A 136398-nucleotide genomic window follows, 5' to 3' on the forward strand; every position below is an offset into this window, starting at 1 on the left:
GAACCTGGGGCCAGTGCTTGTTCCCCTCTTTAGCAATTGTGGGGTATGGCTCTTCCCTGTGGCGGTGCATTGCATTAATAAGTCTCTCCCTGCTGATTAACACAGTACATGCATTGTCAGTAAGAACTGAGCTTCCAATGTTAGCAACACAAATGATTCTAATGATTGGTTATATAGTGTTATTAGTTCACTCACAGGTCATGTAGTTAGTTCAAATAAAGGTCATACAGTTTGTGGTAACGTTAATCAATACATTAATAGTGTTAATTCAAATCCAGTGTTCTGTAATTGGTTATATATGATGTTGTTAGTACTTACTCTGTTACATATATATTTAGCGCAGTTAGTACAAATTTGAGGCTCAGTATTGTATAATTGGCCTTTTAAAAGTAGTGATCAAAAGTAATAATAAAATTCCCCACAGCCTTATACTAGCAAGCAGTAGCTCTAAAATAGCAGCCTACGTGTGAGCTGTGCTGTATTATTGAACAAACATGATAAGAGAAGTTGATATCATGTTGTAGTTGGTCAGAAACTCTAATATATAATGATTCAGATTGAAATCAGAAGCAAACTAATTGTGACCAGGTCATCCCGTCTTCTGCCTCAGCCCCTTGACTTTTATTAAAAAATGTAGCAAAGAATCTTTAGACCCCCCCAAACCCAGGAGGCCCAGGGACCAGTGCCTTTTTGCTTGCTCGTGGTGGTGTACTGATGTTAGGGCCTCAAGTAATGATTATTTTGATTAACAAATTAATCTGCTTGCTACTTGTCTGTCTTGTCTGACTTGTCTGATGGGAGGCGTTTCTCACAGTTTAAGATGTGCATGCAATTCTGTGATATCCTCACTAGTCTGACAACGAGCTGTGGACCAATAAGCATCTTACAAAAGTGAATCCTGCAGTGCACACACAGTGAGCAGTGACTGAGGAGACATCCTGTCTGTTTTCAGTGAGTCAAAAGGAGAAAAAAATCATTGAAGAATTAATTTTTTTCCTGGCTAGAGATTGAACTTTTTGTTCATACACAAATTATGTCTTGTATTAGTGTCTTCAAACACTAACACTTTTTAAATCAAAATAGTTCTGTCATTAGTCTCCTAATTGATTAATCGCCTTTTAATAATTGATATAATTTAGGTTTAACCTTCTGGTTGATTGATTTCCTGTTGATCGACTGACCGATGAATGAACGTTAATGGAGTTTGACTTGTTGATTAAATGAGAATAAACTTTTCTTCGCTCTGAAATTGTGCCTATATTGCTTCCAGGTTTGCGTTGCCATAGAAACGCGCAAGGAGGAAGCACAACCTGCGCCACGAGGAAGAAGAGTGAGAGCCGAGGAAGAGGAGTGAGAGCCGAGGAAGAGGAGTGAGAGAAAGAAAACACAGTCATGGACAGCAGCAGCGTCCGCGAGCATCCACAGTGAGTTCACGTGCAGCGCGTGAGGCCCCGCAGCCTCCATCTGATCGATCACTGTTAATGACTTTAATCAATTTAATACCTTTAGCTCGTGACTTTCTGTGCTCGTGTGAACAGGAGGTCGCCTCCGGGGCCGCGCGCTGTGAAAACGGGAGACTTGTCACGTGACAAGTCGGATGACCTCTTTGAAGTGCAGGAGAAGCGCCGCGAGAAGGACGAGCTCCAGGCGAAGATGGAGGAGCGCAGACTGGTGCGGGAAAAGTCCCACCTTCACTTATGGCGGTGTGACGTTCACTGACCTGCCTGTCCCGCCAAGCACGGATGTTACAGCGTGACTTTTGGCCTGCTGTGTGTGTGTTTCAGGTGGTGGAGCGGCTGAAGCGGAGCATCAATGAGCTGCAGGAGCAGTTTAAGGAAGCGAAGCAGTTAAACTCGAACTTAAATAAGTTTCTGAAGGTGCAGTTGGGACCATTTCACTGTAGGTAGGACGTGTGTTATTGTAGAGGACAGAGTCCAGACAGCAGCAGCCTCACTCCGACCCTCCATGTCCCTCTGAGCAGGGTGCAGACGCCGATCAGGCTGTCAGGAGAGCAGAGAGGGAGTCAGAGGAGAGCCGTCAGAGGGAGGAGGAGCGGGAGAGGCTGGAGAAGGAGTGTGCTGACCTGGTGGAGAGGAAGCGGGAGGCCCAGCAGGAGGTGCAGAGACACACTGTGTGTCTGGACTTCATGGAGCGGGTGGCCAAACTGACTAAGGTGCTGCAAACATTTGACATGGAAAAGAAACAGCTCATTTGTGTATCGTACAGGAGCAGTGTGTCACTAAAAGGTAGACCCTGTTTATGCAGTCACTAATCCACCTGTCCCTGCACCACCGAACATGGAAACCAGGGGTGTCCAAACTTTTTTCACTGAGGACCACATACAGAAAAACATACAAAGGGCTGGGCCACTCACTAGAAGTGAGCTATATTGCTAACTTTAATCCACTAGAGGTGATCGCCTCACCTCTAGTGGATTAAAGTTGGCAAAATCAATCAAATGGAGATAAATTCTGCTTGATAACTGAATATGATTCAAGAAAAAAACAGCCTTTCCATTAGTGGGCTTTCATTTATTAGTTGTGGTACAAGCTGGTCTTTGCCTTGTAGGTGATCAGTGAGATCCATTAAACATGCCAACCAGAGAGGGTCACTGAGCTCATGAAGAGGTCCTTCTCTCTTCAAAACTGGTCCATTTCTGATCTCAGGGAATAAAACCGCAGTAACACAGAGCCACGACTTAGCAAGCACACATGACAATGGTAGAGCAGCCCCCCCAACACCAGCACCAGCACCATCACCAGCATCAGAGAGGGAAGCTTGAAATAGTCTGTGCTAGAGCTCTGGTGCTCGAATTAACAGCCTTACCTCCACTTTCTTGCCCCTCGGCGGACACCGTAGATTCCTTAGTGCTCACCTGTCCCAGCTGGAGCCCCATCCGTCGTATCTCCACACAGCTCATCTCATTTAACTCCCATCATGCCAACTGCACCTGGCACAGCTTCAAAAACATCCTCACCCGTCGTGGTGCTCTTCAGACTGCTAACATCAAGCAGCTCCTCCATAATGCAAAAGTGATCTTCATTAGTTATCAGCTGTGCTCTCATCGCACGCCACGTCTGAAACTTTCTACACTCACTTGCTCTCTTATGTTTCCTCAATTCTGCAATTTTGGGTCACCTGTAGCAAACTTCTTCTTCTATTACTGATTTTAAGGAGAAGCTGCCTCGCTCACGACAGTTACTCCACCTAGTGGTGAGACTAAGAAGTACAATACAGTCCAGTGCAGGTTCCACGTGTGGGCCGTGTTACAATACATTTTTAGAATTTCCTGCGGGCCAATGAAAATTGGACCACGGGCCGCAGGTGGCCCGCGGGCCGTAGTTTGGACACCCTTGATGTAAACTCATCTTTTTGTTGCTCTAGAAACATAAAATCAACAGGTTTCTTCACACGCCTTCAGCATCATGCATAATGAATTGTGGCATTTTGTAACTGGAGGGATGCTAATAATCAAATATAGACAGTGATTAACCATAAGAGGTTGCGACCAATTAATACATCAGTTTAGCTGTTAACATTAAATAAAACCGTCTTAAAACAATGTATCATTTATTCATCAATCAGCATTCACAACAAGCCAAATCAGCAGGGGGAGGAGGAGAGGAGAAACAGCTGTTTGCATCTCTCTCTCCCTAAAAATATTTAAGTAAACTGCAAATGGTAATTTATCAAACGTTGTGGGACGGGATTCAGGAGAGTGCAAGTGGATGTGATCTCCTCAGAGAGACAGTAATGTGTTTCTGGTTGTCCATGAGCGCACAGAGTGCAGGCCTTCACTGTCAGACCGTGGTCCAGACGTCTCCTCTGTGATTCCTCCGGTTCCTCTGATCCACATTTTAGCTGCATCCAGGAGGACGGTTTAGCAGTTATTCTGGTGGCCCCAGAGCCCACGACGGCATCATTGTTCAGCTGCTGTCAGGGAAACCATGGCAACTCCCAGCCGGACAGCTCGATCCCAAACTTCCCAGTGACAGGCCAGAGTTTGTGGGTTTGTCCCCTGAGCATTTGGAAAGGTTAAGCTCCATCTACTATGGCCTCTGACACAAACAGTTGGGACGCTTCTGAGCACTTTTTGTGCAGAGGTGCACAAATCCACATCGTGTCCTCTGAGAGTTAACTTAACACATGTTAAATAACTTTTGTTACTACTTTGATACTTTTGCTGCCTTATATTGTAACTGTAACCAAAAATAGGGTCCAAAGCTCATTTTGACCACTGATAATAACCCTAAACCTTCACTAATGATGACCTGAACAGTATCATTGCATTGTAACATGTCTGGCTCTTTACAGGTGAATGTTTCATTTCAGAAAGTGCAATAACTTGTCAGATGTTCGCAGGGCTGGCCTTTGTTTCACACTGTAAGAGACTCTCTGATATGATTTGAGTAGATGGTGAAGTTTAATCTTGGGGAAACACCTTTTGTGTGTGTGTGTGTGTTACAGTTCGAGGATGCGGAGCAGCTCTCGGGTCATTTAGAGAGTCTTCTCCACTTTAGAGGCCAGCTCTGTCAGAGGGAGAGTGAGGCGCAGGAGAAGGCCGACCAGCAGAGAAAAGCTCTGCTGACTCTCGAGGACCAGCATCACCTTCTGCGGCTGCACAAGATCAATCAGCTGTCTCAGCTCCAGACCAAGCTGGAGAAGATGCGCTCTGAAACTCTGACATGGGTACCAGACTAGATCCTGGAGCTAAGACCAGATCCAATGCTGCTTAAAGATTTAACCACCACCTTCAGTGTGAAGTTCAGGTGTCCTTGTCTGCTTACAGGAAAGGAAGTGGAACCACATCCAGGAAACGGCAGCAAAGAAAACACTCCTATTGGGACAGATTAAGATGGCGACCCTCAACCTCTATGAAATGACGGATGACAGTGTAGAAGGAGAGGAAGGTGTGGACATGAACGACACAGAGAGACAGCTGGAGAAGGTATGTGCCCAGACAGAGCAGAGACGGTGACAAACAGCCAGAGCAGCAGAAACGATAAACTTAACTTACAGTCTCCTGCTGTCTCTGTCTCAGGCCAAGATGTTCATCCTGGACCACGAGGACATAGTGAAACAGCATCAGTCTCCCTCACAAAGACAAAACGACGGACAGAAAAGAATGAAGGCCAAAAAGCACATCCCAGCTTACTGTTAAAAACTGTTAAATTTACCCTCAAGACACACGTTTCCTTGCTGCTTTAAGAGAAGATAAGCGAGAAGCGAAGAGAAGTGAACGAGCATCGAACAGTTCATTTAAGCTCGTTCATCAGTTGTTTTAACGTAAAACTCTGAGTTAACTGAACTCGAAGACAATGAACTTCAATAAACTTAAGACACTGAGCGCATCAACGACTGATTAATCATGTTGACAGGGATTCAGTTTCTGTGTATTTCTGTCAGTGATGACGAAGCGTCAGTGAAGGGTGTAAAATTGGCTCCTATTTTTGTTCCAGAAGTGGACACCTGCCTTAATTATGGTTTAAAAGAGGCCGATGTGACAAAAGATACATGGAAACTTCCTAAATGTATTATAGCGGTAAATGTACTGTTCTGAATGTCGTTCATGCTGGGAAGTATTCTGATAATGTTTATTTTAAATGAATGACTTTAGTGAGTCAGACATTCATTTAGTTTACTATAAATTCTGAAATGTTCTGATAGAAGCAACATTTTAAGTTGACATGTTTTAACTTCATAAATACTGTATGTATCAGACCAGTTATACTGTTGCTGCCAAATGTCACTTAGATAGTTGATCATTAGGAACACCAGGTCCTGTACTGCCACCCTGTGGCCAATGGAGGGAAACAGCTACTGATGCTCCCAGTGAATCTGTCCCTGTTGTCACTTCTTTTGGCCGATCAGACTGAGCAGAGCTTTGCTGGAAACTCCCTGTTCTAACAAGAATTACAAGTTGCTGTTTCATCCTTTATTTTTTTAGTTTGATATTGTGTTCAGTAATGCAGTATCCAAATATTAAATGTTGCCCACAAAACATTGGAAGCACTGCAGTCCTTAGTATTGTTTCATTCACAAAAATTGTAAGTAATATTAGTTTACAGCACTGAACACTTTATTAAAGAACAAGTCATAAATGACACCCATATTTTGTTTACTTTCTCTATAAAACATCTAAAACATTTATGCTCCACAGGTGGCGTAAGTTGGTGTAGCACCAGAGTAATGAAACTGGTCTCTGATTTATTTGGGTTTCTTGCCTTTTCCTTTTTTGGCCTTGTTTTTGCTCTTATTCTTTAAGGCCTTGCGAGTACGGTAGCCTCTCCACCAAGCCTGGGCAAAAATAGCAGCTTTGGTCTTCAACTCCAGCTCCATCATCTCCTCCTTCCTCTTCTCTTCTGCCAGCCGGCGCCTCTCCTGGATCTGGTTGCACTCTGCGTCCAGGACAGAAAAGGGTTTCTCCAGCTTCCTCAGCTCCTCCTCCTCCCTTTCATAACCCATGGTGTTCAGCTCCAGGTTGGCCTGAGACAGGAGATGGAGGCAGCGATGGTGTCAAGGCGTGAATGGATGGAGAAGAGAGAGAGATGGCAGTGGAGAGTGAAGAGCAGTGAAAATAAAAGTGAAAAGTTATGTTTAGTTAAGTTTTTTTGCCCCATGCAGCGTTTATACTTGATCATTCAGAATCCATAGAGGAACATAACTATATACGATATCCTGAATATAGTTTAACAAATTCATCTCAACAGATGTTCGTCATCAGCGGATAGAAACACCAAACTCCAGCAACTGATGATGACTGTGAGATGTGTTTGAGGACTCTGGAAAAAGCTAGTAAAAGGGCTGTGTGTTAGGATGATTTTTTAAAACTACCATATCTGAGGTCATGTTTAACATCCTGAATATGGCTTCAACAAGTATATGAAATAGCATCCAGAATATGCTCACTTAAATCATCTATTCCAGTAAGTTTTGGCCCTTTGTTTAGGTTAGTTTGTCTGAGTTTGTACCTGGCTTTCTCTTATTTCATCATCGAAATTTTGGAGCAAGTATTCAATTTGAATCTCCACCTTTTCATTTTTCTGCCAAGGAAAAAAACCAACAGTTGACATGGGTTTTAAAGAATTTGTTACCAGCAGTAAAATCTTAAATATTTACAGTGAAATGTTGGATATACTGAACTAAACTTACCTCTTGGAGGACTCTCTCCGCCTGTCTGTTTTCAAGGATGAAATTGTTGAGCTGAATGTTCAGTTGATCAATTTCCAGTTGTATACCACTCTGCTTCACGTTTGATGTCTTTATACGTGACTGACACTGCTTGTGTGAAAGGAGTGACGTATGTGCTTCTTGTATGTGCTTCTCTTCCAGCAAAGACAGCAAATATTTGATCTCATCATTTGTCAGAGAAATCTGCGGAACAAACACAAAGGCAGAAGAGGCGAGATGGGAAATAAGAGTAGATGAGCAGGGACTGGCTTAAGTGAGTAAATGGTAGACCAGACTCTTGCAGGTGGAGGTTTCTTTTTTAACATTCAACTTAGTGCCTCACCATTGCGTCTAGATCCTTTATATGTGCAGTGAGTCTTTCATCCTTTGAAACAATGTGTTTCGAAACACGGGATAAAGGCAGCGAAGTGAAGAAAGACAGCTCTAGCTCCTCATCCGCACTGGTCAGCATCTTGTCTACCATATGGCCGTGAAACTTCCTGAGCTCTGTGATTAGTTTGTACTCACTCTCCTCTACTTCCACAACTTGCTCTGCCATCAAACCAAAAATTGTCACTGGATCGGCTCGCGCAAACCTGAGCAGATCTCTGATAGACTTCTTGATGTCCCTCTTAAGCTCATCCCTTTCTCTCTTCCTTGCTTCCCCAACTTCTCTGTCTTGTTCCCCATGTGACTCTCGCTTGAGACCTTCCAGCGTCTCCAGTATTTCTAACATCTGATAATCCTGAAGCGCCCCGCACGACCCCTTGTCCATGACACTAGACACAGGAGGCAGAGCCACCACAATCTCAGCTTGAGTGATGCATGTTTCCAATATGTTTGAGATGCATTGAGCCTCGCGAGAGAGGAGCTTCTTCTGTTCTTCCAACTTTGTGTTCGTCTCTGGTGCACACTTTGCAGACATGCTGTCACTGGATGGATTGGTAGCAAAAGAGTAAACCATTAACAAAACATAAATTGGTGACTGAAGAATTGTCTCACATCTTGAAGCTAACGCTAAACACTTTTACTTTTCACACAGAAATAAAGTACATGTTTTCGTATTCTTTTACACAAAAACTATTGCTCATGTGGAAATTATTTTATACTTTCACAAATCTGAGACGGAGGGTAAGTTTCACAGCTCTCCGCACATATTTGCAAATAATATTGCAACAATAACACAACCATACAACTCTGTACTGTAACCTCAAGTCCTTGACCTATACATTATACATTTTACATAACATATAACTCATAAATCTGTAATATATTCACACATTACAATTGCTACAGTATCAGCTAGCCGTTAGCCAGGTTAAGCTAACTAAGTGAACATTAACGTGTTAAATCAGTTTGCACACTTGCTGGTTTTTTAAACATTAAGCATTAAACGTTTTCTAAGGAATATAGCAGTTGTAACTTTAGTTTATATGAGTTTAGATGTAGCGATATATCAAGCTAACTCTACATAGTTACCTGCTGCAGGAGGATGTTGTTGACATTGTTGCTAGGATACCACAAATGTATCAGTGTCAAATAACTTCCGGATAGCGTATGACGCAGAAATAAATGTATCCCTACATGAGTATTTTTATTTTATGAACAAATTCAGAAATAAATTAAGCTCTTTGTCAATAATTGGGGGGGTTTGGAGCATTGTCTTAAGTCTATTTGCTTTTATTTTGAAATTTTGTCAGAGTTCACACAGGCTGCCGTTAATTGTTCCAGTGTCGCAAATGTTTGTTGATCTAGTTGTGCCCACAGTCACTACTGTCCAGCTTTTGTTGTGTCGTTAGTCAGTCTCAGGCTTTGTTGTTTGCGGAAGGATCGGTCTAGATAAACAGTTGTCGCACTTACTTACCGGTTAAATAGTATCAGAACACGCACAGCATTTGTTATCCAGCAGAGAGCGTAGTGTGCGGTGATGAAGCCGTGATGGACACAGACGGACTGTCTCAGCTTGTTAGCCTGACTGACAGTGAACCAGTTAATTCCGTGACAGATGACATCTGTGACAGGACAAAGACCAAGTCTGTGACCAACAGACCGTGGCCGCTTCACACAACTTGAATGCAGCAAGTTCCTGTGCTGCACATCTCACCAGAGACGTCACATCTCGTAGCTAGCTATCGTCTGAGCTAGCACAGCTTTAAAAGTACTCTGTTTGTTAGCTCCGGGCACCCAAGACGTGCAGCCGTCTTGCGGTTTGCAAAAGAAACCATGCACTTATTTAGCCAGTGGGTAGCTTAGATTAAATCTAATTAAACGTTTGCAAATCAAGACTGGTTGCAGCCTGTTCGTCCGCTGGTATGGAGTCAGACGACGATGTGCCTCTCATTTTAACATGGGACGAAGCAAACAGCGGTCTGCTCAACGAGGAGACCGAGAGAGGAGACGAGAGTAAGTTTTTACTGTCATGTCCTCATCCTCACCCTCAGCCACGGCTAGGCCCGTGACCCCGGACAGGGCTCTGGTGGTGCTTCTGTCGTGCCTTTAGACAAATGCAGCAAAAGTCCTTGAGAGGAAACACACTTGTTGCCCGTTTATTTGGTAAATACAGCTACATCTAATAAGGCAATGTGGGTGGTTAAGATTATAATTTTGAGCTTTATGGTGATTTTGGAGGCTGTAATTTGTAATGTTGATGCATAATCTAGGTGTTTCTAATTTTTAATTTTTTTTAGTTTATCCTCATTAATATAAACGGGGTGGACTGAATATATATATATATAGATATATTCAACATCACAGCAAACCACTGCCTTCAAATTGCCACAAAGTCGAATCAACACCTCTCCAAAACAATTTAAGATAAACTGCCAACTGACTATTTGCTCGCTGGCTGGTTTCCTCTGTGTGAGAGATACATACTGACAGATGTCAGTCAGTCACACTGCAGCTGGCATAATGGAAGGGTTTTCTTGCCTAATTGAAGATCATTCTACATGTTTAGCTCCATGATACATTGTTTTTCTGAAAGTATTGTATGATGGTGTTGTCAGCCAAGTATTGAGTATTTCGTGCATATTGTATATATTTTGTGATCTGAAGTTAGTGCTCGTCTACTTACCACATGTGCACTTCCTCAGTTTAATGTTGGTGGCTTCATACGTGCTTGCATGTCCAGGCCACATTGCTTTAACGCAGACTGTCCACCAGGCTCTGAGATCACGTGTGTGTTTGAGTGTGTGCAGTATGTATGGGTATCCATGCATCCACTCACCATAGTAATCCTGCTGCCTTTGTGCTCCTCACATATAAGCTACAAAATGACCCATCTGAGAAACTGCTGCCTCAGCAGACCGTGCACCCCTCAGCCCCTCCCCGGTGGTCATGGGCAGCATGTGTGTGTTGTGTGTGTGAATGTCTGCAGCCTGTGTGTAAGTGTCTCTGTGTGTGAGCTTACTGGATCATTTTCTCTGGCTCTGGAGGTGAACAGGAAGAGGACAGAAGGTTTTTTTTTTCTCAGGATATCAGGGAGTGGTGGACAAGGAGGAAGTGTCATATTATTCTTTCTGATTGCTGTTGGAGCTTTCTGGAAAGCGAGGGAGTTTGAACCTGGATTCTGAGAAAGAGGGCTGCATTGTGTCACCTCAGTGACAAATCACATGCTTGGATAGACGTGTGCAGTTCAGTTTTTTCGCTGGTGGTTGGAACCCCTTCAGATCACCAAAAAACTGGATTTTTTTTTTGTCCTGGGAGAAACAGCCATGACAACTGAGACTGTTTGTGTTTCTGTGAGCCTGACCCCACCGTGTTTTTGACTGGGAGCTCCAAACATGTTATTGTTCTCAAACAAATGATGGGCTGGAATGGCGCACAGCGGACACAGCGTGTACTCCTGTCAGGATAACAGTCAGGCTGCTGCAGGACTGGAATTTGATCTTCACACTTCTGCTCAATCTGCTGCTGTCATGGTGGACAGGAAACGTCTGTGACTGCATTTCAGAGACTCGTATGGTCTGCACTTGGTTTTATCCCAAGGACTTGTGCCTGAAGCAGAAACATGTGATGTACAGTGTGTGGGAAGAGCACCCAGATAGACTCACATGGGACTAAAACATGCAGCTGCAGAAAGACATGTGGAGGGATTGCTTTTTCAACAAAGAAACTCTGATTTATATTTATGAGAGATCTTTCTTGAATCTGTAAATTAAGGTTTTTAGATTATTAGAGCTAATGTGGATTCATTTTTTTTTTTCAGTTGTACTTTTGAGTTCATTTTGAAGACAGCGTAGGTTTTAGAGAAAAAGTACTTTCTATGTAATTCAGAAGATCATTACCTAAATCTGCACTATGCCCCACAATCAATTCTCAGTGTTGTTATATATCTAGATGTCTTCCTTGTCTTTTGAAGATAGTTGCTCTTCTTCTTGCAGCATAGTTCCTGCATAAAAAGTTCCAGCATAATTCCTCCTGTGGTTTATCTGTCTCGTGTCTGCGTTCAGTCTGTGGCAGGAAGGAGGCGTAACAAACGATGTGACATCAGTGCAAACACGGCATTTTCTCTCTGACTGGCAGCACTGGGTTCAAAGTTCAAACTCCACAGCTAAGGCAGGACAGTTTCAGTGTCACTGCTGACCGTAGCTTTCATCAAGGCCACTGCCGTCAAAGAAGTACCGAACTTCTTAACCATTGTCCGTCATTTTGAATGGTGTTCTGTCTCCGGTGGCAGTTCGATCCCCCAGCTCGGCCTGGATATTTCAGGATCTTTTCAGGACTTGTATCCGGACTCTACTTGTGACTGCGTTTTTTTTTGGAGTTTGCATCAGGCCTGAGTGGAATGTTTGGCCATCTGTATCTCCAGATGTGTGTGGGTGCTGGAGCACGACCAGCGTACTGTGAATGACACACAGACACACACGCACACACACACTTGTGCTGTGGACTTCAGGGACCTTAATAAATTCACACAGCTGAAGCACACAGACAAATCCAAACTGATCAATGGAGTGCTTATGCGGGCGGCAGACAGCTGGTTTCCATGAAGATCAAACCAATACCGAGAGTCCAGTAACGATCTCCTCCTATGCTATACAGTTAGAACTAGGCTGCATTGGTAGGCCCATACCCTCTATTTACTGTATTTACTGTGTGAACCATATATGGTGCTAAAGGAAGGATGAATATGGAAACTAAAAGACGACTTCAACAATGTTATAGTTTGTTTTTTTTCCCCACATAAATATGAGCTGCATCAATACACTGACACTGAAGTGCTTTCTTCCAGATGGAGGAGGAGGCAATTATGACATAGTGAACAACGCTGTGATCTCAACACCTGGGCCACAAAACCACAGAGCCCAAAATGTGTCCTTACGGCAAAGCTGGGAGATGAACTACCAGGAGGCAGCCATCTACCTGCAGGTATTCACTAGAAGTGGATTTGTTTGTCGCTGAGTGTAAAGGGAAAGTGCAACTGTGTTCACATGGTCGTATAACTGATGTTATTACACCCTCCACACTGTTATACTTGTTAGACTTATAGTTATATAGCTATAGTCTGTGCCCTTTAAATGGGCTGTATTTACATCACGAACAGTTTCCGGGAGTAATAAAGTTAAGATACAAGAACTTGTTTTTCCTGCCACTGTTGCCTTTGCTCTTTATGGAAAGCGTCTTGAGATAACACTTGGTATGAATTTGGCGCTATATAAATAAAGATGAATTGATTGATTGATTGAAATATTAAATTTCTTGGCTGATAAACAATAATTATCCGATTATTGTTAATACAAATCCAATCCATTGTGTGTATCCTTAAAGCCTGCCAAGGTGTTGAATACATTTACTTCCTCATAACATTATTGCAAATCCAGTTTTTTTTTTTAAAAATGTAATTTTGGAAATGTTTATATCCATAATTAAAAGCTGGCAGTCTTGTTCTTCACTGCCAATTTCGGTAGGTTTATTCCTTTGAATGGTTCTTCAGTAGCTGGTTTTCGAGGCTGTGTTATGGCAACTTCTCCCCTCACAGCTCATCTTTTACATCAAGTGCTGGAAAATCGGTAACACAGTGCTTACCACACGTTTTCTTTAATGCCCTCCTTTGAAAGCCTAAAACTTGAAAGCAGGAATCAGCTGAAATCCAATAAGTAAAATGAAAAGGTTTGCATTTTTTTGACTCATATGTTCTTTAAATTCCACATATAGGAGGGAGAGAACAACGATAAGTTCTTCACCCATCCGCGAAACCCAAAGGCACTGGCAGCGTACCTGTTTGCCCACAACCACCTGTTCTACATGATGGAGCTGCTCACAGGCCTGCTGCTGATGATGCTGTCCCTGTGTGAAGCTCCCGCCGTGCCCTCACTTCGCCTGGATGTCTACGTGAGTGATCGCACACGAACGCAATCTGATACGCACAGTCTGCTGTAAAAGCTCCTGTATATTTCATGCCCCTGCAGGTCCACGCCACTCTGGAGCTTCTGGCTTTGGTTATGGTGGCATTTGAGCTATGCATGAAACTCCGCTGGTTAGGCTTCCACACCTTCATACGACACAAGAGGACCATGGTGAAGGTGACTGATAAATGTTGGACACTTTCTGATGGCTTTAAAGTGGAGTAATTTTACAGTAACCACAGAGAAATCCTGTGTTTTTTCTTGCCTCGCTCTACAGGGAGGTCAGAGGCCAGGGTCAGTCACTTTAGTATGATGGATGCTTGCTCTAGTAGGTTTAGGCCCCCTGCTGTTTGTCAGCGTGGGGATCAGCCTCTGCCGTTGTGTTTTGTTCATTTGTCTCTTCTCCTTGCGCAGACGTGTGTGTTGAAGCTACAGTTCGTGGAGGCCATAGTGGTTCTGATCAGACAGACGTCTCACGTGAGAGTGACCAGAGCTCTCAGGCCAATTTTCCTAGTGGACTGTAGATACTGTGGTGCTGTGCGCAGGTACATAATGACTTGAACAAACATGTACAGGTTCACACTTTCTGCTTCCTCAATTGAGAGGTTTTTATAATGACTAAAGTCAAATCCTCCTCTCTAGTGTCTACTGGAAGACACTAGAGAGAATAAAGGAAACGCCATATGGAGGAACACGCCATCTATCTATCCATTTGACTCAAAAACTTCCCTTGAGATTTCATTCAGATGTTTTTTTGGTGCTACAGTTAGGAGTCACTTTTCAGTGAAAAATGACATTTACTGCATTTACTACTGTTTTTAATGCAGCTAATTTGCATTCGGGTACCTTAGATTTAATGTCCCTCTTTCCATCATTCTAACCCACTCGCTGAGCACACAGACACCACTGATTTAACTGTCGTCACTGACAAGCTTTCTTTCATCCAATCAGAAACCTGCGTCAGATCTTCCAGTCCCTCCCACCGTTTATTGACATACTCCTATTGCTGCTCTTTTTCATGGTTATATTTGCTATCTTGGGTAAGGATACATGTTATTCTAATACATATGTAATGCTGTTGCTTCTTTTTGTTGCTGTGATTTATAGAATAGTTTGAGTGAACCATCTACTGTCTTAAGAGGGAATGGGGTTTTCTGTTTCCTGTGTGTTTAACTGTCCTGTTATCTCTTTTCAGGTTTCTGCCTCTTCTCTCCAAACACCACTGACCTGGTACGTTCAGTCTTTAGTCTGACAGATATTAGGTTTGTAAAATGATGTAAGTTTGGGGACTTTGGTTGTTCTCTGTGCTCCAAACTTTGGTGGTCACATTTCCTGACTTCGACCCTCTCCTCTCACCGCAGTACTTCAGCACTCTGGAGAACAGCCTCGTCAGTCTGTTTGTGCTGCTGACCACAGCAAAGTAAGCACGGCAGTACTTGTGGTACTGTTCAGTTTTTTTAATTCTTTTTTTTACTTCACCGCGCCCGTCTTTTGGCTGATTCCGCGGCTTTTATTTTATACGTTCTGACTAATGTATCTCCTGCGTCCCTCTTTCTTATAGTTTCCCCGACGTGATGATGCCTGCGTACTCCAAGAACCGCTGGTCCTGTGTTTTCTTCATTGTTTACCTTTCCATAGAGCTCTACTTCATCATGAATCTGGTATAAATAGAAATTTGTGCAACAGCATCAAATGTCTGTGCCAACTTGCATATGAGAAATATTATATTTATGGACGAGTGGCCCTTTTACACGATTACTTAACAGCTTCACCTCACTCTCATTTCATCTCTCCCCTTCCAGCTCTTGGCAGTGGTTTTTGATACGTTCAACGATGTCGAGAAGATGAAGTTTAAATCTCTTCTGCTTCACAAACGCTCCGCCATCGACCACGCCTTTCAGCTCTTAGTCAGCCGGCAGGTACAGCCTCACTGTTTTACGTAGTGTCGTGTGTATTTGGTACAAATGATTTCTTTTACAAAGTGCTCACAGCCAATGCTTTTGCCTGTGTTGATGTCTCTCCAGAGGCCGATGGGCGTGTCGCTGAAACAGTTTGACGGTCTGATGCGATTTTATAGACCACGGATGTCTGCAAGAGACCGCTTCCTCACGTATAAAGCTCTTAACACCTCAGGGGCTCCTATGCTCAGGTAAGTGCCAGACACTTTCTGCATTGTATTTCATTGTAACATTTCCATATAGCTCAACTGAATGAGTCTGTTCTACTTACAGCTTACAGGACTTTTATAAGTTCTATGAAGTCACTGGCCTTAAATGGAAGGTAAGCAGCCGCGCATTTGTACCGTGTTGTTATTGCTTTTGTGTCCTTTTGGTTGTTTCTAATATATATGTGTGTGTTGCTTAGGCAAGACGCAGTGGAGAATATTGGTTCGATGACCTTCCACAGACGACTTTCCTCATTTTCAAGGGCAAGTTCTCTGTTTTACTTCTTCTTTTTTCGTTTTAATTGAACAGATCACGTCTCAGTTCAGCTCAGTTCCTCATTCTCAGTGCTTTCTTTTTCTGTTTTAATAGGCATCAACCTGCTTGTGAAGTCAAAGGCCTTCCAGTATGTCATGTGTAAGTGTAATCATTTACACTCTCCCAGCTGTCCCCAGAAACAAACTTTCTCATCATAAACCTTTTTTTAACAACTTTTCTCGTGACTGTAGATGTGGTGGTGGCCATCAATGGTGTGTGGATCCTCGTGGAGACGTACACTCTGAATAGTAAGATCTTTCCCCGTAACACAAACGCATATGAATAAAGGAAAGTGTTTTGCACTGCAGTGTTTTGCACCTTGCTCTCCCTCTGCAGGTGGATTTTCCTGGTCCAGATTTGTCCCCTGGAGTTACATTGTTTTCCTGACCAGTGAGTAGGCTGCTAGCTGTCTCCTATTCACACAGAAAATCATTACATTATTCATATAATGTAAACTGGTCATAGAACTAATTAAAGTCATTTACATGCACTTATACTAATATTAACTCTTCCTCTGTCCTTCCACTTTTAGTTTATGGTGTAGAGGTGTTATTGAAAATTACAGGTTTGGGACCGATGGCTTATTTCAGCTCTGGGTGGAATCTGTGAGTAATAACGTGGATTATGGGTCCGTTGATTGACATTTTTGATCAATACTGAATCCAAAAATTGGGACTCATAGGTTATGCTGAGCAAATAAATAAATCCATGGTTGAGTCTCTACCTTTGGATTCGGTATTCTTACTAAACATCAGTAATTTGAATGTGGCTATTATGTGAAAATACAACAAAAATGTATTTGATGTACCAAACTCTGGCTCTGTGTTTTTGGTCTTTGCTCCTCTGTACAGGTTTGATTTCTCAGTGACAGTGTTTGCCTTCCTTGGCCTGGTTGCTCTTGCCTTTGATATGGAGCCATTTTACTTTATTGTAGTTCTCAGACCATTTCAGCTGCTCCGGTACCTTTTTTTTTTTTTTCTTACTCCATAGAATATTGTGTACATGCATTTCTGGCCCTGTGCCATATTTTCTTTTATGTTTACATAAAACATGTCATCTCTCACAGGTTATTTAAGATAAAGCAGAGGTATCGTAATGTGTTGGACACCATGTTTGAGCTCTTCCCAAGGATGGCAAGTCTGGGGCTGACCTTAATCATCTTCTACTACTCCTTTGCCATTGTGGGAATGGAGTTCTTCGCAGATGTGGTTTACCCCAACTGCTGCAAGTGAGTTTTTATTCATTTCATTTATTTCTTATCTTCTGTGTTTTATCTATACCTTGTGGCACAAGAGTCACATGTTTATGTCTACTAACCACTCGTCATTCCAGCACCAGCACAGTGGCAGACTCCTACAGGCTGATCAACGTCACGTATGGCAACAAAACAGTACTGGAAGAAGGCTACTATTATCTCAATAACTTCAACAACATTCTCAGCAGCTTTGGTAATTCCTTAAATACTTTTTAAGTATAAGTCTGGCAATATTCTATAGTTTTTGTTATTGTCAACAAATACCAGAAGTGTCTGTCAGGACTTCACGCCTGAATAATTTCCTGTAATAGCTGGATACTGTAGTTTTTAGAAAGTGTTTCTCAAACAAGATTGAATATAGCCACTCATTTGGTGTGGTAGTGAGTATTTGCGGCAGCAGGATGACGTTTGTGGGGCTGAATAAACTACAGTTGCCAGTGCAACAACTATCACGTTTTTGCTACACAGACAAGACAGACTTGTTACTTAGGTCAAGTGGGATTGACCGATTGATGTTTATTCTCTTTAGGTGTGAAATTTTCAATTATAGTTTTAATTTGTGTATTCGTTTCTTTCTGTTGTTTTTCTCCAGTGACTCTGTTTGAGCTGACTGTGGTCAATAACTGGTACATTACCATGGTAAGATCGAGTCAATCATCTGCCGTCTTTTCATCAGTCACCACTCTGCATTCTTGTCATTGATCAGTGGGTGACGCCGTTTGCTACCGTGTTCATTCTCTCACAGGAAGGAGTAACTTCCATGACCAGCCACTGGAGTCGCCTCTACTTCATGACCTTTTACATAGTTACAATGGTGAGGAGCTTGTGGGGGGGGGGGGGTATACACTGCTACTTATCTGTGTTAATGCTTGCATGACATTTTGCCTGTCCCCTCTCCAGGTGGTGATGACCATCATTGTGGCGTTCATTCTCGATGCGTTCGTGTTCCGCATGAACTACAGCCGCAAGAACCGAGAACCAGTGGAGAACCCAGAGGGTGGGACTGTGTGGATATTGTGCATACATTTACTTAATGTGTATCACACATTTGCAGTACTGCAGTATATATTGTATAAAATGCTTATTTGATTAATATTTGCCTACCAGTACTGTATGAAAGGACAGTGTGGAGAGTGAACTAGTGTTCAGCAAGTCATTTAAATGTCTGTGTGCGTACACTCTCTAGATGAGAACGGGATAGTGTTTGAAGTAGAGGTGAGTCGTGATGAAGCTCTGGCCACTCTGGAGCTGTACAAACAGACCTGCCCAGGACTGACATCCCTCAGCTCTCTTCAGGGAGTCCTACAAGCTATGGACAGGAGTGGGGTAAGAACACGTGCCATCTGCTCTTTGTCCTCTGCTCCTTGAATGACTCCCACTAACTAGCTTTCCCCTCCTGCACTGGTGTGCACAGCACTTGTCTCTGGTGTACCTAGGTCGCAGGTCTAGGACGAAGAGTGATCTCAGCATGAAAATGTACGAGGAGGAGATACAGGTACGAAAGTGACAATTAAATCGTGAACATCATGAAAGAAGTTGGTCTGTCATAAGCTCCTTCTCTACGCCTCGTTCCTCCAGGAGTGGTATGCAGAGTACTCGAGAGAAAACCTGCCTCAGCCAGACCAAAGCCCGGAGCGGGATCTGGACAGTCCCGTCTCTGAACCGTCTTCCTTCCCAGAGCCTCAGCTCAACTCACAGACTGGACCTCACAGCATCAACTAACACACAGTTTGCAAGCAGTACATACACACCATAACCTCAGCGTTTTTAAATGCTAAGAGAACCCATCACTCCAGGTCTTTTCCAGTCCCCCCCACACTCCCCGTTTGCCACAGTGGGGCCTTTTAGACGGATGTGAGAGTGAGACGAGTTAATGATTCCTCCTCCCTGGAGCCATCACCACAGACAGAAAGACAACAGTACAGGTCTGTTGCTTGACCAGTGAAGCGGGAATGTTGCCCTCTTTTGGCCTTTTCAAAGACTGCAGCATGGAGCCTGTACTACTACAATATGTTGAGTACATGTGCTGCTGTAGGCCTTTTGTGACCTCTTGTAAATCATGTAGTACTTCAACCAGATGCCTTAGTTCAATGGCTCATCTGATCAGTATTAACACAGACAGTACGTCTACTAAGTTCTAAGACCAAAAGTATAAACTACCACACTCCTTTGAGCTCAACCCAACAAAACAATTATGGTGTATTTCCTAACTAATGTCTCAACAGACTCAGTATTTTACTTTTATATAACTTCTTATTCTGTAATGTATTTGAGTTAGTTAATAAGGGATTTTATTAAACTGTTCAAATTGTCAAGTGCATTTTATGTATTTTTGCTGTACTATCATCACTGCTTATTTAGCTATGATGTAACATTTAACACAGAATGTGAGGAGCGATTAAAAATAAGAACAGAATAAGTACTGTACAACCTGTAAAAACAAATAGCAACTCACATCACATCTCCACTCAGCACAAACAAGAATATGAATAATAAAGGCACAGTGTGATGCTTAGTTTCGGCTGAACCTGAGTAGAAAAGTCTTTTCAGTTCATTTGCCTGCTTGGTTTCACAAACCAACCGGCTGGGATGCAGGCATGTGCACAAAATGTACAGTTGATTCTTGTATAAATAGTGCATTAACATAACATGTAGAAGGCGATGTCATTCATACGCTCTCAGTGTAGAGTCTGTTCCAGTGTGTCATCTTGTCTTACTGGAGCACATTAACAGCCTCAAAGTCAAATCTAGACAGTGTGGATCTTGCCAAACTCTGTGAGCAGTGCAATGAGAAGGAAGGTGGCGTAGAAGACGAGGAGAAAGATCCCGTAGGTCCGACCCAAGTGGAACCGGCACAGTGGAACAATGACGAAGGACAGGACCAAAGACAAACCCAGAGATCCTGCAAGGACCCACGTCAACAAACCCTCTGATTCAAACTGAGGAGAAAGACAGGAAGATGCATCATGTTCATGGGCTCTGGAAAAAGTCTCACATGCCTGTGACATCTATGTTTCTCTGTATGTTTGACCAGAAATATAAACTCTTGATTTGTGTCCTTGAGGAGATTACCTGCATATCAGAGTGTGTTTTAAGCATCTGCAACAGACATCCTAAACCCACTCCAAACAGCATGTCTGGAGGCGATACAGTCAAGGATGCAGTCATTAACGGCCACCGTTATATACACTACTCACAAAAAGTTAGGGATATTCGGCTTTCAGGTGAAATTTCAGGATGAACCTAAAATGCATCCTAAACTTTCCAGGTGAACTTAATGTGACCTTCTCTAAACTTTTGAATGCACATGTCCAACTGTTCAGTGTTTCAGTACTTTTTGCACAAGTTGCTGTTCTCTAACAAGAAGCTTAACAGCAACATTCACAACAGGTTTGATCCCTGAATCGACCAATACATTTCCTGCTTCAGTTAGAATTGGTATTTAAACAGTCCTCCTCATCATGGTGTTCACATTCTGACATCATGAGACCAAGACGACACCTAACAGTTGATCAGCAGCACCTCAACACTGGAGGCTTCAAACAGGAAGTCCTCAGACGGAGGTTTTCACTGAGCTTAGAGGGTCACAGAGTGTCATCAGGAGGTTGTAACAGTGATACAGAGTGACTGGAAAAGTCACAGAAAGGAGAGGAGTGGACGTCCTTTGGCCACATCCCAATTTATTGAGGCACCGAAATTTTTTTGTTGTGGTATACCTACCACTGTTGTTAGATTTTCTTCAAATAAATTGTTTAAAATGAAGAAATTACCATTGCATGCTTCTACTTAAATGCCCTACTTTCATGATATAATATCACTGTAGCATTCACTTTTTACATTTTCCATGTATTTCACCTGAAAGTCGAATACCCCTAACTTTTTGTGAGTAGTGTATGCCTATGAGTTATGTGACAAACACGCTCTGATATCAACATAAGGATACTGAAAATGATGCCTCCAAAGCAGGCAGATATGGCCATCCGTGGGTAACCCTGCCGGGCAATGGTGATGTCAGAAAAGCAGTCTGAAAAATAAATATGCATACAGATCATGTGTTTAAGAATTTAAGTAAAAGCGTATATTAATGCCATAGAATCACAAGTGTCACCTCCTATGCTGTTGCCCCAGGCCAACAGAGTAAGCCCCAGCACAGTGTTGCTGAGACTCAGCACCACGCCGAGCATGTGCAGAAGACTGACCACTTCAGACGCTGCTGCACTGATCAACATCGCACTCACCAGGAAGCCCAAAAGAGCAAACAGCTGGTGAGGGAAACAGACCAACTTAGAATCACATGCGCCACAAGCGACGCAGCATGTTTCATCGTCACAGCATGAATAAAACATGACATGAATCCAATATGGTAATTAAGACGCATTTTAAGAGCAGTGATTTTGTTAAGACATTCATGTGACATTCAGGTGATGAATCCTATGGACTCTGGTAAATCTCCACAAACACTTACTGGATGATATTTGGGAGGACAGTCATTAGTGGTGGTGCAGAAGACAATAGCTGACAGGAAAAGTCCCAGCAGAAGAGTCAGCAGCCAGAGGGGAAACTGGCCTTGGATCATATAATCTCCATCTAGACATTAGTGAAGGAAAAAATAGGAGAGATTAAAAAACAGCAGCTTGATGATTTCACCAAACTTTTAGTGTGATTATGGCTGCTACAGTTTGCCATGCTGCCTTTATTATTAAAGGTGATGCACTTACATGTTCCAGACTGGAAGGCGAACACGCACACCAGAGGGGCGGTGACGAGTTGAAGGCAGTTTAGTGGGCGTCTCCAGTTCTTGTCTTCTTTATCGGGGTCGACAACAGGGACACAGAGCAGCAGCAGCACCTCCAGAGGTGTCTGGTGGGAGCAGGACATAAGTGCAGGATAATTTATATTACAAGAGCAGTTTGACTCGGAGTATCAACCACATTTATTAAGAAATTGAGCTTTTTGCACTGGCCCTCGTATCTGTGCACTCACACACACACCTTTAGTACTTTGAGGAGTCTCCAGCGCCATGATTTCCTCCTCCACTTCCTGTTGTCTACCGGGTTCAGGGAGCTCAGCAGGATCTGACTCGTGGACTCAGAGTAAGGCAGAAGTGGCCTGTACTCTGACTCTAAAACACACACACACTTGCATGTTGTAGTCCTGACCATGCAGAAAAGTTTGGTTGTATATTAACTTATATTGTTGTTAATAAAAGAGAGCTGCTTTCCTACCATACTCCTGTTGGATGGTCCCACCAATCAGACAGGGCACGTCATCATCAGAGGAGTCTGACGAGTGATACTCTGCTGCAAAATCAAAAAAAACAGCATCACTGGAAGATGTGGAAATATATTCTTTTTATTTGTGCGAGCGTATGTATGCGTGTGTGTTTCTGACCTGGAGTATGTGCAACGTTCTGGACGCTCGAGTTCATCGAATGTTTCTGTCGGTTGTAGATGTACGCACTGATGATAACAGTCAATACATACACCACATAGAGGCCCAGGTACCCTAAAAAAGGAAATGAGGTAAAATATACGTCACAATGTGTGAAAAAAGTGTTTGGGAACTAAAACTGCTCTTGAAACTTGATGAAATGGCTTCATGCACTGAAATATCTAAAAAGAGGTGCCCTCCACGTGCCCCTGGAGAGTACGTGACTCTGTGAACTAATCTTGGGATTGTTTTTGGTCAAATGGCTGAGATTATAGCCTGAAGCTGGAGCTGTTGGCACCAGGACAAGAAGAGAAACACCACGCTGCAAATATGTTTTTGAGTAAATCAAAGAGACAGTTCCAATCTTTAAAGTGATACAAAATCACGGGATGCGTGGCAGGTTTATAAAAATATATTTAGATTTATAGCATTAAAAGAAAACGTTAAGAGCATGAATTAATTGAGAAAGTAGGAAATATGTGCAAAAACTCCTGTCTGATAACCTTACAGAATAAAACATAATTTTTAGCGAGTGCAGGTGACTAATAAATGGCTGAGGCTAGAACGGTTGAGGACAGAACAAAGTGTTTTTACATGTGATATGTTTAGAAAAATGTATCCTAAATTGCACTGTACAAACTGACTATTAATTCATCGGCATACAAGACAAACATCTCCAAAAAAGATCACTGTGCAACTAACAGTCTGATCAAGAAGGCAAAAAATGCACTACTGTGTGTGTGTGTGTGTGTGTGTGTGTGAGTGTGTACCAAATGTTTCTGTCAGTGTCGTGGTTCCTCTGTACAAGATGAGAAAAGTCCAAAACACTGCCACCATGTAGAAGATGACATCCCGCAGAAATGGACGTGAGGCCACAGTGAAGGGTTTGACCAGCGCCACGCTGCCGGCAACTACAGTAGTAACAAATATACCGGCTCCTGTGGAGGGAAGGAGGGGAAACAACCAGGCTTTAACAATAAAAGAGCTTCAACAGTTTCTTTAATCTTGGCCTGTGTGTGTGTGAGACGGTGCCTACCAAACAAGGCTCCGACAGCCAGTCCAGCAGTGTGTGGGTTGGAGAAAGCTGCGATGGCACTGAAGATGTCAGGAGCTCCATTACCAAGAGCCAGAAAGGTCACACCCTCAGCACAAACACCAGTCAGGGAATATATTCCTCAGAAAAAGAGTAATTCAGCAACACTGACAGAAGTCTAACTTCTAAGGAAGAAGCGAAAATCACTGTGTTGGTGCCGTGTTGGTGCTCACTGTACATGAGAATCAGAACAAAGTGAGACCTTCTGAGTGGCACACAGCAGATGCAGATAAAGGATACGGCCACGTTGTGAGTGAGGTGCAGATTGGCAGAAATGGCTGACAGGTTGGGACAGAAACTGAGGAGGAACAGTGGAAAAAAAAAAAAAAGAAGTGAGAAAGGGAGGTGAAAACATTTCAGAATTTCCACAAAACACTCAGATTTTAGATTAAACATGCAGCAGCTTCTTTGCCGTCGAGCTGCTGTAGCGCACTGCTCCTCGGGGCACGGAGTCAGGCTGTTATAGGGGGGTGAGAGAAGCAGAAACAAACTGTGCTTCCTTTGAGGAAATATCACAATCTCACAACTCAACTGAAACCGTCATGAGAAACTCTCTACCGTCACGTGACTCTTACGCTGGCCACACTGAGGGCACGAATGTCACGGGCCGCTAAACATGGCGTTAATACTTTCCACTGCTTAGACTACTCAATGGCAATGACACACATGTTGACACTGACAACTTACAACTTAGATGCAGCGAGTCCGAGAATGACGAACAAAAAGAGCAGCCATACAACCTGTGGAGAAGCAGAGGAGGGTAAAGGAGTGGGAGACTGTTGTTTTCTTAGCACACACTAAGAGAAGCTCTATAAACAAGGATTGAGTTGAATAAGTTGACCCTGATAAACATGGCCTCATCCAACTGATCCTGTTGTTACTAAACTGTAACAAACACCATTTGTTCTCCACACAGACAGATTAATGCCGTTTGGTCAGTTATGTTGCAAAAAGGGAAATTCAAGAAGTTCACACAATCTTAGGAAATCCGCTGTTGAGAGCGAAATCACTGGTTAATCAAATTCATCATTCCTGGTTCTCTCAGCAAAGTCAACTTCCTCCAAAGACCACAGAGCCGCAGAATTTCATACTGCTTCATGACAACTGCCCACACTCACACACTCAAACACACACACACACACGTCTTACACAGAGTGTGATGGTGAGAGGTGTGAGGTTGGGAGGAAGCAGACAGAAGGCCACATGAAGGTAGTTGATGAAGCCGTCCTCCATGGAGCAGTCTGGTGTGTTCTTCACAAAGGCACAGCGGTCTGCAGCACTGAGGTTCATCACGACGTCACACTAACGCACAAATACAGAAAAAAACACAAATTAGTAGAGTTAAGTTTGAGTCCTGAGACATGTGCAGCATGCCGGAGTGATATTTTAGTTAGTATTCAATTTTTGATTTAATAATGACACCGTTATAATATTTAATTAGTGAATTAAACTATTAGTAGAATAGTAAACTAGCATAGTTTCTGACTGGAATGGTTGTTCTGAGCTCGCAACACTGCCTAATGTGCTCAGAGATACTGCTATCTGCTACCATAATGACAAATCATTATTGTCTCACACTACATATCAACACCACCACGCCGAATATCAACTGAAATGATAAAGATTTTAATTCAGACACAAGGCACATCTATAACAGGGACAACTCGACATTAGGAGACCTGACTTTACCATTCCAGCTTCTATTTGTGCTTTTCTCAAACCAAATTAGCCATTAATGTGTCTGGGTTGAATACTGTGAACTTGTGCACATTTCTTGGTCATTATTGCGCAATCTTCTAACTCTGTGAACCTGTAAAAACAGATATATTACGCTGTAGTCCGATTTTTATTGTATTTTTTTCTGTTTCAGATTCTTGACTTGTGCACTTGTTGTTTTTCTTTTCTGTCTTTTCCTTAAGTTTATTGTTAGGCACCAAGATACCAAGACAATTTCCTGTTTATTATACAACCGTTTTAAACCTGATTCTGAAATGTCAGCTGTGCCTGGCTGCTAAAACAGCACAGATGATGTCTGGGAAAATTGTGATGGGAATTTCTCATAACTCTTTTAAAAAAATGAATACTGGTTTATTATTATTATTATTATTATTAATGTATGATAATTATATATATTTTTTAAATCTATGTCAAGTAGGGAATAGGTACATTATCTTCAGTCACTGAGAAATGACACCGTAAAACTTTGGTGAGTCCTGATGTGAACATGCAGATGTCACATTAAACACATCAGTCACTCCTCTGGTCACCTACCATCACGTGACCTGCGGAGAACCCTGCTGACTACCTGCCAGCTTCAGACCAAGTACCAACACACACACACACACACACTCTAAATTAAACAACATGTTACAAGTTACAACATGTTAATGTGGCAGCTATCAAATCTCACAGACCTCATCGTTGCTGTTTGGAGACATCGTGGCTCGTGTTGTGTTCAAAGACCAACGTCAGCTGCAGGTGACTCGATTAAAGCAGCAAAAGTGACAGACAAACAGCAGGAGACATGATCAGTTTATCCCAGGAGACATGATCAGTTTATCCCGGAGCAGCAGCGTCAATTCTGGTGCTGCGTTCACAGGACGGTGGCGGGTTGTTTCAGTCCCGCGATCCGGACCCCTCAAGTGAAACAGGAAACAAGCCGAGAGAGAGGAAAAAATATAAACGTCGCTGTTGTTTCACAGCTGTTTGTTTGAGCCTGTTTTAGTGGCGCTCTGCTCAGCCAGAGGACACCGTGTACATCGTGAACGCCTCCTCATGAAACCTCACCCACTGTTTTCCAAACGAGACCTGAGCCGCATTCAGGGACTCCCAGTGAAATCAGAATTTCGAGAAGTGAACAAAAGGCATTTTAGAAAAAACATATCTAGAGAAGTGATAAAATATTAATCCAGTGAATATTTTATATATTCTTTCTTGCTGCACATCACTAGCATTGTTAGCATGCATTTCATTTCAGATTTACATTTTGGCCAAAATAAAACAATGACACAGTAAAAAATACAAGAGAATAAATCCCAGTATAATTTAAAAGAATTTGGTGTTATATAAATTGTTAAAGGTTCGCACATTTTTTTTTGTAGTTTTTGAGCTCACACCTCAGCTTGCAATTTTTCCAACAGCACTAGAAGGCAGCGTGTATATCTGTGGTGCCTCCTTACTCTGAACCAGTCGGGGCTCTTCTTACTTCTGACCTGTGCTCCAGTTCAGTTGTTGATCTCTGCTTACTTTGCCTCTACAGTCCAACACATACATGTGGTGCTGGTAGCCTGGAGGACGCATTTTATTTCACATTTCTCAAGCATCCAGGCCTCTGAAATCATTTGTATGAGGCAAAAACGGTGAATCTGTACAAACTTTTTGCAAAGGTAATCTAACAGATCGTCTATATACACATGTAATTATCAAAATTATGAAATCACAGACAGAGTTGCATTGCATAAGAATCTTAATTTTCTGTCCCATTGCTGTGTTTATACAGTTTTTTTTTTTTTTTACAAAACATTATTTCAGTCACAAAAAACAAACTGGAACACAGGAAAAATATCTGCTACAGAATTACAGTGAGACACAGCAATGGCAGGTCAAGAGACAGATTCATCTGTAATCAGTGAACGTTCAGCTCTGGATCATCGGCTGGTCGAACACCAGCGCGGCATCGAGTGATGGCGTGCTGGGATCATAGCAGCCTCTCGCCTGTTTAGTCGCCACAGGACACAAGTCCTGTTCACACCACCTGGTAAAGGAAACACAAACACACAAATAATGAATTAATGGGAAATCTGTGTTCTATTTCTTTTTAAACCTGAAAGAAGCATAAATGTGCGTTTCTGTCTTGTTTTTTTTTTTGTTTTTTTTTACCTGAGAGCTGCATAGGTGTCAGACGGAGAGGCTCCTTCCCAACATGCATGGTCAATGAGAAGGGCACCTGTTAACATGCAGATAGTTAAAGGGGAGCTCACATATCAATGTCAGTTTACAGGTCTTGGAGCATATGTGGAAAACAGATCTATAAAGCCCTTTTCACGGCAAAGATTTAATTTTTTGTGGTTTTTATTTACTGTCCATCAAGGGTCCAACAACACTATAGTATAACTATATATAATAGGAGTATAAATCCTTGGAATGCCCTTCAAAGGGAGAGGAGTGTATGTGTGGTTGCGCTGCCTACCCATGTAGATGCGAGCCAGGCTGTACGCCAGGTCTCTGGCTGCTAGCTCCAGGTAGCCAGGTGCTCTGGTAGCCGCAACTCGAACAAAGTGCTCCAGTTCGGAGAGAGCGCCGTCTACTGCCTTCACAGCTGGGGCCAATGAGGAGACACTTGATGCAGATGTAAGCAGCTTCTACGTGGAGAAGAAAACAGGTGCACATAAGTCACATTCCTGTTCAACTCCCTCATGGTTTAGTTATTGAACCTGTCTGACAGGATCACTCCCTGACCGCGAACCTTAGTATGGCTGAAGTAAGCGTGAAGAACCATTCCTGAGCTCCGAGCCACGCAGCGCAGCACATCCAGAGACAGAACATTTGTGGTACCTTCCCATATACTCAGCACCTGGGACAGAACAGGACAGGTCAGCTTTAAAATCGCAAAAAGTGTGGAATGCTGTTGATTTTTATGCAATGATCTCACCTGTGCATCGCGAAGTAGTCCAGGCAACCCGGTATCCTCAATGTAGCCCTGCCCACCGAAGCTTTCCAAACCCTCCGACACCACGGCAACCGCCTGAGATGAGACAAAAGAGTGACAGCAAGGATGGGTATGAAAAAAAACAAGCATTTCATCACATCTGTTCAAACGACGCACCTGCTTCCCAGTGTACAGTTTGACCACAGGAGTGAGCAGGCGTAGCAGGTGTGTATCGAGCTGCGTCGCCGTGCCGCTTTCCTCTCGGCCCAACAGGCGGCACGCGTCCATCACCAGCAGGAACGCTCCACGAGTCTCCACCTGTCCATTTCAGAGGCAAGCGTTGGATGAGGCATGATGGGAAACACTCTGTATGGAGTTGTTGAGGTTTGTTCACCCCCTTCCAGCTTACTTCCATCCTAGCGAGGGTCTGTACGTGCAGCGGGTGGTCCTTAAGAAGCTTTCCAAAGGCAGTGCGGCGACTGGCGTAGTCACGAGCTAACTGGACCACCCTGTGAACACACACATTATTAATCAGCTTATTTGGAGCATGCTTGTGGAAATCAGAGCCGGATGCAGTGCAGTAGTACGAATAGTATCCTGCCTTCTCATTGCGGCGGCTGCCGAGACGCTGTTGTGGATTCGGGTTATAGTCAGCATGTTAGCTATGGAGGCCACACCTCTCCCTTCCTCTGAGAGCTGGAGACATAGAGGAGGAATTAAGAATCCAAGTTTGATATATCAATTAAAAATAAATCAGCTGGCACTGTCTCAACACAAAGATTAAATCACCAGGAAAAGGCATTTCAACGTGTAATGTGTAGGATTGTATTTTGAAATCAAAATGGTGGTTATAATGGAGCATGAGGTAACAGCGCCTTCTTTAAAGTGTTCAATAGTTTTTAAAAGGTTTTGGATGCTGTTCAGCCTGTCACAGTGATTATCTGCTGTCTCTGATGTCTGATGGGTTTTTCATGACTCCAAATCCATATTACACACCACTTCTATGCAGTTAGGTAGTGTGTATCACATACACACAGAAAAAGTGACACAATCAATCAAACTCAAACCAGACTGTGTGCATACTAGATCAGGCTGATTTTTGAGTGTGCCGTCGATGGATAGCATTCTCCCACAATGCAATGCATAGAAATGCTTGAAAGAAACGGAGGAGCCGCTCACAGCTAGAACAAAATGAAAGCTATTGTGGCCAGCGGTGCTTCTAGCATCCTAGTGGTTAAAAGCTCTTTGCTATGGAGGATCAACAAATAAGATCGCTGTGAACAGTTTGCTTATTCCCCCTGCACAAAGTGAGCTGTCCCTGACACAGAGTGGCTTTACTGTAACTCGCATCGACACAGACCTGAGGAGGAATCTGAAGTTTATTATTACTGTAACAAATGATAATGCAGAACCGACCCTGTGTGCCTGCAGGCCATCCAGCAGTAACTCAGCGGTCGGCATCTGTCTTGTGCCCAGCTTGTCCTTCAGTCTCTGAACCTCGATACCCTTCAGTCGACCATCCTCATCTCTACTCACCTCGGCATAGAACAAAGACAAACCCCGGCTGCCCTGTGGGACAGACACAAGCACACGTATGTTGTAATAAAAATCACTTTCTGCGTCATTCCAAAGAGCGAAGACTGATGTTAGAGGAGTGTAAGAAGTCAGCATTACCGGTGTGGTTGCTCCTGTTCGGTCCTGCACTCTGGCCAGTGTGAGAGTCATGTCTGCGTCTGTAGCAGAGGTGAACCACTTGAAGCCGTGTAGTTTGAATGTACCATCTGTCTGGGGAACAGCCACCGTCTCTGTGCCACTGGCTGAGGAAAGGCAAGACAGACACACGCAACTCATGATGCATTACAGCAATCAGTCCCATTCTGCACAACAATATGAGTATTTAAACACATTTCCATGACAGATAACTAAGTATGGGACATAAGTGGATTTCTTTATTATACTGATTCACGTGAGACAACTGTGAGTGTCACTACTGACCAACGTCAGATCCTCCCTGTCTTTCCGTCATCCACTGTCCGGACGTCCAGAAACGTTCAGGCTGACGGGCGGTCAAACGACTGAAGGCTTCATCAACTGGCCAAGAAACACCTAAAGACTTCATATACACAGCCAGAAAATCACTCACTATGTTTACAAGCTAAAAAAAACACCAATTTGTTACATGCATAGCAATAATCTGCTTCAGTAATCATAGTCCTCTCCGTAGCTGCTGAAAAGTTTAGTTATTTCAGCCGTAGTCTAGATTGGATCGTTTGGATACGACTACAGAGATGGAGCTCTCCCTTAGTACAGCTGCATTGTTGCCATGTTACCGTCTCTTGCAAAAAGGTGAAAAACAGACTCATTGTTTATATTACCTCTAAGAAAATCTAGATTAGTGGGGGTCACATGGTGTTGGTTTAAGACGATAAGATTATTTGTTTGTCTGACACACCTGGATGACTTTAGCAGCTCCGTCAGTCATGGCCAGAGGACAAGTGTAGAGACCAGCGGAGGGAGAGTAGATGTACAACTTGCTCATTTGGTACACACGACTGGAACAAACACACATTACACCTATTAGAAACTGCCAAAAACTGAAATATGACACGTGAGCGACGTGAAAAAGGAAGAGCATCAGTCTCCTGACCTCCACTCCCCAAATGGCCTCTCGTAGCCAATGGCAACCAGTCCCTCCTGTGCCGACAGGTCTTTCATGCGTTTCCAGGCCGGCGAGGTCACGATGTGGTCCACTCTCTGACCCCAGGGGTCAAAGTGCACCAACCGTGGAGGAGTGACCTCGCACTCTCTGCCCCACCCGTCCACCTCATTAGCCACACGCTCTCCGAATGCACACAAGTCGGTCAGAGCTGCCTGTGAACAAGAACATGCATTCAAATAGATTACGAACATGACCTCAGCTCATTTGCCTGACAAGATAGATCCTGTCCAACTGTTTGATTAAGTCGTAACAAGTGTTTTTTTTAGTTGGAAATAACAGTAAGATGGACATTGGAACAGACCTGGTTTTTTCACTGGTTGTTGTTTTGAGTTAAACTTAAGGGAAAATGAGCATCAGATATGTAACTGAGATACTAACTATTCATTTTGACAGTTTTTTTACAGCTCATTGATACAAAGGCAACAGCTTGTTGGTACAATGTCAACTGGCTGTATTATAATATGCATCGAATTTGTACAGTATTAAAATGACTTTAATACAACTAGTCTGACACCTTTTCTCAGGTTTTATCCACATACAAGACCCTGTTGGGTCATTTCTGTATAGTGTAGTGTCAAATGCAGCTGAAGGCTCAGCTGAGACACCTCCTCACCTCCTGGGGCAGGTGTCTTCTCAGGTATCCTCTGAGCAAAGCGTCCTCTAGAAATGGGTTCCTCAGCACCGGCCTTTCCTGAAAGAAAGATCCTATCTTGGCTCTGGAGAACAGCAGGTTTCCTGCTGCTTCCCAGAGTTGTTCTTCATCAGATCCTCTCGTGCCCGGCTCAGCTACGCTGGCCGATCTGGTGTGGACGAGCGGTCGAGGAACACCACACCACACCCTGCAGCAGCCTCCGGCTACACGGCGGTTCAGTAGGGCTGAACACACTGACATGGTTCAAGACCTGAAGTCCAGGTGAGAAAAGTGAGGTGAGAACAGAGAAACAGCACAGGGCGGCCAGATGAAGCATTTAACTGTGTGAGGGCAGTAGGGAGGAAAATCCTATTTGGTTCAGTCATTAAGCAATTGACATGGTTATCTTGAACCCAAGATATAATATCATTTAATACAAAATACTAATATAAACATAAATATACTGTATGGCTTTGTCCACCTGCAGGGGATGTTACTTAGAAAAGGGGATCATTTGAGTAATCCTTTTGTGGAATAATTTTCAGTGTTGTTCAGGGTTCGTTTTTGTATTTGTGGCACTTCTTTCTCTTCCCCATACATAGTTTATGTTTAGCTTTAGGGAGACACAAACACACAAAGAAGTCAATCTTAGGATTTGATGAAGGGGGATGTGGACAGTGGGGAGCCTATCTCAGGTCTCAGGTTCTCCTAAATTAGAAGTCGCATACAGTCCCAAATGAGAGTGAATTAAGATAGAGGACAACCAACCAAACCAAGTTATTGACTCCATGATCAACATATGGTTTTAGATTTCATCACATGTATAAAGGTAATGAATGACAAGACTTCAAAACTGTCACATGCCTTGAATAGTAGTCATAAAACAGAAGTGCTAAGATTTCACAGATGATACAACAAATCATAGATACCTCACCTGTTTGTCTGTTTTCTGGAGTATTTAGTTGAATCTAGCCGTTTCTCTGTAACTTCAGATACACAAAAGACAGCAAAAAACCGAGTAACTACCAAGTTCAAGTGAAATCTACCCGTAGCAATTAAACGCAAACTATTCTTAGCTAATAAAGGATTATTTAAACAGACGAACATGAACCTGACAGCTCCTCTGTTAGAGAACTTAACACCAATGTGGGTCAAAGGTCACCCCACTCTGCTGGGCTTTTTGCGCAGTTGTTAGCTGTACTTCTAGTCTAATGGTTACAGAAAGTTACCAACCTAACTGTTAGTCTACCCTTCATCAAACTCCGTACTGCTTAAACTCTGCAGCCTAAAGAAGAAAGCCCCGCTCTCCTGCAACCAGTTAGCGAGCTAGCTAACATTTAGGAGGCTTTTCTGCATCGCTGTTGTCACTTTCAGCCAAGATTCAGTCATAACTGCTTTGATAACATTGACTTCTGCGTGTCAAACTTATAAACAACATAGATGTAACAGGAGGAGTGGTCTTCCTACCGTCTTAGCCGTCGTTAGCCCGACAGTGTTTACATTCACCACAGCTGCAAACTTTCGCCTTCAAAATAAAAGTCCAAAATAACAGACACACTGGAGGTGTTGCTGAACCTGTTTTATTGTTATAAGTAAAGATTTGTGAAAAATACAGAATCCTTCGTTCTAATCAGAACAAAAAGACCGAAAGCATGCACTGTTTAATAAAACATTTCCATGACATGTTAAAAATCTGTTCAAAAGGAAGGACACAGGCACTGAATAATTATGAACACACGACTTTTACATTTAAATGAGATTTTTTTTCTTCCAAAAATAAACACAGAAGAGTCATATCTTAAATGCAGGAGGGATTTAAGGGAATAGTCATACTGATAAAACCCAGTAAGTATTTCTTGTTTGTGGGTGTGGCACACAACCCAACTGTAAAATATTAACCTGGTTTGCTCAGACCAGGAGGGAGGAAGGTAATGGGCAACACTAATGTGTTTTTAGTGTACAAAAATAAACGTTACTGTTTAAGTACAGGCTGCAGTGCAGAGCACCGCCCAGTCAAGCCCATGTCTTGAGTAGTTTTGTGTCCAATTCTCAGCAGACGATGGTCTAAAATGGGGAACAAATGTAGTCTGCAGTTTGTCACAGTATTAGTTCACTATATAAAGGGAGCATTAACTGTATTTAACCTACACAAATTATTTTAAAGGTCAAATCAGTATAGGATGGCTTAAACACAGATTAACATACAATATATAAGCAGGTATATAAAAAGGACTAAAGAGAAAAAAAACACGACAGGCCAGAGGGCTACCCAACAACATAAAACCCCGAACTCATTGAGTGCACTGGTGCGCTGGAGTGCGCTGACTAAACGCTGGAAATAACAAAATCAAAGATCAAACTTACGACAATCTGATTCAACAAGAGATCAACAATGAAAAACATCCCCAAATATTCACAGCCAATTCTGCACATAAGCGTGAGTCCACGGGGAGCCATCAACAAGTAATGACTGGATTAACTGCCAGTCACTCTATGTGCATGTCTTCTTTTCTCTTTTATATTTTTGTATACGTCTTCTTAGTCACCCTTAGTGAGGAGGTCTTCTATGTAGGCATCAAGCTCGTCATCAGTGTTTATGTCAATGTCCTAAAAGTTTAGAAAAAAAAGCAATTTCTACTTACTACTTATTTTTACAAACCAATAACATACAACAGATTTAATTTAATAGGCAGTTTTGTAAGTAAGAGGTATTTTTTGTATATTTTGTCAGTGTGGAGACGTTTCTTAGACTATGAAAAAGCACAGATGAAGCAGCAACACTCACCTCTTGTACTTTTTGCAGAAGCGCCACAATGTTTGTTCGTAGTTTCTGTAGTTTCTCGTCGGCCTCCCTCAGTTTGACTTCGGTGCTGTTGCTCTTCTCTTCCACAGCTTTGGCCCTGGCGTCAGCTCTGCTCTGGTACGAGTTACACAACGACTGGAGACCTGATTCATATTGCTGGAAATACTCTTTCTAAAGGGGAAACACACAATACAGGAACTCTCAAAACTCTGACAAGAAAACACATTAGTAAAAACAAGGACACACATTCCCAGCTCTGATAAGGATCAATCAAGTCATCTATCATCCATCTCACCAAAGGAAAGGCCACCAACTCCTCAGCTGTCATGCTGTTAACGTCGTCCTTTGGAATCCGAAAAGCGGGAGGGAAGAAGTAACGCAGCATTGTCCTGGAAACATGAACGGCTCAGTTTAATCAAGGAGTCTGACTTCATGTGCCCTGACTGTGTGGTAACAACACCAGTTCTTTGTCCTCAGCTCACCTCAACATGGTGACCAGACTATCGGTCACCTCTCGACTGGTTCCTGGTTGAGTAGTGTCTGGCTCCATGGGCGCCGGCCCCTTCTCTGTCTCCTGTTGGGTGTCGGGTGTCTGAGAGTTTGGAGACGGTGGCCGCATCAACCGTACATCATCGCTACCTTTGAACACCCTTCACAAACACACACATAGAAGTATTAAGGGTATTAATTATCTGGCATGCCGGCACAATGTGATCTGAACGCAGCTGCACTGGTGCAGGATCTCACCATCGGTCTTTGGGGGTGGATCTAGGTACATAGTCAAACTTGACCTTCCAGCGAACACTCTGTTTATTCGCCTCCACAGCAATGACTTTGCCTGTGTACCACTCCTTGTTGACACGTACTTCAACCAGCAGACCCTTGTCTGTGGAAAAAAAACAAGTGAAATGTCACAGAAATCCCCCCTCGCTGTTAGTGCTTTATTTTTCCAGTTCTGTGTGATACATGTTGGTGTAGAGCAGACCATCATCTCACCTTTCTGCGCATTTTTAGTGTCATTCTCTGGTTCCTGGTGTGAGGACTTCTCAGACGCCTGCAAAGACAAAACAATTATTACAACCACTGCACTCACAGACACATTGTTTTTGTTTGGTTTAGAAGATTAAGATAATTTTTGGCATTTTCCCCTTTACACTGGACAGTTGACAGAGAAGGGAAGAGGACAGGAAATGTGGGAGAGAGACAGGGGTAAGGTCGCTGGCTGGATTCGAACCAGCAACGTTGTCGCCATGAGGCATATGCTGTAAACATTCGGCCATGGAGGCGCTGCAGAAAAGACAGAGTAGGCTTAAAGAAATTATTTGCATCCCAGTTAATGAAAGCAGTGACGGTCCCAGTGTGACCCCTGACCTTGGCTGAGGATGGCATGCTTGACTACAGAGAGCAGTCAGAGAAGAAAATGATGATTTTGGTTTTGAGGATTTTTGTTAGAGGAGAGAAAGAAAAATCTGACACAACACCCAGATTAGCTGAAAGATTGAGTTCTCATGATTGTTAGACGCTGTGAGAGCAGATGCAGCCCAGCTGTATTTGAGGGTTGTAGAGAGAAGGACCGACTGAAGCTACCTTTGCTTTGGTGGATTTAGGAACAGAGCTTGGTGTGGTTGGGTTCTGTCGTGTAGGAGTAGAAACCCCTTTCTTCTCAGGCTGTGAGTGTGTGTTAACCTGAAAAGTCAACAGCAGAGGGGATCTGATTGGAGGTTCAGTAACCTATTTAGCCACCATGGAATGTTTGTATTTCCTTCTTTTCTTCACTATATGAGCTTAAAATTTGATTTCAGTGTCACCATTTAGCGAACCATCCAAATACTGTGAGAAGCTAATTAAGCAGTGGTCACTGCAGTTTAGTTCAAAGTTTCCTGATACAAAGATTCCACAGAAACACAAAGGGTGTCTAACCAGAAAATATATTTGAATGCAGTTAACCTTTTTTTTTTTTTTACAAATTAGCTATTGGGTTTAAGTCTGTGTAATGCAGTTGACCAATTCTGTGTATTTCTGTCTCTCCTCATTCACTTTGTTCCCTTTTACTTTCTTAATTCCCTTTCTCCTCAGGAGGAGAGTGGAGTTAATTGTGGGAGAAAAATGGTAATGAAGGAGGGCAGTAGAGAAGAGACATCAGAATGCGTCATCGCAGCACAGTCGTCACCAAGACTGACACACACAAGCTGATTCACAAGATTCACACTCAGTGGTTTGCACAGCTTGCTAATGCTGCCATTTTGTTCTATACATATATATCCGTTTTGTAATATTGTTGTAAGTTTTACACTTGAAATTTGGAGCTATTATGTTTCTGACCTCATGCAAAGGAAAGTCTACCTTGTGCTTCATAATGTGTGTTTACCTCGTCCAGCTTGCCACGTTTGGGAGGTAGGGTCTTCTCAACCACTTTCCCACGGTTACCAGCTGCGGCCGCCATCTTGGATTTTTTGGTCTGTGGTTCTTCCTCACTCTCCTCGCTGTCGTTGTCTTCCTCCTCTTCTTCTTCTTCCTCCTCTTCCTCCTCCTCCTGCTCACTGTCCTCCTGCTCTACGATTCTCTTGCGTTGTCCAGCAGCTGCTGGTTTGGCTGATGATGCTTTGGCAGGTGTCTACAGGGAAGACATATCACCATTTCACACAGTTTATCTGGGGTTAACTTGAAAACACCCTCACCAGCAGAACCTTCCATTGGTACTTTGTGGTATTAGCAGAATATTTTCTAAAACCTGTAACCTACCCGTGAGCTGCGGCTTGGTGGGGGTGTTTTGGCAGTAGCTCTGGGAACAGGCTTTGCTGCTGATGGAGAGGGTTTTGCTGCAGCTCTGGACCTGGATGGTTCGACTTTGGATGGCGGTGGGGCGGGTGTTCGGGTGGGGCGCTGAGGAGCAGCACGAGATGGAGGGGTGCTCTGGGCATTTTTGAGGTGAGCTGGGAGAGGTGGCGAACGGGGGCGTGTGGTGGCCCTTTCAGAAGACCTTGTAGCCTGAAACAATAACGTGTGAAAAGGAGACAACACACAAACATTTCAGTGAGATAACGAACAAAACTACAACATAAACACCAACGGCAGTGTTAGAAAGCCACCTGTGCTTAATTCTCAGGGACAACACTTTAGTTTAATTATTCTCTTTTTTACTTTGAGAGAGCACAAGATTTCTTCCCAGCTTAGGACCTTAATAGATTAAAAAATGAGACAAGAGAGACAGTCTGAGGGTGTTTCTACCTGAGCGGGGCTCTCCGTTGGTTTCATGCTGACCTCCAGTGGTAGCTTTTTTACATCTGCTGCAGATTTGATGGTGCTGGTTTTCTGATGGGAGGAAATGCAATTGATTACATTCTGATGTACCAAAAACAGAAAAAGAGAGAGAGAGAAAGATAGGGATGAGGTACCTGCAAGGAGTCTAGTTTCTCCTGCTGCTGTTTGATTTTCTCTGCCAGTTCTTTCTGTTTGTCTTCAGCTGTCTGCTTGTCTTTCTTCAGAACACCACACGGCAAATTCTGTTTCTGCTCAGGAGCGTCACACCTAAAAGCACAAAACACATGCTATATATAGCAAGTGGGAACACTGCATTTATTGCAAAACAGCAATGTAGTGACGGTGAATATGTTACACGAGTAAGGTAAGTAATATTATACATGAATTGCAGCTTTCAAAAGGTCTATCCTATGAAACTGTTTGCTGTGTGTACCTGTCTTGTTTACTGTCGGGGTTCATGAGACACACCCAACTGTCTGGGTAGCGTCTGTCCACAGCATCCATCTGGAAAGGCAGCGTTCGCCACTTTAAACATTTATCTGGAAATAAAGAGCAAAATCAGAGTGAGCATACTTTTGTGTTAATTTGCAGAGATACAGTGCGTGTGTGTATGGATATGTGACTTACCACACTGAATAGTTAGCGGTATCTCCATGGCGCGACGTCTCTTGTATCTCTGCTCTGATGACGGAGGTGCAGACCAGCTGGCAGACAGATATCCAAACTCATCCCAGAACTTCACTATGCCTTTCTGAGCTGCGTGACACACACGGACATTCAGCATTTCATGCATGAATGAGTTATTTATTGAATCAAAACATTAAGTTTGGTGGTTACAAGCTTAGCTAAAGCCAATGATGCACGGCCATAAATGCTGAGATACCTACTGTGTGTCCCACCAAGAGAAACTGAGATGTGAGCATGGCACAGGGGTTTATGCCCATTCAAAAGGATGATAGAACTTATGACCATACACCCCAGAACTTATGACCATACACCCAGAACTTGTCTTATGCTGAAACATTATTTTATTTTATCTGTATAATATCTGTGTAGAGTTTTTCTAGCAATTGGAGCAGAGTGACATGAATCCCCTGACAAACCTGGCCTAATGTTTTATTTTTTATCTGAACAGAAATGCAGCAATTAAGAGAAACTCACCAATGTTAGTGTCCTTCCAGTATTGAGCTAAATGTTCCCCCATGGATTTCAGCAAATGTCGATATTCTTTAGCATCTGCGAAGTCCTGTTTGTTGTGAGTAGGCTCTAGAACTAAATATGGGACATCCACTACTCCAACCACACCCCCACAGGCCCTGAAACACACAAATCACACTTCTGTAAAACTTATTTCTTATTTCTTCTTAAATCAGTCAAATGTGGCCACTTTTCAAACTTTATGTGCATGTTACTCACATGCCTCCCTCCAGCTGGGGCCCCGTCTTCTCGTACATCTTGATGAGACGAGAGCAGTTGTATACAAACATCCCATCCAGATCCCTCTGTTCAATGTTCACGCCAAATATAAAATTCAACTCCTTGGGCTCCTTTAATGCTCTGAGGAACAAGGAAGTGTTGGAGGGTGATGAGAAATAGACAAAGGCCATCAAAAACAAGGAGATTTTGGGTGTTGCGTTGAGCAATCTTATTGAGTTACTATTGTTGTTCTATGAAAAAACAAGAAAACAAAACAAACAAAAAAAACACAAACTTCACAAATACAAATAAAAATTACCCATCAATCATTTCAGCCAGTAAAAAATCTAATGATAAAAGGTAAAATTCTTAAACTGCCAACAAAAACATAATTGTAACTGTTTGTAAATAGGAGAAACAAGGCTTTTCAATTGTGTTTAATCATACTTCTGTTTGGCTTCGAGAATCCTTTTCTTCATGTCAGCATCCTGTCGAAGCATCATGGCTGAATCTTGAACCTTTCTGAGAATTGCCTTGAGGAGGAGGGGTGGAGGCAGGCATCAGTAAGATATAACCTTACATAAAGGTCACAGCTTTGCAAGACTTTGCACCTGTTTCAGTTTAAAATTCTTGTTTACATTGTCGCAACCAAATTTGCATTTGACAAATAAACCAAAATACCCTCTTGGGCTTACCCGTGAATCCTTTGACAGGTCCTCTCCTAATCTGGCCTCCAAAGCCACACGCTTACTCTCCGCCTCTCTGGCTTTCTCTTCCGCTAAAATAAACAAAACAAATTGTTGACCGATGAGTCAAAACACACAGCAAAATGTAAATGAAAATACTGATTTCACCATTGCCTCACCAATTTTAGCAAGGTGGTCTGCTTTCTTCACCTCTTGCTCGGCACGAGTTTTGAAACGGGTTGATGAATATTTATAAACCCTATTAACAAAGCAAGAATGCTAATGAAAGTCTTGTCACCGGAGAACAGTAGTTACAGAGACGGTGTAAATGTGTTATCAGATTACCTTGGTTTATATAGACAGCAGGACAGCCTCTTGGTCCGGACTTTATGTCCCTGGATGAAAATCCTCATGCGCGGGTCGATGTACAAAACAGCAGCGTACGCCCTGAACGACCTCCTCTCTGGCTTCCTGTGAGAGAGAGAGAGAGAGAGAGAGAGAGATACAATCAACATTAAATAAATTCAATGTATAAACTAAATTTCTTTTCACTGTAGGTTAGTAATCCTATGGTTAACTGATTTGATGAAAGTGGCCGCTATACTCACACTCCTTCAACTAGAGTCCCAGCCATCAGTATGTCCTGGTGATCTGTCTCTACATCCAGCTCTGGTTCTCGGTTGTCCATCAGCTTCAGATTATAGATGATCACAAGAGTCCCTTTAAACAAAACACAAGATGAAAGTAAGCATCGTTATCAATATTGACCATGTCATTCCAAAACTATTAAGATTTCTAAATGATATGCAATGACACAACAGAGTCTCTCTAAGCCTTACAGAGATACTTTTTAGAGTGATACATTTCACATAAAGTTTTAAATTAATCTCTTTACATGGAGACACATTCATATGCTTACCACTACTGCTTTCTATTTTGTTGAACTGCTCCATCAGCTGCTCCTCATTTTTAAAAGGTGAGTATTTGAAGATCAGTTCAGTCTCTATGGCATACTTCTCTGGGTCAGATGTCAGCGGCTCTTTGGTCTTTAGATCCCAGGAGGGGAGGGGCACTATCACCTGAAGAGAGGATCAAAATGGTTATAATAATAATAATAAAAAAACTTGTTTACAGACATTGAAGGCACTATGTGTCGAACTAGAGCATCATCCTCTCAGACCAATATCAGTTACTTATGAAAACATTTGATGATGAACGGATGAATGTGAATTTTAAGGAGCCACAGACCACAAAAATGAAGGATGGGTTTATTCTAATTACTATAATCGCTTCTTGCACCTGATTTACTAAGGGAAAAACAGCTTAGTGAAAGCATGTTTTAATTTAGGCGCAAACAAATAAAACAATTTTAATCAATAGTAGTAATAATAATTATTATCCAACATACATATAAAAAGTATAAAAGAAAGTATATAAGAGTATAGAAATTTAGGGGAGATAACAGATAAAACAGAAATATATTAAATATTTGCTCAGGCTGTATGCAGTCCATGCTTATAAATCAAATCAGGCATACTTTTAACCAAAACATGCCATAAGACCTAGTATATAGTTTTTCAATGCTATTTCCCTAAAATTGAAAATAAAAATTTCCACAATTCCTGAAAGGACATTCACAGACACTTTGCAACCCTACATATATGCCACTTTTGCATGTTCATTCGCGATACCTGGCAAATTAGCTCGTCAAAAACTTTGATCTGAATCTTTCACTTGTATCCATCAAGTATAATTTGTAATCCGGTTACTTGTACCCATCCTTGATATCAATGACATCCTCTACTCAACAGAGGACTCTGACCTCATCTAGTCCCTCCTCTTCGTGGAAAGTCCTTGACAGGAAAAGGCAAGTCAGCGTGTCGCCCTTTTTTGTGAACAAGATGAAGTCCTTCCCCATACGCATAGAGCCGCTGTGAAAATACACACATTTTAATGATGTGTAAATTTTAACACTAGTGTACCAAGTGCGCAGTATCATGATCACACAAGAATTGATCTTACGATTTCAGCCCGTTTCCATACTGGCCGATCTGAGTGGACTCAGGGGACCGTTTGTTTGACTTTCCAAACTGGATTACGTGGGTTGCCTCATCTAATACAAGAAAGGTGTTCAGCATCATGTTTCAGACACAACATACACATTTCACCAGAAAATGTCATAATGAAACCACACAAAGCACCTTTAATCATGAAACAAAAACTAGCTTGGAGTGGATTCCCTAGTAATTAAGCAGCACTTACTAGGGTCCATTCCGATACCGTCATCCAGAAAACAGAGCATGTAGCCGCCCCGCAGCTCTGGCCTTTTTTCTGTCAAACCAGAAAGGTGAGTGAGACACGTTAGGAGCAGTGTGAAAGTGCATGATTCAGTGTTAAAGAGTTATTCTGAGGTGTACCTGTGTAAATGTCTATTCGTGTAGCATTGGCATCTCTGTGAAAGAAATAAACCACTTGTGAGACTTTGCACTTACAGTAATCAAGATATCAGGCTAACAGAAGTTTTCCAGGGTACATAATTTGTCAAAAATTACAGGCTCTGCAAATCATTGTGGTACCTGGAATTGTCCACAAGCTCTGCCAAGGCTCCAAATAAGAACTCGTGGGTTGTCCTGAAAACAGACCACTCATTACATTAATTCAACATACTTGATTAAGAAGGGATTTACACAGGGCACCCTTGTCAGACAAAGGGGATGTACAGTATAAGAGGTGACAAGATTTGATCTCCACATTAATGTTGTCTGCGGAGTTGTCATTCATACAACCTATATTTCATTATGTCTATAGAGAGATGTGTGTCAGAGCAGAGGATTGCCACTCAATGCACTAACTGGTTCACCACTCATTCTCACTAGGTCTCAACAAACCATCCCCACCATCGAGCCCCTTCCCTACTCCTACTTACTGACAACGACAACAAAGACTCACTTGAGTGTAAATTACACTTGTACTAAATATTCAAAAATCAAGTCATTACACAATTATTTGCCTGTTTTTTAATACATGGTCAATAATTTACTCTGTTAAGTGTCAAATGTTATGAAAAATGCCAACCACAACTCACCAGCTGTTTATACTTGGTACATGACTAAAACACACTCCGATTGTTTTCATAGTACCCCTAAGCCATAAGCACTAGACTTGGAAATGAGCCAAGGATGTGATATCATCCGTGTTTCTAAATTGGTTCACTAGTGAACCACTACATATTCCAACATAGCCCGAGTTCAGTCAGACTACATCACAAGATAATGTTAAGGTCCAATTGTTCTGTAGCAATCAATCTTCACTTCTGCAGTGCACAGAGAAAAATACAACTGTCTTTTAAATTCATGGATATTGTGAATCACTACTGAATCACTCAAAGTGGGTGACAGGTTTTCTGTCTTTTCAGAACAAACTCAACTGCTATTCAATATATTTAGTGTTGTCAGACCAGTTTCACACCAATTCCCACTGACAGGATCCAGCCGTCTTTTTCAGTCCAAACACATCACCGACACATGTACTTGGGAATTGAAAGCAACACTGCAAAATTTAATCCATTCCATGATAAATCTTAATGGCCAGTAGAATACGTACATGGACGGTTTTTGATGAACTATTAAATGCACACCCTGAGTCTTCAGCTACCCAGGAACATATTACACTCTGTTTAATTCAGTCGCTTCATTCAATGAAGGACTGTCAAACTTGATAAAAACATTGTCTTGCAAACATTTTTCTCTAAAGTAGCTCTGGAAATGAAGCTGCATCTAAAGCTACTGATAATGAGGAATATTTGTGTGCCATTTATGAATCTGATCATTTAAAGGCAGAAGCATGAGCATGGACCATGGAGCATGATGGAGAATGATGAAGCAAGCCCTGATGATGATGTCTGATGTCTTGACCATACTGTTGAATGGTCAAGATATCATCTAAGTAGACAGGTTAGGACTGATGAGGGAACCTCATATGGTCACTTCAACTACCTTGACTTTGCTCCCATAAACAGGCAAGTAGTTTTCCTGGCCAAATTTATGACTTGGGAAGCCAGAAGATTTCACAAGCAAAACAGTTTACTGGAAAACCATGGCCTTTAGCAAGCAAAAGATTCCACGACATCCAAAGCTGACTAGAGCTGACTGAAGCTCTAAAAGTAAAGTAAATAAAATATGATGGCAGACATTCAAAGCTCCATTTGAAAACCTCAATAGACACTTCAAATGAAAGTAGAATAATAAAAGACATTTAATACAGGCCTATTTACAAACAATATGATTTTAACATATAGCCTGACCTAGCTAGGTAGCTAAGGACATATGTAGGAATATTTGAGAATACAAACAAGATTAAGGTTTAAATCTGAAGGTGCAAATCAATTGTTTAGAAACTATTTTTGATTGAAAGCAATGTTGTTTGAATACCAGCTGACACATAATGAAATGAGAGCACAGGATTAAGCCATATCATATGTTCATGCTCAGTTGTATCGGTAAAAGCATTAATGTTGTATAGTCTGCAAAAGTAGTTAGAATTATGTGCATCAAGTTCATGATCACACATTAACCAAACCAGTACTTACGAATTTGTGTGCAGGTACTCAAAGGTGAGCTGAGCCCTGCTCAGGTTGCTGTAGTTGGAGTAGGCCATGGCCACTCACAGTTATTTCCTATTTCCTCTCTGGTCACCTGTTTGTCTTCTTTCTGTCGAGCCGAGCTCTAGCCCAGAGCTGTCATCCTAAAGAGGGGGAAACTATCGGAGTTGTGTATTAGCCTACAAAGTGCCTTACTGCCCTGAATGACACACCGGACCTGATCTAATATCAGCTAATGTAGACTATCGACCGAGGTAACACACACGCCTTATTGACACCCCCCTCCACGCAAGAGATACCACGTGGGAGGCCTGTTTAGGAACAACAAAATGTAATGGTTTAGAGCGAAATGCGCCTTTAGTCCAAGTGTTAGCAGTGAAGACATAGGCGTTTGTGCGTTTTCGCTTAAGTCAGTTATTGGTCTAAATTAGCTAGCTTTCTGTGAAGTAAGGCCTTGTCACGTTGAGTGAAACGCATATGATACACAGGTTTCAGACATTATGCAGCAACTGTTACTAATGTTTAATGTTAGCTAGGCTAACACGGGTAGCTAGCGTACGTTAGCGTCTTCTACTGAATGTTTATGATGTAACGGTAGCTAGCTAGCTAGCTAACTTCACACTGGAAACATGTAGGTTAGCTGACATCAGCCATAACAAGTATTCTTCACCGACTTTGCAGACCGTCTCATACGACGGAGACTTTGTAGTGGCTTCGCGCTAGTGTATCCGTGCGAGGAGGAAAAATACTTTGTTACGTTACGTTTTCTTAGTCCCTGACATAAAACAGGCCGCGACGAATCCAGCACCACTTCAACGCTGGTTACTTGGTTTCCCTCTGATCTGCGCGAGCCCCGCCTCTACTTCCTACCGTCAGCCAATAGGAGAGCAGCATGTCAAGATTCTTAACGATGATTGGAGGAAAAGTCTTCAACGTTCAATCAGGGAGGATGGAATGTTTGGAGTGTTTTGCTTGTGAATAGTTGCAGATTTTTTGGGGTTGTGTCCCGACATGAGGGATTAAAGGGCAATGGATTTGCAGACAGGATGGCTTAAAGATCACTAAATAGGAGTTTGGAAAAGGACAGGGTAAAACATTAATTATCGAAAAAAATTATAAGGAAAATATCGGAATTTAGGCTGAAAAAGTGGGATGGGGATAATAAGGGCAGTACATACTATAGTACAAAAGACAAAATATAGTGTTAGAGGAAGATGTAGAAGAAAGGAAGTAGTTCTATCTGGATTAATATTTGATCGCACTGGTTTAAAATAAATATGCAAATAAAAATGCACTGTGTCGAATCTAATGAACACAGTGTAAGTCTGACACAAAGGGTGACAGAGACCAACAACGAAACCAAGAAGACATTGACTTACAGGAGAAACATTTGTTTATTGTGTGTTAACCAAAGGAATCATAATGACAATACTGGTCTGTTTTTATTACTTTAATGTCAACAATATATCAGTACCATAACCTATCATCCTCTTCCATTGCTAGCCCAGGTCTCCACTAACTACGGATGTAGCCAAGTTTATAATTTTCTCCAGCTTGCAGAACAGCAGTTCATAGTCATTTAGATTAGTAACTGCAAGAGCGTTATCACCTTACGCTTAAACTGGTAAATTTCGGCACACCCTGCACACCCTTTACTGTGTTTAGTGTCTTGTTAACTCATTATTAAAGAACTATTTATAAATGACCTGCATCACAGCAACTTTATCTGTTCCTACACCCCTTTTCTTCCTCTCACTTAAACACATCAATGTTTCTTCAGCACTCAGTTTGAGTTTCTAACGCTGTTCAAGCCATGTAACATGTTGTCGATGGATGCGGCAATACAAACTGTGAATCTGTAGATCAGGCACCTGGATTCAATCAGCTTTCACTGTCAGAAATGTAAATTGAAGTGTTAAAAACAGGCAGGTGTGCCCAAAGACCTTTGGTCCGGTAGAATTTAGAAAGAAAAAACATCGGCTGATGAGAATACAGAATATTATACTTTCACACGTCAAAAAATATTAGACTAAGATTTTTGACAGGAAAAATACTGTTCTCAACATATTCAGCTTTCGCTTAAGCTCTCACCGCTGAATGCAACAAGTTAATGTTACTCTCATTAACTCGTTATGGGAAATGTGGGAAGTAAAGAAGTTGGTTCAGCAGACAACCAAAAACTCCTGGAATGCATTGCACTTAACAGACTGGACGATGACAATATGACCAGTCAGCAGTGGAAGTATTACTAGCTGAAGAGTTGTTCCCATGGACTGATTACAAAACACACTCCTTCTCAATCAAAAACATATTTCTTGCTTGGATTTTATATAATATTTAAGTCTCCTATTCCAGGGATGCTCCACTGATTTAGTATTGTACAGAAAACCTATGACGGATGCATTGAAAATGGTAAAAATTGATGCAGCAGAAGGTGAGAGGTTATATATTAATATCCACTCTCCAAACCCAAGCAGAGAAAAATGTTCAGGTGTCAATCAAGGGCTCCTGCAAATAAAATAATGCAATAACATTAGGATACGACAACATCTGCACAAAATATTCAAAATGATTAAAGTTATATGTTTCACGCATGCTACTGCAATGTTTCTAAAAAAGAAGTGAAATGTATATAAAACTGCTTCACATGTACAATCCTCCACAAATTTACCAGTCAGGCATAAAAAAACTAAATAGAGAGGTAATAGAAAAAATGGCTGTTACATTTTGTAGATCCAGTCCGTTCCAATGGTGGCGACGGGTGAGTGAATGTGTCAGACTAGCAGCCAAACACAGTATCAAACAAACTCCTAGCAGACACACACTGACTTCCAACAGATGTCTCACTGCCACAGTCTGCTCCTCCTAAAAGGGTAAAAGCAGAGTTATGTTGTTCATGTGCGACACACTGTACCTGCCTACTTTATAGTATACTTGTAGTTTTTGCACCAATGAGAGCAGCACTTTACTGTACAGCACTGCGATATCTACTGTATTTGACTTTCACTGATTATTCTACATTACATACATTACATTTTTGGTGTTTTATGTATGTGTGTTTTGTGTCAAGTTGCTGCTGTAACACTGCAATTTCCCTTTGAGGGTTAATAAAGAACTCTTTCTCTCCCTCCCTTCCTCCCTCCCTCCCACACTGCTTACCTGTGTTAACATGACTGTGAGTGTAGGGTCATTCTTGGAGTGTAGACTGTAGCAGGTCTGCGATTCTGTAGGCAGCTGTTTGTTTGCTTCCGCATGGATGGGTGAGATTTTATTCTCAGATGCAGGGCACTGAGGCGGAAGTCTGCATTAAAATATACACAACAGTGAGTTGACAGATATTGTTTTTATGTTCCTATGCAGTTGGTGTTAGAAACACACACTTTAGAGTGTGAATGGACTTACAGGCTCATTGGCAGGAGGTGTGTTGGGGCACTTATGGTGAGGCAGGTGTAGGTATCATTTCCAGACAAAACCTCCAGAGTGATATTAACAGTTTCATTGCCTGGGGAGTAAAACAGTTGTGGGAAAGAATTAATGGTTATGCACATTTATTTTATTTCATATCAAGAGCGGTCCACTGCTTTACCAACCTCCAAGATGTAGCTGACTGGCTCTCAGGACAGTGTGTACACTAAGGTCTTTCAGAGAGCCGCCGTCTGAGTTGGTAGTCACAGCTAGAGGTACCTTGAGACGCAAGTTTGTGACAGAAGGGGTCTTTGTAGAGTTAATGGAGGTGTCTCTGTCTATCAGAGGAGAGGGGAATGGCGAGACAAGCTCAGACGAACTTGCATTGGCCCCCACACACAGTTGCAGCTGCGATAAGGAGGAGAGGAAATGGTTCCAGTCCTAGAAGAAGAATAAAACACATGATTCAGTCATATGATCAGTATTGGTTTGGGACACACAGGAACACAAGCATACATGTTTTCTTTACACACCAGAATTCATCCTCTTAGGTGTGAAAGGATTGCAGGGTAGGACGTCTGCTCACCTGAGGCCCGAGCATAAGGGAGTCCTTACCTTTGCTGTGTCGGGGTTGGGCAGAGTGTGAGTGTAGCTGTAAGAGCTGAGGTAGATGAACGAGAGAGCCAGAGTCAACAGGCACAGGAAAAATGTCACCCCCGGAGGATTCTGGGATACATAATCTCTAACGTTGGACACTGGCTGCCAGAAACCCATCATCAGTCCAGCCAGCTGTAAACACAACCGAGTCACAGTTTTCACAGCTTTTCTCCCCCCACAGTATCATAGTAGTGTCAGTGGGACAGTTTCATTAATCCACAGATCATTTGTAATATGACTTAGACTCAACACAAAGACTTTCATAAGAGATTAAACAAACAGTTGAGTTTGGATTTAAGGTGGCATCTGTCTTTGTAGACATCCCTAAACAACAAGGCGCTGTAAGTAAACTGCTGAAATGATTGACAATCACGGATAAACGCCTTTCCACCGATGCCCTCATTCGTGAAAAGCACCAGTGTATACAGTATGATAAAAGTTAATTTAGTCCAGATTACAGAGCAACAGGAGACGTGTAACTTGTCCACCCTGTCAGCCAACCAGCTCCGTTAACACAGTAACGTCAGGCTTCCTGTCCATGTTTCTAACTAGTTAGCTGAAAGATAACTTCATACCTTTAATGTGAGCAGCCTCGTCTGATCACGTCGCCAGTTGTGGTAAAATGCAGTGAGACCTGGGTTTCCTGATGGAAAATAAACCCGAGTCCGACATTTAAGATGTTTAAAGTCCAGTTAGCTAAAGCAGGACAGTGATAACAACACGACAGCGCCGTCAGTTTACGACAGTGCGCTACTATGACGACGAGTGGGACGTGATCACGTGACCGGTAGTTACCATACCGCTGTACACACGATAGAGCACTGGTAGATCTATGTGGCAGACAGACACCTTTACTGTGTACTTAGTGGCTATGAATATGAATTTAAATAAATATGTATGATAATTACTGACTCATATTGCAGCTAAGAAGGTGGTATTAGCTTATTTAGCTAAAGGGCTACAAGATTTTCTGTTTGATTCTATCAGAGGGCCAAAATATGATTAATAATAAGACGTTCACTGTGGCTATCCGTGTTTGTATTATTAATTACACTTTATAGTAATTATATATATTCTTATACAGTACAATCAAAGACCATCTTGGTTAGGTATCTAATGAATAACTAAAACCCTCTAAATGCTCTTGGCCCACCCAAACAGGTGTTATATTAGTAAGTGCTGGATCGGCCCTTTGGGAGTGCACGGCCTGTACTTGTTAGAGTTGGACATCCATTATTCATCTTGGTTCATGGAGATTTGTGATTTCAGACTTCAGACAGAATTATTAAAAACACCTGCGCAGGTGATTTTTGTTATTCTATTGTATCACTTTAATGACGGATACTGACCAAACATGAAATCATGGTGGTAAAAGAAAACTCTATTTTAAAAAGTAAATGATCAAGGCACACTTTATTTAGAAAGCATTTTTTTTAAAAATCATTCAGTGCATCATTTCAAAATTACTCCAAAAAATATTTAACTCACATCAACACATTTGCATCTGTATCAGTAACTATACTTGGTGATTTCCCCAAAGAAAGGTGCAGTCCAGCGGAAACAGTCAATCAGAATGAAAACAGAAGGGATTCACATTTTCACAGAAGCAAGCACAAAGCTCATTTAACCATCTCTTCTTTAATTATGCAAATAATGCAGGATTGTTTAACTGGAGATATATTATTGCCACTCTCGTAAGGATCAATAACATGACTGTACTATTGTGCTCATAAAAGTCATGTTACAGTGAAAGTACAAAATCCCTTTGTCAAAACTTCCGGTAGCACAGCTGGCAGTATTTACAGTTATCATGCCACTTGTAAACACAGTATGATAACAATTAAGGAGTCCAGGTGACTTTTATAGGCTTGAATGTCCAAGTGTCTGGGTGGCCCATGTGCAGCAGGTCTTTGTATGGAGAAGTGCTCCATTGGAAGGGTGGCAACTGGTCCCATGTTGGCCCGCTCGCTGCCATCATACCATAGTCACGATACATCCCATAGGAGGTCATCTGCACAGGAGCGCACACAATGCATCAGATTTAGCAAACATCTCTTCCATTTGAGGCAAACACACAGAGAAGATTCAAGGAACATGATGGGTCGAGCAGCGAGTTGGGTGACGGCAAGAAACGAGATGAGAAAAATAAGTACCTTCATGTCTGTCCCTCCGTGTTGTCTCGGCCTTAAGGCGCCAAACGGATACGTCCCGTTAGCTGGGTTCAGGTCTGAACGGGCTGAGATAGCATTCTCTCCATTCTCAGGTGGATTACAGCCCTTACACTTCGACAATGGATCTTCCTTAAAGTTATTATACCTGAAGAGAGACATTGCACTTCGTAAATAAATTTACATTTCAGTTATCAGCCTATAAAAATATAACATCTAATGTTACATTTTGTTTGCTTAGTGTCGATTGTAATGACGATTTATCATTGATTTTGGACACATCTTCCTGCAGCACCAGCTGATCTGGGAACTCTGTCCTCTCAGCTGAGACTACTGTTATATTTTCCTATTGATTCTTTAATTAAATTCACAAAGGCAACTTCGTCGTTGAACCATCCTTATTTCACTCATCTCTCACCGCGGAGATTCAACTGTAGAATTTCACATGGCGGAAATGTCCACCTCCATCTTACCTCATGAGGCGGACCATCGAGTCCACATCCGTGACAGCTGTCTGGTTTCTCCTGAATATCTGAGCCCGAGGATTCTGGTCCAGAGAGAACCATGGGCCGTACTTCTCCACCAGCTCATTGCAGCCACTGGCATTGAATATGTCCACATAGTACCTACATGTCAGCACATAAGAACGAAAGAGAATTTTACATAAAACACAAATAAAACAGTAAATGCTAACATAAGACCTTCTGATTCCAAACTGGATACTTACGGTATGTTGTAACTCGCCCAATACCCTTTCTCAAGCAGTTCCTGGGTTTTATCAGTGGAAATAATTAGTCCCCTGTAGCATTAAAAGACAAGAATAGCTTTATTTTCAGAGACGGTTTCATAAGTCTTACATAGAAATACTAAATAATCTTGTGTTTTCATTGAAGATTTGGTGCAAAGACTTACGGAATCTGTTCCAGCACAACAAAGAGGTCTTCTTTAATGTCAGTCTTTCCTGGAGTGAAGTGCTTATAATCCACAATCATCCACTGGTTATTATATCTACAAAGCACACACACACACACACAGCCCAAACTGAGTATACCTTTACTTACTAGTGTTTACTTATTTATCTACTGTATGTTCATGCCATTGATGTTGCCTGATGATCCTGATAAAGTTGAATGACTCAACTGACCTATCAACGTGACTCCTGATTATAAACGGCCCTTTTCTGTGTCCTGTACTCCCGACAATCCACATAGCTGCCTAAGGTCACACGACATCTTTTCTAATCGTGCCATCAATGGGAATTTTGAACACAGGACAAAAGGCAGCTGCTCAGGAGACTAAATCCAGAAACGGTGATAGTGTTGCTAACTCCCTTTTAAACTACGTGCCTTCAAGAACACTGAGTCCATCCGCTGCTGGTTTATTGGAGGTTCCCAGCAACAGCAAAAAGAAAATCGGGGATGCAGAATTTGGCAACAACGCTCCCAAATTATGGAAAACACTACCTGCAGATACCAGAAGAGCCAGCTCACTAAATATTTTTGAAACGCACTTATTTTTTTCACCTCAGCTTATAACCAGCTCTGCCTCGTACAGGCCTGAAATTCCATTTTGTACTTTGCTTCGCACTATGTACTATTGCCCTTCTTTGAACGTTATACTTCATAAGATCAAATTTTACTTGATTTTATGCTGCTTCTATACTAGTTCTGTTTTTTTTTTTTTTTTTTTTTTAAATCATCATTATCATCAAAGAGTCACAGGAGCCAGTTTCTTTCTGGCGGGCAAAACTCACGTCCCACTGTTGTAGTTTCTGAATATCTTGGCCCACTCTTTGCCAGTAGAAGCCAGTCGATTAGCTACAATGTTCCTCAGCCACTCCATGACCGTCCCTACGGGCTGAACGAACTGCCAGAGCGCAGGGTTACTGTTGCCAATGGTTGTTTCCAAGGTAACCTACAGACAAAAGACATTACTGAATTTGTAACCAAAAGAAAAATAAGTTGAAATCCAGTTCAATCGTGCTAATGGAAAAGGGTTCTCACCAAGCCACTGCTTAGGATATAAAAGTCATCTCCAGAGAAGATCGATGCAGGATAAGATGAAAATGCCTGAGTTCTTCCAGGAAGAAGATCGTCATCTGATCGATCAATCAATTAAACACATCATAATCTGTATTCATGTCAAAGCCCGCAACAACACTGTCAGCCCATTACTGGAACGTCAAACTTGGAAACAAATAACAAATTTGGTTTTGGCAATGTGGTTTAAAGGAATAGGTTAACACTCTAAGCAATATGCTTATTCACTTTTTTGAAGTCTCTATGGTAAATATCAAGCTAGAGCCATTTAGCTTTGTGTAGCATAAGGACTGGAAACACACAGAAACAGCTAGTCCGGCTATTTCTTACAGTGACAACCATAATATATCAACAATAATATATCGCTTGTTTAATCATTATTAAAACAAAACAACAACAAGTTGTAGTTCTATGTGCCAAACTATTTCCTGGAATACTATTGTCACCTGGCATTTGCCAGACAACCAGCTGAGGCCCTTGGAAGATTTTGTTAGTTTTGCACTGAGCCAGGCTGGCAGTTCCTCTGTGATTCCAGCCTTTATGCTAAGCTACGTTTAGCTAGCTGGCTACAGTTTCATATTTACTGTACAGACACGGGAATGGTATTGATCTTCTTCTTCCCAATCGGTAGAGCTGTTCTTTTAATGTTAATGATGAACAGGAGCAAACTACCTGAAGGAGAAACTTTGAAGGCAAAGATGTACTTCTTCATGATGCGCAGCATGGACTGGTAGGTGTTCCAGGTGTCATGTGACACCAGCAGCTCCTTATTGTTTGGGAGCAGTTTAATGAGAGCAGAACAGGAGCCAGATCCAACAGGTCGAGTTAGGCTGGATTTGTTCAGAGCCAATTCCAAGTCCTCCAGATCCCCAGCCAATTGGAAAAGTCTGATTGGACGTGGTAGCAGTGGACAAACAAAGTTTATGAACTCAGGAACAGTGCGGAACAGTGCAGATTACTATGTAATGCAACTTACAGGAAGCCAAATGGGTTGAGGGAGAATGACCCTACTGGAAATGACAGCTCGTCATTGTAGCTGTCCTCCAGACCTTTCACCTGCAGCAGTGCCAGACGCATCTAACAAGCAGACAGAGATACAGAAACATTTCATTTTTGGCCTTTTTGCCATCTCCATTTCAATGCTAGGGATTTTATTCATCCCATAAATGCTCATTGAGTACCTGGTACCAGTAGGGTGAACTTGGCTGCTTCTCTATTTGCTCCTGAACCCACTGCATATTGGTTGAAATGAAATCCTTAAGGCGCTCGCAGTAACCAGAGTGAGTGGGGAAGGGCTCACAGTAACCCATTAGAGTGTTCATCCAGTGCTTATAGATGAGCTAAAAACACACACACACAATACAGATTAAATGAAATGTGAAGTAAGCGGAGGGAAGCAGCTTGGTAAGTCGAGCACAAACAGGTCTGCAGAATTAAACTGACCTGAGATGTGAGTGCAGCCTCCACCGCTCCGGCAGCATAAGCTTGGAAACTGTCATTGTACTGACTGCTGGTAGTGACCTCCAGGAAAGACCAGCTGAAAAAAGAGCACATGTGAAGATAGAGGAGACAATTTAATAAATGCTGTTTTTACATACTGTACTGTTTAAATTCCCTCAACTCAAGTTGAAAATCATTTAAAATCATTGTCAGCAAACCAGTGTTGCACATTGTGCTGCTTGTTTTTCTCACTTTCCTTGCATCTACATATATTTTTATTCGAGCAATTCTTACATTCATTGGAGTTTATTACTTTTCTTCATGAAATCCACTGTACGCTTATGGCTATATCTGTTTTTTTTTTGTTTTTTTTTAGCAGAAGTGAAAAGAGGCAGAGTAGAGGTTAAGAGGTGAATGACCAACAGACAGGAAATTAATCAGTTCTTTCACAATCATCCCAGTTTAAATGAGCAAATAGTTCCTTCTGTCGACTGGCTAGTTTAGCTGACAGCGCAACAAAAGGTTTTAATTAGTTTGACCTTATAGCAAAACTACCAGCCAAAGTCTCTATTCAGTTCAATGAGGTAAAGCTAAGACCTGAGGTTAACTCACCCTGATGTTTTAATGTCATCAGTGAAGTTCGCCCAAGCCACGAAATCTTCTCGATATCCCTCAACAACAGACAGCTGCCCGTTTTGTTTGTCAACGACAGCCGAGCGCAGGTCAGCTCCAACAGCCGCAAAAGCAAAACACAAACACGAGAAAACTGCTAAAACTCTTCCAGCCATAGTAGAACTTCCAGCAGCAGACGCGTTGTTTGACCAGGACGCCATGTTGACAAGAGCAAATCACGTGATCGCGTGGGTGAGAAGTCACCTGACAGGGGCGGCGCTTTCAAAATAAAAGGACAAATCCGCTTGCTGCGTTTTTCAGTCGCTCCTTCCAGTGTTTCAGCCACTTACACAGACACATATGAGACATGAAACGTATGGCTTTTAAAGCATGAAATACAATTTTATATTAAAAAAATGGACATAAGACATTATCTTTCTTAAAAGCAACATCCTATACAAAACATGTAATGTCAGAAACCCAGAGATTTCCAGTTCCACAAAATTCCAACCAGCTGATAAATCGATTATACTTTGCTTTACAATCCACTCAGGTCCATATTTTGTTCACAGTCCTGCTTATACAGAAAAACACCAGAGCACTGGTCAGAGTTGTGTCGCAGACACAGCTCAGTCTTCTTCGACTCCTCCAGTCTCCATCTTCTCCAGAATTCCCTCCATAACCTCTGCTTTTCGCTTCTTTTTGGTAGCCACTAAAAAAAAAGGAGAATGAATAACATGGATTAAAGAAATCACTAAACAGCACAGTTGTTTTCATTTCTGTGTGGTTAAAAAACCTTGTGGATTTACCATGAAAATGTTCGGCTGTTTTCCGTCTCAGCGTCTCTACTGTTTCCTCAGCATCAGCCCACTCCAGCACGAGGCGTCTCCCGTACAGATGGGTGCTGTGGCACAGTGCAGCAAACGCTTTCTAAAGGGCATAAGATTTATGATCACGATATAGCACACTGTAATATAGCACTAGAGGACAGTACATTTCCTACACACATGGCTGAGAACTTGCACAAACCTTTGCATCCTGTTTGGTGAGGAAGTCAATAAAGCCAAAGCCTCTATGATTTCCTGAACCAGCTGCTTTCTTTGGAAGGCGGGCTGTCTTCAGCTCTCCAAATGTACTGAAAGGACAGATGGAAGAAATCATAGGATTATTAAATTATCTCCAGATTTTCTCCACAGGTAGTGTAAATGACAAAAAGTTGTGTGTATATGACGGCTACCAGAAGAGTTCCCGAATTTCCCTGACAGTGGCTTGGAAGGGGATGTTGCGCACAAGGATCTTGGATCCGGTCTGTTTCTTCGCAGCTTGCTTCTTCTTGTGTGACACCTCAGTAGTCCTGTACACAGAGGAAAAGGACTGAATAAGCAGTGACAACAGAAGCAAAGCTAAATTCTGCACAACAAACCCTTCACCATCTCAACATTTTGAAACAATCAAAAACCTCTCCTAAACTCCCCAAAACCTACATGTCATACCTCGTGGCTCTCTCAGAAATCTTCAGCTCTAACTGGTGATCATCGACAGTACAGTGCTGGTGGAGGGATGAGACAAAGGACACACATTAGCCGAGACCCAGACGGTAGAGAGAGGCTCAATACAGCAGTTTTGACAAGGAAACGGGGGTTTGGTACCTGTAGCTGCCTCAGAGCTTTCTGCGCTGCCTCTGCTGTCTGATACTGGACAAAACCGTAGCCCATGGACAACAACTTGCCTGGAGATCAAACAAACATTGTAAGGTGGTTGTTAACTCTGGTAAATATTCGATTTGTCCGCCAAAGTATACACTGCAGTGTAACATTTACACATGAGGGAGATTCTGTCTTATTTGTATTTTTTTTCCTAATGCCAGACGAGGCTGATGCGGCCTCTGTCTGCAAGCTCTGTTTTAGAAAAACAGAACAGCCTTTGACATCTTTGTGTTACCAGGAGCTGGTGTTAGACAGAGAGAAAAAAAAAAAAAGGCAAACAGCGAGGTGGATTCAGGAGGTTTTCAGTGGGCGGGGACAGTCAATCTGCTGACTGACTGGAGGAAGTCACATGATCAGCAGATCCCCTTATGACATCATAAAGGGAGCCAAATCTAAATAGCACGTTTTAACACACATTTACTGAAAGATGTAGCAGGAGGAAAATCAAGAGGATGGTCTTTTCTCATAGTTTGGCAGTCCGTCAGCGGACACATAACTCACAAATGTTGAGAAGAAATTAAAAAAGTGCATTTTGCATAAAATGGGACCTTTAATGTTTAGTACCTGTTTTATCTTTCTTCTTGGAAATGGAGCAGGACATGACCTTGCCACATTTGGAGAATGTCTGCAACAAATAAACAACAACAATAAACAAATTAATATAAAACATCATGCTACGATTGAACACTGATTCAGTATTAGAAAACGTAACTGAGGACTGTATTTATGAGTTGACATACCTCCTGTAGTTTCTCCTCTGTTGTGCTGAAATTAAGATTCTTAATGAAAAGTGTGGAACCGGGAGCAGATTCCTCCTCCTCTTCCTCCTCCTCCTCCTCTTCCGCTTCTTCCTTTCTTCCCTCTTTCACTGCCTCCTCTTTTTCTAAATCTTGGTTAGACAGATTATTCAAATTATCCCCTTCATGTCTAAAAAAAACAATTAACTTGAACAAGGTTATCATGGTTATGAGTTAGTGGGATTTTACCTGGTTCTGGTTTAGCAGCCACAAACACCCCAACAGGTGCCCACTCCAAATACAGCGGGACGTGATGAAACTAGAGCATTAAGAGATAAGTGGCAGACTTTAAAGTGCTTCTCAAACATATGCTGCGAGCACAGGTTTTGCAGCTAAAAAGCTATCCGCACCTTGCTGTAGGCCAGCCGAGTGAAGGCTCGTTTTGCCTCAGTTGGCTCGAGGAACTCAATGATGGCGGTTAGTCCTGAGGGCGGCAGGAGTACTCGGCCCAAAGAGCCATGAGGCGAGAAGAGCTCCTCCAGCTCTGACGCCGTCACTCCAGCTGGAAGGTTTTTTACCAGGATCACAGTTGTACTCCTCGGTGCTGCAGCCTGTACGCCACAAGGAAACAACCTTAGCCAGGGTAACTGGATTATAGACAGAGTAAACTGCTGATAGACTACTTGGCAATAAATAAGTAGGAGTTCATATTAAGCATACCTGACTAAAGGAATCCAGACTGACAGCGTTGTCTAGTAGAAACTGTCGAGTCTCCTGAACAATCTGCGTCTCTCCCAGAGCCATCCTCACTGCAACGCTTCCCTTTGACTCCTGCAGAGGAGGGCAAAGACGGCATGCGAATAAAGAAGCTTAAAAAAAAAAAAAACTACAAAGAAACATGTCCAGACCAGGAAAAACCATCTCATAATTTCATAAATCACTATGCAACGTTTTTGTGTCTCGTAAGCCTTTAAACTCACTGACGTGCTACTCAGACTGGACTTGGATCTTATTTGCGTGTCCCTTGCATTGTTTTACCGCAGGGCTGTGTTTTGTTCTGAACATCTACTGATGCCGGAGATGAGAAGCTTGTTATGATGCACATTAATGTAGAAGACTCACATGGTCCAAGACTTGGCTTTTTGTGGTGTTGTATTTTTCAGCAATGGCATCTGCCACTGCACTTGTGCCCAGAAACAGGGTGTTCCAGTTGTGGGAGCTAGAGGGAAACACACAATCATTGAGAGGGATGAAGGACTGTTTATGTGAGTCACAAAACCATAAAATGATTCATAAAAAAAATTCAAGCAAATGAGTAAATTCGAAGGAACAACAAACATAGAGGCGAAGGTTTAATGTGATTATATACAATATACCTGGAACTTGAAGCTTTGTTTTTAGCATCCTTTTGCCGTTTGTAGGATGAAGATCCAGGACCGCCGGCATCTGAGTCTATCTTTTCCTTCTTCACTGTGGAGGGGAGCAGGTGAAGCATCCTGCCCTAAAAGCCCAAGAGAATGAATGATTTTAATCAGCCACAACTTCATTTGAAAATCAAGTTGTACCATTAAAGCCAGAAGCCACCACAGGTTCTGTTCCTGTGGTGTAGAGAGACGTGTCAAACATCAGTTGGAGATCAAATACCTGAAATATATGTCCGTCCAGCTGAGCCAGAGCTGTCACAGCATTCTCGGGTATCATGTATGTAATGAAGGCGAATCCTTTGGGTTTCTTGGTCAAACTATCAATAGGGAACAGCACCTCAGATAAAGGACCTGTAAAGATTGTAAAATTAATATAAACCCTGGAAAACATGAAGTTATTTCTCCTGTGTGAGCCTGTATGTGTTTTTTTTTTTAATTTACCATGTTTAGCAAACAGCTCTTTGATGTCTTCCTCTGTGCAGGTGTAAGGAAGGTTTCTGATGAAGAGTCGGCCTGACTCTGCAACATCTTCCTCTTCCTCGTCCTCCTTGAGCTTCCTGGTGAAGTTTCTGTCAATTTCTTTTTCCTTTCTGTCTCTCTTGCCCTTACCCCCAGAGGCATCCACACGGAAGACCTCGATGTAGCGTCCACCTGAGGACACAGGCAGGAAGTGTGTCAGAGTTATTCAGGATCAGCCACCATCTCCTTCTTAACGCACGCAAGATTAAGGCTGCATCTAACAGTTGTTTTTGTTTCCAATTGCAGATTATTTAGACTGATTAATCATTTAGTCTATAAAACATTAGAAAACAGTAAAAACTGTCAATCAAAATATTCTAGAGCCCAAAGTGACTTCATTAAATGTCTTCTTTTGTCTGACCAATAGCCCAAAACACAAAAATATTCAATTCCAAGATATTTATTCAACTTTTCAAGACCAAGAAAAAGCAGCAAATTTTCCCTTAAGAGAACTTTTGTGGAACTGAAACATGACTTAGTATTATACTAAGTATAAAACTTACTTTTGTGTCAATCGGAAAATCAACTAATGGCTGCAGCTCTATAAGAGGTTGCAATGCAATATATTTTTACCATCCTGCCATAACCCAAACATAACACTCAAAAATGATGATGCAAATAAGAATACGGTGCGATATGCTCACCTATGTAGTCTTTATTCTTCTTCAGGGCCTTTTCCACTTGTTCCTCAGAGTGCAAGTCCACATATACATAACCTGAGAGACACACACATAAGTCATGTGCCTGTGGACAGTCAGCACTGACGTATACAGTACAGGATAATATGCTGAGAGTTTACATTATGCTGATAACACACACAGAATGCTTTCAGTAACACACCTGTTCTGTTTCCGCTTTCGTTCTTCCCGATCCTGATTGCTGCAGGCTTCAGCGGGGTCATGAACTCCCTGATTTGTTGCTATTGTTGGTGTCACAGATGAAATATGTGAAATATACAGAATGTTTTTAAGGTGGCATATCTTCTCTGCAACTCTGAAACCAGGAGGCTCTTGTTCACTCACCTCTTTCACATTGAAAGGAGCTCCTCTCAGCTTCACAGTAAACTCTGTCACCGGCTCCATCTACAACAGACACGTGCGGCTGTAAACCAGTGCAAACTGAAAGCACGAACTGTTTAACAAGTAGATTTTTTTTTGATCGGCCACCTCTTGCTTGGCAGTTTTCTTCGCTTTGCTCTGCTTCTTATCCTCAGAGGTGGTTCTGGTCTTTGAGGCGTGTTCTCTGTCACCACTCTCATAGGCGCTGTCTGCGTGCGGTACACGACCACGATCTTCATCTTCATCATCATCCCCCTCTTCACCCTCTTCCATGGTGTCATCTGTCTGTGCCACCTTTGAGCGCAGGTACTCCATATCTGATAAGCCAGACTTCAGTGCTTCTTTAGTGGCACCTGAAAGCCACAACATGCCACCGATTCTTAAACCAATCAATCACGTCCCTTTTTTATTATTTAATAATAATAATAATATTATAATTATTCTTTTCAAATTTTTTTTCTTCTATTTTTATGAATGTTTTATTAAGAAGATATTCCCTTATTAGTCCCACAAATTCACATTTATATGTACACTAATTCTTTAATACGTATATATTAGCATACACACTGTGTATACATCTATTTGCCCATGTATGTATTGAGGATCTTTGTCACAAACATTTACTGAATAAAGTTAGTATGTTATGTTATATGGATCAACTGTGTCCCATTTCGGGGACCGCACGCTGCCCACAGCAGACCCTTAAAAAGACCAATGGCCAGATGTATAAACAATGAACACCCACAAATATCACGCATTCGCCTTTTCCCACATACGAACTGATATTTATCAAAGAAGAATGTGTGTGAATGTGTTGGAACCTGTGCTCCTCACAGAGATAGCTGCTGGTGCATTGATGCCGTGGGCATGAAATATAAAGGTGAGACCAGTGGCCTTGGAATAGAACATTTTGTTTGCTTAGGTTGTTTGCCAATTTCAAAGATGGAGTTATTATTTTGTAGTCCACAGCCATTATCTCCCTGTTAACGATCATTCATTCGTTTTACCCTGAATTCTGAAGCACTTTGTCAGGTGTGTTTCAACATGAGCGCTATGAATTAATCACTGATCACAGAAGCAGGCAAATGTGCAGCTTTATAACACTGATAAAAAAGAATTTGCATAATTCTGTCTTTATGCGTACACACAGTTCAAGTTGTGAATATACACAGAGTTTTATGCATATGGAGACTATAACATCAAATATGCCCAATTATAGTTATTGAAAGTTGACCAAAGATTAAGAACTGAAAAACTGTAATTACTTGCAGTGCACATGATGGATAACTGACTTTTTTCTGTAACTCAGTGTAAATCCACACACGACGCTCCGGCCCTTACAGGGCACAGTTTTCATCTACCTACACTAAGAATGGACCGCCATTACCTACCTTCACCTTCATCTTCATCATCATCTTCTTCCCTCTCCTCCTCCTCATCTCCATCCTCTGACTGGTCTGAATCGAAGTTGAGGTAATCATCATCTGAAGCAAGCTTCTTCTTGCCCTGAGTCTTTGTCCGACTCTCAGCCGGATCACTTTTTTGCTGCACGGTGTCATTCGCCCAGGTTGGTGCTTGGCTCCGATTCTGATGTACTGACAGAAACTCCTTGAAGCCCTCGTCCTCCTCCAGCTGAAGCACACAACAAGTGGATGCACATTTAAAACAATAATATAAGTGATAACGTCTGCCATAGAACATTTAATAATAGTAAATTGTCAAATACCATGGGCTGACATTTATTAGGCTGTGGATGGCTGATACAGTGTATTCACTGATAAACTTTGGAGTAGGAAAAGATTAACGCTCTTATCCTCAAACATATTATCACAAGTATATCAATGCAGACACAAAATTGAATAAAATAACCTGATAAATGTGTGACATGAAAATGATGTACACTCCACACATGATTTAGAGCTGGGTGTCATTTAATCTCTTTGCTGTTGTTGCCGTTATTGTTGTTGTTACAAGTGTCTGTTTCTGATGCCTTACTTAGTGAAATATGAAATACACGTTTTTACATTTACATTGACAACATGTTATTTTTTTTATCCCTGGTTTCATAGCTGCTGACTGACACATTTACTCACATTTCCAAGTGCGCTCTTGGTTTCCTTTTTCTGTTTCTTTTTCTGAGGACAGACACAAAATAGACATATAAAGTATTTTCTAAGAAGTGACAGAATGTCTTCGCTTAGATAAATGAATATACTGCGACTATCCAGATAGTAACATTAGAAAGATTAAGTGCTGCGATTAATTTCTCAGAATGACTTCATATTTAGGATAAAGTTGGACATTGAAGATCAGGGTGTGAGGCTTAGCTGTTGTTTCTCTCAGGAGATAACGCCCAGACTGTAACCCCTTGTTGCCTGTTGTCGCCAGTTCGCCTCAAACCTCTTGCGGTCTTGATGCAGCTGAGGTGGCCTCTGTATTCCACTAATGCCGGTTGATGCATATTCTATGCATACATTATATATACATAGATGCATGGATACATAAATAAATATATATATATTCTATGCCTATGTACAGATATTTTTATTATACTATTATTATATTGTACTATTCTATGCTATGCTATATTCAAATTAACAATCTCCACTTAATTTAGCATCTGCTTGAATGCAAAAACACAAATCATTTATTTTTCTATATAATTATAAATAAATTCAGGCAGTAAGGGGTTAAAGCAGTTTCCCTTGTGCTGTGTTTGCAGGTACCTTTTTGCTGTCAGTGTCAGCTGGAGTGGAGGGTTTGTCCGAGCCGGAGCTCTGGGTGTGTTTGCTCCAGGCTTTTGCTTTAGTGGGATCTCCAAAGGCCTTACACATCTCCACCTAGGGGGGGGGGGGGGGGGGGGGGGGGGGGAAAGAAATCAAAACGATGGGCTGACACGTGAAAAAAAAACCAAGATTGTGAACGACACGCGTGTTCAGCCATGACTTACCGACACTCTGGATGTGTCCACGAAGCTCTTGTTGAAATGTTTTAGGGCTCTGTTTGCATCTTCCTCGGATTTAAAACCCACAAAACCGAACTTGCGGAACTTGCCGTCCTTGGTGAACTTCAGAGAGCAGTCTGTCACGGTGCCAAAGGCTGCAAACATGGACCCGAACCTCTCCTCCTTCATCTACACACAACATTTTCACACATTTAGCAGGACTGAAACAAAACGCTGCCGTTAGTGTCCGCTGGCACCCGGGGAGGGTACTTACCCCATTAGGGAGGTTTTTAACGATGAGTCTCGACATAGTTACAGCAGCTGTGAATCCACAGATACAGCTAAACTTGGTTTTTAAATATATGTCAACAAACAAGCGTGGACTCTCCTCTAAGTCGCCATTTTGACTGGGAGGAGCTATTTTCTTCTTCTTCTGTTTCTTCGTCTTCTTCGTGTTCTTCTGTTTCTTTCCGGTAGAGAGTGCACTGCTGCCCCCCACTGGTGTAGTCATGTCATGTCATTTCTTCTTCTTCTTCTTCTAATATGATGCATTGATATTGATTAAACTACCCAACAATATATAAAACAGTTAAACCAGCACAAAGTAAAAACAATCAAAAGAAAAAAATAGTAAAAACAATTCAGTAATAAAACATATTGTCCAACATTTGATTCTATAAGTACATTTTGCTAATGATACTGAAGTACTTTTGATTAGGTGATCTTTTTTTTCTATTTGCGATGGAATAATTTCATGTTGCACTATTGCTTATTCTTTCTTAAGTAAAGGATCAAAATATTGTCCCAAGAAGAGAAAGGACTTGATGCATGTGGACAGTGTTAGAGCACGAGTGCACTGTAGCCAGGAAAACTATTATCAAGCTGTCAGGAGAAGTTCGCCATGTGAACTTGAAGACAACAGGATAAACAGCACATGCACAAAGCACCAGTGGCGGACTCAGGCTGTCTTAGGCTCAGGGGCAAAAAAAAGAAATATAACAGGCACCAGCTTCACGCAGTGGGCAACCAGTCAAAGTCATGATGCATTTATGATGAAACTGTTTCACACACTTTCTAGCATGTTGGACGGCCCTTTGGCACGTTTTCTTGCACACTGTGCCACCACAGAGGACACTGAATAATCTTTATCCATAATAGGAACATCACAGAGGGCATTTTTGCCTTTGATCGTCTCAGTTAATTTCGCTCCTCACAGAGCATTAATTCCCTAAAAATAAGGACATTCTTCTTACTGACAAAGGAAGGAATTTCAGCAAAAGAAAGAAATCTTTTCTGATCCTTCTTTCCTTATGGCTGCTGCTTAATTCTGAAGTTAAGCCTATTATGTGAGTTGGGAATTTGAGCCCACATACTCAAGACCTGTACACAGCAGGATCTGGCCCTTACTGTTGGCTTGCTTGTATGTCTGAGGACATTTTAAGGCAATTTCATGGTCACGCAAACAGACATTTGATTTTGTCCTTGTTTTGGAGCAAGCAACAACAGCCTATTTTTATGCTGTTGTGGTAAAATTATTATGTATTTATACAGAAATACTTACTGTTTTTATATTTACTTTTTTGGCTGTTTGGGTAACATTTTGGTTAAGTACGAGCTCTTCTAATACTCTTTCTCTTACTGATACTCTTAAGACATCCATGGCAATGCACTTTTTGTTCTCCAAAACTGAAACATCAGGCAGCCAAAGAGGTGTAAGAAGTTCACTCTGAGGATGTTCACACTGGTTAGGAAACACTTTTCATAAACTGATCTTTATTGGAAAAAAGCACCCTTCAAAAAAGTTATATAAACCAACATTTTACACACTAAAATATTAATTTCCATTCAGTTCATGTCTGTGGATTAACCAGCGAGATGTAATTATGGCTACCCATGTCTACAAGTTCAAGTGAGGTACCATACCATTTTTGGTATCTATAATCGTTATATTACATTTTCTCTAGTTCTGGTGAACACTGTGTGTTTGTGGAGCACAACTCCTCATGGCAATTCAGTGACATAAATATTGTAAGACATATAAAAACTGCACTCGCTCAACCCCTGAGTCAAGGGTTACATTTCATATAGAAGTTGATAGTAACGTTGCTCCTACTCCATCAGCACTGCAGGCCTGTCTGTTCTTGGGGGAATTGAACTCGTTCTGGATTTCGAGGAAGGTTTTGTTCTTGGTTTCAGGAATGACAAGGATAATGTACGTCGCCACCAAGGAGCAGATGATCAGGAACACCAGGAAACAGTACTGCTGCAGCCCGATCTGCGCAAATAAAACATAATGTGATACAAGTGAGTCCAACCCTCTCAAAGATCCGAGCTGTGAAGCTTTGCTTCCTAATTTGAAATAAATCAGGTAATGATAAAACATTTCAAAATGAAGATCTATTGTCGTTTTTCAGTCTTCTTGGACACCTACCACAATAAAAGGGAAGGTCAGACTGATGAACAGAAAGCTGAGCCAGTTCACCGAGCCTGCGATAATGTATGCTGAAGGGCGTGTGGTTTGTGTGAATAGTTCGGCGGTCAAGATGTTAGTCACACCACCTTCACAGGAGAAGAAACAACAAAAGGAATCACTGTTAGCTGTTGTGCAATGGCAGCTGCTGAGGATGGATATCAAAGTCATTCATGTTGTCAGTTACCTGGTCCTAAGCCAAAACTCAGGATAAAAGCAAATACACACGCCAGACTCAAGTATGGAATGACTGGGCTGGCGTTCTGAGGAAAAGATGATAAGCACGCAAAAGTTGTTATCTACGGTCATATGTCTGAAAGTGCATCAAACAATGGTTCAAATATCTATTTTTACACTGTTTCGTCTTGGGGTTAATTACCTGAAAAGTGAGCGTCAGAGTGAACAAAATGCAGCAGATACTCATCAGTGTGTATCCTCCGGAGATGAGCACTTTCCTTCCCAGACGGTCAATGAGCATACCCTGTGAGACACACAGCAGGTCACAAGACCAAACACACTCTCCACACAAACACTTTCTATGAATTTTGTTAAGCAGAATCCTGCTCCATGATATCTTACTTTAAGTTTTACCATCGTGTGCTCTGTTTCAGTCACTTTATTCATTTTACAGTTCAAGTTCTTGGGTTGTTCTTATTTCTATAAAAGAGGATTTTCCACTTTGGTGGACAACGATGATTTTTTAACTCTATTTCAGGAATGAGCTGTTTTACCTTCAGTATTTGACAGTTGTGCACCCATTTAAGGAACATCAGAATTGCAGGGCTTACTTAAGTAATGCACATACTAATAAAATGGCAGTATCAGTCATACTTACACATGTCAAAGCTGTGATGCATTCACAGGCACCAGTGCCAATCGTCACGTATGGTATTTTATCAGCAGGAATTCCAGCTTGCTTGAATAAGTATTCTGTGTAGAAGTAAATCTACAGGGAATACAGACAAGAAAACCAGTTTATTAGTCTTAGAAGTTGTGGGGAAAGTTCTGAGGAAAAGATTCAACCTTGTGAGAGAATATAGGAAGCGGTATATCATCATGTAGCCTACGCACAGCATTGATGCCGTTCAGCTGTTGTGCAGTGTTAAGCAACATGATGGTGAGGAGCTGCCAGCGGATGCTACGATCACTGAAGAGCTCCCAGGGTTTCTTGGCCTGGAAACCCACTAAATTATTCTTCTCCTTCTCGATATCATCCCATTCACGATCACAGCCGGCACCATGCAGTTGCTTCAGAGCTGCAGACAGGAAAGCACATGACGCATGTGAGGATGGTAGTTTTCTTCACAATGCACCATTCTTCTGATCTGATCTGGTGACAGGGTCTGGTTTTGAGGATCCTATTGAAAAAATTCCTGCGTCACTTTCTTTTCACATCATTGCAAGAATGTGATCATATGCTAAACACACAGCTGTAAGGACAAAGGTGCTTGCCTCTGGTGATTCCAGACAAAGGGAGTCCTCAGCCATTCATGCTGCGTTGTCATGTGCACTACTTAAATCTTTCATCTTTGCTCTAGTTTCTAGTTATGCATCTAGTTATGTGTGTGCGTGAGCCTTTTAAGTCACCTTTCTTACATCCCTCGTCATCTCCTCTGTCGATGAGCAGGTACCGAGGGCTCTCTGGGAACCAGGGCAGGATCAGGAGCTGCAGGAACGCTGGGATACATGTGGTAGAGAGCAGTATGGGCCAGTACTCCTCTTTGCCCAGGAGCTCTCTGTGAAATCACACAAATTCCAAATCGAGCCATTCAGTCTTGTGAGCACAGATTTTGTGTAAAGGATGACATTTTGTGTGACATTAAACATCAAATATGTCCAGCATTTACTTGAGGCCGATCACTTGTCCGGTCAAGATCCCGCCAGTGATGAAGATAGAAGTTCCCATTCCCATGGTACCACGAAGTGAGGTCGGAGCTATTTCCCCCAAATACAGAGGTTGAACACTAATGCCGATGCCTATGGCAATAATTAAAGGGACATTTTTTAAGTTCGACAGGCAATATTCAAATTCATCAAGATGAGTTCACGTATAATACGAACATGTGTTTCACTGGGATGTTGGAGTTTAGTTTTAAAATGTATTTTGGACTTTCTTACCTGCATTTATTCCAGTGAAAAAACGGCCAACGATGAGCAACTCAAATATTCCTGTAGGATAACTCAGACCCATCATCGCAGCAGCCGTTAATGCAAATATATTATTGGCCAACAGCGTTCCTTTCCTGGAAAAGCAGCATGACATTACAATTTCTTAGGTGAAATAGGATATGAAGAATAGGATCGCTTCCTGTCCATACCTTCCCAGCATCACAGACAGCGTCCCACCGATTGTTACTCCTATAAGTCCTCCTAAAGTGAACATGGACACAATAGTGGACCAAAGCAGGGTGAGAATATCTGCTGAAATGTCCGTTAGATAGCGCTCCCTCCAGGTTTGGTTGATGAAACTCTGCACATGCTGGAGATAAAAGAAGAAAGACGCGAGCACATTTAACAGGCAATGATGGGAAATATTAGTAATAGATATTTGTGAATGCACAATTGCCAGACATTACAATATCATGGATATATTATGATCAATGTCCAATAACTACTGAGGTTACCGTTGCGGGCGCGTTGATGACAGATATGTTATATCCATACTGAAAGGTTCCTCCTATAGAAGCAGCACACACAGCCAGCACAAGTGATCTGTTTGGAAACTGCAATAAAACAGAGACACACAAACAATATTTAGACAGAGAAAGCTGCATCCCGTTGTTATAAACTCTTGTTCCATCACAGTCCACATACCTTTATCCGCTCTGTAGCTCTAATATCTTTAATAAGCAGAGGTTGGTATTCATCCTCAAATTCTTTTGTCATTTTATCTGCCTGATGTTTTGCTCAAAGTCCAGCAGTGTTTGTAGTGGGAGTGTGAATGGCAGAGTATCCTTCACATACAGCAAACTTGTACATCTGATGGGGGGGATGAGTTTATCATGTGGCCGACGGTTTACGGTTATCTGTTGTTAGAAAGTCACCGCGAAGTGAAGAGAATCAACCATATGTTTACTCATGTTTATCAGGATTTCACAGCATTACTGCTGATTCTCTTCGGTTGTATTTCAAGACATGAGGGAAGAACATCAAATGAAGGGGGGGTACTGTTCATTGGCTGTCTGATACTGAGTGCAAGGCCTCGTCGTGTGAAAACTACCGTGTGCTTTACCTGTAGTATTGTTCTTAATGTCATCTTTTACCCCCACAATTTCATAAATTAGGTCATTGAATGCACCATAATACTCTGCATGTCTGTTCATTTTTTATTTCGGCAGGGTGGATTAAATGGTTTCAGGCTTTATTCACAAGTTATAGTTCATCATTGTCAATTATTTATTCACTGCTGCCTTGTATATTCCGTTATAGGCCATTGACCCTCCTGTCGTGTCTGACTGATTTACAACGAAAACTGCTGATCAACACTTTCCTTGAATTTTGAGTGGTTCAGTCAACTTTGTAACACCCGTGGTGTTCTCGGTCAAAAGTGACCACCATAGGAAATGAATGGGAAACACTAGATTATGTCCATTCGTCAGATTGAAATCAGCCCCACACACTCTCTCTCTCTCACACACACACACACACACACACACACACACACACACACACACACACACACACACACACACACACACACACACACACACACACAGATGACTATTCATGTTGATGTTCTGTGAATTTGGTCTCTGTTTTGATTTTTTATAATAAATGTTAATTTAGCAATACATTTTCATTGTCTATTCTTTGTATATTCACAGCAGTGATTCATGTAACCACTAGTCTGAGACATTGTTCACAGCTTAAAAAGGTGTTAAATCAAATTTGGTGATGATTCATTGTTTTTGTGTTCATGTAAGAGCAGTTAAAACAGACCGGTTAACAACATGTTTTGGGCTACTGGGTTGTTAAAAAAAGAAACTCTCTGGCTGATGATGTTTATCCCCCTCCAACCTTATCTTATTCATCTTGATAACTCCTCCGGTGGACCTGCAGGGTATAATCTATCAACCGGGTATTAATGTTTAGCTGAATATAACTAAATACATGGTGGATGATTAAAATGGATTACCAATATTTCCAACTGCTTTACTGCCAAATAAAAGGATCAACACAAACCAAAGGGATTTTTCACAACCCAATGACCCAAAACTTGCTTTTATTAAAACTTTAAAGACTTTAAAGTCTCTTATTTCTTATTTATTATCTCAAACGATTGCATGAACTATTAGCAAACCAGTTGCAATTACAAACCCTCTATAAAAAGTGCTCATTAAGAAGTGGCACCCTATGCATTTTAGATTATATTTGATTGCATGTGACATTTACATTGCTCTTCCTCACTTTGACCTCATGCACTGACTGTCATCATTATCATCAAATGTGTACAACAATGAATGAAAAAAACAGAAGAAGCACCAACACCCCATCACCATATTTACAGCAAATTGAATTAAGCTATAAAAACAGAATAGCATGGATTGACGGAGAGGGCACACATTTCCTTCACAGGTGTTAAATGGTTTGTAAAATGAACACAAAGGGTTGAGTTTGACTTACCTCTTTCTTTGATAGCACGGAGCCATGATTCAAATTCATTTTGCACGCCGCTGTAAAATGATGTTTGAATGAGCCATTTATAATGAATGTTCCACTTCAGTTGAATCTCTTACATAATGACAGCCCACTGAAGGGTGCACCAAATGACCTCCGCTCCAGGGGGAGACTAATTAACTCTTTAATGCACATTCCTGCATGTTGCTGAGACTGTGAGGAAGGGATTGCTGACCCACATATAGGAATATTATTGACCCTTTGTTAAATGACTAGAATGGGAGACTGGACACATGATGTGCCACTTAGATATATTCAAAAACATCAACCTATTGAAAACAGACATGCTCCTAATGTTTTTTTATTCATGTGCCAGAAAAGATCACGATGAGACCATTAAGATTCATACAACTGCCTAGAAATAGTATTTTTGTTGCCAGTGTCAGTACATAAGAGCTGTGAGGCTTTCTGCACGATCCAAAGATTTTGGAAACGTACGAATCAAAAACTTTTAATCCTGCAACACTTTCTGAGAACTTGCACATGTCAGCGTGTGGCCATTTTAGCTTTTAAAGTAATAGAATTATTCATTTCTATCAATGTACAGTTCATGGTGAGGCAGACTGTGTGTGGTGATGATGACGCTGGGGGAGCTGCTCCACAGACAACAGATAAAAGAAACACACATGTGACTGCGGCAGCTGAGGGAGCACTGCGTGATTCAAGGCTAGAAGCACTCCATCCAAATAAAACCCAGTAGGATGTGATGTAAGACAAAAATGGTCCAAGCCACCAGATTTAGTTAGGAATATATTGATCTACAAACTATCACCCAGTCAGTAACACACCCTTTGTCAGATTTCTGTGCAGTCACAGGTAGTCCATTAGTCATAGCAACAGGTAGTTTCAATGGTCTCCCCTGAAGAGCATTGACTTTATTTATTATGTGATGTGGATGAGAGTGAAGATTTTTTTGTAAAATGTTCTCTCAGTTTCTGCACATCTGCCTCTGGTTGATTATAAAAGGCGAGACAAGGCTACACCCTCAAACAAGTCATTAAAACATGAAATAACAAAAGGATGATAACCAAATCTAAAAGGTAACAGCAAGAACTGTAAAAGAAGAGATCATATTAACATTAAAAAGAGGTGTCAGATTTCAGATCAGATCAACTTGTTTTATTCTGCTGGTTTTTCTTCAGGCTGAAACACACTTTCACATTTTTCCTGATCCGAATAAATACTGAATTATGTGTTTGCCCAAGAGTGTGTTGAATTCTTGCCAATGCAAGTATTTGTTCATTACACTTGACAGCACATTTATTTGACAGCTATGGTCAATAATCCTGTTATCTCATCCTTTAAATCCTCCATTGAGCATATATTGTTAGCCATGTTTATACAGTTACATTTGGCTCCACCTACAACATTAACTATTAACACATCAGTAATATCAATGATAGTCCAACAATATTACATATAAGTAAAGCCGCCAACGACAATATGCTGGTTCAAACCAGTTTTCGCTCAACTGAAGGAAGCAGCTCAAAATTAAATCTGCAAAGTGGCAAAAAGCCAAGGGACGTCTCTTCATCCAGTTTAATGCTGTTTAAAGGAGCAGTGACAGCATTCACGCACTTGTTTTAATATTGAAATCACTAAATTAGACAACAGATATGAAAGTGTGAGGAATTCTCACTACTTCAGGTTATTTTGTGCTTTAGTGCATATTACCAAACAAATGTGCAGAGAGTTGAATCATGACAACGTGATTGCAGGTCTTCAGGGGCCTGTGGGGCCCTTAAGGGTGAGGGGCCCCTGAGCGTTTGGCTGCTCTGGTCATCCAGTCAGAGACACTTTACACTTTGTACTTTGTATTCAACTTTTGTATTGTATTGTACTCTGGCAAAGTAATTTACTTCGGGATCAATAAAGTTGATCTTATCTTATCATACTGACAGGCCCACCAAGGGATCAAGGTGTGGAGACTAAAACCCTGCAGGGTCACCACCACAGGCTGCTTGTTGGTGCTGACAGCGTCCCTGGTGTCGTGTCAGTGTTTGGCCGCAGGGGGGAGCGCTTCATCCGCACAGGAGAGCCTTTGTGCAACACTGAAACTCTTCCCCTGGTGCGGGAGGAAACAGCAGAGAGGCGGTCGGTGCCCGTGGCTGCGTTCATAATGTCGGGCAGAAAGCCCCGGTGTGTGGCGAACCCCCTGGAGTCTGCGATCACCACACCCAGTGAGAGGATCCTCAGAGAGTGCCACGGCCTCTATGTGGACAGCGAAAACGGTAAATAACCACAAACCCGGATTCACATGCGGGTAATGAGCGGATCACCTGAGTCAGGACCATAAAGCAGACACAAGCGCGCATAGTTGTGCTGTTATGTAACTGAGTGTTTGGTGGGACCCTGGTTGAAGTTCGTGGAAGTGAAATGCTGCTGGTTTGGCACGTGAGGAGGGTGGAGGTCTGCAGCAGCTGTCGGTCAGTGTCAGAGCAGTGACACTGGGCCGTGGAGAGGGCTCCTGTGACAGCCCACAGTCATGGTTTGTGATCACCTGTTCAGCCCAGAGGGGTTTGACTTTACAATGAGGCAGAGACTGAGCCAGCCAGTGTCTGGTTTTCTGGTTTTTCTCTTCAGACATGAGGCACAACAATGATCCTGTTGTGCTGAGCAGCTGATTTGATCAGCATGTGTGTGTGTGTGTGTGCAGGCTTTGGGCTGCTGTATTACAACATAATAATTAACCCAGGTTTAACAGAAGAGCTGCTTCACTTCAGTTGCAATGAATAATATAATAATAGCAAGCTGTGAAACAGAAAAAATAACACTGGGTTTCAAAGTTGAGCTTTTACTCCTAAACACTAACACTTAATTTTACAGGTCGTTCATCTCATAAGAACTTCCTAAGATGTTTTCTGGACTCATCTAAGTAATTTGGTACCACTTTGACTAACTGATTACTAATTGTTTAATAGATGTTTACGAATGACGAGCAAAGTCACTATCACGACTATATCCGAGGTGTCGTCTTAACATCTCCAGAACTGAGAGATGTTCAGTTTAAAATGAGAGAGGACAAAGACGAGCAGCAAACCGCCTCATTTACAAAGCTGTGAAAAAGAGAATCTTTGGCATTTCTTATTTCTGCTTAAAGAGCAATTTAAATGTTTAATCCATCTTCAAAGAAGTTGAAATGATTCTGTTTTTAATTTGTTTGAAAGAAAAACTAAATCTACACCCTTGTGAATAATTATCAATTATTCTATATTATTATCATTATTATTATTTTATGTTGTGTTTATGTTGTTTTATCTGACATTTGTACACGTTCAGCCAACCTGCTCTGTCACGACTAGAAGACTTCGAGCAATTAAGTAGAAATAAATTACTTTTAAAGGGTTTTTAAGCTCGTCTCCAAATGACCAAATGACTACGCCCTTTCAAGGAAACCTGGTGGTGACTGAAACTAAAGACTAAAAAATGTTTTTTTTAGTTTAGTTGTCTTTGCTCAGATTTTGTCAATGTGATACCTTTAATCGGCGTGTGCCCTGCTCACTGTGTATGTGTGTTTTCAGGCCTGGTGAAGATTGCCAGCAGCCTCGGAGTCCGACTCCTGCCTCCCAGAAAGAAGATCATTGTGATGATAATGGGTAACCACTCTGCAGGGAAGAGCTCCTTCATCAACTGGTAATAAAAACGGCTGTTTTTGTTGTTAATGGGATCTATAGTAGCAGTCAGCGGGGTCGGGCTATCTGACCGTCACATGCTCTGCTCCATGTGTGACTGAGAGCTTGATAACAAGTGACACAGTGGTATCACCTTCACACAAGACTTTTAGTTTTGCCACAGGGAATGTGGGTATGTAGGATTGACAGGGAAAGACAAATAGGTCCAGACTGTTGTTTTCAATGCTAGTAAGTGTTTAGACAAAAGCTACTTGCAGAATCAAGCTACAGAAAATAAAAACAGGAGAAAAATAATGACCTTTACTCACTTTTATTCTTGTTTTAACCTGCTGAGCTAATTCTAACTGAACATGAGCATCCAGGGAGAAACAGTGTGGATAAAATGTAATTTTAATTGTCTCCATTACCATATGAATCATGATGTTGTAAATTTTTTTTTAGAAAGTGTACCCATTTGTGGATAAAATAAGTTTACATAGTACAATAAATAGTACATTGAAACACATTTTTGGGAGGATATGCTCACCAAAAAAGAAACAGGAAACAAAGACAACGAAACAACAAGAGAAAAATCAGTTTTATGTGTTTGTATATAAGCTTTGTAAACTGGATACATACATTATATATATATGTACATATATGTATATATATGTATATATATATATATATATATATATATATATTGCACGGCTTTGTTGAATACTCGCGTCTGACTGGTAGCAGACAGTTGCTATGGACACAATCATTTTTAATTCTATACTTTTTGTCAAATTATTGATTTATTTAGTACAAAGCCGTGTAATAAGCGGTAAAATGTACAGCGATCTGCGGTTATTACTGCAAAACAAACCCCTTCAGGATGATTTAAGATGCCTCTACTCTCTGTACATTATCCCTTACATACACCACTAACCTGAAAAATGGTTTGGAATTGGTTTTTTGGAGGAAGTAATTCCCTGCACCAGACAAAGCAAGCGGTGTGTGTGTGTGTTGGCTGCTGCTTTATCAGTAACGTTTTTCATATCGCAGCACTTCTTGGTTGGGGAAGTAATTGAGATTCTCCATGAGAGGAAACACTAGCTTTCACATATTTATTATTAATACCGAGGACTGTTGGGTTTGAGAAGATGAAAGTATACAAAGCTGTTTTATCTCTAAATCTTTAATAGTGTTTTTTTTTCCCATTTGGCACAATTTTGTTTGTGTCCCCTCCTGAGGTGTAAATTCAGCCAAACAACAGTGATCACGGAGTCACATCCCATCTGCAGTCAGTCCCCTAATGTGTAAACTGGCCTTTTATACAGGCACCCGGTTAGTTTACTGGAATTAGGGCTTAAATCATTAAACAATAAATTGCTGATGGACAGAAAATTGACAAGAATTGGATAATTAATTAATTGTTATAGCCATTTATTGAGAAAAAAACACTAAAATAAACACTCACTTGTTCCAACCTCTCAAATGTGAGAACTTGTGGTATTTTCCTGCTTTAACTCACTGTAAACTGAATATCTTTGTGATGTTGGATCGTTGGTAGGCAAAAATAAGCAACATGAAGACATCGCAATGTGCACTGAGGAATAATGATTCATCATTTTTCACTATTTTCTGACATTTAAAACGGTGTATGATTGTCTGCAAAAGTAATCAACAGATAAACCTGGAAATGAAAATAATGTATTTGATGCCCATTACTGTCGTTTTAGGTATGTTGAAGAGCACATACAGAAAACAGGTGTTGCCATTGAAACGCAGGGGTTTACGTTCATCACAAGTGGTCGCAAAAGGGAATCACTGACGGTAAGAGCAGCATAAAGGCAGCTCACATTTCCAGAGCTGATACAGAAGGACTTGGTGTCCATTGTGTCTAAGATCTGATGAAAAGCCCTGAAACAGATATAAGATTTAATGGTTGAAAAGAGAACCATGATAATAATAAGTCTTACAACCAGCTTTGTGTTGCATGCTTCATTTTAATGCTTTTCTTATGTTTCTCCAGATTTTATCAGTGTTTGTTAACTAACTAACTAACTAACTAGTATTTTATATTGAGATGATGTGTCTCGGTTTTGTGGATGAGGGACGTTTCACTGTTCAACTTCAGCGAGTCATAAAGGATGGATGTCAGCTTGTATGGAGTCAGTGGTGATTTCTCATTCTGTATGCTGCTCCAACGAGGGGCTTTGTTGCATAGACACACACACACACACACACACACACACACACACACACAGAGGCATCTTTGCAGCATATAAACGTGCTCAGGAGACACCTGTCTCTCCGTCTTCTCTCATCCTTTTCCTCTGCCTCTCTGTTCATATCCTGCTGTGGTGACGGTGATGAAGATGAATAATATATTTGCAGTGCAGGACTGCAGAGTGGAAGGATTATCTCCAATGTACAGGAGAAGCTTAAAGCGAGCGTACCGAGCTGCAGCACCGCTGCTGGTGTAGGACTTGAGTGCAAAGTGCTGAGAAGAGAGAGGACCTCTGTTGTAGCAAACTGCAGAATAATATTTGTCTCATCAGGTTGTGTCTCACGTTGTCTTTTTTTAAACTCTGTGACAGGGGAATGCAACGCTACATCTTTACCCTCACTTTCGACCTCTCCTTGAGTTCAAAGGTAAGCCTTTTCTTCTTGTTTCAGCATCAGTAACTCATAATGGCTTTCTGAAAAGTGCACCCTTAGTGTATATAGTGTCTGCATGCAGATTCTACACTGTTTCTAAAGTGATGCATCACGCAACAGAAAGATTTCCCAAGATCTCACATTATACCACAGTTTAGTGCATCTTTCCTTGTACGTGTGGATAATCGCTTGAATATTGTGGCTTTGCATCCCTGCAGTGATAATATCAGCACTGCAGTCTTAGTGCACAACACGTGCTCATAAACTTTGACTAAAATTATCCCCAATGTAGTGTTACAATGAAAAAATGCACATCATCGTGTGTGTTTTTTTTTTTCTCCCTTTGCCGGCATCATGATGAAAAACATCAAAGAGCGGATAGAGAGTGTGAAAATGGAGAGAAGGGAGAAGCAGCATTAGGACTGAGAAGGAGCAGGAGATGAACGTAATAATGAGCTGCAGACAGAGATAGGTTGCTTTGAGGTTTAAGATAGTCCTCTGCTGCGTGGCCCACCAATATTTCCTGCTGGAAAATGTCAAAGTTAATCTGAGTGTACGTTACAGACTTCAAAAGTTCAACTTTAAAAATGAGACTCTAAATCTAAATGAACATCAGCATCGACTGAAATTCTGGCTGTTTGATTGCGTGTGTTGCTCATGAAATGTTACCATGAGTTCTTTATGTGTTTTCTGGCTATCCCAGGTCAGTCCTGTCTTTTGTCATTTGAGGGTCGAGTTCAAGTGCTTCACCTTCATGACTCAGCACTGAGTCACAGCTTTGACGTATCAAGTTTTCTTTATAAGTCAGACCAGACTCCTGCTCCTCTCTCACTACATTCGTGCCGTTTGTTTCTGAGATATGGGAGTGAGGATTACTCTCTTGCTCTTACAAAGAAGAAAGAGATGTAATTAGTAGCATAATCTGTCAAGACAATCGGTCTCGGCTCTCCGTGCGTCAGCAGTCATCTGAAGCTTCTGGATGTTGAGGTGGTTGTGCAGAAAGTCTGGGTGTGCCTGCTGTCTGCGTGGGAGCATCAGCGTGGAGGGGAGAGCGTGGAGGGGAGAGGGTGGAGGGGAGAGGGTGGAGGGGAGGGGAGGGGAGGGGGGGGGGGGAGGGAGCGGGGGGGCGTGATGTATGTGTGTGCATTGACAGCGAGCATGAGAGCGAGGGTTCACTGGGTGCGGACCGGAGCGCTCACGGTATAGCGTGTGACTCACCCGCCCCATCGACAGCAGTGCAGTGGAGTCAGGAGGAGCTGCTGAGAAATGTCACAGCCATTAGAGACAGCACAGCTCAGACTCCAGCAGCAACAGCTCCACTCTGCAGGCCTGAGCCCGAGCAATACCAACGATCTGCTGCTGGAATACAAGCAGGCTTTTGATTTGAACTTCATCGCCGCCTCTGGAAATACATCATATCAAGCATTTGTTTACCTGTCACAGCGGCTGAGGATGACTCATCAGAAAAGCACCATATATCCTTATGTGGGAGTAGCTGCTGATCATACAGTTTGGTCTCCTTTTGGATATGCCTGGAGATACTTCTTGATATTGTTTTAGACTCACACAAAGCGTGTTTAACTGTCTGTTTGTCGTTATCTTTTCAACCTGTAAGCAAGACTTTAGATTGCATGCTGCAGAGGAGTTCTCGTGACAGGTCAAACGTCTCATCATACGGCAAAGATTTATGCTCTTATGGCCTGTTTAGTCCACCAAGTTTCTTTTTTGGTCTTTTAGCCGATACAGCATTATAACAGCCTTTGCCCTTTTCTTCGTGCATAGGATCACCAGTGTAGCCTTCTCAGTTACTGTCACTTGAGGAACTTAGCACCCATATGCGGGTATCGCTCTAATTTCCTTTTCACCTTTCAGGAGGCTCGGAGGACTTTCTTCAACTAGACTGAATGATTGTGTCTGTATCAAAGCTATTTGATTCACTTTTTTTGAAATGGACTTACATAATTGCTATTCTGATCTTTATAGTAACACCAAGATGCATGCATGTGTTTGTTTTGAACAGTCCTGACTAAGTATAGACCAGCAGCCTTATAGAGATCTAACATAACTTGATAATAGCTGCATATATAGGATGTTTTTCTTACGAGAGCAACTGTCATCTCGTCACCTTTGGCGCAACAGACTGTGGGAATACACTTTTAGGACGTGTGATCGGAGGCAGATGCACTGATATTGTGGCCATGCTGATGCAAGAGAAACATAAGGGAATGCTAATGTGCCACAGCGGCAGTGGCTCTGCTCGCTGCAGCACAAGGATGTGATTTGTGCTTGCTGTTAACACCTGCCTCTTCCTATGAAACAGCCTCAGTGTCACCCCAGGCCTGCGTGTGCGTGTGTAGAGGGAGGATGGGGCGGCGGGTGTGGGTGGAGTTTATTTTGTCAGTGCTGGGGGCCTAAATAGTGATCCTGTTCTGGTGCTCAGATTCGAGAATTGCGGGGGAATCGTGCGGTGGTTGTGGTGGAGCATCGTAACCTCACAGTGCGTTGCCTCACAGTCGTTCTTCACTGGCTAGCTTTATGTCCCACGCCCCACGCTAAAGCTGCCAGTTGAAGAGCTGTTGTGTGTAACCATGACAACCAGGCCGCTCCGCAGAGGGGACGGTGAGAAAAGCGGGTCCTAACGAATGTTTTTCATGCGTGTTACAATTTAAGCTTTATCTGTGAGGGTGTGGCCCCTGCTGGTGCCGAACAATGATTTATTGATTTTTTTTTTCTCAGATGTGTTCATACATGTATACAGCTAACATGCATATCTTTATCTAGGTCATCTGGTGCATCCTGCCAGTTACGAATGCACACTTCTTGCAAATGCAAATCTTTAAGCACAAGAAGTTGACAATGCTCTTGATCTTTAATGCCACTAGGTTCCCTCTGGTTTCCAAGTATTGACCGCACTGCGGCTTCAGTAGCACATAATAATACAGTCATTAGAGGCGACAGCTTCCTGCAAGGACACAACTTTTCATTTATCATTCTTTGCTACTAAGAATTCATCCTGAAGGAAGCAGCTGTACACCCACGTTGTTTGTATATTCCAGGTGTTATGGACTATCTGTCTGCTGAGATCTCCACCTCCAAGCAGAAGAAGTTCAGTCTGGTGACATTTGTGGACACGCCGGGTTTGGTGGACGGGGACATGGTCTACCCTTTTGATGCCAACAGCGCCATCACCTGGTTGGGTACGTCTTTACGGCTGTGAAGTTTGTAATCTACTCTCTGTTGCTCTAATGGATTTTATTTATTTGTGCAGGAGAACAGGCCGACCTGGTATTTGTGTTCTTCGACCCGATGGGCCAGGCACTCTGCAAACGCACACTCAACATCGTGGAGAAGCTGAGTGAGAAATGTGGCGACAAGCTGTTGTTCTACCTCAGCAAGGCAGACGAAGCTGGGAAGGAAACAGACCGACAGGTGAGTCCCCTTAATGCATGGCTTTTTTTATTTTCTTATTTTGATTGATTTAACCCCAAAAATGTCAAGCTAAGCCTAAACAAATACTCACATTTGTTTACTTCTGCAGAGGGTGATGATGCAGATTGTCCAGGAACTGTGTCGCCGTCCAGGTCTCAACAAGTGCGGCTTTGAGATGCCTACAATATACATCCCCAACCCCCAGAAGGTAAGACTGTTTGCCTGCTGTATGTTTCTGTGATGACAAGTGAATGCTTTCCCCAGATTGGAGCTGTTTCTGGTCTTTTTCCTAAGTGTTCTCCTTCAACAGATCCAGGTCTGATCATGGATCTGGATTTAAAGCTCTCTGCTATCCTTGGGACTGAACAGCCATCGATTATCCTTGAATGTAAATTCTCCTCTCCAGGTTTCCTGGTGTCTCTTGATGGCTAGAACAGGATGATTAATTTTGCAGTATGGAGACTGAAAGAGTTATCTTCTCTTGTGGGGGAACCAGGGCTGTAAACCATGGCCTTTGATCAGCCACCTTTGACAATGGCAGCCCCGGTCCTGAGTTATTGCTGCACCATCTTGTGATCTACAACCACTAAGCCTTACTCCCCATGGTAGATTTGTGCATCCCTCCCAACCTCCAATTTATTTTTGCTGAGCAAGTGCAGCTTCACTTCCTGCTAAAGGCACATGGCTGTCAATCACAATACCCTCAGGATTTGTTGTGGAAGCTTCCAGACCTTCCCTTTTTTAAAGTGCACAGCTGTGCATGTTGGCAGAGTAATTCCAAAACCGATGCACTTATGAGCCTTTGTCTTGTTTAGCCGAGCCGGTGTGTGAACCAGATTGATGGGGTGTGTCAGACCATTGAGAAGACCATCAACCAGGCTGTTCAGAAGACTCTGGATCAGCTGGAGAAAGACTGTGACCTGATTTCTTCCACCATCAACAGCAGACTAGAGAAGGACAGGTTTGACCAATAAAAGACACGCAGCATATCATGTGTTACTAATCTACCCTGATGCAAAATGACGGGTGGCATCTCTGAACAAATAAAGCATATCATGTGTGTGCAGAGGAGATAAGAGTCACCAAATACGACCCGCTGCAGAAAATGTGATATTAAAACCAGATTTGCTCTGTGTGCACGCAGGGCTGATGTGACTTACAACAAAAGCGTCCGCCTTCACTCATTCCTGTGCGGGGCTCTGGGTATTGTTCTTCCTATCATCTTCATCCTCAGTTTCATTATGAACACCCTCTCCAAAGAGCAGCTGGATGAGCTGCTGGGTGAAGGGCCGGCTTGGACCGTCTCCATCGTCACAGTAAGTCCTGAGAGTCACCCAGGTGACGTTTGTACCATTAACATTATAATAGAATATCATTTCCTTCCACATTTTGCACTTACTCAGTTTTCTTGAAGTGCTCTTGGTTCTCTGAGTGTCAGTTCAACGTGTCTCACAGGGAATGGTGATGTACTTATGGGAGTGGATACCAGAAGATGGACAAGTTCTGTTTGTGATCATTTCTGGAGCTTTTTGCTACCTCCTGCTTTTCCTAGCAAAGTATTTTGCAGGGTAAGTGTTACAAATATACAATACAAACACATACACGTATATGCACTGAAGCAATTAATTGATTAATCAATTAGTTGGTCGACAGAGAATAATTCTGCTGCTATTAATTGATTAAGTAATTTCTTCTAAAAAAAACCCATAAAGGCCCCATATTCGACTCATTTTGTAATCCAAATTGGAGGTCCTTCTAGGTTTACATGGTTTAATGTTCAAAAAACACGGACGTAGGACCCAAATCTAAACTGTGGGTTTTCACACACATTTACTGCAAAATGGGTCAAGTGAAAAAGACAAAGGGTGGTCTCTAGACAACCGGGTGACATTAAAAAGTGTATTCAGCATAATATGGGTCCTTTAACATAATTATAACCCTCAGATAAATATAGAGGTATGTATAAAATAAAGTAAAGCTGTTTCTGTTTTGTCAAAGACGGTTTGTGCAGTTAACATCAGAGCGGACACACGTCAAACATACACACACAGGAAGTGATCATTGAAATTCTGAGTAAACATTGTTTTCATTCTCAGCCAAAGGAATAAGACTCTGACGAAGAAGGAGAAGAGGTCGATGGCGGAGTGCAATGATTATATCCAGGATATTGTCAAAACTAAAAAGGTTAGATTTCTTTTTCACGTCACGCCTGCTACACAAGTCAAAGCTGCACTAATGCTAAGTGTGATTACTGTGTGTAATGTGCAAGGTGGTAGTTACAAACACAGAGAGAAAAATTATTGCCTGACTCTCAGCTCTTTGGAGCTTTTTAGCTGCTTTCAGTTAATTGTTTTGGATTTATGGACCATAGCTACAACTTTGAAGTTGGTATTAAGGTGGCATTATGTCATTTGAAGGGTAAAGATGGATTACATGCAGTACCATGCATGTGCGGTAGACTCATGAGCAAGAGAGTCATTGCAGAATGTAAATACACTGAACAGCTACTGCAAAAAAAACTAAAGAGGCCGAAAACCTAAATGATCATAAGTTCAATGCAGGTTTGAATTGATATTTTGATTTGTCAAATGTAAAACATCCGAACTGTGAATCTCACACATTAATTTTACACCACAGGGGAAATTGTACGAGTGGTACCTCCAGCAGTGTGCTGCAGAATATGACCTCTGACCCCGGGTAAGCTGAAGACAGTTTACTCATGGGTGGTATTGTTGCAAGATCATTTGGTGCTTTTATCAGTGGCTTTCTTATCAGGTGATCATCCACCGAATGATCAGCTTTTTGTCTTCTCAGTCGGACAGGTGTAACCTCTAACGCAGCAGAGATCACTGCCAACATTTATCATCTCCAGAGCTTCAAGATTATGATTAAAAGTCGAAAAAGTGCCTTTATCGATCAGTACAAGCTGTGATTAAAGTCGTTTGATAAATGCAAATTTCATAATGTGAATAGATGTTTTTCAGTTTTTGTAGTACGTACATTTTGACATCAAAACAAAGTGTTTACAAATAGACTTTTTCTTAATTTCGTCATGAGTAACTTGCAGCTGCTTTCTGCAACCAAGAATGTCGTCAGTGGTCCTCAAATCTCACGGCACCGTCCAGGCATGCCGTCGTCGTAATATACCCGAATCTCTTACTCTCCTGACCGTCGGCAATACTGAGGAAACCAGCGCTGTGACTGGGCATTATCGCCAGACATTTTATCAAATGATTTCATACCAATAAGAGCTGCAAGATTTCTCCTGCCACCAAAGAGTCTCTGTCCCACTGTTTTGTTTTGTTGTGTGATGTGTGTATTTACATAAACCACAGTCAAGGCCTGTGATATTAGTACTCAAATACAGCAGTGCAGTAAAACAGGTACACATTAATGCAGTCTGTCACTGTGCTGATGTGTACCTCCTAGTTGTTATTGAGCTAAAGAACCCTTCATGTTGTCTATGAATCTATAACACCAGCTAGCTACGACACCATGTACTGCCTTCACTCCAGTGTTGTGTTTTTTGGTCTTTGAGGTGCTTAATAATGATTTAGAATATTGGTGTGAAACCTCTACGGGCTGTTTGCAATATTATTGTGAACACTGTCAGTTTGTGTTGCGTGTGTTAGATGCCTCCAAGGTAACATTAGGGAAACTCTTTGTTTTATGTGATATTTCATTTTTAAATTATGTGAATTTATCTATTCTGTGTAATTTTTCCAAAAAATATTTTTATTGTGTGCTGTTTAGACTCAAATGACTTGTCTTGAAATGTTTTTAGTAATCCCCATTCAAAGAATGAAACTTGTCATAAAGCTGCAAACTATTCTGTCTCTTCCTCAAAAAAAAAGTATTAAACATTTTCTACTGACCTGTGCTCAGATGACTGATTCACTGTAATACAGTCACACATACAGTAAACAACAGATGGAGTAACATGGAGAATGAAACGACGTCTAAAGCAGCCAGTACTTGTTGTTGGAAGTCTTTTATTTCAAAGTTTAGTTATAAAAATGCCATTCCAGGCTTCTCTGTAGGAACAACAATGCTTTTTTTTTTAAAACGCTGTATTGACTTGTGTGTCAGGGCTCAAGTATTTTGGGATCATCAGCACACCAGGATGTAATCACGCATCCGCTTTATACCCCGCTTTACACCCTTTACAAGCAGGTCTGAATGAAAATGTGAGAAACGGTGAAATTACAATAAGTGGGGCAAAAAGAATTGAAGCAGCAAATTCATTCCTGCTTGCAAAAGGACCAGTAGTCCCAGGCCACAAACCTCAGTTCCCTGAGTTAGTAACAAAGAATGTCCCAATGGAGGTGACTGTTTAAAAGAAAAGTAAGCTACTGTAGGATTTGTCTAAAGGGGTGATATCTATTTGTTAGAAAATACATGAATCTATTGTGCAAGCACTATTGTGTGTGATTGAAGTATAATTAGTTTTGAATTTGTGCAGTCTATTAGCAAGGCAACCAATACAAAGAGGTATGTTGTAATCCTAGACATCCATGTCATCTATTACGAATTAAAGCTGAGTGTGTTAGTGTGTGTGTGTGTGTGTGTGTGTGTGTGTCTTAAAGCTGCATTCAGGGCTCTGCTTCAAGTGATTATGCAGTTTGTTTTTAGTAGATTTAAGCTTTGTTTGCTGATGCATCTAGATTGAAAACTCTTTTTAGGGGCTCATTTTCATTCTATCCTATTATAGTAAATTATACCATGCAGATCTAAGGCCTGTATGCGAGCATACAACCAAATCTGTTATTCAAAACTTAGAAAAATTCAGTTCAAATTGTATGTTCTTATGTTGTTACAGTGCATTCAGGATTATAGCTATATACAATGTTATTTGTACAAAACAAATGCCGATGCCCGTCCCTGGCTTCTTATAAACAAAGTGTACAGGTAGATACAGAGGCTGAATCCAGTATTGCTTTGTTGTGAAACATGACAACATTGTCATTACAGACCTGCCAACACAGTGATTCAGCGTATTCAGACCGTGTATGGCTCCGTTTGTCACGTTAAAGTGTCTCTCAGGAACAAAAGCAAGCTTCAGTGTCGTCCTCTAGGGAGTGTGTCTTCAGCACTCCTGTCCCCAGTGTGTGTGTGTGTGTGTGTGTGGGTGTGTGTGTGTGTCCAGACCGGGATAGCTGCTTAGTGTCTCAGCACCATAAAGTGTCCATGTTGAGGTGGACTCTGGGTCTGTCCTCGTGGCCTTCAGATGTGAAGTCATTGAGAGCCTTTGTCAATCAGCCACGAAATGTCTCCAGTCCTGCGAACCCAAAGAACAGCGGTGAGAAACATTCACATGGACACGTTTCTCCAGTCGATTGATGACTCCTAACAATATGAGTCAATGTGCTTGACATGGAGACTTGGGAAAAAGCTCATGTTTGTTCGTACTTGCCGAGCCGTGCTAACATCCTTCAAATTTTGAGTTTGCATTATTAGAAATGAGAGACATGAGAGACATGAGGGACAGACGGAAACATATGCAACAACAATAAAGTAACAACAACAACAACACAGTAACACTGTCTTTTACAGGTCCCATAGTTTACAAATGTAAGAATGAAGGAACAGACACGTAAATTATTTTGAAATATTCCTAGAAAGGACCTAGAAATTAATTAATTACAACCGTTTCCTAGTGCAACATAGAGTCATTCAGTTAACATTGTGTCTATGGGCAAGAATCTCTATTTCACATACACTTTTTTAACATTAACATTTACTAGCAGTACTGTAGCTAAATGATTAATGAATAATTTCTAAGACACTAAAACACACCATAATGTAGCTGTAAGCAAATCGAAAGACATTTTTAGGACTTTATTAATGTGCTGGTCAAGTCCTCCTGTAAGACATCTCCGACTGGTACAATATTATGTAATATTACATATAGAATATTTAATAATATGTAACAATTCTAACCATATTTTTAAAAAATCATATTTTGTAAGAATATGTGTTTAAATGTATCAATTTGATACAGAATTAATAATTTAATTATGAACTATTTACTTAAATAGGAAATTATGTAAATTATATTTTTGTTCACTCTCCATGACAGCTGAGCAAACTCCATCTGCAGCAAGAAATCTAGCAAGTGCACCTTTAGTTTTTGAGGTTTGTGTTTGGTCAAACTTCATAAGTCTTAAACACATTTATTAACAGTTTTTGCATGTGAATGTTTGTCTATGTGTATAAACAATTAATAAATACTTAATAACACACTATGGATTGCTTGTGTCTTATTACGATCACAGCTAATGCTATGTTAATGTTCTGTTGATGTTATTTATCACCTATTTACTGTTCATACACCTGTTATGGATGCTTTATAGGACAGTTACATTTGTTGACAAATGTGTTTTGTTTAATAACTGCTTGCAGCTAAATTATAGTGTGTTTAGAGATGCTTGTAAATACTTAATGGGGGTCAAAGCGAAGTGGTGCCAGCAAATCCTCTAGAAATGAATGGCTGATTATAGGCACAGAAATCATTCTAAAATAACTTAACCTGTGAAACAAACCATCGCTTTATTAATTCAGTAACAATAACTGCTGGCTTCTATAATACTCCCCATGTGATTAAAGTCACAAGCTCCACAAGTCGATGTGTTTCCTGTCAGAGTGATGGCATTTGTCATGTTTTCCTTCACAATAAAACCTGAGAAACCTAAAGAACATAACAGCTTTTGTAACAGTGACCAGCCCACAGGGAGACTTACTCTACATCTCGCTTCTTAATCGTCTTTCCGGATCCTAAGACCTCTGCCACTCGTGACACAATGGGATCATAGTTCATGCTGGCAACAGCCACCACCTCCTCGCTCCTATAGATGGACCAGAGGAAGAAACAATGAGAGACTATTGTTAAATGACGTGAGGAGGCACAGTTTAAGACTAAAATAAGCTCATGAATACAGAGAGAAAATAACAGCTGTACATGTTCCAGTTTATTTAAGATTGTTGTCTAAGAATTAATACAAAATCAAACTTACCTGGTGTAAAACGCCACAAATCTCAGTTCATCCAGATCTCCTTGTATTATGACATCATCAAATCCATCGCCATAACCTTCACAAACAGTAAACAAAACACATGCATCTGTGGATTTGTCAACAGCAAAAAGAAAAAGGCTAAATTCTCACTCTCAGGTCTTTACTTTGAATCTCACAGCTAGATGGCAGTGTTGTAATTACACTTGACAGCAACCTCTGATCCTCCTCTCACAGACGTCTGCCCCATAACACTGATAAAACGTTACAGCAAGAGCAAACAGTGTTTGAACTGACGATACATGGAAGGCCAGCCTACCCGCATAGCGTATGGTCTTCCCAAACATGGCTGACCAGAAGTAAGGCACAGTTTTGATCTCAGTGGCCCTGCCCATCATGCTGAGAGCTGCCACTCTTCCTGTCAGTGAGGTTGAAAAACAAACATTTACACGCTTGTCTTTAAGCACATAAATCATCATCCAGTAAATGATAAACTCCATGGTCCCTATCAAGCTGTTATACACTCACCGTGTACGTGAGCCATTTGCCAGTGAGGGATGTTCACCTTTTTGTTGTTGCGTGGCGGGAAAGGAAAAATCACCACATCTCCTCCAGCAAAGACCCCATCAGCATTTGTCTGCATCATCTGGGAAAGAGTTTAGACGAGTGTATTAACAAAATGGGGTAAAACACTTTCACTCAGGCTGCAGGCTTTGGAAAATACCTTATTGACAGTGATGAAGCCCTTGGAGTCCATGTGGATGCCGCTCTGTTTCAGGAAGCCTGTTGCAGGAACACTTCCTGCAGGAGAGGAGACGCATGAGATGTTTCAAAAGCTGCTGTGATTATATTCCACTGTGAATAATGCGGACAGATTTTGACTCATCATTATCATCATCATCTTTGACATCACCTGCTCCGATGACGCACACGTCAGCCCGCAGGACTTTCCCACTCTTCAGCACCACCTCTTTCAGCTGAGACAGGAGAAACAAAGTGTCCAGGCCATGTGCTAGATATGCATAGTGACGCACTGACAGCTTTGACGCTTATTCATTCTATGGGTTTTAACACAAAATGGAGATTATTCTTAAAGCTCCTAAAAACCTTTTTTTTCCTCCAAGACTTTTCCTGTACTTGGTGGCGGTGTCCTACAACCAGTAACCACACAATTCTCCAAAGTTTTAGAAAGTCCCTTCTTTTCTAAATTGGAAAACTGTAGTGCCACATGACCAACCGTGCTATGTCCAAAATCACACCCTAATTTAGTACACAGTGGACTAAATTTAGCTTAATTCTCAGTGTGAAACTCATCCATGATACTGTTCCCTCAAAAATGCACAAATGTTGATCTCAGCATGCAGTGAGAGGGAGTGATCTCAAACACAGCACAGAGTTTTGAAGCATTTGAATCAAGATAATTAATAATCCTTTGAATAATTTGTGAGGTTGTTTGCTTCTGTTGCCAGCAATCAAATCTGCTCAAACCACAGCGACACACTCCCGACGAAGCAGGATGTTAAACTCCTCATAAACAATAAATCCTGGACGTCTCTTTTCTAAATCTAAAGTGTAGTTGCTCTTTCAGTGGCGTGATGTTTTAGAGAAATACTTTGCAATCACATCTCCATCTTCACCCCAAATGAGGCTGATTTCCTTGCGTCTTTTACTTTATTTGACTCGTCTCCATTGTGGATTAAACAAGCATCATGTCATGCTGTTTCTCTCACTTTCTGAATACCTGTCCATGATGGCCAATCATCTCTGACACCTCGTTCAGCATGTAGAACTTCACCCTGTTTACCTCAAACAGCTGCGAAGACAAAAACACGCCACAGACACAGTAACCATGTGAAAACATTTGCATGTGTTTGCTTGCTAACGGGAAGATTTACTGTCTCTCTTGTGGCTGCCGGGGAGAGTAATGGTGTTGGTATTCTGGAGGAGCTTCATGTTCTGAAAAGCTTGATTTCCCGGGAGTCTGTCCGTACCTTCATTATGGCTTTCCCTACTTTCTCCCCGAGAGCTTTTTTAAAGGGGACTGACTCGATCCCGATGACAGAGACTGAGTGGGCCTTGTCAGTTAGAGCTGCAGCCACCTCCATGCCTGCCAACACAGCAGATGAACAGCATGCAGTTAATATACGAAGCTGTTAATGCAAAATGATACAGGCGGGGGAAAGATTAAAGAAAAAAAAACCAAAACAGAATAAACGAGTAGAGAGCTTGCGGGCGTCACTGAATGGTTTGATGAGAATTCAATTGGCATGAATCATAAGTTATGGCTTTCAGAGACACCGGGGTTTGTATTCATCAAACTGTTTAAAGCTTTATATCAAATTTCATGTTGCTTAGAATAACTCTTGAACGTAAGAGTCGTCTCAGAGTAGATCCTATGTGGCTGCAGTACAGACACATTGATTTTACAAAATAATCTCTGATGTTCCCCAGATGCCAGATAAATGCTGGTCTCTGATTGGCTGTCATTAATCACGTCATTGATCACTTGAGAGTCACATGTGAATGTGTTTTAGTCTTTACACTCAGAGAAAAACGTTGCAACTCCTACGTAATTCTTCCCTAATGAACACATGTGGACGAACCTGTGGAATCAGTGTGTGTGACAGCTCTTTCCATCACCGTTATCAAAACACCAAAGTAAGGAATATCATTTGTTTCATTATTTGTTTTTGAGACGTTGAGGCAGAGTAGTTACACGCACATCACGGCTAACAGTAGAAAGCATCAATGAAAAAGAGGTAGCGCCTGCACACTTGCTCCTTGCCACAAAAATGTTTTTATTACTGATAATGTCTCGATCCTACTTGGAATGGTGGCGGTGACATGATGGTCCTACCTGTGGAGAGATGTGTGTGTTTTCTCTGAACTCTGACACACACACAGCTTTAAGGAGGATAACCAGTGTGGAGTCTTTCTTCTGCAAACACAGGTGTTCTTGTTTTCCTTTTCATTTAATTGCAAACCCCCATTTTGATGGGGATGAATGCTGTCAGTGATAAAAACCATCAAGTTTGTGGCATGAAGCAGGTGTGCACTCTTTTTCATGTTTTTGAAACTCCAGCAGAATTTCAGAAACTTATAGAATAAGTGCCAAAGCATTTTGAAGCTGCTCGTGTTGTTTTTCAATATAATTTGTCACTCATCTTAATCAGGACAAATGAGAAGAATATAACGGAGTCTTTTTCTCACCGACAAACGACGTCCCTACAATCACAGCATTCTTGTTGTTGGCCAGCCTCGCTATGCTGTTGGCGTCCTCAGGCGTCCTAAGGTGAAACACGTTCCTGACATCTTTGCCTTTGTAGTTCATTGGTTTGGGTCTTTCAAGCATGAAATAGAATCAATCAGGTGTCAGTTTATTCATTTATAATATAGATATTATATATCAATATACTGTTTTTTTTCCCTTACTTGCTTCCTGTAGCAATAAATAATTTTCTGTACTCCATCCTCAGGCCATCTTCAAAGGTCACAGATCGTGTTTTCACATCTATGGCCACGGCCTAAAGCAAACATCACGGAGTCACACGGTTTTACACGTTGGATTTTCGTGGAAATTGCCAAAGATCTAAATGAATCAACTGATGCATCACTAGTCAGTATAAAATCAGTCTTCACTTCACCTCTTTCTCTGTGAGCAGTTCAATGTCATGGTCCTGTAAGAAGTCCATGGAGCGCAACCTCAGCTGCTCTGCTGTGCTGTCTAAGGACTAAGAGTCAGCAAATTAGTGCAAATGAGTGAATCCATCAATAAGAAAATAAAATTAAACAAAAATCACAGAATCCAAAAGCAATCTTTCCCAAACTGTAAGCAGCCAGGTTATAATAATCTTTTCAAGCTTTTCATGGAGGTGGAAAGTCACATCCTTTTAGATTCAGTTACTTCTGCACAAGTTGCTTTCTTTGACTCTTTGTTGCAGCTGTTCCCCAGAGACCTCCTGTTTTAGCACCACTGACCAAAGCAGCACCTCTGCAGTCTGTTACATAACTTTCTTGGCAAAGTCACTTCTGTCTCAGTTTATGTGGTCAGGGTCTGTGTACAAACCTTACTCAGTTTTGGCCTGTCATATGGAGGATGTCTGTCCATGGTGCACATGACGATACGGTCGGTGAAGCCCTCTTGCCTCAGCGTTTCTGCACACACCAGACCTGCTGGACCTGCGGAGGCAGGAAAGAAAGATAAAGAGGGTCATTTCTGAGAAATCGCTAGTGTACTGGATCCTTGTTGTTCGAGTAGAAAACACACTGACCTGAGCCAATGATGAGAACATGGCTGAAGCCCGTGCTGGAGTTAATGACTGCTGAACATCGTGCCATGGGCTTTGACCTTTTCTGTGACTGAAGAGCCTGGAGATGTTTAAAAAAAAGAAGAAGAAGAAGATCTCACATCAATCAGACGGTCTGTTCATTCTCCCGCATTAACTCTCAACATTCTTTTTCTTGTTACCTGCTTGTTTGCACGAATGATCACCTTGTCCTTTTCAACTCTGACCTGGAGCAAACAGACATGAGCGATGTGTACACTTTTTGATGGTGCTTAGAGACATGATAAGGCAGGGAATGTGTTAAGAGACGGCACCAGCAGGGAAGGTCACCTGGAAGGTGGGCAGGCTGTCCAGCCCGGGGAAGTCCTCGATGTCTCCTGTTGCAATGTTGAAACACGCACCGTGCCAGGGACAGCGCACGTGTCCTTTTGACAGCACACCTGGAATGACCAGAATGTCAAGTGTTTGATATTGCTATGTTATTAACAATGATGAAATCAAATGTCTTGAAACAACAATACTAACCTTTGACCAGTGGTGCTCCATAGTGTGGACACTTGTGGCCCATGGCGGAGAACTCCCCGTGCTCTTTAATCAACAAAGCTCTGCCACTTCCCAAGTCAACCTCTCGCATCCTGTCGAAGCAAACACACAAAAGCAAAAAGAGGTGTGTGTGTGTGTGCATTCACAAGTGTTTTCTGATTCAATCCTACTCACAAAGAAAGTTTTGGCAGATGAAAACCAACCAGGAAGACCAATGTCACAGTGTTCTGTGATGTAGCAGGTAAATCTCTCTATCTCTATCTAAGCTACACTCTGTTCAGTTCTGTTCACTGTGTTCATCAGCTTATTAGTGGGTGTAGGTGTATTGAAAATTGTATTTTTCATTGTCTTACTGTCCATTTTCCAGATCTTTAACATGACAGACGGAGGCCTCCACATAGTCCCGTGGTTTGTGGTAGAGAGGGAGCGGGGTGGAGTCGTCATCAGAGCCGTGTCCCAGGGCCCCGTTCGGTCTGCACTCAGCAAAGGGACTCGCTTTGCCATTGGGAGACAGCCCATCCACCTCTTTTTCTTTTTCCAGGAGAGAGAGTTCCACTTTAACTTCAACTGCACAACACAGACACGTCTCACTTAGAAAATATGTGAAAACGCATGACTGAACGCATGCAGCGCCATCACAGTTTCTCTGAGTCATATGTGCAGTAAAATTAGGTTCTAAGCTTTCAAATAGAAACCATTTTCAGTAATACAGTTATATAATTAACGCTACCAAGTCGACTGGACTTTTATTCCTGTATATCTGCCTTCAGTTATCTTATTACCATCCCGCTCCATTTCTTTGGAAGAGTGATTTGCCTTTCAGCTGGCAGAGACGTCTACAGCTTTGGGACAAATCGAGTCTGACACCTCGACAACTGAAACAAATGAAAGCAGGAAGGTGCATGTGTAAGGGCAACCCAGTCTTCCTGTCTTTTCTTTTCCTTTCTGCTTTTGTAGTGAGTAGCTTAAACTACATAAAGATCCATAGAAATTGAGACTCAACATGTTCCCACTAAATTTAAAACATCAATCAATCTGTGTACATCTAAATTAACTGGATTAAAGGGGATTTTGGCAGGATAACAATGCCTTAAATAATGAGATGTCCATAAAAACAGAAAAGCCATTAAAGTACGGCTTAAACCAGCATTGTTTTGTGTATATTTTAAGTTGTGCTGCTTTCCTGTACAGACAGTGAAGAAAACAGACTATATTTATCTGTCTTTTGGGAGACATTCAGTTTTCTTTGATGACATCTGATGCGCCGCTCTTGGGTTTATATTTCTGAACATTAAGAAACAGTTGTGTAACCCCTTTTCACTGCAGCAGGCTTTATCTGTTCGGCTGGAAAAATGTGCTGATCATCCGGTTCTTACACAGTAATCTGGCTGGAATTTTCTCCTGCTGAGCGAGTCTTAATTAAAATCAATGGAAAATCATAATAGTGAGTGCAATCGCAGGAGAAAAGAAAGAGAAAGCTTTCCACAGCCAAAGAGAATCTCTCGATGCTGCTCTAATGTCTGCTGCTAAATCACCACACAGACGCTTTGTTCAATCAGTACTAAAAAGTTACCTGCTTTAGATCACGGTCCTAAAATATGTCCTGCATTGCTTTTATTTTGATCTTTTCTGAGCCTTGACACTGACATTCCCCTGACATGTTTCGTTGTGAATTTAGATCCTTATGTATATGTGAATCTCTCTCCTCAGATTAGATGGTAATATTATCACAACTGATCCAGATCTCTACTTTATGTTGACACTTAAACGATGAGGATGTTCATATTTAACACACGTCTGAGTCGAATCTGGTCACAAACGTGTAAAAAACTTAAACAAACTTATACATCATATATCACAAAACTGAGCTTAGACTTGGTTAACCTCTAACTTGTATAACACTAAAGTATCGGTGATGAGAGTCATAAAGGACTGAGCAGGCAGACACAATCATTAAACACACAAAAGGTCTGGTGTGATTCATTATAACTGGCTTTAATGTAAGGTTTGTATCCAAACTGTGCTTTGAGTTCTGTGAGGGCAAACTAAACCAGCTTTCACTGTCTCCACAGTGTCTTTTTCAGCTACATAAGATGGACATTAATGAAAACTAACGTTCAATCAGTGCTAGTGGCTCCTCCCAGAGTTCATGCCTACGCACGGGTGCCTTCTGTGATTATACAAAATTTACAAACAATCTGTCAAAAAACGTTCCCTCTGTGTGAAAGATGATTTTTAGATTTTCCTGTTACGTTTGATTTGTCATTGACAGTAGCTGGAGGTCACGCTGTGATAGACACTGACTGATTAGTCCTCAGAGACCTGGCAGTCAACAGCCTCTGTTCAGTCATTTGTACACAGACTAACTGTCCCCTGTCTTCCTCACTTCACCTCCATGAGATGCACTGAACACTGATACACCTGAATGGGAAGTACAGTGTGTTATCATCACCAACACGATTATCACTAGCGGTGAAGCATGATAGCTAATCTCGTAGCCCTGCTAACACTGAAATGGATACACACACAGTGTCGTTTTTGGATATGCATGTCTCAGTATGTAATCCTCTTGACCAAAGATGCCACAAAGAGCATTAAAATTCCTCCCACACAACACACTATACTGCAAACACTGGAGGCTGGATATGAGAGGACATGTATAACAGGATTTGGAGGCTGTAGGTAGCTTTGAAAATTATTCAAACTGAACAAACTGTCCCTAAATGTATATATTTTAAAACAGCTGTTAATTTTTACCACTGAAACATGGAAACATGCAATCAGCAGAATATTCAAACATGTGTCTCCCAGGTGTTAAAAGTAAAATATTTAGATTAGAATCACATAGCGTTTCATTCAGCATTATTCCTATATTTTCCTACTTTCCTATTATCTTCACGACTACAACACAGACTGTCATGCCATGGATTCTATGGATTAAAGTAAATTAACAGCAGGGAATATTTGTAAGAGAAGTTTTCAAACCACAATGAACCCTCAGCCATCTGCATACCTTTCCAGCTGAACACAATGCAGCACATAAAGATTAATAACATTGAGCTTCTTGTGTTATCAATACAAAGACTTGGTCTCATGTATTGATTATGGCATCTTATAAGTGATTTCTATATTTGATAACAGGAACTATCCTTAATAATAGAGTGAGTTTTTTCAATCACATCACCCAGCCTGACTGGATATACTAAAAGCGGATAGAATCTACAGGGTGAACAAAATAACATGAACACTGTTTCATATTAATCAACAGCCCAAACAAACAAATCACTATACAAGTAAGATGTTCCTATTATTTTGTCTACTGCTGACTACTCCAGAACCAACCATTTTTCCTTCTCTGTCTCGTCTTGTACTGGTTCTGTTTATGTTTCCTTTTAAACTAAACCTGCTCTTGATTGAGTGACGGAGAAATGTTGGTTACCTGGTTTGGGTTTGGAGAAGCATCCTCCCATGATGGGCCCAAGATTGAGGGACGCCCAGGGAGAGGGAGGGAGGGGGGAGAGGGAGGGGAGGTGCGGTCAGATCCTCGGGCTGGGCCGCTTGGTTGGGAGGTAACGATAACACAGAACTGTGCGACTGAGAACCTGCAGGTCCGGGCTGGCCATCGCACACGTCAGCTCCTCCACATAGTCTGCATGGATGGAGGGGAGTGGCATCGTCAACAACACAAACACACACACACAGACAGATCTGTGTCTCACTGCATCTCATGAGTGTGAAGTCTAACATGCTGTTGTAGTATAACAGGGTTTTTTTTCCCCCCACCTCTCTTACAACAGATGTTGTTTGGTGTTGCTCAGGCAACACTTTTCAAATTTTAGCTCTTGATTCACAATTTTGTTTTTCAAGCTGACAAAACATTTGTTGGTCCTGTGGCACCTAATCAGTCATAGTCACTATTTAGTGTCTCAAGTGTCAGAGTGGAGGAACCAGGGTTTGACTGCCAAGGAAAGCCAGCCAGTCTATTTTCTGTGTATGTGTGTGTCTCTATAACATGTTAGTGCTTGTAAAAAGGAAGCAATTGTGTTAATTAGGAACGTTTCCACACACACTGTTACCTTTGTTCATGCATATTGCATGGGAAAGCGTTAAATATTAACAGCAGTCCGGCACCTATTAACTTTCTCGTCACACTGCGCTTTAAGAGGGAAGCAGGGGCCCCTTGAGTTTCAAAATCCCCCTTGTTTTGTTGCCATGTTGCCCTCACATTTCTGCCAGCTCTGGTATTTCACCCACACATACAGTAGTTAGTCACTCACAGAGCACTGGCTGCTAACGCGGGATGGCAGGTGTATCACTCAACATGGTGCAATCCATCACCAAATTATCCTTTTGAGGTACAAGCAAAAGGACTGCTTGATATTCTGAGCACAGCTTAATGTCCTTGAACTTCAGAAAAAAAAAAGTGTGCAGCGTTGAATGGAGCACTGCTTAGAAAAAGTTCCCGAGAACAAATGAGAAATGGAAAGATCTCCTCTGACTGGCCACAACTTTGCAGCTGAGATTGAGTTGTTGTATCTAAACTATGAATTTGTTGCAGTGGGTGAAAGTAACTACAGACAATTACTCTAATGCCATATTTAAGAATAAATTTAAGGTGCTTGTGCTTTATTTTAATATATCAATTTTATGATACTACCTTTATTCCACCACATGTCAGAGGAAAACATTTCTCCTTCCACTACATTTATTTGACAGCTATATATTCTAGTGACTTTGCAGATTGATGTTTTATGTAAATTTAGAGAAAAAAACAACAACATGTAAATCAGTGATTCCCAACCTATTTGGCCCGTGACCTCCTACAGAAAGCGCTGTGCTGTTGGGTCCCCTCATTATATTTCAGATGTCTAAGTTGTTAGCAGTTCCACCAAAGAGAGATTTCCCCTCTAAGATTCTCACATGGTTTCATTTAAATAAGTGTTTACTGCCCAAAGCAGTAAAATGATCTAAGTATCTAATTCACAAAAAAGAAGAGCCCAAAAACCAATAAGAGATTTGTGCTTTTCTTCTTCTTCTACTTTTCTCTCTCATTAATCTTCTCACAACCCTTCAGTTTTGTCATGTGACCCTCCGAGGGACCCGTGCCATAGTTTGGGAACCACTGTACTAAACTACCTGACTGTAAATAAAGTTGTTAAACCAGCTCCACCTTGACCAGCTGCAATCAATATATCAGCCACAGGAGCCATTTTTCTGCAGAACCACTCACACTCCAATACTTTTAATTAGGTAGGGTTTTAAATGCAGCTCTTTTACTTGTAATTAAGGTTTTTTTTTTTAATTTAAGTAAAGGGTCCAAATAGTTTTTTTCATCACTGTCTTTTGAGACATTTTTCACTGGACAAGTTGTCACTGGAAGTAATGTAAAGTCAAAATAAATTGTAGCCAATGATGGTTTTAGCTCTAATATCTTGTCGGATTTTTGGAAAAGCCTCTTTTTTGGTCTGTATTCCTGCAACTTGCATCCAAATCTCTGTGCCAAGCATTTTCCTGCATTCAGTTAAGAGCCCTTCTAACCCAGCAGAGCCTTTGATGTTGTGTGTCTCGCTAAACACAGAGCAACATATCAAATCACTCCCCAAAGAGAAAGGCTGAGCACTAAGACTTCTCTCTCACATGGTGTCCCTTTAATAATTTGTCACAAAGAGCTGGATCGCAAAAGAGCTGCCAACCTGGAGTTCCAGCAAGCCCAAGATATTTTGTGCAAAACTAAAGTAGGTTAAGCAGATTTGGTCCTCACAACATATGACGCAGATCCCGCTCTCTCACTGTTGGGCCTGTCCCCAAGCAGTGCTAATAATCCTGCCTGCAAACAAGTTGTCAGTTTCACTCACTTCCCTACAAATGTAATACCTGTTACTGGAATGTTGGAGGAGAGAATTAGCAAAAATGCAGCTCCTGGTTGGTGGTAAAGAGGCCGATCCATGAACTGACTGTGAGTGAAGAAGCAGGAATGTTGGGCACCAAAGTCTGCCTGCGCTCTGACGGTCACGTCCATCATTCAAAAGTGGACTCAACCTTCAGAAAAAAGAACTTCTACAACAGCAAACAGTGATGTTATTGCTCTACAAACAAGCGAGGGACATTAGAACCCCCTCCTCCTAGCCAGTAACAAAGCGATACACATTTAATTAGTATCCGTTAATTACATTTCACTCTCTATTTCCTAGATTGCAGCAGCACCTGGATAAAAGAGGAGCTGCTGGTTCATTCACCTTCAACAAACCGGTGGTCTGCGCTTTACTCAAACACTTGTTCGGCAGGTGTGTCAGCCTGTAGTTAACGATTAGGGCTCTCTGATCTTCAGCTGATAAAGGACGAGAGCTCACAACAATTTAACTGCACTCTTAATATTTGACCACACCTCATTCCCTCGCTCACAGTTTGCATGTTCTCCTGGTTTGTGAAACACAAGATAAGCCTGAGGAGTCATCCCCTGATTGTGAAAACCAACAATTGAGCAGAAGGATTCAGTGGTCAGTCTATTTTGTTTACCATCAGCTTAAGGAACCTTTCAATGTAAGGGACAAGTGGGTGAAATTGTTGGGGGTTTAAAATTTTTGACCTTTATAGAATTTCTGTATTTCTCATTTCTCTCAGGATGTCACCCAAACTGCCAAGAAGCTTTTGATTGACTTCTATTTACTCCATGCCTACGTGTCGTAACTATAAAAGAATAAAGAGTGGATTACAATTAACAGCAATCCCCATTAAGAAGCTCTAGTACGTGATCAGACATTGTGGGCAGGTTCATTCACACACCACGTTTAATGAATGTTTATACTGCATGCCTGTGGATAAATGGTCACCATGTTACAGACATGGTCATATAGTTAGAGTCATATAGTCAAGCTTATAAAGTTAAAAGAAAAACTTTTGTAATTAGGGTGGCACATAGATGCCACGTGGCTCTAGAACACACGGGTTAAACAATCATTCAGCACTGTTTACGGTCGGCGCTCAAGAGAGAACATTTTGACTTAATTCATCCTTTAAAAAGTTGACCCAAACTTAACATTTTGAAGATTATATTCTTCCGTAAAGCTGGTTAACAATAGCACTGCCAACTTCTATCAGGTCATTTTGCTGCTGTGCGTTAACCTCTCCATGATGTCATGGAAAACTAGAATTGTGGTTACAGAGGGGTGTACACCCCCACAGAGGAGCTGTGCTTCCATATAACAAATCTGCTGTTGACCAGTTTCTCAGCATACACTCACATGAGTAGCAATCACAACCAGTGCAAGCGAAAGTGAGATGGACTGTGTGATACATCATATATCAGTCCCAATTGTTTTAAGAGTTAGTGACACACAAACTATTAAAAACTTCATCAGACCTGTAGATGAGTGTTTGATCTGGACTCAGTTTTACATAAATCAAAACCCGCTATGCACTATAGATCTGTGTCTCTGGTATTGTGACTTCAGTTCGCCACACTGCACCACAGTACATGCTTCTGAAGGGAACTAGAGAGCAAAAAACTTCCATACAAGTACTGTATGTGCCCATAGTGCACAAATGCAGGCAAGAAATGAGTCTGATTCTACACAGAGCATCACATAAACACACCATGTTGGGAACTAGTAAAACAGGGCTGTATTTCCCTGGTTGTAAAGGGAATAAATCAGCTTACCAGCATGCATGGAGCAGGTGCACCGAGATCCTGTCAAAGTCCCCTGTGGAGCACGGTAGCATATTAGCACAGGAGTCTCCTGACAGTCCTGTCCCTCTCTGGGATTGGCTCTGTCCGCTGGAGTATTCCCAGTCTGTGTGTACCCTCCTCCGCTCTCCTCTTGTGCCTTTCGATGCAGCAGCAGCAGCTCTACTGAGTGTGTGTGAGTGTGTGTGTGTGAGTGTGTGTGTGAGTGCACCCCCTCCAGCAGCAGACTGAGCTCGTGGGAGTTGCTCTCTTTCCCTGTCCGAGCCAGTGAATGCAGCACGGAGGACCTCTGCCAGCTCCTCAGCTGTATGCAGTATTGATGGAGTTGCTGAGGGGATGCTAACACAGCATGAATTCTCACCGTTGCCTGCCCTCGTCCTCCCACCCCTCCTCTCTCTCTCCCAAACACACACACACACACACACACTCTCTCTCTCTCTCCTGCCCGCTTTTTTGTTCAGACCCTTTCAGCCATCAGATGTCAAAGACCTGACTTGCCAGTTAAGCCTGATCAAACACTTGCTGCCCTCCTCCCCACTGCACTGCCTGGTCTGACTGCCCACTTATCCCACTGCCTCTCTACTGTGCATGCATTGTGCTGCATGGCTGTGCTGCTGCAGGAGTATCAGCTACTGTCTTAAAACTTACCAGTGTGACATTTACTGTATTTATACTGGCCATAAAAATGCCACTCTTCAGGCTGCTGCATGCCATAAACACTAAAACAGCTTTTACAGTAGGTGTGTGCTACACTTCTTTCAGTGTGTGTGCAGCAGGGAGAGAAAGAGTGAAAGTGCAGTTGGTGCAGTAAATCCCAGTTTCAGTCAGGGGGGGTAGGGTGGAGCAGGATTAAAAAAGTATACTGAGTCTTATAGAAATGAGCTCCCAAGATATTTCCATTCCTTATGCTCCCACTATAGGAGGAACTGTGCCTCCCCTTTAAATTAATTCAGGGACAAGCTCATTCACCTGATAATCTCACATACATATATGCTATTTCTATAGGAATGATGACAGCATTGACACAAGAAGGCGGTTATAGGATGCAGCGTTAACAACCCTCACACCGATTTCACAATGTGTCCAAACAAAAAATGAGTTAAAAGAGAGGTCCACTGTTTTCCTACAGTGTGCTGACAGCTGACACGTGCACATGTGCTCCAGCGTCAGTATGTTTGTGTTGCTCTCTGCGTGCGTTCAGGCACATGTAAAAGCATGATTGAGTAGAAGCCAGAGGTGGGCCGCATGCACATGTACAACAAGATGACTGATCAGGCTCTCCCAGGGAGGGGGGAGGGCCTGCCTCACATCACCAATACATCAGTGTAATTGAATTACAGGGGGGACCGTTTTGTGTAGGGGCCACAGAGAGCTGTAGCATCCAAAAACCCTGATTAAGAGAGGCGAGAGAAGTGAATGAATCATTCATAGCTAGTATGAACTTATAGCCTGCCAAGATATTAATGTCAGCTGTTGTTAGGGCGGATTCAACTTGACTGTTAATTAGCTCTAAAAGGAGCTTCAGTTAAGCGAGTGGGCCTGTTCAACAAGGCCTGGCTACAGTTTGATATGATACAAACTGATTTCAGTGATTTATTCTGTATTTATTCGTGATTTGGTGTGACATTCAAGCAAACTGACAAAAAAAACCCGCCCAAATCAGCTCTGATCATCACAATGTACAGAAGTACGCCAGAGCCAAACAGTGTATTAAGGACTAAGAGGCGCTGGTGCTGCCAAGTCCCTCCCCGAAACGAAATTTAACACAGAGGAGCTGCAGCATTGGAATGCAACTATTCACTCCTGCCCTGGCGGTGAGCTCGGAGACCCCGAGCACCACTGATGTTGGACATTTTTCGTGCTTGTTCAGCTCGGTCAGGGTTTCTGGCCCATGAGTGGGGCTGGAGACCAACTATTTACTTTGTGATCTACTATACATCTATATGTAATTCATCTAAGGACTTCACATTTAGGTTTCCGCTGTTTTTTGTTAAACTTTGAACATAATTTGGAACTCACATTTCGTCTCATTTCATTCACTCATTTATAAATCACTGAACAGAGATGTGAGCTCATATCGTGTGTTTTAAAATCTGGTTTTGGGTTTTCCCTTTTGTTTTCGTCACAGATTATTCGTTTAAACCAAGAATGCATACCATTTTTCATGCAAATGGTATGCATTCACAGTTAACTAATTAAAATCAAGAGGTTATTTTTGAGTTACCACAATTCTGATTGTGCTTCTCACAAATTTGTACTTTTCAATCTGTACTTTTTGTTTTAAAAAAAGGGACAGACTATTTAATTGTATTTTATTGTGTCTAAGTTTCTGTTCAATTTTGTATTTTAATATTTTGTATTGTCGTGACGACCTCTGTATCGCACTCTGGCACAACAATTTCCTCCGGGATAAATAAAGTCGGTCTTATTCTTATTCTATTTATTTGCAGTGGGTTCACGTCTACTGGCAGACAAAGCCTTCCTATCCCATCTATCCAGACTCTGACTCAGGACTTTACAGGAATAAGAACTACTGCAGCGGCTTATTATCGCACCGTACTTTAATACTTTGTGAAAACCTGATGAGGACAATTTCTCTAGAAAAAGAGATTACAGAAACGTGATTGATGCTCTCAGTAACAATTTGACATAGAAGGGAAAAAATAAAACTCAAACAGCCGTGCATGTTACTTCAGTCAGAAATGTTATGTCATTGTTGCACAAACAGAGCTACTGATGCATTTCATATCTCATCACCCAAGTCCACAGGCTGACAGGCCTCCATATGAAGTACATGAATGTGCAGGTGATATATTTGACAATAAGAAATCTATAAAACCTCTGTCTTCAGGTAGTGCTTTGTCCTGTGCTTCACCTCCGGGCTGTTTGGCACACTTGGTGGCCTCTGGTTGAAGTCCGCCATGCACACAGCTATAAAGAAGAGAGTCCCTCCGATGACAAGAGCCAAACCTCCGAACCACCCAGAGAACATTGCTTCTCCATACTCCCAGCGGGGCATCACGTCAGGAAAACCCTCATCCCAGAAGTCCACCACAGTTGTGTAGGCCACAAAAGAGACAGCAGCGAGAGTGGTGAGCCCTGACACCCAGGCCAGCACCCCACTGAAGATGATGAACCCTCTCTTCAGGCCAGGCTGCCCCACACACATCTCGACCCCCTCCAGTCCTGGGAAGACAGCCAGCAGCGCTAAACCTCCAGTGCTTACGGACACTGACATGAGCACCCTGGAGATCTGCAGGTCCATCGGCAGCGCCAGGATGGACTCATAGGCCTTACACTGAATTCCCACCTCCTCGGTGTAGAGGCAGGTATGAAACAGCCCAGAGTACCAGTTCTCCACTTCGTTCAGGTCAGAGTTCATTGTCTTCCACAGTGGAAGGAAGGTGGTGATCAGCGAAGTGAGTAAACCCCCAAACGTCACAAAGAGCGCAGTCCTTTGCATTATTTTTGTCGTTAGAAAAACCATCGTCTGCCTCTGCACATGCACACTCTCCGCTGTGATTCCTGCTCAAGTGTGCAGGTCTGTGGAACAGGTTGGAAGATCCAGAGCGGCTCTGTAGCCCGTCCCACCTGCTGAGGTAGCAGGACCGACCCACTTATTCAGCGTCCTTGATAAAATGCACCTGATAAGTGGGAGATAATCCAGGACTGTGGCATGACAACAGGCACACTGTGTTGTTTCAGTGTTCAATATCATCGTGGTGAACAAGGAACTCTGTTTTTAGATGAAACCAGATATGTCCAGTGGGATTTTGGCCTGTGTGTGTGCACAAGTGGACTTAAATGAATGAAATATGAGCAAGCTGGGCATGATGGGTACTCACAAGAAAGAACAAGAAATATAATTACCGGTTTCACAGTGACCGTACATCTTTTAAAAGCGTAACCATTTCAGATGGGTTTTTTTTATGTTGCTGATAGGACTTGCACATTATTTCAGTTAAAACATTTACACCCTTGGGAAACCAAACGAAGAGCTTTTGATTTGCCAAGTGTCTCAAGTGTCTGGACTATGAATAGCACTTTGTGCTCACTGCAACAGTACTAACAACTGAGTCCAAAAGAGTCCAACACTTCGTAAATTCCACTGAGGGTCTTCACAGATCTTTTTTCAGTCAAGCTAACAGAAAATTCAATTCAAGTGATTCAGTATTTAGGTCATTCCTTTTTCCAAACCCACTGACAATATAACTTCAAAATAAAAGTTAAAAAAACCTAGATTATTCTCAAAATGTACAATTTCCTCATAATTTGATCATTTCACTCAAATCGCATTTACTGACGTTTTAATGTTCAGGATTGGCCTGACTGAAAGACGTTGTAAGAAGTTCCAATTTATACAACAGAATTTAAATCTCAACTTAAAAAGTTGAGCAAATGAAAATCTTTGCAGATGCAAAATCTGGCAGAAGCTGGTGGAATCCACCCTGTCAGACTAAGAGGCATTGTCTGACCTTATCATCTATAGATCTGTGGAAACTGAAACCCCTTGAAGGACGTGGCTAATTTCATGAAAGGTCAAAGATTAACCTTCAGCCTTTTCACATAGTGCATACGTTATAGTGGCTTTAGTTTATGGCAACAGCTTGTGTGAGAATTTCAAGGTCGGGGACACAGAGACTCACTACAACATGACTAATTTTGTATGCGAAGATTTATTAAGGCTTTAAATACATGAAACCCATGTGGGTAAATATTTAATAACAGCATACTGATGTCACTACATACACATTGCTATATTGCATGACAGCTTGTCTGTTAGTGATGGTAACAGGTGATTAGTATGACAAAGATGTGTGCCAATGACAATAACATTAAACAAAACAAATAGCTTTATGACAGACATTCTAGTTATTTTCATATGGTTTTGATTCCTTACAATACATAATTCAGGCTTGTTTACTGTCAGAGCTGAGAATAATACAAATGATGAATACAGATTTATAGATAGATAATTTAATCGTGTACTTTGATTAAGTATCTGAGCAGATAACCTAAAACAAGGTAGCTGAGAGCAACACTTGAACATATCGTCACAAGCATGAATTATTACAGTGCACCGCAAATCTATTCAAAATGCAGCAGCAATACTGAGCAGAATAAAATCTTTGCATTGTTTTCATGTGTGTATAAATAAATAGATGACAAAGTAAACATAAATGGGATTTTTTGGGACCATTTAATAACTGTGACCGAGTTAGAATCTCATTTCTTCACAGATTTCATTCCTCCTTGAGATGCAAGAGTGAGAAATAAGAGCAATTTCAAACTGCATGGATAAAAGGCATCTACTGTGTGAGGGTCCAAAGTAGAAAAAAAAAAAAAAAAAGTACTACAGATGAGGGAATGACTAAGAAGTAGGCGGAGCACAGATGTATGGCTTCAGTAAGAGGAGAAAAAGGCCCGGCTCTTGGCGTCATCCTAAATGTCGGAGCCCATCTCAGCGCACTGTTTGTCTGATATGTGTGTAGCTAGAGACTCAATGATGTCCAACAGCAGCAGCTGGCTGAGAGACCGCAGGTTGGGGAGCTTGGATACCTTTGGGAGGGGAGGAGAGCAAAAAAATGAAACTAAATGAGCCATAAATTAAGACAAGACAATGAGTCAAACTGGGTAAAATGAGGAATAAGCAGCACTTGATTGCTCATGCATGGAAAATGAAGATAAGCCAAAAGAAGCTTAATAGAAACACTAACAACAGAGCAAACACTCTAGTGAAGGAGGGTGAGAATTGAGAGCTTCGCTGTGCCTTTGAATAACAAACAATAATCAGAGTGGCAGTATGACCCTTATTGTTTTGGGATGAGGTGCTTGTACAGCCGGCCGGGCTGTAAACAGTCTGCTCTCTACGCAGAAGATGGAAGGTGATCCACCAGGAGGCCAAAGGCGTCAGTGTCCCGCAAAGAAGATGGGCCTACAGGGTTAGCTCAGCTGCAGTGAGTGGGCAGCAAACCCCTAGGGCTCCAGATACAAGCCCACCCACCTTGATGAACTGGTGGACAATAATGTGCAGGCAGTGCTTCTTCATGTCCAGAGCCTGGGTCTTATCAGCTGCCTCCAGAATCTGAGCGGGGTACATGAGGAGGGAGAGGTGTGAGGAAACGATTCACTGGGCATAAAAAAGGCCCTCAAGTATGGGACGCACATTGTCAAATTAGGTGGGGTGACAACATAAATACCTGCAACACATTCTCCACTGTGACGTTCATCTCCAGATTCTGCTTGCAGTAAGCCTGCAGCCTGTTGTTTGAAAACCCGTAGTAATATGGAGCAGCAAACAGATAGCTGTTTATCACAGGTCAAGGAAGTGTGCTAGATTCTGGTGAAAAAGCAAGATAACGTGTTTTGACCATCCAACAGAAGTTGATTGCTCACAATATTAACACTGGATAAAACACAGCAAAACACAATTATGACAGTAATGTAAGAATAAAAAGCTATACTTTGTTTCTTGCACAGCATCGTGTACGAGCAGTGAGCATAATAATAATGGCTGACAGGGTAATTACAGTGCTGTTCCAATAATGGCCACTAGATGCTGAATGTAGCATTTTTATGAATCCAATGAAAAAAAGTTTACCTTAAAAAAAATCCTAACTCAAGATCAGAAACCCATTTTTCTAACACATAAGGATGTACAAATATACACCTGAATACATCTATCGAAAGGCATATCAACTTCTAGTTTGGTCGGCCATTCACACACATTGACTGCACTGAACTTAATGGTACAAAATTCCCTTCCCTCTGTAGAAAAGTCAGTAAAGTTTTCCCACAATATGTCAGGGTCTCACAGAGGAGAAAATATCGAAGCTATGAGAGAAGTATGCTTTGAGTGTATTTGCCCTGATTGACACTCAGTGGTCACTCACAATTCATTTTTCTGGCTCAAACGGTGAAAAGAACAGACGCTGTGTCCCATTTTAGGGGCTCGCCTAATCAAAGGATGTGGACTCTTTCATTATTCCCTTTCACTGAATTTGCAAAAAATGTTCGAAGTTGTTTTCAGCGTTGTCACTGCAGTGGGCTCAGCCTGGGAAAGACTTTTAATCTGGTGAATAAATATAAAAGCAGTCTGAGACGTTTGAGAAGGATACAGGGAATCCTCTGGAGGCATGTTGACGTCGCCATAGTAGATGTAACGCAGCATGGACTCAAAGGCCTGCTTACTTGGAACCATCTCGCCGATGGAGATATTGACCTGGCCATCCTCGGGCATGAAGGAGCGGAACATTGCTTCAAAGTAACTGAGGACCAAATATGAGAAATATGTTAGAGAGTGCCACACATTCACCACAATGTCTCTAAGTGCAATAAGAACATTTTATCACCTCCCTAAAATGTTTGCACATTTTCACACGACGCAAAACGCATTTCTTGGCGGTCACTGACTTGTTTACTTTCAAGTCATCTTATCTTTACAACTCCCCAAAAAATTTACATTTGTGCATAACGTCCGCACATTGCAGATCATAAAACCTGTTTCGTCTATACCTGGATCGGGCTGCCAGTATGGCTTTATGAGCAGGCCGTGGGTGTCCGTCTAACAGCAGGATAATGTCACAGAACTCCAGGCCGCCTCCCTCCAGGTAAGCCTTCATGTCCTGCACCAGGGAAGTCCCGATGTCCACAGGCTGGTCTGAGTACAACCTGAGAGGAGGCTGCTGCTTTCGTCTCACAATCTCCACAATCAGCGGGGTGGACAGACGCTCAAACTCCTTCGTCATGATCACCTGGTTGAAGTGTGACTCCTTCACCACGAAGTTAAGGCAATGTTCCTTGAGGAAGAAACAGATATAACATTTATTGCACTGAAGACACACTAAGCTTCAACTGCTGGGGGCAGTAAAAATATCATTTGCAGCTGGTGTCGACTCAGTCTTTAGTGGTTTTCAGGACATACCTTGAGCTGGTCCAGTTGCAGCTTGTTGGCATTTTCACAAACGCTGAGAACGTTCTGCAGGTCGACTGATGCCTCAATGTACTGCACACACAGCTGCTCCAGGCGGGACAATTTAAAACTAAGGGCCAGTTTGTATACATCCATGATTAGAAGAACATCCTGGACATGACCTATGGAGACAAGCAAGGAGAGGACAAATTATCACTTTTTCTTGTCTCTCTTGGGAATTGTGGCGGTTACAATCTGGAGCCCAACAAGAAGTGCAACCATGAGGCCAGAGGTACCTCTGCGTGGGTACTGGATCTTGTCCGTGTAGAGGAACTGCATTAAGACTTCAAAAGGCTGGGCCTCTGCTTCCCTGATGGATACCTCTAGCAGCGGCTGTGTGCCTGATGGCCTGTTGCCTGCTGGGATATCCCTCGGGCCTCCAGCTGCCCCTTCATCGCTTTCCTCGCTGCTCTCCTGTTTAGTCTTCTGCACACAAAGACAGCAGATTATGTAACACTTAAGCACGAAACACTCTGTTTAACATTCCAGCTGAGGCTCTTCTATAGCCGTGACCTTTTCAGATTTTAAGTGCTTTTACCGGTTTTAATGTGTAAATTCCGATTAAGCTAATAAAGATCCGTTCTGCACTGTAACATCCTGTTGTCCAGGCACTTTGTGTGTCGATATACAGCATATGAGTACCCACATTTTGTGGCACTGTGGCAGTGAAAGTGAATGTGATAGTCATTGCCTAAAGAAGAGGACATCTTGATCGTCTTCCCTTATCTCAGGGGAAATGAAGTGTATTTGCTGCATGGCTCTGACCTGTCGCTGCCTATCCCAAGCCTGCAGGATTTTCTTCCGCAGCCACTGACATCTTGCAGTCACTATGGCAATATGCCCCAAGACTCTCTCCTCCCTCTGTAAACAACAAAACAAGGAGACATACAGATGGAAAAAAACTTCTAAGCTGGATAATGTGAGAGTCACCTCATAACTTAAATCAGCAGGTTCTGAAACCCCACCTCGCCCAGAATAAACTCCACGTCACAGAACTGACGATTCTCCCACAGTTTGCCATAGTCCTCATGAAGAGTACACTTTGGGTAGCAGGAGAACTGCAAGAAGAAGGAATTCATATTTTTAAGATGTACATAACTAATAAACTACTCTCCAAACAAGCTTGACAGTTCAAGTATTCCTAGTCCATCTTTTCCTTAGCCTGGAAAGGCTATTGACCACATGATGCAAAAATATTTAGAGAATCCGTTTGTGTATTTCAACAATGAATGTCTTTTACGCTAACCTGGAATCTGTACATCTCCCCACTGCGCACATTGTTGTCCACAGTTCCTCCGAAGATGTACATGGCATCTTGAATCACAGCAGCAGCATGGAAGAGTCTCCCACTGGGCATCTGAGGAGGCAGAGACAGAGGAAATTCAGCTCTTGAACTTAAAAAAAATGTAAGGAAGTTTTTCAAAAGCATTGCTTCAAAATTTGTAGTTTGGGACACACTGATAAATCTGTTCACATGCATATCCAGGATAGCTCTACAGGAGGACCCATACTAATGTGATCAGCCCTGAAGGAAAACACTTTAAACACTTTTTATTATCATATTTTATAGTTTTTGCACACATATTTAGCCCGACTAAACAGCTGCAGTTCCATAAAAGAAGTGATAGTACAGTTGGGGCGATAACTAAGGACCAACCAGGGTCTTGCTTTATGATTCAACCTGTCAAGAAAACATACAACTCGACCACTTCCATTGACTCGTAACACAGTTGTTCATAAATCCATTGGGTACGTACTTCACTGTCTAGGCTGGGGTGGATCACCTCCCAGGACTGAGAGTCCACATCGTAGCAGTGCAGTTCGTTTGGCAGAGTGTTGTCAGCAGCACCTCCAAATACATACAGATGGCGGTCAAAGGCAACCATTGTGTGGCCGTAACGTCTCTGAGGCGGCGGAGGGGAGCCCCGCAGTAAGTGTTCAGTCGGAATGCGTGTCCACCTGAGAAGACAGGAGTCATGATGAGTCCCATGTTACACTGGCAACTATGGGATGAGTGACAGGTGAATCATTGGCACAAGCAAAGGGTACTCACATGTGGCCCTTGAACTCAAACTGGAAGAGGTTGTTGGTGATCTTGGCTCCACTCTGACCAGAAAACACAAACATCTTGTCCCTGCATACAGCTACAGGGAAGTTGCAGCAAGATGGAGGAATCTCACCGCTCTGATCGATCTGAAGGACACAAAGGCAGAGACAGAAACGTTAACACATAGAGTACGGTGATGGTGTGCACTCTACTCTCAATGTCCTTCTGGTTATAGTATGTTAAAATCTATTGTACTGGCCTCCTCCCAACATGCATGTTCTCGATCTTGCAGACTGATGGTCCACATGTCATTCAGCCTGCACACGGGGGACATATCTGTCAGTATTATATGCAAAAAAATGTAAATTGTGAAAAAAGAAAGAACAAAAAAAAGCCAAACTTACCTGGCATTCCCATCATAGCCAGCAAATATCCACAGTTTATCACTGTAGACGGTGGCCCCATGTGCAGACCTAGCTACTGGCAAGCTGCAACAGAGACGATGGGCAGCAGTGCTGATTTTCAGTTTTTACAGATTCATACCAATAATACCCAAACTTTTGAAAATGAACAGGTTGGTTTAAACTGAATTCCAAATAAAGAAAGTATTGAAGGAGTTATGAAACATAAAAGTTTTCACTGCAGTTTTAAATTAACACAGTCATTTGCAATGAGGTCGGCTCACAATATGCTTCAGATATAGAAACAGACACACGAAGAGAAAACACATAATGGCAGAAAAACATGCAGAGATTAAACATCTTTAAAAAAATAAAAAATACATTACCTCCCATCCACTTTCCATTCAGTCCACTGCCCGGTTGCAAATTTGTACTCAAAGAGGTCATTTTTGTTTTTCAGGTTTGAGTTTGAGTAGATGTCTCCAGTGTAGCCCCCTGAAAAACATCAAGTCGAGCACTGCAGCATCAATAATGTCTGAGTTTAAAATTGGGTGGGATGAATGACATTTGATTGTGAAGACCGTGATCTTAACAAGTTACCAAAAACAAACATGCTGCTGCCGTAGACGACAGCTGAATGGTGATATCTGGGAGCAGGTGGAGTCCCAGTGGTGAAGGCTCTGGAAGTGACACAGGAAATAAGTCACACTGCACAGCCTATATTAATTTTGATCGATAATTCTTAGTGCATTGATGCAATCTTACCGACACCATGAGCAGTCCTTCACATCAAAGCGTAGCAGGTCATTCAACATATTCTTCCTGTTGGGTGACACAAAACATTAATGCATGCGATGAAGTGGGAAATAAGTATAAAAGGAAAAATGCCTGTCACTGTGCAGTTTTACTCACCCATTATCTCCCCCAAACACATAAATGGCATCCCTGTATGCCACTACTGTGTGTTTACTGCGCCTACATGGAGCAAATGAAGTTCAGGGTGAATAAAAGACTTTAAAAGTGAACATTTAGCCAGTGAAGTGTGATTTAGCTGCACCTACTCATCTGTCAACATGTTACCTTGCTCCAACAAACTCATCACAGGGAGGGAGTCTTCTCCAGCGATGAACAGTCTCAAAGGGGCCAAAATTGAGAGTCAGATATTCCACGCTGTCGGAACAACTGTGGTCGAAATCAACACTTGGAGCCACTTTAGTTGATTTACAGGACATCGTTGCTAACTCATTCAGCTAAATCACCTCTCAGGGCCACTCATCCGCAGCAGTCCACGCTTAACGCCATCGTTAATGTCAGTCCTCCAGCATGAGAGTTAATGTTTCTCACCCTGATATTACCTGAGTAGATAAAATGGTCCGCTGTATCTGTGTTGAAGGACTTGGGTCGCACGGCTAACAGTTAGCTACTAGCGATGCTAACAGCGAACATTAGCCACATAGCTAGCCCTGGCTAGCTAGCTAGCTAGCTAGCTATGTGCCCCTGCTAAGCTGCAAAACAAACAGCGAATGAAAAGTTGACCGAGCTAATAACGTTACTCTAAACAATCTGCTGTGTCCGTTCAATACTTTAACTAGTAGGTAGACTGAGTGGATGAGTTCATAACAAGTAATTAGCCACAATAACTGAATTTAAAACTAGCAAAACAAGAGTAGAGTCATCAAAGAGCAGCAGTCGAGCAACCACGCCCCCGACTGATAGACTGGAGAGTGAGTACTTCCTGTAAAAAATCAATATAATATAATATAATATAATATAATATAATATAATATAATATAATTTCAGACACACATACATATACAAATGAATACATACATACTTATATACATATGTAAATAAAGGTCTTAATCCACATGGGATGTAAATAAAGTATATACTGTGACTATAACTGTCACAAATGTCAATCAGGCATTAATAAAGGGTCATAAAGTAAGTCAGTACATGGCGTTTTGATCAATGCTCTGCAGCTGAGGGATTGTTGCAAAACAATAATAATGGCTTATAATGGCCTGTTAGCTTTTATTAACCACTGATACATTTTAACATTAGTCACAACTGCTAAAAGTTTTATGAATGGTGTTTTATCAGACAGTGGTACTGATTGTACTGTTCTGTATTGGGAATATGTGTTGCATGTTGTGATCAGTTTTAAAGTTGAAGCATGACACTTTATTTGCGTGTGTGTCTACATGTTTGACATGTGTGCACACACTGGGGGGGATATCACATGATGTTTTATGTCAGCATCAGTAGAATCAGGTGGGATTTTTAAACACTGAAGACTCATGTCAGATATACAGTGGATACATCTAAAAAAAAATAATGTCTCACACTGCAGGTATTGTATTTTTTCTGTTTTTTGTGTCCTTAGTCTCACTGTTATTGTTTTGATTTTCATGCACCACCTCTCACTTCAACTCCATTGTTGGCATGTGGCCATCTACACAGCACACACCTTCTTAGTATTCATATGAATGACTTTGCTCAGTCAAGCAGGCCACATAATGTCTAATAGATAGCAGTGTAATTAAATTTGCTTCTATAATTATACTAGTCTCTTAGAGAAGTTGCTCAATCAACAGGCCCACCCGTCTGCGTTCAGGTTCCAACTTGGGATTTCACAGGACTATATTGTAGTGTTTCATATTGATATCCCAATAAATATAACCAAAGACTATATCCTTGTATACGGACAGCATTTAATTGTAGTGATTACACAGTTTTTGAAAGAAATACTCATGCCTCCAGGGATTTTTTCATGTTTTATTTTTACAACAGTAATTAAGCGGGGACCTGCTGACCCATTAATCCGTCTTTGCCACTTTGCTGTATTATCTACATCCCAAACTAATTTTAACAGGACAATCCTATTACATTTTTTCATTCCCAATGGTCTCTGCCAACACTGGTTTACTTATGTCCATAACTGCAGTAGGAGTTATTTTTCTAGTCTATGTGTTAAATATTGGGATGCCAAAGACACTCACACACCAGTGTTTTCTGATCCTGGAGACCCACTGCCCTGCCAGTTTTAGATGTTTTCCTGCTTCAAATGATCGTCATCCAGCTCTGCAGAAGCCTAATAATGATTCATTCATTTGAATCAGGTGTGTTGGAGCAGGGAAACATCTAAAGCATGCAGGTCAGTAGGCTTCCAGGACCAAGATTGGGAAACACTGTCACACACAGTAAACCTGGAAAAATCGTAAAGGATCAAACAAACGGTCACACATAGAGGGGAAGACATTAAACACAAGCAATATTGCTTGTGATTTTCAGTTTATTTTGAGGATAAAAAGATTATCATATATTGCCAGGAAATATGTTGCAGTGTATGGAGGACAAAATCAGTAAGTTACAGACAAATTAATCAATTACTGAATCCATTAATACATGTAAAACACAGTAAACAAAATATTAAATGTATAGGAATACAGATTGAATAAATAAATAAATAAATAGATGAGTTACACAGTGCATTAAGTGAAAAAAAACATCTAATCTAATTCCCTTTATTTCTGCAGGCCATGATTATGAGGCTGTGCAAACACACGTAGGTGGTGTTTTACACTGTTAGTCAGTGTCATGGTGCCTTTCTAGACAGGATTTACCTTGCCATGCTGCCAATGAATTTTGGTTTTGGCTCACTAGGCAACAAAGTCCCATCATATCATCAGTGTGTCTGCCAAAACACCTGGCAAGGGTGAAAGCTATAAGGATTAACGCTGTGATATCAGAAGAAAGAGAACTGGCTGCAACTGCTGTTGGAAAAGTGAAAATGTTATAACATTTAGCAAAACCAAAAAAACTCAACATATAATATATGTGATAAAAAACTGACATGGAATGTGAATTAATAAGGAAATAATTTTTCCTCTTGATTGCATATTGCTCTCCTCGTTTTTTAATGTATTGGTTTTGTTGTATATTGTTTCTCAGACCTTTTTCATGGCAGACATTTTGACATGTCACTGCAGCAAAAGCAGATAATGAGTGCTACTTTTCATTTAGTCGTAGCAGCCCTGAGGCCCTTAAATGGAGCAATCATTAATGTTATTAGTTGCGCCTGTGTTTTCCCTGTTACGACAAGTGAAAGTGTCTGCCATTGAAATGCAAACATTTCTTTTAATTATGGCTGATTTTGTCCTCCATAGACAGTAAAGTTGGATATAACACTTACATTCACTTGCTTCGCATCTAAATTGTAGTGGGGTTTCAGTCACTTATGACTTGAACGTCTCCACTTTCGGGGGTGGACATCAAAGAGTTTGACAGTATTTAGCGCAAAGTGAAGTACCATTCTTTCAGTGTCTTCAAACAACCTTAGTTAGACATTTGGCAGGGATGGCAACACGTTTGTCTTCTTCCCATAAAAGGGCTTATAAAATTAGTCCTGAACATCATTGTTCACTCATCTACTCCATTAGAACAAGCTCACTCTGAGAGTATTTTAATTTTTTGAAAAACTGGCCCACAAACATAGTGAATAATACTAGGCTTTATCTGCATGTAGTAAACTGGTTCAGTGTTTGTAGATTGTGAGGTCTACAGTATTTTTTTTTCTAAAGCACCCATCAGATACATTACAGCGCATGTGAAATGCAAACAAGTCATGGATACATTTCAACTAAATGAGACGAACCATTGGATTGAAATGTGACAGAAACCTTAAGGCTTTCACTGATCAGCCACACAGTCATGTTTCTCTTCTTTTATGAGAGCAGTCTGTCAGAGGTGAATTGGCCGCTCTTGATCACATGCCTAGTCACCAGTTAATTATATCTCGGACATGGCCCCACAGCTTGGTGATCCATAGGTTAACCCCGAGCTCTGTTAGGTACTGAAGCTCGGGCATCAACATCTTACGGCACAGCTTCCGATGTGCCTTGTCCACATTCTTCTTCAGGTTATAGCCCATGATTGACTTCTCTCCAATGGGCTGCCAGGGCTGCATGGCTGTCTCTTGGATGCTCCCAGCTTCTACAGCACGACCTCCGTCAATGCAGATGGATGCCATCTCTGCGTTCCTTCTCCTAAGCTCTGCCACGTCCTCTTCCATGCGTCGCCGTCCGTATGCATCTACTTTCGTCCAAAAAGTCTGGTTGAAATGCTGATATAGCTTCCAGTCAATAGCGTTCCACTCAAGGGCCCTGGCCCTCAGCTCAGGGGTCAGTTTAGACACAGTGGATCCCTTGCGGACGTTGAGCTTAAAGAAGAGCAAGTCGTCCATCTCCCAGCAGAGGGCATCCTTGAGTAGGATGAGTGATTCCTCAAAGTGCTCCACCAACATGACCAGCTGGAAGCGCTCAGTGATGAACTGGATCCCCTCTTCTACCTGTGGATCATGCAGCTCCAGACTGTTATCCTGTCCAAAGTCGAAGAACAGCAGATTCTTGAGGTAGAAAGAGTTGAAGCCATCTGGATCAAAGTATTCACGAGGGTCACGCAGAAACTCTCTCAGCTTATCGTCACCTGGTATCTTCCAGGTAAAAGGCACCAGCCGGCCAAAGTAGTGGAAGGAGGACTCAAAAAGCTCTGCTGGGTCTCGCAGTATAGTGATGTAGGAGGTGTCCATTGGTAGCAACTTGGCCACCTCGGGTGCATTGAAGCGCATGTGATTACAGATAACATTGAAGCACATTCCAGGTCTGTAGTCTTTAACCTGGGAGCGCTGGAAAAGTGACGGATAGAAGAAGTCATTTCTGCTGTCAGGGAAGGCAAATTTGAGCCGGTGCTTCTCTCCAAAGCGGAAAAGGATGTTGAGGAAGGTGCTGCTGGCTGTTTTGTGGGTCTTCATGAACATGATATCCACTTTAGGAGTGCAGGTCTGGCCAGAGGTTTGTTGTGAGCTGTTTGTGCCTGCTTTGGGGTGGATCTGGGATGGACGGTGGGCACAGGAGTAAGGCACTGGAACCCTATAGAAAGGAACAAGGGAAACAATCAGATGATAGATATGCTGATGAAATGTATTCTCACTTAAACTCTCAAATAAAATAAAGAAAGAAGCAAACTTCTACAAGCTGGAACCATAGAAATGTTCTCACTCGGGCAGACTGAGGTGGATTTGCGGAGTGGAGAGGCAGTAAAGCAGGATGGTGCAGCTGGTCAGGAGGGTACCCAGGACCAGGCCTTTGCACATGGACCTCCACTGCCTCCCTTTCATGCCAGTCATGGTCCAGCAGGAGCGAATTACCTTAAAAACAGAGAAACCATTTTCATCATCATCATCATCATCATCATTAAGCATTTGATGCTATTAAGAGAGCAGCTTTGTGGACACAGTGGTAACACGTTGAATAACTTATTTAAGGTAAGTGCCTCTATGGATTACAATCTTTGTTCTCTGGTTACTAATGGAGTTGGCACAATAACATGAACATCATCAAAATTTAAAACAATCCAATCCCATAGCCCCAACATTGTAATAAACACAGTACAACCTGGTGGTACAAATGGCAGTGTTTGTTACAGGGCTACTGTATTGGATTTCATCATAGTTTTGGCATCTGTGGCATCAGGTGTTGTCAAAAATCATGTGAATAAGCTGAATTCTGTTTTCTTTGACTGATTATCACTGACTGGGAGGAAAGGTGAGAATTGGTGTTTTATTTTCATGAAATGTTATTATGGTAAAACTTCAACTGATCCGTTAATGGCAGCTCCTGAGTAGAGTACATCACTGTCATCAGGTGGACCATAATTTAAAGTTTTTTAATATTCGCCCTGGGAGGTGCATTCTCAGTGTATCTGACACAGTTTCACAGTTCATAAACATTTTAAACACCGGGCGTAGTTAAAGTTGTATGGCAAGCTGTGAAATGACATACTTGTGGTTTGAAATGACCAACCTCGTGTTTCTAAGCTGCCCCGTAAAGTAAATAATGCATTACTGTGGAAAGTGATATTGCATTCCCCTCTGCAGACTGCGGTAAGACGAGCCGCCTGCTGACTCAGCTGACACCGGTAACACAGTGACACTCACCACCTGGAATTTGCAGCATTATGTGACCCAAGGTGACCCCAATACAGGACAGGGACGGAGGAGCTGTACTGTATTGATATCGTATGTAGGGCAACATCGTTTTCAGCTTTCATTGTTTTGTTCTCAAGTGGTGCTAGTTTTAAATACTTTACATACAGTTCAGTAGTTTGCTCCAGTGGTTCCCAACCTGTGGATTTGAGCCTCTCCACTGGTCATAGGATATAAAGAGTGTGAGCTGAATAACGGCAACGGAAATAAAAAAATTAAAAAAAAGTTCTGATACAAAAATATGCTATAAATTATTCAGACTTCTCTCTTTTTGGTGAAATAATAAGTAAATTCATGCTTATTTGGCCTCAAACTGTTCTAAAAATGAAATGCAGAAATGTTTCTTTAATGGAACTGCTAACAACTCATAGACATGATACATGACAGGGGCCTCAACAGGACACTGCTTTTTTTGTGAGGAGTCAGAACCCAAAAAGTTTGCAAACTAATCTCATCACGTTTTTTTTTTGTGTGTGTTTTTCCTGTAAAATCTTAATTAGTAATGTAACTAGTATCTACAGCTGTCTTATAATGTAATGCAAAAAACACAAATGAAAATGTGAGACTGCAACACAGAGGAGCGGAAGCATAAAGTAGCATAGAACGGAAAAGCATTAGTGTGGCTCAAAGCTGTGTGTTTGGTCACTTTCCACCACAACACAGAGTGGGGAGCGATTCGACTCAACTGTGATGTACAGATGTTCAGATGTTCGGGTAGATCAGCTCTGCATCTCGTCACATAGAGCACCACACGTTCATAACTTCTATGACTGTTATGACTGCTTCCAAAATGCAAATGATTGTTGAGAAAGCCGAGGTTATAAATACACAGTAAGTCATAATCAACAACACACCATTGTTCTTTTAGGTGCTCATCTGTAGATAAAGGCCCATCAGTGGTCAAAACTATCATGTATATAATTACAGTGATCCCTGTGTGTTCTTTTATTTTGTAAGTTATTGTAATGTGGTAATGCAGTCTAGATTATTCGAATAAATTACCACAACTGTATTACCACTAGGGATGGGTTTTATTCAACATTATTGATTTTTCAATGATTGTGTAACCGCTTATGTTACTATTTTGAAGACAAAGACTGTTTCTTTCCATTTGTATGTATCTATTTGTGTTTGGAGCTAGGCGTGTTTCCCTTTTGTCAGATATGCCGTTTGGGGTATTTTTCCTATTTCTCAGTTAGGCATTGTGACCGAAGTTACACAACTTATGTCCACTGTCATGCTTGTAAATCACACACCAGAGTTTCAGTGAATCCGTGATGAATTGTAACTATGATAGCCTTTGAACCTTTTGAAAAGTCTAGACTTAATCCAGGTGTAGTCTTAAGTATGGTGTCCTTTTTTTTTCAGGTGTCAAGTGTGGCATTTATTATTCATATTTGGATTCAGTCCAGCTTTGAGTTATGGCTTGTGGTAGAAGTCTTAAGCCTCCACGTTGGCTTGAGTTGCTATGAGCTCTAGAGTTACTTTTTAGGCTCAGTCTTATCATGAGAGCATTATACAAACATTACTCTCCAAACACGGTTAAAAAGAATATTTCTGCTCTTTGTCTGGGCTCCATGAAGGGGCTATTATGAGGCCACGTGGGAGAGCTTTCTCTCAGCCATCAGAAGCCACTCTGTTGGGAGACATTTGAAGAGAAGGCTAGCTCAGGTGGAACAACTCAGCCTGCAAATGTAGTGAATTTTACAAGTCCTCTCCTGCTGCCTGTAGTAACCTCCAAATCTGATATTCCACAGGACAAATAAAAGGCAGTTGTTTTGTTCATAGCATTGTTTGCTTAAGTTTTCACGCAAATATGCCATGCAGTCTCAATAGATGATGTATATTAGTCACATCCATTGTCTTGACTCACCTGTTAAACATTAGGAGTTCATTCAGCGAATGTTAAAGCCTGCATTTACCCCGAACAGGTGTACTCTGAGCTTTATATGGCTGCACACCATACGCAAAGACAAAGAAACATAACTGCCTTCTTTACCTGTATTTTACATGTCCATACCTTAAGGTGTTGGCAAGCATGTCTCAACTAGCTTGTGTTCCTAACACACAATAATAATAGATGAAAACCACACCATTACAAAGATCATTTCAGAGAGAAACTCTAAGTTCAGACTAGAGAAGGATTTCTTACCCTCATACATAGATCCAAAGAGAAACTAATGGAAGCGTTTCTTGTCCAACTGCATTGTCTTCTTCCTTTGCATCCAGTTCCAGATAATACAAGTTGACCTCCCCCCTACAGCTGTTCTTATATCTGATCTTGACATGCACATAATGTTATGGACCCAGTTCTGTCCTGCGCTGCCCTTATCACATGTCCAGTGCTACGGAGCTCATTCATCTGGTTGCTGCCCCTCTTCTCCTCTTTCTCTCTGCATGCACACCTGATGCCTCGGGCTCATTGCCACCTCCCCCCTCAACTTTGAAATCCAAAAACTGATCCTGCTGAATAAAGCACTGCAGGGAGGCTCATCTAGCCACCTGTGACGTCAGGGTCTCTGTCAGGGGACGTGCACTTGTCAGTGAGTGTAAAAAATGGAGGGGAGGGAGAAAGAGGGAGGGAAGTAGGGAGGATAGAGGCTGTACAGTCCCTATTCTGTGTCTACATACAGAGGCCTATTGAGTGGAGACACTGGAGTCTGAGCTGCAAGCTGATAGGAGGGGTGGAAAACAGCATAAAAAGAACAAATGCACAAAGCTATAGCACAAAGGCTCTAATTGTACCACTTGATCAAGAGTGCTCTGTCTGTATTGTTTGAAATGCTTATTTAGCAATTATTTCCATACACGCTATAGGAGGAGTGCACACACGACAGCTAATAGTAATTGCACAGCTTAGTTATTTTCTATTTAAACTGAGCAGCCTGCACAGCCTGAATTATCATGTGACAATACACTGCAGCTGCTTGAAATAGTAATTTTAGACTTTTGATCTATTTTTTTTTTGCAAGGTATGCATTCATTTTATTTCTGACCTGTAAATTATAAAAACAAGACAGTAATGCTTGCAAAACTGCCGGTCTCGATACAATGTCTGATGCAAGACAGCACAGACATGTCAATAGAGAAATAAATGAACATTCAGCTACGAGCGACAGTCCATTTGGCTCTGCCAGCCAGGATGTAGCAATATGTGGTGCCAACACCTCATCCTTTACAGTATGTGTGAGTGCTCTCTCTCTCTCCACACTGGCCGATTCGTGCAGCTCATCCCACACTCGTCATGCTCCGGCACGACACTGCTGCTTTTGTTGAGCAGGGCGCGCCTTTGCCTGCAGGCACCCAGAGTGCCAGGCTGAGACCCGGACTGGGTGGGCACGCGTGGAATGCAGATCAGGGTGAGAGGGGGCAGTGAGTGTCACAAACTGAATGAGGAGATTGAGGAGAGAGAGGCATGACTGGCCTGGCCTTTGGCCCACCACGATCACCACAGCATCTCAGAGGGCAGAGGGGCTTCTGCTCCTTCGTCATAAACACCCACTGCCCATGTGTGGACAAATCTCTGAGGATGACCCATCAACGGCAGCACAGTGACCTCAGCCTCTCTCCTCAGCGCACAGATGCCGACTCTTGAATCTTGTGGAACATACTGTACTTGTATCTCTTCTGATCCATACATGGCTGTGGGAAGTGGCACCCGTGGGCCACTCATCTGCTCTTTAGACACCGCTTCTTGAAGTATAACTAATCTTTCTTGAACATGTCGCCCTGCGGTGCAGTGTGGAGAAACACACAGCAAGTAGCCAACAGTAATAACTCTTAACTTCATTTGATTACTGTTGCAAGATCACAAATAAAACTGGGGTTATTACTGTGTTATTAACTTGAAAATACAGATTGTTTCAAGTACAAATTCTAAAAGAAGAAATATCTTGGGATGTAGAACAGTTCATACAAATAACAAACGGTCACTTTTACATTAATAATTACAATAAGCATATGCCACATCACACATTTCAGCTTGAAATTATGCAGAGGTCAATGCACCAACATCACGGTGCATTCAGCTCACTCGGAGCGCTTTAATGCACTTACAGGTTTCATAACATGTCAACCTGTAACGCACTCTACCTCATGAAGTTAAAAGCATAAAGTCAGTCTGACAAATGCATCAGTAGAAGAGTCACTTTTTGGCCTTTTTCTTCTTCAATTTCTCGGCGTCGTCATGGGCCTTCCTCTTGGCAGCAAGCTTGTTAGCCTGTAAGAGGAGATTGATTGCAGTTAATTTTTGAGGCCAGTGAACTCACAGCTTCACAATACAGTTTAACATTCCCCGCCTGAGATAAGATGCCCGATACTGAAAATAAAGGATCCTGTGTTCAAAATGTAAAAGCTTATGTCTACACATGGCCGCAAAGACAGTCTTATCTACACATGAATCCATATTCAGTCAATAATAAAACGGAACAAACCTCTCTGATTTTTCTCTTCTTTCCGAACATGATCTTGTCATAGAGGTATTTTTCCTTTTTCTTCATCATCATGATGGCCAGGCGCTTCTCCTCTGCTTTCTCCTCCTGCTCCAAGCGAGCTGGGTTTTCTGTCTTCACTTTCCCAGCCGTCACTTTGACTTGCAGAGACTAAAACGTGAGTGAGAGGAGTTGATTGCGGCGGTTTGTAAGAAAAACAGTAAAAGATAGATGGAAAGGAAAAGTATCGGTCTTACCTTGCCCTGGGACTTTTGTTCCTCCAGCTTCTTAAGATTCTTCTCTTCTGCCCCTTCTTCTTCTTCATCCTCCTCTTCCTCCTCCTCTTCATCTTCGTCACCCTCCTCTTCATCCTCACCCTCCTCATCATCTTCCTCCTCTTCTTGGGCTAAAATGGAAATAAAACATATGTCGATGAATTTATGGAGCCTAGAAAAACCATGCACCTCATTTGAGCTTAATGTTGATGTAACTGTATTTTGTAATTGTAATGATTTTGGCTTTGGCCACACCGACGAAAATAATTCTATAGTATAAACTAAATGTATGTGAAACTATCACATATATCACAACATAATAGATGTCCCATGAAGTCATCTAATCTAGTCACAATTAACTGAATAACCACCTGTGCGTAATCAAGGTGTAACCATTGATTGTAGGCTAAATACACCACCTGCGTCCTAATTATAATCACTGTGCTTCAATGTTGCAAAACAAAAAGATGAATAAGTGTGTGTAACCTGCAAGAAAGATTTTTGAGGGCAATGTATGAAAGAAGAGACGTTGTCATGGAAATGCTTGGGTTCGTACCAGGTTTTTCTCCTCGCTGTAAGGCCATGATCTTGAGTTTTTCGGGGGGCACGTAATCTCCGTCCTTCTCCTCCACGAAGGGAGAGAGGTGAGGGGGCAAAGTCACTCCAATGAAATAGTCCTCCACAGGCAGGCGGACTTTGGCATTGACACAATCATAGACCCACTGGGGCTGGATGTAGTACCTAAAAGCAAATTATATCATGGTGAGCGCTACAAAAATAACCTCTTATGATGCATGTTGTTTATTACCCAGGTCCAATATGAAATAATGGGCACATATAGTGTTATTATATAAAGAGAGGATTTAATTCCCTTTGCTAAAGAAATATGAAGGAGTTGTTAGGCATAATGAAAGTGACAAGACCCTTTGGAAATGCAAAGCGGGAAAAGAGAGAGGACAGGGTTGTCAAACATGATGAGGAACAGAGCTTTGAAGCAAGAGAGCTGAAAGACGACTCTGAAAGGAGACATTAGAGACGATATGGTAATGTGCAAGGAGAGAGGAGCACAATCAATCTGCAGAAACTTCCTGTATCTAGGATACAGAAATATACCGTTAATCTAATTGAATGTACAAAAAGTGATCAAACGCTGGGTTTGAAAAGAGAGTAAATGCTAAATAAGGCACAGCAGTCCTTTACCTGTTGATGTACTGTTTGTCAATGTTGGGTCTGTCAACGATGTGATGTGTGATAGTCTCGTCTGTGACCTCGTATGTGCTTCCAATGCAAACGGACTTGTCCCAGGACACCTCGCCACCAAAACACCTGGAAAGCAGCAGCGACACACAAGACGTGAAAAGGGTTAGAGACGTATGAGGATGGTTTTGTTATTTCTCCACGTCAAAATGTGCCTGTGAGTTTCACTGCAGCAGCTCTCACTCACCTGATGACAAAAGCCAGAGACTCTCTGGGCACTTCTCTGTTGAGGAAGAACTTGAGCCCCTCAAAAAGCTTTTTCTGAACTTCCTGCTGTCGCTGTTCCTTTTCCCTGGCCTCCATCTTTTCTAAGTCCTCCTAAAGAGAAGCATTTAAGAAAACATTTAGTGGTATTTTTCTGAAAGTGTTTTATGATCCCATGAGTGCTGAGCCACAAGAACTAAATTCGGCATCTAATCTAATCTTTTCTTTGACAGACGTCACTTTTGGAGAGTTTGGTGAAGTGATTCCCATTTCTGTTGCCCATATAGATTACAGGGCACATTATTAGGGCACAGGACTGAAGTACAGAGAACAGTGCAAATAGATTTGTAGTGGTGAGAACGCTGAACTAAAAAATAGGGGTGAAGAGCCTTTAATGAGGCTCCCTTTAATGCATTATTTTCATTTCCGCTACATCTGAAGAGGCATGAAAAGTAATGAAATCAGGCCACTCAAAACTGTTCAATGGCTTTTTAATCTTTAAAGGCTCAAGCTTGGCCCATCAGGGATGATGAGATACTTCCTGGGATGTGAGTGAGAACTCAGACACCAAACTGAGAACCACAACTGGAACTTGGCTTGTGTTGCAAAAAGGTTTTAAGGTTCCTGGACAGTCCCTGTGATGGAACAATGCTTGATATCTTAAAACAAGCCAGGCAAAACAAGCTTCCCAGTGTGAGAAACATCTCGTCCTTGGCAACCAAACAAAAAGCTGTAATCCCCAGTCTCACACCTCCAAAAGCTTTCACTCCTCTGACAATCATACGTGACCTGTCACCTCTGCCCTCGGAGACCAATTAGATTAGGAACTGTTGTTTGTTCTGCATGTTTTAACATTTCTCAGTATCATGACATATAAATGTTATATTCTCAGTATACTTATAACAGAGAATATAAAGTGAATCCTTCTGTGAACAGGTTCTTACCCCCTCAACGGGAAACTGGTCGAGCTCGGCCTCCTCCTCCTCCGCAGTTGAAAACACTCGCGTCAGACTGTCACTCAGAGCTGACAGTTTCTGCACAGCCAAAAACCACAGGATTAGAACAACAATCCCTAATTTTACTATTTACATGCAATCTTACTCACAGTGCTGTGAATACCCAGATTAAGGCTCGGTTCTAGAAACTGTATGTTTCATAATGACCCGATAAATAAATAATTAATTAATTAATTAATATCTTATCCCATGACAATAAAAGAAATAGTGGAAGGACCTTGTGCTGTTGTATAAGTCAATGAATGTATTTTTCTGTTGCTGCAAACAATGCCTTTTGTATGTTGAAACTGCTTTGAATGATGTGTAATGGATGTTCAGACAGACATTTGCATTACATCAACAACCACAAATCCTCTCATTTCAGTGAGGACCACAGGAGTCAAGTGACAGCCCAACCGGTTGGGTGAAATGACGATATATCTTTTTACAGTTGTAAAATCCTTATTATTATTATTATTATTATTATAAGCAGCTGTATTTTGGCAGCTGAGAAACCTTTAAACTCTCGAATCCACTCACTCATGCCAGCCTTCAACGATCATATTTCATCTTCTCACAGTTCTTAAAAAACAGTTTTTCCTTTCTGTGATGTTTTTGGTCTGAATTCCCGAAGGATTTATACACGTTGAGTTATTTAAACGATTGACCAGAGATGCAGATCTGTTGAATCACTTGTGCCTAAAACCCCTTTTTCTACTTCACTACACAGGAAACCCAGTGATGAGATGCCATTTTCCAATGCTATGAGCACAAAAATCAGAAAAGGATTTAAAATAAACAACAAAAAAAAACACCTGGGTGAATAAAACAAAAAAACAGATCTTTTAAAATGGTTCAAGATAAAGAGCCGCACCTCCAAGTAGCTTTCTGAATTCATGGCATAGTCATCTTCATCCTCTTCCTTCAGCTCTGACGCTGCTTTACTGTCCAGCTGCAAAAGTAGAGATAACATTAACAGAGTACAGGTGTGCTAACAGGAGACCAAATAGACATTTTACTGCCATCTGTCACAATGAGATTCCTTAGAATATTTACATTCCTGGAAATTGTAACATCTTAATCTAAAATACAACATATGATATATTACATATATGGCCCTTGTGAAATTGTCAGAGTCCAAGATACCTTTGGTGGGTAGACCAGGTTCAGGGAATGGTAGAGTCTGAAGTTAACGAACCCCAACAGAGTGGTGTACAACTCTGTGAAAGTTGCCATGACTCGGTAGTCGACATCTGTTGGGTGCTGAAAGAGTAAAAACAGTTTAACTCAATAACTTAATGAACATGAGTGTAAACAGCTTGAGCAGTCAGTGAAATGATTTAAACTGCTTGTAGCCTTTGTGATACGTATACAGTGCGCATGTGCGGAAGTATATGCAGCCTGTTACGATTGCTCCTGCTCGTTTTCTTATTTTTTCTTACTTTTAACTATCTTTTTAATTATTTGTTTTACTTTTTTTGCTGGTAATATGTTTTTAAGACGGTCCCTCTCCAATACATGCTGGTGGAGAGAACTCTTGTCATCTTTTTGCTGTGAAAGCACTACTTTAACTCTGCAGTAAACATATGGCCGTTGGTAGCCATTTTGGCTACACGAGTGATCAGCTGATCGCTCTGAAACCTGCTGGCATCTTGACCACAAGATCTTCACAAATTCCAGAAGAATTGTGGAGGAAAACACACCGAGGTTGCAGAGGAAAGAAGAACCAGCGGAGGAGAGAAACCAGAAGGAGCCAACGGAGGCGTATGGAGGAAAAGAAATAGAAACCCTGTCTCCCCATCGTTACTATGGGCAACGTGGGATCGCTGGTAAACAAGATGGAGGAGCTAACAGCGTTAGCCAGGAGTCAGATGGAGCACCAGGAGTGTAGTCTGGTGTGCTTTACGGAGACATGGCTGCATCAGGACATTCCCGACGAACTCGCTAAGAACTGCATTTCACCATTCACTTACATCATGAGAGAACTGATACGGCACCAGCCATGTAGTGAGCTGTCCCATCACTTCAGCTTGGTAATATATTCCCTTGATGGAGATGAAAACCTATCAGGAAAAAACAAGTGTTATGTTCATTACAGACCGCAGAACACAACAGAAAGATGGTTGCTGCGCAGTGTGAAGCGGCACCTTTTTGAGAGCACGGGATGCAATCACAAAGTTCATCCACTCCACAGTGAGGCGTCTGCACAGCTGGATGGTCTGAACGTGGCATTTTCCTGTCCGGGCGAAGGTGGAGAAGAGGAAGCACATGCAGAGGGAATCGTCAATGTCGCGGAGAGCGTCGATGAAGCTGGGGTACCTGTCACAAAAAAGGAGCGCCGGTTAGACAACTGAGTCTAAAAGCTCTTCAAACCTGCTGATATTTGCGCTGATACTCTCCAGGTTTGACTTGACACACAAATGACCAATTAAGCTCAACAACGCCCTCTGATGTTGAGTGCGGAGAATAACACTGAGTTACCTTTCTTTGATGATGTGGTCCAATTTATAGGTCGGCTTGTTCTCTCTTAATCTCTCCACATCGGAGTACTCCGTTTTTCCATAAGCCTTCTTAAGCTTGCGTACAAATACCTGTCACGAAATAACATTTTGACAATAAGCCAGTGTTCACATTTTATACCATTAATACAGAAAAGATCACCCAAAACATAATAAAACTCCCTATAATGAGTAACAAAAGGAAAAACACAGAAAAATACTCAGATACAGTGATTTCCCTTAGTTAAAATTATTTACTTTCTTTCCATATAAAAACTTTATTTTTCCACAATGGGAAATTAATTCAATACAGCTCAATTTCAATTTCACCTCTTGTTTATAAGCTTCGTGTTCGTACACGGGGCAGAATTTCCTATTTCAAAAAAAGCTAGGCAAAATATGCTTGTGATACCTTGTAATCTCTGAATTTGCCAACTATTGGCTCATGCAGCAGAAAGCGGATATCTTTGAGCAGGTAGAAGGTCCTCGCGGCTGTTGAACCCTTGTTGACCTTCTTCTTGTGTTTTGGCTCATGAGGGTAGATGCCTTTCAGGATGCACAGCCGCCTATAAATCAGAGATCAGGGAATATTTTAAAATCATTATATTTGTGATATGGCTATCGGACAATCAGATACAGAACAAATTCTCAACAATTTTATGCGCTATGTGCCCAACCAGGATTGGCTGGTTCCAGCCTCTGAACTATGAGGATCTAATGATTTATTTTCTCTGGTTTATAACATTTTAATCCTCAAGCAATGTGAACATGCAATTTTAGGTTCTTTGTTATTTTGTCACCATTTTCTGTCAGATTATGGACTCGATTAACTGACAAAAATCTGTTGGTCAATTAATCATACAGATAAAGAGAACATTGGTATCTTTAAATCTGGACCCCATTTTTTTGTTTTTTTACATATTTTGTGTTGTTGTACTTGCTCTTTCCACCAACAGCATCAGATTGTTATCAGAAGTGTCTGACAATATTACTGAAAGGATCCCTGCAGAGATATACTGGCATAATATATATATTTTTTCCCCCCCAGAAACAGCCGTTGTATCACTCTCTTTAAAAAGGCCCCAGACTCCATAGACAAAAACAATATTTTTTAACCACACAGAAGACAGGAGCTGCTCAATGAAATGTTCAGAAACCATACTACACCATCAGTATACACTCTACACAGTTCCCAGTTTATCAGCTTCATGTAGAGCTGATGTAGTCTAAATGTATAGCCCAGCAATGCATCCTATGGCCAACTAAACTTGAATCAACACCTCTTTGATAGTTTCAACCAACGCGGAACATTGTAACCTCCATAAACAGGAAAGATGTTGGTAAATGCAGAGCTGTTGCATGCGTGTTTACAATGTGTACCTTATAAATCGGCAACTGAGGGTCTATCGATTTAAAGTCTCATGTACCATATCGCACCACCCCGTATGAACAACCATAAGTTACCTGAAGTCTGGCAGGCTCAGCTGTAGCTTCTTGCGAGCTTTGTTTCTGGTGATGTAGTTGGTGGCGGAGCCCCTCTCAAACTGAAAAACAGAGACAGATGATCACATTCAACTCCCACCAGACACAATTGTATGTAATAATTCGGTTGACTGGATGCTTTAACCCGACAGATACCAGAAAAAACAAACTTCAGCTAGCTCCGTTAGCTAACAAGCTAGCCAAGTTGCCATGGCACTTAACGTGTCCGAGGGTGACATCAGCCCGACGTCAACTCTTACCTTTTTCTTTTGAAGACCCCCCATTTAAAAAGTATATGTGACCCCCCACACGAGCTTTGGATAATTTGGTTGTCTGTAAATGAAGCAGTTAGCAGGAGGACAGGACGCTAGCGGCCAACTACAGCAGCATATGCACGTGTCGTTTGACATGAGCGGTCTAAGCGATGCGAGGACCCAGATGAGGGTTGACTGTTTGGGCGCCTGTGTGAAAAAAAAAAAAAAAAATGTGTAGTGAGTATCAGTTTTTGGATTAGTTTTTAGTATATCTCTTTACGTTTGGCATGCTGTATGTATCAATATCATGCACTGTTATATGTAGTTTTTAATACGTTTTTATTGCAAATTTAAAACAATACAAACAATACAGTGAATATTATGAAATATAAAAAAAAAGAAACAATGGTTTCAAAATATCTTCACAATACGCACCTGTGCAGATCAGATTTTAAGTACGATCAACTAGAAATATCTTAAAGCAGTACAATCATCAGAATAAAATGACTAACTCAAAATCAAATGCATAATTCAAGCACATGGGAGCCCCACCCCTCCACTTCTCCCTCCCCCTGCTTGGTGTCAGGGATGCTTTAGGGAGAAACAGACTGGAGCTGAGCAGGAACACAGAGTGAGAAAGAAAAATAGACAAAGAAAAGCTAGACACAGACAGAAATTATAGAGAAATTAGATTTAACAAGGACATCTCAAGATACATGTGACGTATTTTCTAAGTTGATCATGGGGCTACGTGAGTTTCTAAAGGAGTATTTTCTTAGTTTCTGGGACTATGAGACACCAAAGGTGATGGTGGTTAAAAATGGAACTCTTGGAGTCATTTACAGAGGTGTTCAGTTTCTTGTAATCACCTATTTCATCTGGTAAGCTCTATGTTTGTGTACTTGCACGTCCACTGTATGTGATCTAAGGAACACTCTATGAAACTGAAAGGCTTTGTTAACCTCGCTATGATTGAGTTTTCTACATATTTAGTTTAATGCTTCTTCTGGGATTGCATTTTGTCAGCAATATGTTTGTGTTTGTGTGTGTGTGTGTGTGTGTGCGAAAAGACTGTATAATCATAAAAAATGCATTGCTTTAACTTTAAATGATCAAACTCATAAAATGCAGCGTAGTGGAGAGGAGATGCCTCTCATTTGCAGTGAAATGGAAACAAATTAACAGGATAATTGATGGTGGAAACATAACAGATGTATAGAACTATGGGTGAGTCTCTATCCATTATTAGATGTGATATTTGAACTGAGCAGAGCTGTTTTCATACACACTTTGATTTTATGAGGATCTTCATTGTATTGTTCAACACATTTTAAAGTATTTCTTTGATTAGATGTCTTGAGTTTTTTTTCATTCTCTAAATGCGTCATCTCTTCTTCTTCCCTTGGCTTCAGCAAAGAGGCTGAACAGATCCAGGGTAATGTGATACCTGCAATATAAATTGACGTCATGACAGAAAATGTAATATTGGGTCTGTCTGTTCTTTCGTCCTGGAGGTATGTCTTCATCAGTCAGAAAGCCTACCAAGAGAGTGAAACTCGTCCAGAGAGCTCAGTTTACACGCTCATGAAAGGCACAGCAGTTCATGGAGATGATGTCTTGGACACTGTGGAGTACGCTCGACCCTCAGAGGTGAGTCCAGAAAAACAGAAGCAGCAAAAAACATTCAGGGAAGGCTCACCTCTTATACCCTGTCAGCGTCATTATATCTCACTCCAGACGTAATAGTGTTCTTGTGGCGTTTCTCTCACAGGGTGGAGATGTGATTAGTACAATACTGAGACGAGAAGTTACGTATGATCAGATGCAAGGGACCTGCGCTGAGGTGAGGGGGTCAACAAAAGCTTTCTCAACAATAACAGCTAGTACGCAGTTACATAGAAACCTTTATTCTCCCTGGACTGAGCATCTGTCTTGTTTCACTTCAGTATTTCAAAGTTGCCAACGCCAACTGCACAACAGACTCTGACTGTGTGAAGGGAGAGGTTGACTTTGGCGGCCACGGTACTGTTTTTAATCCTCACATAATCTTTTGTCAAACTTTGTCTGCTTTTGCCACAGTCTTTTTTTTTTTTTCTTACTACAGTGCAATACTTGCGATATCCTGTGCAATACACACATGTATGTATTTATATTTTTTCTCATATTTTTACATTTGTATTTATTTTTATATTTGTTATATCCCTTGTTTTCGTACTACTTCTATTCCTGACACTGTCTCTGCACCTTTTCTGTCTCCTCTGTTGCTGTAACAAGTGTGAATTTCTCTGGTGTGGGATAAATTAAGTGTCTCTTATCTTATCTTTAAACACTTTCTTACAGGCAGGAGGACCGGCAGATGTGTTCAGTACTACAATCACACCTTCAAAACCTGTGAAATCCAAACCTGGTGTCCCATTGAGGAATACGCTGTAGTACGGTAAGACAGAAGATCTGTCATGTTGGTTGGTCAAGTTCTCGACAGGCTCATTTGGATCACTTAAAGGAAAAAGAACTCAAATATTTTAACCCATTAACATAGTAAGAAAAATGAAAGAAGATTGATTTTGCCCTCATTATGAATACAGTATAGATGCACAGCTTTAAACACGCTTCCAACAAAGCTTAAACACAGTATGAAAAACATTACTGGACATTATTCACCAAACACCATCATCAGTCTGGGGTTCAGGACTCCCAAAGGACCACAAGATAAATCTGAGGGGGTGTGAGATCATTAACACAAAAGAACAATTTATTTTTCTTCAGATATTATTCCAGTCTTTGCTTCTTGGTTGTGAATCATTCTTAAATCTTTGCCCCTTTGGCACGGTGGATGTAGCAATGTAAGATGTTGCTGGTGGTGGTTGCTACTGGCAACAGCAATGTAAAACCAACTGACGGCGGAATAAACTATTTGGTGTCTTCAACAGAGAACCAGCATTAGTGGAGGCCATCAATTTCACAGTGTTCATCAGGAACTCCATCCACTTCCCCAAATTTAAAGTGTTGAGGTGGAGTACCCACACACACACACACACACACACACACACACACAGGAGCTGTTGCTTTTGGGCATAAGAAGAGCTGATTCAGAGAGAGAGAGAGATTCAGAGGTACTCTTGTCCTTGTCTTTGGCAGGGGAAATATCAAAGATGCTTCAAACAAGCGTGACATGCACAAATACCTCAGTAAGTGTCATTATCACGAGGAGAAGGAGCCATACTGCCCGAACTTCCGCCTGGGCTACATCGCAGATCAAGCGAGGGAGAATTTCAGTGAGCTCTGCAGGACCGTGAGTACAGCTTCTACACTATGTTAAGGAGGGATGTTGAAAGTGTCCTATACTTTGTGATAGTGTAGCATTGCTTAAGATATGATCATTGCTCAGGGGGGAGTGATAGGGGTTTTCATCAACTGGAAGTGTAACCTGGACCTGGATCCTTCTCACTGTAAACCTACATACTCCTTCCGTCGTCTCGACCTCCGAAAAGATCAGGCCAGCTCTGGTTACTATTACAGGTGAGCTCCGGCGCTGATCGTCTTCTTCACCATCTTTAAACTGTGTTTGTCACTTTGCCTTGAGGTGAGTTTTCCTGCCTTTTACCCTGCTGGTTTTTGTGTCATTGTCCAGGTTTGCCAAATATTACAACAAACATGGGGTGGAGTCTCGGACGCTTATCAAGGCTTATGGCATCCGTCTGGATGTCATAGTTCACGGACATGTAAGTGGAATTTCCATCATTACTTCTTACTGTTGGGACTGTCAGTGTGATGTTATTTGACATTTCTTCTTCAGGCTGGTAAATTCAGTCCCATCCCGACCATCATCAGCACGGTGACCGCTATGACGTCTGTCGGGATTGTGAGTACTCATTACTTTGAGGTCTGTCTATCTAGCTGTCACTCTTTGCACCACAAACTGCTTTATCTTTTCATGTGGCCCCTCTAGTGCACCATTATCTGCGACTGGATCATGCTGACTTTTATTGACAAGAATGAAGTCTACAGTGAGAGAAAGTTTGATGAGGTGAGTAAAAGGCATCTTATATTCAACACATATGGGTTCATCTGTGTCATACTGATCATTAAAGGTTCTGTATCTCACAAAGAAGCTAATGACACGATTTTCAAACACTCTCAACTACCTGCTTTTAAGAATACATACAGATGTGTTTACGTACAGTAATTGGTGATGTTACACAGATCGGTTACCGTGGAACAGCCACACAAAATGTTATCACGACCAGCTACTTTATTTGGAGCATCACACTCCTGAGACACGCAAGGAAAAAGGTTTTACTATTTACATAATTTTCTTTACATAATTCAGGTAATTTCACAAAGATTTTTCTTCTCAAAAATGTTATTTATCTATCTTTCTAACATTTTTCTAACTTGTAGTGGACATCTGATCAATCTTTTCCACAAAAAGTATATTACAAGGTGTGATTTGTTAATGACAAACCATACATTTTCTTTTTAATTCCTTTGCATTCTATGAATTTTAGAAGCAAATATAAAACAAATTTTAAAACCTGCTCTTCTGCCTCGCTCTCTTCATCCTTACTCTACTGACAGCTCAATGTCTGATTCGTTCTCAATAATTTTAACAAAATCTTTTCAGCCTCATTCAGAGCTCTGTTTCCTGAAGTATGGAAACTGGTTGATGAATACTAAAATTGCTGATGGCTGAATCCCATTTAGCTGCTTTGGCTTCAGGGTCCTGATGATGTGTGGCTGCCTCACTCAGTGAAGGATATCTGTCCTCCACAGGTCATCAAGGAACCCACGGTGCCCATTCCCACGGAGCTCAGCTACATCAACAGCTACGGCTCAAACCACTCAGACCTGTCCGACGGTGTACCGCTGTGATGCCGGCACAGTTGCCTCAGTATGTGTGGACTCTCCTCCATCAGCTGACTGTGGAGACTCTCTCAGGTGTCTGCCACAGCTCAGATATAGACTGCCAGCTGACGCTATGCTGTTTTGTAGTGGGAACCACAGGGACGGAGGGCGTCTTCTGAGAGACAGCTGGTTCTTGCTAAGTCTCTGCCTGTGCAGTGGATTCAGTTCATATATTATCTCAAACCATTTCTTACTTTCTTTTTTTATAAGTTTTATTTTGATTTTTCCACTCAGAGGAATAGATACAGAGTTACAAGTGACAAAATACATTAACACACACATATAAATGTCTAGACAATAGACATACACGTGCATATACACAAGCTGTGTAAACCTTTTCTAATTTCAGTGATGTCATCAACTCTCTGACCTATTGTATAAATGAAGGTTCATTGATTCCTAGTTGAGAAGAATGAGACGGCAGCCCAAAAGAATGTGCGAAAATGTGTTTATTTTCTCACCATGAAAAGAAATGAAACCATTTCATAGCAGAAAAATATTAAGAGTGCACAGTAACAGGAAACTATGCCTATTTCTGTCAATGTATTGCAGATATTCAATGCAATAAATGTATTCTCATCAACTAAAATTTCAGAAATCAGCGTTACAGGAAATCATCATTTTATCACCAGTATATCATGAAACATTGACCTTTGCACAAAATTTGCATTATTACAATTAGAAAGCTGCATACCATGTTTGAAGAAAGCAAATATTCTGATTTAGGTCCTTGGTCTTTCAACCTGAGAGGATACAGCAAGGAGACGTATGAGAAGAGCGGTAATCAAATAACAGACATTTCCTATAAAATGGTTTCTCTAATAAGATTATGGGGAAGTGTGAATCCATCTGGATGCCAGAGAGCAATACAAACGTCAGTGGTGAAAAAAAGACTCAAGACTCCAGTTTAATGGGTCGATAACTGCCATTATGGATGGAGGAGCACAATCACGTCAGTTCGGAAATCGTGTTCATGACATGTAAAGAGGCGACTTTCAGCTCTAAAATACCAGACGTTAAAGCGCAGTGCTTATGTTAATCTAGTTTACTTCTAAGCTCAAAAAGCTTTGTCTGAGCTAAGATGTACTGAGAGGCTAACAATTTAAAATGTAAAGAATTTAGTCACAGGCTCTCTTAAGTGCTCTCATTCCTTCTTTCATCAGCCTACATGTAGTGTACAGTATGTGTCAGTGAGAAGCTCTAAGGCCAATCTAATTGTGCCTAAGATCAGAGTCTGAAATGTGATTACTTGTCTGGGAGACACCCATCAGCAGGCAAAGCGAGTCATCTGCGGGCAATGAGGTTAAAGTGATGGAGGTGCAAGAATCACTGTGTTACGGGCTTGTTCACAGTAATGACTAATCATCAAATGACCTTAAATATAAAAGCAAAAAAATAATTCACAACCAGGCACAAAATCAGTGAAAAATTCTCAGCCTGCACCAAAATGTAAAGTTTCAAATTTGTCCATTGACTCAAACATAAAAATAAAATAAAAAAAAAAACTCAAATTATCTTCACAAACAGAGAACTTGACAGGAGACGATAATGCAGCTTGCAATAAAGCTGCATCAGACGTATCTTTGCATTTCACTGCAGGTTGACAGAATGAATGGGGGTGAGGTCGGAGCAGCTGAGGCCACAAGCTGCAAACAAACCACAACAGACACATTAGTAGCCAAGTAGCTCAGAGCCCAAGTGTGTCTGCTGATTAAGGTCCCCGAGGTAGACAGCACTCTCAATGTTTATGATTTTGGTTTTGTAGCTACCGTAGTAGAAGAACTGAGCAGTGAGGACATTCAGGCTCAGTTAAAAACATGTGGAAAATATTTATTAACAGATAAAATCTGAAATTCATACACATACACACTTTTATTGTGGCATAATCAAAACATCAAACACATTGTGACGACTCCAGCTCCTCCTGTTGAATATCTACACATTTTTCTGTCAGCCTGCCACACCGGTGTACTCAATCACACACCATGAAACATCGGCGAGCCTGTGCTTTGACTGGGAAAGTGATCGTTTCAGAGTTGAGTGTTTCCCAGGCTGAAAAGCAGTCGCCACAGATGCAGCTGAGGGACAGTTCTGTGGTGGATGTCACATTTAGTGAGCGCTCTGGCTGATGTTTGGACTCATAACAAGCAACCAGTCAATGGTCTCCTCCAGGAAGCTCATGTTGTAGTGGGACGCTATGCTGCGAAACACTGCGATCTGCTCAGAGAAGCTCTTTAAATGGAAGAAAAAGGGAGAAAAAAAAAAAAAAAGCAGCTGTGAGAACAGTGTCTGATGGGGACGACCATATGCTTTGTAATGATATAATGCATTTGAGAATGGAAACCTTGGTTGGGAAGGTGAGGTCAAAATCTCCGGCACAACTGCAGTACGTGGGCATGTTTGCTTCCTTCACTCCTTTGCATTTTGTACACACCTAAAATCATACAAAGAGGTTTCAGCAGTGATGCAGCTTCAGGAAAAAAATAAGAAAATAAGACTCAAGTGAAACTGCCCAGCCTCCGTTACCTGTTTTCATAATCGTTTTTTTTTTAATATCTCATATATATGAATATCTCTCAAATTCTGTTTTATAACAGATGTGGGCTTTTCATGATTTTGTTTTTCATTTTTGACATTTTTTTGGACTGATTATTTACTTTGCTGCATTTCTTGATATATTTTGATATATATAACATACAATATATTTGTTATAGTGGTGCACTATACTATACACCATATTATACGACTATATTAGTATATATCAAACAATGATGCTTCTTATTTTATAGGTTAATTTGTTGATACTGATGGCACCTCTGAAATTACTGCCCCAACATTTGCAAGAGAAGAGAGTTACTTTTGGAATATTTAGCTTTTATTTAGAGATACAGACAGGAAACATGGGGACAAACAACAAAGTTCTCTGTTCAAAATCAAACCAGGAACATTGGAGTTTATGATAAAACTGTTATTTTGCTAGGATGTTTCATCCAGTCAGTCTAGAAATCAGGATGTTTTACTCACCA

General features: G+C 41.6%; 17 protein-coding genes across 24 annotated transcripts in view; 3 read left to right on the forward strand and 14 right to left on the reverse strand.

Annotated features, from left to right (window-relative positions):
- Positions 1 to 6071: 6071 nt before the first annotated feature.
- On the reverse strand, positions 6072 to 8022 carry iqcd (IQ motif containing D). Its single transcript, XM_070834451.1, has 4 exons — positions 7514 to 8022; positions 7153 to 7374; positions 6972 to 7043; positions 6072 to 6486 (listed from the first exon to the last, which is right to left on the reverse strand). Exons 1-4 carry the CDS (start codon positions 7943 to 7945, stop codon positions 6208 to 6210), a joined length of 1005 nt encoding a protein of 334 aa, XP_070690552.1. The 5' UTR covers positions 7946 to 8022; the 3' UTR covers positions 6072 to 6207.
- An 896-nt stretch (positions 8023 to 8918) lies between these two features.
- On the forward strand, positions 8919 to 19533 carry tpcn1 (two pore segment channel 1). The gene is made up of 26 exons (XM_070833208.1): positions 8919 to 9573; positions 12404 to 12540; positions 13327 to 13503; positions 13581 to 13694; positions 13932 to 14062; positions 14469 to 14557; positions 14713 to 14747; positions 14879 to 14937; positions 15079 to 15178; positions 15320 to 15436; positions 15542 to 15666; positions 15749 to 15797; positions 15882 to 15945; positions 16052 to 16096; positions 16189 to 16245; positions 16334 to 16387; positions 16530 to 16602; positions 16849 to 16956; positions 17064 to 17225; positions 17330 to 17445; positions 17845 to 17891; positions 17998 to 18066; positions 18153 to 18249; positions 18439 to 18578; positions 18667 to 18747; positions 18831 to 19533. Exons 1-26 carry the CDS (start codon positions 9483 to 9485, stop codon positions 18972 to 18974), a joined length of 2481 nt encoding a protein of 826 aa, XP_070689309.1. The 5' UTR covers positions 8919 to 9482; the 3' UTR covers positions 18975 to 19533.
- On the reverse strand, positions 19521 to 26439 carry slc8b1 (solute carrier family 8 member B1). Its single transcript, XM_070833207.1, has 15 exons — positions 26190 to 26439; positions 24925 to 25077; positions 24463 to 24515; positions 24016 to 24073; positions 23719 to 23824; positions 23453 to 23620; positions 22644 to 22757; positions 22478 to 22552; positions 22244 to 22374; positions 21971 to 22112; positions 21718 to 21839; positions 21361 to 21514; positions 21196 to 21276; positions 20325 to 20389; positions 19521 to 20191 (listed from the first exon to the last, which is right to left on the reverse strand). The coding sequence occupies exons 1-15, from the start codon at positions 26211 to 26213 to the stop codon at positions 20000 to 20002; spliced, it is 1638 nt and encodes a 545-aa protein (XP_070689308.1). The 5' UTR covers positions 26214 to 26439; the 3' UTR covers positions 19521 to 19999.
- A 784-nt stretch (positions 26440 to 27223) lies between these two features.
- LOC139203764 (acyl-CoA dehydrogenase family member 11-like) lies at positions 27224 to 33298 on the reverse strand. The gene is made up of 15 exons (XM_070833639.1): positions 33241 to 33298; positions 31756 to 32044; positions 31071 to 31294; positions 30876 to 30975; positions 30419 to 30536; positions 30098 to 30240; positions 29840 to 29992; positions 29025 to 29119; positions 28833 to 28932; positions 28601 to 28741; positions 28427 to 28519; positions 28241 to 28348; positions 27965 to 28136; positions 27655 to 27721; positions 27224 to 27529 (listed from the first exon to the last, which is right to left on the reverse strand). The coding sequence occupies exons 2-15, from the start codon at positions 32032 to 32034 to the stop codon at positions 27412 to 27414; spliced, it is 1911 nt and encodes a 636-aa protein (XP_070689740.1). The 5' UTR covers positions 32035 to 32044; positions 33241 to 33298; the 3' UTR covers positions 27224 to 27411.
- Positions 33299 to 33337: 39 nt separating this feature from the next.
- morc2 (MORC family CW-type zinc finger 2) lies at positions 33338 to 45364 on the reverse strand. 6 transcript variants are annotated; one of them, XM_070833089.1, is made up of 28 exons: positions 45214 to 45364; positions 44528 to 44682; positions 42516 to 42569; positions 42357 to 42391; positions 42202 to 42270; positions 41962 to 42052; positions 41762 to 41870; positions 40859 to 41018; positions 40548 to 40659; positions 40285 to 40410; positions 40119 to 40198; positions 39949 to 40031; positions 39701 to 39786; positions 39254 to 39394; positions 38999 to 39153; positions 38465 to 38593; positions 38271 to 38376; positions 37972 to 38104; positions 37805 to 37888; positions 37319 to 37564; positions 36945 to 37190; positions 36164 to 36262; positions 35573 to 35630; positions 35324 to 35462; positions 35059 to 35226; positions 34872 to 34965; positions 34559 to 34747; positions 33338 to 34380 (listed from the first exon to the last, which is right to left on the reverse strand). In XM_070833089.1, the coding sequence occupies exons 2-28, from the start codon at positions 44593 to 44595 to the stop codon at positions 34312 to 34314; spliced, it is 3129 nt and encodes a 1042-aa protein (XP_070689190.1). In that variant the 5' UTR covers positions 44596 to 44682; positions 45214 to 45364; the 3' UTR covers positions 33338 to 34311. The 6 variants fall into 6 exon arrangements, with proteins under 6 accessions (XP_070689190.1, XP_070689189.1, XP_070689191.1 ...); XM_070833088.1 differs by having other exon boundaries at positions 44528 to 44697; XM_070833090.1 differs by having other exon boundaries at positions 35573 to 35621; positions 44528 to 45364.
- Positions 45365 to 45909: 545 nt separating this feature from the next.
- Positions 45910 to 49287, reverse strand: LOC139204125 (transmembrane protein 248). The gene is made up of 7 exons (XM_070834092.1): positions 49177 to 49287; positions 48560 to 48733; positions 48130 to 48385; positions 47942 to 48041; positions 47699 to 47840; positions 47264 to 47404; positions 45910 to 47047 (listed from the first exon to the last, which is right to left on the reverse strand). Exons 2-7 carry the CDS (start codon positions 48719 to 48721, stop codon positions 47027 to 47029), a joined length of 822 nt encoding a protein of 273 aa, XP_070690193.1. The 5' UTR covers positions 48722 to 48733; positions 49177 to 49287; the 3' UTR covers positions 45910 to 47026.
- Positions 49288 to 49995: 708 nt separating this feature from the next.
- plbd2 (phospholipase B domain containing 2) lies at positions 49996 to 55123 on the reverse strand. Its single transcript, XM_070833093.1, has 12 exons — positions 54861 to 55123; positions 54252 to 54345; positions 53990 to 54148; positions 53785 to 53885; positions 53481 to 53695; positions 52773 to 52867; positions 52523 to 52683; positions 51682 to 51777; positions 51497 to 51568; positions 51243 to 51395; positions 50755 to 50917; positions 49996 to 50612 (listed from the first exon to the last, which is right to left on the reverse strand). Exons 1-12 carry the CDS (start codon positions 55079 to 55081, stop codon positions 50442 to 50444), a joined length of 1701 nt encoding a protein of 566 aa, XP_070689194.1. The 5' UTR covers positions 55082 to 55123; the 3' UTR covers positions 49996 to 50441.
- A 114-nt stretch (positions 55124 to 55237) lies between these two features.
- On the reverse strand, positions 55238 to 63561 carry rbm19 (RNA binding motif protein 19). 2 transcript variants are annotated; one of them, XM_070834242.1, is made up of 24 exons: positions 63523 to 63561; positions 63255 to 63437; positions 63031 to 63144; positions 62398 to 62439; positions 61696 to 61936; positions 60413 to 60657; positions 60269 to 60328; positions 60087 to 60165; positions 59891 to 59962; positions 59169 to 59378; positions 58948 to 59078; positions 58680 to 58804; positions 58426 to 58522; positions 58024 to 58134; positions 57714 to 57914; positions 57553 to 57622; positions 57307 to 57449; positions 57131 to 57191; positions 56510 to 56589; positions 56354 to 56409; positions 56098 to 56214; positions 55890 to 55995; positions 55670 to 55790; positions 55238 to 55572 (listed from the first exon to the last, which is right to left on the reverse strand). In XM_070834242.1, exons 1-24 carry the CDS (start codon positions 63556 to 63558, stop codon positions 55490 to 55492), a joined length of 2784 nt encoding a protein of 927 aa, XP_070690343.1. In that variant the 5' UTR covers positions 63559 to 63561; the 3' UTR covers positions 55238 to 55489. The 2 variants fall into 2 exon arrangements, with proteins under 2 accessions (XP_070690343.1, XP_070690341.1); XM_070834240.1 differs by having other exon boundaries at positions 57307 to 57455.
- A 1767-nt stretch (positions 63562 to 65328) lies between these two features.
- On the reverse strand, positions 65329 to 68604 carry slc2a11b (solute carrier family 2 member 11b). The gene is made up of 12 exons (XM_070834003.1): positions 68533 to 68604; positions 68343 to 68441; positions 68037 to 68197; positions 67837 to 67961; positions 67566 to 67695; positions 67306 to 67454; positions 66790 to 66974; positions 66554 to 66664; positions 66098 to 66199; positions 65906 to 65981; positions 65680 to 65807; positions 65329 to 65523 (listed from the first exon to the last, which is right to left on the reverse strand). The coding sequence occupies exons 1-12, from the start codon at positions 68602 to 68604 to the stop codon at positions 65329 to 65331; spliced, it is 1533 nt and encodes a 510-aa protein (XP_070690104.1).
- Positions 68605 to 72478: 3874 nt separating this feature from the next.
- On the forward strand, positions 72479 to 83958 carry LOC139204444 (uncharacterized). The gene is made up of 12 exons (XM_070834470.1): positions 72479 to 72626; positions 73917 to 74028; positions 75734 to 75827; positions 76595 to 76649; positions 79712 to 79852; positions 79924 to 80084; positions 80194 to 80292; positions 80900 to 81045; positions 81229 to 81400; positions 81540 to 81652; positions 82181 to 82268; positions 82722 to 83958. Exons 1-12 carry the CDS (start codon positions 72515 to 72517, stop codon positions 82773 to 82775), a joined length of 1347 nt encoding a protein of 448 aa, XP_070690571.1. The 5' UTR covers positions 72479 to 72514; the 3' UTR covers positions 82776 to 83958.
- Positions 83959 to 85319: 1361 nt separating this feature from the next.
- LOC139204281 (apoptosis-inducing factor 3) lies at positions 85320 to 95393 on the reverse strand. The gene is made up of 20 exons (XM_070834280.1): positions 95363 to 95393; positions 92277 to 92490; positions 91906 to 92015; positions 91711 to 91820; positions 91563 to 91607; positions 91366 to 91462; positions 91161 to 91273; positions 90739 to 90825; positions 90527 to 90618; positions 90305 to 90435; positions 89086 to 89201; positions 88836 to 88907; positions 88008 to 88071; positions 87819 to 87895; positions 87623 to 87740; positions 87414 to 87512; positions 87098 to 87173; positions 86825 to 86929; positions 85494 to 85514; positions 85320 to 85362 (listed from the first exon to the last, which is right to left on the reverse strand). Exons 1-20 carry the CDS (start codon positions 95391 to 95393, stop codon positions 85320 to 85322), a joined length of 1821 nt encoding a protein of 606 aa, XP_070690381.1.
- Positions 95394 to 102437: 7044 nt separating this feature from the next.
- On the reverse strand, positions 102438 to 103109 carry cldn26 (claudin 26). The gene has a single exon (XM_070834543.1). It carries the CDS (start codon positions 103092 to 103094, stop codon positions 102438 to 102440), a length of 657 nt encoding a protein of 218 aa, XP_070690644.1. The 5' UTR covers positions 103095 to 103109.
- A 1173-nt stretch (positions 103110 to 104282) lies between these two features.
- Positions 104283 to 111589, reverse strand: lztr1 (leucine zipper like post translational regulator 1). Of its 2 annotated transcripts, none has more exons than XM_070834428.1 (19): positions 111108 to 111589; positions 110940 to 111002; positions 110793 to 110849; positions 110628 to 110707; positions 110414 to 110522; positions 110031 to 110114; positions 109886 to 109943; positions 109633 to 109772; positions 109337 to 109538; positions 108826 to 108936; positions 108545 to 108637; positions 108345 to 108440; positions 107816 to 108002; positions 107532 to 107701; positions 107123 to 107406; positions 106726 to 106875; positions 105808 to 105913; positions 105612 to 105692; positions 104283 to 105166 (listed from the first exon to the last, which is right to left on the reverse strand). In XM_070834428.1, the coding sequence occupies exons 1-19, from the start codon at positions 111257 to 111259 to the stop codon at positions 105050 to 105052; spliced, it is 2340 nt and encodes a 779-aa protein (XP_070690529.1). In that variant the 5' UTR covers positions 111260 to 111589; the 3' UTR covers positions 104283 to 105049. The 2 variants fall into 2 exon arrangements, with proteins under 2 accessions (XP_070690529.1, XP_070690528.1); XM_070834427.1 differs by having other exon boundaries at positions 107816 to 108005.
- A 3218-nt stretch (positions 111590 to 114807) lies between these two features.
- Positions 114808 to 116214, reverse strand: gal3st1a (galactose-3-O-sulfotransferase 1a). Its single transcript, XM_070834476.1, has 2 exons — positions 116087 to 116214; positions 114808 to 115957 (listed from the first exon to the last, which is right to left on the reverse strand). Exons 1-2 carry the CDS (start codon positions 116212 to 116214, stop codon positions 114808 to 114810), a joined length of 1278 nt encoding a protein of 425 aa, XP_070690577.1.
- Positions 116215 to 120898: 4684 nt separating this feature from the next.
- On the reverse strand, positions 120899 to 128622 carry pes (pescadillo). The gene is made up of 15 exons (XM_070834367.1): positions 128474 to 128622; positions 128196 to 128275; positions 127144 to 127297; positions 126715 to 126824; positions 126381 to 126552; positions 126207 to 126296; positions 125380 to 125496; positions 125108 to 125185; positions 124183 to 124272; positions 123222 to 123352; positions 122978 to 123103; positions 122334 to 122518; positions 121760 to 121908; positions 121506 to 121673; positions 120899 to 121291 (listed from the first exon to the last, which is right to left on the reverse strand). Exons 1-15 carry the CDS (start codon positions 128495 to 128497, stop codon positions 121217 to 121219), a joined length of 1749 nt encoding a protein of 582 aa, XP_070690468.1. The 5' UTR covers positions 128498 to 128622; the 3' UTR covers positions 120899 to 121216.
- A 518-nt stretch (positions 128623 to 129140) lies between these two features.
- On the forward strand, positions 129141 to 133490 carry p2rx2 (purinergic receptor P2X, ligand-gated ion channel, 2). Its single transcript, XM_070834163.1, has 12 exons — positions 129141 to 129348; positions 129982 to 130117; positions 130239 to 130310; positions 130414 to 130489; positions 130808 to 130904; positions 131398 to 131478; positions 131606 to 131759; positions 131856 to 131986; positions 132099 to 132189; positions 132264 to 132329; positions 132417 to 132494; positions 133241 to 133490. The coding sequence occupies exons 1-12, from the start codon at positions 129209 to 129211 to the stop codon at positions 133337 to 133339; spliced, it is 1221 nt and encodes a 406-aa protein (XP_070690264.1). The 5' UTR covers positions 129141 to 129208; the 3' UTR covers positions 133340 to 133490.
- Positions 133491 to 135181: 1691 nt separating this feature from the next.
- The window catches only part of pole (polymerase (DNA directed), epsilon), a 14755-nt gene continuing 13538 nt past the window's right edge, over positions 135182 to 136398 (reverse strand). Inside the window, exons 46-48 of the mRNA XM_070833728.1 lie at positions 136397 to 136398; positions 135717 to 135806; positions 135182 to 135604 (exon numbers count right to left, since the gene is read on the reverse strand). The exon at positions 136397 to 136398 is cut by the window's right edge and continues 124 nt beyond it. Of these exons, the coding sequence (XP_070689829.1) occupies positions 135482 to 135604; positions 135717 to 135806; positions 136397 to 136398 (215 nt within the window). The 3' untranslated portion in view covers positions 135182 to 135481. The remainder of the gene's footprint in view (positions 135605 to 135716; positions 135807 to 136396) is intronic.

Source organism: Pempheris klunzingeri, chromosome 7 (assembly GCF_042242105.1).
Source record: "Pempheris klunzingeri isolate RE-2024b chromosome 7, fPemKlu1.hap1, whole genome shotgun sequence".
Classification (NCBI taxonomy): domain Eukaryota; kingdom Metazoa; phylum Chordata; class Actinopteri; order Acropomatiformes; family Pempheridae; genus Pempheris; species Pempheris klunzingeri.

Excerpts from the sequence above, each read along its gene's own strand:
- LOC139204444 (XM_070834470.1), top strand. The coding sequence starts at position 72,515 with ATGTCGGGCAGAAAGCCCCGGTGTGTGGCGAACCCCCTGGAGTCTGCG. Across the intron at positions 74,029-75,733 it reads AAGAGCTCCTTCATCAACTG|GTATGTTGAAGAGCACATAC; the intron begins GTAATAAAAACG and ends CTGTCGTTTTAG. Across the intron at positions 80,085-80,193 it reads GGAAGGAAACAGACCGACAG|AGGGTGATGATGCAGATTGT; the intron begins GTGAGTCCCCTT and ends TTACTTCTGCAG.
- slc8b1 (XM_070833207.1), bottom strand. The coding sequence starts at position 26,213 with ATGTCTCCAAACAGCAACGATGAG. Across the intron at positions 21,840-21,970 it reads CGCCTTCCAGTCTGGAACAT|ATGGAGATTATATGATCCAA; the intron begins GTAAGTGCATCA and ends ACTAATGTCTAG. Across the intron at positions 20,192-20,324 it reads AAACACACTCTGATATGCAG|TTTGAATCAGAGGGTTTGTT; the intron begins GTAATCTCCTCA and ends CTTTCTCCTCAG.
- iqcd (XM_070834451.1), bottom strand. The coding sequence starts at position 7,945 with ATGGACAAGGGGTCGTGCGGGGCGCTTCAGGATTATCAGATGTTAGAA. Across the intron at positions 7,375-7,513 it reads TAAAGGATCTAGACGCAATG|ATTTCTCTGACAAATGATGA; the intron begins GTGAGGCACTAA and ends TTTGTTCCGCAG. Across the intron at positions 6,487-6,971 it reads ATGAAATAAGAGAAAGCCAG|GCCAACCTGGAGCTGAACAC; the intron begins GTACAAACTCAG and ends CTCCTGTCTCAG.
- pes (XM_070834367.1), bottom strand. The coding sequence starts at position 128,497 with ATGGGGGGTCTTCAAAAGAAAAAG. Across the intron at positions 126,297-126,380 it reads CATCCCGTGCTCTCAAAAAG|GTTTTCATCTCCATCAAGGG; the intron begins GTGCCGCTTCAC and ends TTTTCCTGATAG. Across the intron at positions 123,353-124,182 it reads ACCAGTTTCCCGTTGAGGGG|GAGGACTTAGAAAAGATGGA; the intron begins GTAAGAACCTGT and ends GCTTCTCTTTAG.
- LOC139204281 (XM_070834280.1), bottom strand. The coding sequence starts at position 95,393 with ATGGGAGGATGCTTCTCCAAACCCAAACCAG. Across the intron at positions 90,826-91,160 it reads ACAGGCCAAAACTGAGTAAG|TCCTTAGACAGCACAGCAGA; the intron begins GTTTGTACACAG and ends GCTGACTCTTAG. Across the intron at positions 90,436-90,526 it reads TTTATTGCTACAGGAAGCAA|ACCCAAACCAATGAACTACA; the intron begins GTAAGGGAAAAA and ends CATGCTTGAAAG.
- plbd2 (XM_070833093.1), bottom strand. The coding sequence starts at position 55,081 with ATGGCGTCCTGGTCAAACAACGCGTCTGCTGCTGGAAGTTCTACTATG. Across the intron at positions 51,778-52,522 it reads AGAAACTACAACAGTGGGAC|ATATAATAACCAGTGGATGA; the intron begins GTGAGTTTTGCC and ends TGTGCTTTGTAG. Across the intron at positions 51,396-51,496 it reads TGGGCGAGTTACAACATACC|GTACTATGTGGACATATTCA; the intron begins GTAAGTATCCAG and ends GCTGACATGTAG.
- rbm19 (XM_070834240.1), bottom strand. The coding sequence starts at position 63,558 with ATGTCGAGACTCATCGTTAAAAACCTCCCTAATGGG. Across the intron at positions 63,438-63,522 it reads TTAAAAACCTCCCTAATGGG|ATGAAGGAGGAGAGGTTCGG; the intron begins GTAAGTACCCTC and ends TGTTGTGTGTAG. Across the intron at positions 60,166-60,268 it reads CTCCTTTCAATGTGAAAGAG|CAACAAATCAGGGAGTTCAT; the intron begins GTGAGTGAACAA and ends CACCAACAATAG.
- tpcn1 (XM_070833208.1), top strand. The coding sequence starts at position 9,483 with ATGGAGTCAGACGACGATGTGCCTCTCATTTTAACATGGGACGAAGCA. Across the intron at positions 14,938-15,078 it reads GTGCTGCTGACCACAGCAAA|TTTCCCCGACGTGATGATGC; the intron begins GTAAGCACGGCA and ends TCTTTCTTATAG. Across the intron at positions 18,067-18,152 it reads CCTTTTACATAGTTACAATG|GTGGTGATGACCATCATTGT; the intron begins GTGAGGAGCTTG and ends TCCCCTCTCCAG.
- lztr1 (XM_070834427.1), bottom strand. The coding sequence starts at position 111,259 with ATGTCCTGTAAATCAACTAAAGTGGCTCCAAGTGTTGATTTCGACCAC. Across the intron at positions 110,708-110,792 it reads AAGGACTGCTCATGGTGTCG|AGCCTTCACCACTGGGACTC; the intron begins GTAAGATTGCAT and ends TGTCACTTCCAG. Across the intron at positions 110,115-110,413 it reads GAATGGAAAGTGGATGGGAG|CTTGCCAGTAGCTAGGTCTG; the intron begins GTAATGTATTTT and ends TCTCTGTTGCAG.
- slc2a11b (XM_070834003.1), bottom strand. The coding sequence starts at position 68,604 with ATGACAAAAGAATTTGAGGATGAATACCAACCTCTGCTTATTAAAGAT. Across the intron at positions 67,962-68,036 it reads CTGTCTGTGATGCTGGGAAG|GAAAGGAACGCTGTTGGCCA; the intron begins GTATGGACAGGA and ends CTGCTTTTCCAG. Across the intron at positions 67,455-67,565 it reads GGACAAGTGATCGGCCTCAA|AGAGCTCCTGGGCAAAGAGG; the intron begins GTAAATGCTGGA and ends GTGATTTCACAG.
- LOC139203764 (XM_070833639.1), bottom strand. The coding sequence starts at position 32,034 with ATGTCAGTGTGTTCAGCCCTACTGAACCGCCGTGTAGCCGGAGGCTGC. Across the intron at positions 31,295-31,755 it reads GAAGACACCTGCCCCAGGAG|GCAGCTCTGACCGACTTGTG; the intron begins GTGAGGAGGTGT and ends TCTTGTTCACAG. Across the intron at positions 27,722-27,964 it reads CCTGGCTCGCATCTACATGG|GTGCCCTTCTCATTGACCAT; the intron begins GTAGGCAGCGCA and ends GCATGTTAACAG.
- cldn26 (XM_070834543.1), bottom strand. The coding sequence starts at position 103,094 with ATGGTTTTTCTAACGACAAAAATAATGCAAAGGACTGCGCTCTTTGTG.
- LOC139204125 (XM_070834092.1), bottom strand. The coding sequence starts at position 48,721 with ATGATGGGTTTCTGGCAGCCAGTGTCCAACGTTAGAGATTATGTATCC. Across the intron at positions 47,841-47,941 it reads CACCTCCTGCCAATGAGCCT|ACTTCCGCCTCAGTGCCCTG; the intron begins GTAAGTCCATTC and ends ATTTTAATGCAG. Across the intron at positions 47,048-47,263 it reads ACGGACTGGATCTACAAAAT|GAGCCCTTGATTGACACCTG; the intron begins GTAACAGCCATT and ends TTTTATTTGCAG.
- morc2 (XM_070833089.1), bottom strand. The coding sequence starts at position 44,595 with ATGGCCTACTCCAACTACAGCAACCTGAGCAGGGCTCAGCTCACCTTT. Across the intron at positions 37,889-37,971 it reads AGAAACTAGACTCCTTGCAG|AAAACCAGCACCATCAAATC; the intron begins GTACCTCATCCC and ends TCCTCCCATCAG. Across the intron at positions 35,631-36,163 it reads CTAAATCCACCAAAGCAAAG|GCGTCTGAGAAGTCCTCACA; the intron begins GTAGCTTCAGTC and ends TTGTCTTTGCAG.
- gal3st1a (XM_070834476.1), bottom strand. The coding sequence starts at position 116,214 with ATGACTGGCATGAAAGGGAGGCAGTGGAGGTCCATGTGCAAAGGCCTG. Across the intron at positions 115,958-116,086 it reads ATCCACCTCAGTCTGCCCGA|GGTTCCAGTGCCTTACTCCT; the intron begins GTGAGAACATTT and ends TCCTTTCTATAG.
- p2rx2 (XM_070834163.1), top strand. The coding sequence starts at position 129,209 with ATGGGGCTACGTGAGTTTCTAAAGGAGTATTTTCTTAGTTTCTGGGAC. Across the intron at positions 130,490-130,807 it reads GGTTGACTTTGGCGGCCACG|GCAGGAGGACCGGCAGATGT; the intron begins GTACTGTTTTTA and ends ACTTTCTTACAG. Across the intron at positions 132,330-132,416 it reads CTATGACGTCTGTCGGGATT|TGCACCATTATCTGCGACTG; the intron begins GTGAGTACTCAT and ends TGGCCCCTCTAG.